This window comes from Odocoileus virginianus, chromosome 33 (genome assembly GCF_023699985.2).
Source record: "Odocoileus virginianus isolate 20LAN1187 ecotype Illinois chromosome 33, Ovbor_1.2, whole genome shotgun sequence".
Lineage (NCBI taxonomy): Eukaryota > Metazoa > Chordata > Mammalia > Artiodactyla > Cervidae > Odocoileus > Odocoileus virginianus.
Genome location: NC_069706.1, coordinates 31,874,768 through 32,013,862, shown reverse-complemented (window position 1 = coordinate 32,013,862; position 139,095 = coordinate 31,874,768). Strand labels below are relative to the sequence as shown.

General features: G+C 52.8%; 3 protein-coding genes, 1 non-coding gene and 1 pseudogene across 14 annotated transcripts; all 5 read left to right on the top strand.

Moving 5' to 3' along the window:
* The first annotated feature begins 27,319 nt into the window (after nucleotides 1–27,319).
* Nucleotides 27,320–59,468, top strand: ELN (elastin). 7 transcript variants are annotated; one of them, XM_070460219.1, is made up of 36 exons: nucleotides 27,320–27,696; nucleotides 33,931–33,981; nucleotides 35,044–35,073; nucleotides 35,550–35,582; nucleotides 38,944–38,979; nucleotides 39,659–39,754; nucleotides 39,998–40,060; nucleotides 40,143–40,205; nucleotides 40,926–40,973; nucleotides 41,921–41,992; nucleotides 42,225–42,254; nucleotides 42,794–42,865; nucleotides 43,688–43,729; nucleotides 44,118–44,177; nucleotides 44,448–44,498; nucleotides 45,923–46,018; nucleotides 46,116–46,172; nucleotides 46,706–46,894; nucleotides 47,926–47,979; nucleotides 48,553–48,633; nucleotides 48,908–48,946; nucleotides 49,345–49,431; nucleotides 50,149–50,205; nucleotides 51,802–51,972; nucleotides 52,060–52,119; nucleotides 52,660–52,764; nucleotides 53,346–53,384; nucleotides 54,831–54,902; nucleotides 55,081–55,134; nucleotides 55,407–55,490; nucleotides 56,361–56,399; nucleotides 56,614–56,667; nucleotides 57,007–57,051; nucleotides 57,408–57,434; nucleotides 58,092–58,142; nucleotides 59,221–59,468. In XM_070460219.1, exons 1-36 carry the CDS (start codon nucleotides 27,615–27,617, stop codon nucleotides 59,262–59,264), a joined length of 2,334 nt encoding a protein of 777 aa, XP_070316320.1. In that variant the 5' UTR covers nucleotides 27,320–27,614; the 3' UTR covers nucleotides 59,265–59,468. The 7 variants fall into 7 exon arrangements, with proteins under 7 accessions (XP_070316320.1, XP_070316321.1, XP_070316322.1 ...); XM_020896824.2 differs by having other exon boundaries at nucleotides 27,321–27,696; nucleotides 39,680–39,754; nucleotides 48,905–48,946; XM_070460217.1 differs by having other exon boundaries at nucleotides 27,321–27,696; nucleotides 48,905–48,946.
* LOC139032766 (uncharacterized) lies at nucleotides 59,375–60,242 on the top strand (annotated as a pseudogene).
* A 12,247-nt stretch (nucleotides 60,243–72,489) lies between these two features.
* On the top strand, nucleotides 72,490–97,840 carry LIMK1 (LIM domain kinase 1). Of its 3 annotated transcripts, XM_070460214.1 has the most exons (16): nucleotides 72,490–72,776; nucleotides 74,483–74,579; nucleotides 81,584–81,722; nucleotides 82,044–82,153; nucleotides 83,734–83,940; nucleotides 89,527–89,632; nucleotides 89,732–89,898; nucleotides 90,939–91,122; nucleotides 91,631–91,717; nucleotides 92,027–92,158; nucleotides 92,506–92,565; nucleotides 92,899–92,964; nucleotides 93,328–93,484; nucleotides 96,009–96,064; nucleotides 96,302–96,459; nucleotides 96,556–97,840. In XM_070460214.1, exons 1-16 carry the CDS (start codon nucleotides 72,722–72,724, stop codon nucleotides 96,716–96,718), a joined length of 1,944 nt encoding a protein of 647 aa, XP_070316315.1. In that variant the 5' UTR covers nucleotides 72,490–72,721; the 3' UTR covers nucleotides 96,719–97,840. The 3 variants fall into 3 exon arrangements, with proteins under 3 accessions (XP_070316315.1, XP_070316316.1, XP_070316317.1); XM_070460215.1 differs by lacking the exons at nucleotides 72,490–72,776; nucleotides 74,483–74,579 and adding an exon at nucleotides 74,844–74,940; XM_070460216.1 differs by lacking the exons at nucleotides 72,490–72,776; nucleotides 74,483–74,579 and adding an exon at nucleotides 77,980–78,130.
* An 18,868-nt stretch (nucleotides 97,841–116,708) lies between these two features.
* EIF4H (eukaryotic translation initiation factor 4H) lies at nucleotides 116,709–138,265 on the top strand. 3 transcript variants are annotated; one of them, XM_020896852.2, is made up of 6 exons: nucleotides 116,903–117,036; nucleotides 129,528–129,715; nucleotides 131,839–131,903; nucleotides 131,985–132,081; nucleotides 136,124–136,261; nucleotides 136,345–138,265. In XM_020896852.2, exons 1-6 carry the CDS (start codon nucleotides 116,978–116,980, stop codon nucleotides 136,482–136,484), a joined length of 687 nt encoding a protein of 228 aa, XP_020752511.1. In that variant the 5' UTR covers nucleotides 116,903–116,977; the 3' UTR covers nucleotides 136,485–138,265. The 3 variants fall into 3 exon arrangements, with proteins under 3 accessions (XP_070316313.1, XP_070316314.1, XP_020752511.1); XM_070460212.1 differs by lacking the exon at nucleotides 129,528–129,715 and having other exon boundaries at nucleotides 116,709–117,036; XM_070460213.1 differs by lacking the exons at nucleotides 129,528–129,715; nucleotides 131,839–131,903; nucleotides 131,985–132,081 and having other exon boundaries at nucleotides 116,709–117,036.
* On the top strand, nucleotides 130,578–130,699 carry LOC139032891 (small nucleolar RNA SNORA32). The gene has a single exon (XR_011485533.1). It is a non-coding gene; the product is annotated as a small nucleolar RNA SNORA32 (small nucleolar RNA).
* Nucleotides 138,266–139,095: the final 830 nt, after the last annotated feature.

Sequence of the window (139,095 nt, the reverse complement as noted above, 5' to 3'; positions counted from 1 at the left end):
TCCTCCGTCCACAGGATTTTCCAGGCAAGAATACTGGAGTGGGTCACCATTTCCTTCTCCAGGGGATCTTTCCAACCCAGGGATTGAGCCTGGGTCTCCCGCATTGCGGGCAGACTCTTTACCATCTGAGCCACCAGGGAAGCCCTACTTTGCGTGGCAACGTAACTGTACTATCACCACGTAGAGTGGGGAGCAGATGGTTAAAACATGGCCAGAGCCCCACACTCCCGGGGTCCACCCCAAGCTCAGGGTGCAGCCCAGGAGCCACTGAGGACAAAGGTGAGCTCTCCCAGATGCTCTAAACTCCAGCTGTCTGACCTGGCCCAGCTCCTATCCAAGAACCCTCCACCCCGAGAGGCGATGCTAGCCCAGACCCCACTCCAGCCCTCTCTCCAGGGCCCCCTGGCTCAGCTCACCCTCCCTGCAGCTGGGCACGAGCCGAGTCCCACCCTGCCCAGTCCAGGGTGAGAATTCCGGCCACACGTCTCTGTGATGTGGTCACATTGGAAAAATGTTAATCAAGTATTCTCCTCGGTGTTTCCTTTCTTTCCCAGGCTGGATTCCTAGAAGACAGGAATTTATGGTGTGAGAGCTCCAGCCCCCGCAAACCCACAGCCAAGGTCAACAGCACGAGGCGGGCAGCACTGCCAAGCAAGCCGGGGGGGGAGCCCAGAAAACCAAAGTACATGCATTTAAAAAATTCCCTTCTCTCTCTCACGTTCCCCAAGGGGAGGGGGGGCTCAAACAAGGTTCTCCAGACAGGCCCAGATGAGCCCCACTCAGAGGCAAAGCCTGCAGAGCTGCAGGGGAGGGGGTCTCGGGCCCCCAGAGGGTCTGGAAGTGACCCCACTGATGAGCCCCAAGCACAGCAGCCCCCGTCAGTCCTTGGGGATGCTGGGCTGGCTACCCCTGGCGCCCCTCCTTCTGGTCAACCAGGGGCAGCTGAGATGGACAGAGGTGCCCTGAGCCAGAGCCCCCTGAGGTGGGCGCCTGATTCACCCAGTCTCCCCCTGCCTCCTGGGGCCTGGGGGTCTCGATCACCTACCCACAGGGAAGGCCCCCTGCCCAGGGGCCAGATTTCCCCATCACGGGTCCTGGCCCTGGACTCTGTGGCAGAGAACAGGCTCATCCTGGAGTACCCATCTATCCTGGGGTAGCCGAGGAGAGGTGAGGCAAGGCCTGCAGACCCCCATGGTTCAAACCCCAAAGACTCGGTGCTGACAAGGCAGCCCCCACTCCGCTGTGAGCCTCTGAGAGTGTAACTAAACATCCTTGCTTCACCCACACGCTTGCCTCCAAGTGAGGATGGGATGAGGGCTGAGGATGGGATGAAGGCTGATGTGGAAACAGCAGGTGACCGGCCTGTGAGGGCTGTGAGTCTCCCAAGAGAGAGTGGCCTCCCAGCGTGTGTGTGTGTGTGTGTGTGTGTGTGTGTGTGTGTGTGTGTGTGCAGCAGGGGGTCGGACCTCAGTCAGAGAAAGCCTCCTCCAGGAGATGGCTGGAGTTCCAGGCAGACACAGAGCAGGAGGGGGCCTGCAGGGTGCATTCCAGCTGAGCTTGCCGCATGTGCAAAGGCCCAGAATGTTTATACCTTGGTGAGACTTTTCATATAAATACAGTCTCAAATCCAAGAAAGCCCAGACCTCTGGCAAACCACACGTCTGGGTTTCTTGCTCTGCCCTGGAGCCCAGGGCTCGGCAGGGCGTGTGGCCCGACACAGCCTGCTCTTCCCGCCAGCTTCCACCCCAACAGCGCCACACCGTGCACCCCAAAAGGGGTCCCCCTCTTCTACCGTCCGGTTCCTCAGCTCCAGCCTTACTCTGCCTGCTTCCTCCTCCCCACTGTCTCCCTCCCAAGCCCAAGAACCGCCTTCAGCCTGTTCTCAACACGTGCCAGGAGTCGGGAAGCGATGGGGGACCCTCCCCTGGGACCCCCGAGTCTCTCTCTTCCACGGTCTTTGCTCCCTGAGTCCCTAAAGTAGAGGGAACATGAACTTCCAGCTATATATATATATTTTATAATGTTTTAGTTTACTTAATTTTGGCTGTGCCGGGTCTTTGTTGCTGGGTGGGCTTTTCCCTAGCGACAGTGAGCAGGGGCTACTCTCTAATAGTCAGACTTCTCATTGCGGTGGCTTCTCCTGTTGCAGAGCTCGGATTCTCGGGCGTGCGGCTCCTGGGCTCTAGAGCACAGACTCAGTAGTCGTGGTGCCCAGGCTTAGTTGCTTCATGGCTTATGGGATCTTCCCGGACACAGGGGTCAACTCTGTGCCTCCTGATTGGCAGGCGGATTCTTTAGCAACTGAACCACCAGGGATGCCTTACATTTTAATTTTTCAATCTCTTTTTGGCCCTCAAGCACAGAGGGTTCATTTCCGTTGTTTTCAGCCCCATGGCCCTGCCCTCCCCGGTCATCTTTCTAACGCGGGTCCTTTTTTTCACATATGTTCTGACAAATGTGCAGTAGTGACTGCCTAGTAGGTGGGGGGCTTCCTTTCAGGGGGATGACGTGTCCCAGAACTATAAAGAGGGAGTGACTGCACAACATCATGCACCTGGACTGCACACTTTAAAATGGTAAATGGAAAAAATAAAAATAAAAATAAAATGGTAAATGGAGGGGGGCACTTTCCCAGTGGTCCAGTGGTTAAGATTCCTGGTTTCCAATGCAGGAAGCACCAGTTCAATCCCTGGTCTGGGAACCAAAATCCCACATGCATGGCCAAAAAATAACATTAAATTAAATTTAATAAAATGGGTAATGTTATGTGAATTTTAGCTCAATTTTTTAAAATGTACATCACTATTTGGGGGGATTTTTAAAAATTTATTTGAGTGGAATTGGGCTACGGGCTATATTTCTTTTTTACTTTTTCCATGTAGGACTGTTTTTAAGATCTAACAGCATGGTCTTGTCTCCATCGGGCTGGTCACTTTGCACAGTGACCTACATTTTACACCCAGATCCCAGCGTGGTCACCAAGGGTACCCCTCTCCCTGCCACTGAGAGCAGTGTGGCTGTGGATGCCCCCTTGTGGGCCTGGGTGGCAGTGTTTTGATGATACTGCCGGGTCTGAAGGTACCTGTGCACTTAATGAAGCCCTGCTAGATGGCCCTCCATCAGGGCTGATCACTCCTGCCCACATCCATGCCAGTATTTAGCATTACCTGGCTCTCTAATGGCCGTCCCTGGTGGCTCAGATGGTGAACAATCCACCTGCAATGAGGGAGACCTGGGTTCGATCCCTGGGTTGGGAAGATGCCCTGGAGGAGGTCTTGGCAACCCACTCCAGTATTCTTGTCTGGAGAATCCCCACGGACAGAGGAGCCTGGTGGGCTACAGTCCATGGGGTGGCAAAGAGTCGGACACGACCGAGCGACCAAGCACACACTATTACCCAGCAGTCTGATGAGTGTTAAGAAATATATCATTATTGGTCTTCCTTGGTGGCTCAGCGGTGAAGAGTGCATCTGCCACTGCAGGAGACACAGGTTCGATCCCTGGTGCAGGAAGATCCCACATGCCGCAGAGGAACTAAGCCCGTGTGGCCCAACTATTGAGCGTGTGCTCTAGAGCCTGGGAGCTGCAGCTACTGAACCCATATGCTCCAACTGCTGAAGCCTGCACGCCCTAGAGTCCATGCTCCTCAATAAGAAGCCACCACAATGAGAAGCCCATGCACCACAACTAGAGACAGCCCATGCAGCAAAGATGACCCAGGGCAGCCATAAATAAATAAAATTTGAAAAAAATATATTTCATTATTGTTTTAATTCCCTGGGCTTAAAGGTTTCCCTGGTAAAGAATCTGCCTGCAGTGTGGGAGACCTGGGTTCAATCTCTGGGTTGGGAAGATCCCCTGGAGAAAGCTACTCACTCCAGTATTCTGGCCTGGAGAATTCTATGGACTATATAGTCCATGGGGTCATAAAAGTTGGACACGGCTGAGCAACTTTCACTGTCATTGTTTTAATTAGCATTTCTCTGATTATAAATGAGTTTGAGTCTCTTTTCCTATGTTCTCTAGTTGGGTGTGTCTTCTCTGCTAATTGTCCGCTCATAGCCTTTAGCCTATTTTTCTACTGGGGCTGCTGTCTTTTTCTCCTTGTTCTGCAGGCATTCCATGTCTATTTCAGGTCACAGTTCCTTTTGCTTAAAAACCACGATATGTCATCATCCTCCCGTCTGTCACTTCCGGAACCCTTAGTTCCATATGGATATTTTTGAGGAGCTCGATAAACTTACTCTAAAATTGACACAGAAGACAGATCCGTGAATGGCCAGGTGACTTGGAAGTACTGAGGGCACGGGGTTCACTTGCCCTGCCCAACATGAGCCCACAGAACAGAGCTGCTGGGAGAAAACCGTTTGGTGTGGGTGCGGGAATGGAGAAGCGGGTGACAGCAGACACGCAAGTTCGGGGCAGTTTAACACACTCCAGGTCCACGGGGAAAGGGTGGAGGGCTTAATAGGGTTGAGGAGATGCGCTCACTTGACCGAGACACATTACAACCTCATCCCTGTCTAATATCTCATAAACAGGTAACTGCAGATGGACTAAAGACAGAAATGTAAAAAGCAAGGTTCTGAATTTGCAAGAATCAACTGTTGGAGAATAGCTTTGTAACACAGGAGCGGGGAAGGGCTTCTTCAAACAAAACCCCCGAAGCACAGATCTGAAGGCAGAAACGGCGGGCCCCGTAGCCTTATCCAGGGGAAGTGGCATTTCCTCCCGGATGCCAGCCTGGACCCTGCCCACCTGGTGAGTCATGGGCGCTCTCGAGGCTGGCGGCCTGGCCCGCCCTTCCTGTCGGTCCCTAGGCGGGAGCAGCGTGCAATACCCGGCTTATCTCACCCTTGCCCAGGCCCTGCAGACATGAGGTCAGGGCTGGGGATGTGCTTGTGGGGGGTGGGGGGGGCAGGGGTCAGGGAGAGGTCAGCGGTCGCTGGCAAAGATGTCACTGCCCTTTCAAAGTGAGAGTGGAAGACAAAGCAGGCCTTGAGCGACCCCGCCAGCCCCTGGGATGGGGGCACAAGTGCAAGGCTCCTGTCTTCGGGGATGGCAAGGGTGAGGGGAACAGGGACGTGTGTGTGGCAGCCTAGCCCTGGATCAGGATCCCCAGTCTGGGACTCTCTCTGCACCCACTCCTACCTCCCAGCATCCTCTCCAGTTTCTCCATCGGTTCTTTGTTACCGGCTCTTCCAGCCAGAGAACAAGCCAAGAGTGTGTGTCCCTCCGTCTGGGCGCCTCCCTGGGGCCTATCCCGTATCTGTGTGTCACCCTTCGGGTCTCCCTGCACCAGCCCCATCCCCAGAGCACTCCGAGTCCAGGGTGGGCTGAGTCCCTCTCAGAAGCAGGGTACACGGACACCTGGGTGCCCGGGTCCAAGCCCGGCGTGTCTGTGACCCTGCGTGTGCAGTTCTGTCCCGCCGTCTGCCCCCTTGTCTTGTCCCTGAGTCTGAGCCGCCTATGTCGACCGCTCTTCCCAGAAGGTCCCTGATGAGTGGCACAAGATGGTGTGCCTGCTTCTGGGCATTCTGGCCAGTGCTGGGCAGCAGTCTGCAAGCTGGGCAGTCAGTGAACCAGCAAATACTCATTCAGGGGTGTATAGGTCAGCCTCGAGGGGCTTACAGCCTGGTCTGCCAGCCTGCCGGGACCAGGAGGAGGATCTAGATGTAGTTGTCTGCTCTGGCCAGCACTGTTATTTGTCTCTGCAGCTCAAAGACCAGCCCCCAACCCCAAGGCCTTCCCCTTCCGGGGGAGGGGTGTCAGATCTGAGGGTGAGTGGGGGGGGGGGACCTGGTCCTTACCTCCCTTCACCCACCTCCCTGCAGGGAACCCAACATGCAAGTGTTATTGAGGTTTTCTCGATACACATAGCTAAATGATAAGAGATAGATGTGTGTGCGTGCTCCGTCTCTTCAGCCATGTCCAACTCTTTGTGACCCCATGAACAGTAGCCGACCAGGCTCCTCTGTCCATGGGATTCTCCAGGCAAGAATACTAGAGTGGGTTGCCATGCCATCTTCCAGGGCATCTTCCTGACCCAGGGATCAAACCTGTTTTTCCTACATCACAGGCCAATTCTTTACCCCCTGAGCCACTTAGGAAGCCCAGACAGGCAGGTAGATAAATAAACAAACATTTGATTTGTTTGTTCTTGCTTGGTTACTAAGTTGTATCCAACTTTTTTGCGACCCCATGGACTGTAGCCCACCAGGCTCTTCTGTCTATGGAATTCTCCAGGCAAGAATACTGGAGTGGGTAGCCATCTCCTTCTCCAGGGGGTCTTCCTGACCCAGAGGTGGAACCCACATCTCCTGCATTGCAAGTGGACTCTACCGCTGAGCCAGCAGGAAAGCCCAGATTTGTATGTACACACACACATATGTACATACATATATATTCAAATACTGTGACTAAGTTTTGAACTCTTTAATCACAGTATTACATTATTGGGTTGCCCAGAAAGTTCATTCGGGTTTTTCATACCATCTTATGGAAAAATCTGAACGAACTTTCTGGCCTACCCATTGTTCCTCTAGAAAAGCACAAAAATCATACGTGAACTCTCAACAAATCCAATGTGAATTTTCACAAACTGAGCACATTTGTATTGACAGCACCCAAATCAATATAGAGACCTTTGCCAGGTCCCCCAAAAGCTGCCTTACACCCCCTTTCTGTCTTGATGACACTCTGCCGGCCTCTCTCACCATAGACAAATTTTGGCTGTTTCTGAACTGGATGTAACTGGAATCCTAGACTATGTCCTCTTTTACATCTGAGGTTCATCAAAGTTATCGTGTGTAGCTGCCAGTGTCATGTTTACATGTTTATTTGATGCGGCCAATGGCCTGTGCCTGCCCTTCACCACCTGACCTCTCAGGAGTCCACCCCTCGGATCTCTGAAGGTACCCCAAAACACTCTTGGGGCCCCTCCTGGGCCCTGCAGCCCCTTCCTGGGTACCAGTGGGTGGTGTTCTGCACATAGGACGTGATGCCCTGAAGGCCGTCCAAAGATGCAAGTCTGGTCGTGTGGCCCCTCTGCTTTGAAACTCCCGTGGCTCCCACTCACCTCTATAAAAGCCACGCCTGGAGGGATCCGGCCCCGCTGGCCTCCCCACCTTTTTCTTTCCACTCGCCACTCTCAGGTACCCTACTCAAAGCCCAGCCTTCGATTTCTGGCTCGTGTGGTTTCTGAATTGCGGTTACCCTAATTGCAATGTCCCTGTCTCCCTTTAAACTAGCAAACATCTTCTTGTCTTTGAAGACTTGGCTGAAATGTGCCCTCCTCCAGGAAGCCTTCCTCTGACTGCTAAGGCAGGGTCAGTGCCTCTTCTGGGCCCCCACAGCCTCCTGCTCCCCTCAAAGTACCCCCATTCCTCCATTTCAGTAGCATCAGTTCACGTGACCTGGGTGCATCTGGCTTGGGAAAGATGTCAAGGGGTCCTGGCCAGGGACCCCAAAGGAGAACCATCTCCACAGGGGTGAGCCAGTTTCTCCTCCAAGCTGGCTAGGCAGCAGAGAAGGCAGTGTGACCCTTTGGGTCAGAAGCTGGTCTTGGATAGCACCTCTGATCTGGGTCTCCTGTGACTCCTCCAGTTTCCCCGACCAGGACCCCACAGCCCTCTAACAGGGCCCTCCATCTGCCCTGTTGCGGCCCAAAGGTAGCTGCTCATCCCCAGATCTGATCACGATGCTCCCTGTCTCAAACCCTCCATGGCTCCCCAGTGCCTTGGGCCCACATCTTGGTGTGATTCCTGTGGTCTGCTGACCTCCCCAGCCTCACATCTCAACACCCACAGCTCATCCCCAGCATTTTACTCCATCAGATAGACCATGGACTGTTCCCCAAACTCTGCCCCCCGAGCCTTCGCCCACCACACTACTCTGTCCAGAGCTCTCTCTCCATCCCCCAGCCTGGCCCCAGGTACTTTAGAAATGGGTCCTGTTCTTTCCAGAGAGGACTGACTGCTCCGCCTTGTCCCCCGGCACCCCCTGTATCATCTGTCCTAGACCTTGAGATGTTGGGGGAGCTCCTCTGTGTTTGTCTGTCGTCCCCTCTAGACTGTAGACACTGCATGGTGCTGCACCGTGCCTGGGGCATGGCACGCAGTGAATGTTTGTCCGATGAAGGAGTGAATGCACCCATTTCACAGACAAGACGTGAGGCCCAGAAGAGCAGTGACAGGGCCTCTGATCCTCTGTGAAGTGCAGACACAGGCCCTGGACTTTCTCAGAGGGTGTGGGCCAGTTTCTAGCCTCTAGGGTCTGCCCTCTCTCCACCCGATCCCGGATCATCCCCTGCAGGGAAGAGTAGGTTTGATCACCCCTCCAGGAGCCTGGAAAAGCAGGGTCCCCTGGAGCAGTCTTTGGAGAACTTCGGGGTTGCTTCCTGAGAACCAGGTCACCAGGACGTCTGTCCTGCAGAGCTGGGAGCTCCGGATAGGCCCTAGGCTCACCTCTGGGCCCCCCTCTGCCTCCCCAGCTGGGTGGGACTCAGGGTGGGGCGAGCAGCAAGGGGAGGACGTGGCCGGAGATGGGAGGTGTTGGGGAGAGGCAGGCCTGATTTATGAGGCAAGCAGTGATGGGACCACTTGGCAAGGTGGGCACGCACGACAGACCCTTGGAGATAAGAGGCCAGAAGTATGTGAGCAATGTAAACAGCAGGGGGCAGACACCCCAGCTGCACCCCCGCCCTGTACCAGCCGGAGACACCGGGACTGGGGCAGGCCAAGGACAGAAGGTGTCAGGACCTTCCAGGACCAGGCCCACCTTTCCGCACAAGCTGCCCTGAGCCTCTCCTTCTTCTTGGGGAATGGCCACTTCCACACATCGCTTCATCCTCTCAAAGCAAACCTACTCCTTTCTCTCACCCCTGCCTTTGCTCAAGTCCGTCTCTCCTCTTTCTGGCTCATCATAGCCCTTCTCAGCCTCAGCCCTGAGGCTTCCCTGGGGTCCAGTGGTTAAGAATCTGCCTGCCAATGCAGGGGGCATGGGTTCAATCTGTGATCTAGGAAGATCCTACATGCTTTGGCGCAACCAAGCCCTTGCACTACAGCTATGGAACTTGTACGCCTAGAGCCCGTGCTCTGTAACAAGAGAAGCCACCGCCGGGAGAAGCCTGCACCCCACGATGGGGAAGTGGTCCCCTCTCACTGCGACTACAGAAAGCCCATGCAGCAACGAAAATCCAGCACAGCCAAGAATAAATAAGTAAATACAAACCTTTAAAAAAAAAAAAGCACAACGTTCCTAAGTGTGCCTCACACTTCATACCACCTCGGGGGCCTTTGCACACATCATGCTTGATGCCTTGTCTCTAACCTTCTCTGCACTGATCTGCTGGCAAACTCCTACTCAGCCATCAAAACCCATCCCATACGTCCCCTTCTTGAGAGTCATTCCTGCCTCCCTAAGGTAGGAGAGGGGTTGCCTTCAGCTCCTGCAACATCCAACCCCATCGCGGTCCTCTTGGTCACAGTACTCAGCACTCTTGCCCACCACCTCTTTGTTGATGGGCTCTCTAAGGCAGAGGCCTCATACACGCCCTCTCTGGGTCCGTGACCTCCATCTTAGGCTAACAAGAACTCAGAATCTCCAAGTTCAAGACTAGAGGCTCCCTCCTTTTATAAAGAGGCCAGAAGGATCAGACCTCCAGCATAATCCACCTCCTATACATACCCACACTCTCTCTATCATTCCATGTAACCCAGTCCTGGGCCAGAGACCAAGAGTGTCCTGGCCATCACACTTTATCCCGATCACAGCGGTCATGGGAATGACAAGAACCCCTTAAAGAGGAGGAAACTGAGGCTAGGGGTTGGGGGGCACATACTTATCCAAACCATACTGCAGCCAGCCCAGGCCGGTTGACTGAAATGGCCCTATATCCAGAGAACCCACTGCAAGTACCGGATAGAGGACAACCGGCTGGTACCCGGGCAGGCACGCAGATGGGGAAAGTTCAGTGAGTGCAAGGGCAGAGGCTGTACCGGCTGCCTGCTCAGGACGGAGGACACTCGTGGGCAGGGTCATACCAGTTGTCCCCATGGGGGCAGGGAGATGACCAGCTGAGTGCCGGGGGCAGGACCCAGAACCGGGGCGTCAGCTCCGTGACAAGGCTGCTGTCCACTGGCTGCCTGCACGGACAGGATGGCAGCTGCCTGCCCATGGCGCCGCCACCTGGCACAGACTGTCCTTGGCTGTGGACACGGCCCAGGGACCCACGTCTGCAGACAGGACTGGGTGTCTCAGCAGAGCCCCGCTTCTGCAGACAGCCGAGACCCCCTCCTCACAGCCCTCCCGCAGGAATGCGTGACTTGGGATGGAGACTGTGTCATCCAAGAAACATTCCGTGTTTTCCTTGGTGCGTGCTCTGGGAACGTGGCAAGAACGGCTATCCACACGGCCGTACACATACTTGGGTGGCTGCCGGAAAGCTGGGCTGCCCCGGGCCAGCCGTGGCCTCTGTCCCAAGAGGACTGGCCCCCAGGAGGCCAACCCCCCGCCTCTCTGGAGAACAGGTGGGAATACCCCGGGGCTGGCATCTGGATCGGGAGGAGGAAGGGGCGTGCACTGGGGACAGAGGTCTCCCACCCAGGCCCAGGGCCCTGCCGGCCAAACAGTCTTTGAGTCTGGGAGACAGACATGGAGGACAGTTCCCTTTCTGGCCACAACCACGTGACTTTCGGCAAGCCACACCCTTCTCTGAGCCTCAGTCTTACCCTCCAGATAGTGGGCTCCCCTCAAGGTCCTCTCAGCTCTGAGGGGTCTGAAGATAGAACCTGGGTCTTGGAATCTGAGCATCTCATGCCCAAAGGGCTCACTAGAACCACCCCGCCACAGCCCGAGACATCAGGGACATGCCAGCCTTTGTGCCTGTGGACATCCTACCTGAAGAACAGCCCCTCTTCCTGTTTTGAGCCAGCGGCAAGCCTGCCACGGTGTCCTGTGGTTTCACACTGGCCCTGCCCCTGGGCCACGAGTGGAAAAGTGAAGTGGGAGCGGTGGGGTGTGCTGTCTGCCTTACTCCTCTCTCAAATGGGGAGCCCAGGCCTCAGGTGGCTCTGAAACATCTCTCAGCCTTTCCCTCCTTCGCCCCCTCCCTTCCCCCAGAAAGGCCTCCCACCGAGGCAGCGAGTCTGGGTATCCCTAGGCCCAGAGTCTGAGGTTGGCTGGCACGGAGCAGCCCCCTGCCAGCCGGTCCTGAACCTGCCTGCGATGGAGTCTGGGGCGGAGGGGTGCACCTGGGCGCCAGCCCCCAGCCGCGGGCCCGTCACTGACTTTTCCCGGAGTTAACAGCAGTGCTGCAGCCCCTTCTGTTTTCAATTGGATGTGGTGGACAGAGCTTAAGGATTTCCATGTTGTTGTTGTTGTTGTTGTTGTTGTTTTTCATTTATTTTTATTAGTTGGAGGCTAATTACTTTACAGTATTGTAGTGGGTTTTGTCATACATTGACATGAATCAGCCATGGATTTACATGTATTCCCCATCCCGATCCCCCCTCCCACCTCCCTCTCTACCCAATCCCTCTGATTTCCATGTTTCCTTAAACATTTCTGGGCTGGGGCCCGGGGCAGGGGGCCGAAGACAAGAGACTTCAGGGAGGAGGGGTCGTCACCCCCTGCCCCCTCCTGGAAGGCCAGGTCTGCACAGAGACACGGGGTCTGTCGCCCTGGGCATGGGCACAGAGCCCAGATGGGAGCCCAGGGCATCCAGCCCTCAACCTTCAGCTGAGCAGCTTCTAGCCTGTGGCAGCGCTCAAGAGGAGTGTCTTCTGGGACCCAAAGAGGTTGCGATGGGCTTCTCTATCTGAACTGGGCCTGTCCCTCCATCTCTGGGCCTCAGGCTCTTGCGTGGGGTTTATGTATATGTCCATATGAGAGGTGTCAAGGCTATGCCCTGGGAAGCCCAACCCTCTCTGGTTGGCGTTTCAGTTTGGGGGATTTACCAATGACATTTCGGGGCCTAATGCACCAGCTTCACAGTTCAGGGCCTCCTTTGGGACCCCCTGGAACTGAGACCCAGGCCTGGGTCAGCCTTTGGATCCCTTGACCAGCCAGGCCTGGCTTCCCTGCCCGCCCCCTGCCCAGCTGGCGTTTGCCTTGGCCTGCCTCTCACCAGCCTTGGGGAGGCCCAAGTGCCTGGACGTGGTCATATCCGGCCCAGCCGTCTAAACAGGCCTGAGGCCCCAGGGCCCGCCGGGCCCAAGGGGAGCCCAAAATAACATCTGAGTCAGCGTCCCTGCAGACACCCCCACCCGTCCGGGCCCACAAGGAGGGGCCTAGAGGCGGCCCAGACCGGGGACTGGGCCGGGGCAAGCAGCCACCTGCTCCAGTGGGGACCCAGCCAGTGACAGCCCAGAGGACGGCAGGACCGTTAGGGTCACGAGAGGGAGGCTGAGGAGGGGCAGGAGCGGGCGCCCGGCCCTGCGACTCCGTCTGAGAAGAGTCTGCAGGTGCGGGCAGCCCAGGGTGGTCAAGGTCCCAGGAGGAGGAGAAGTACGGGGCTGGGGAAACAGAAGGGAGCCCTCAACCCCGCCTAGGGTCAGAGAAGACACCCAGAGGCCAGGAAGTCCTGAAGGACGGGTTGGGTCCGGACAGGACAGGAAGAAGGGACACACAGTAGTCAGGGCTGCAAGATGAGCAGAAGCTCCAGGCACCTGGGAGCCCACCCAAGAGCAAGCGGGGTACCCCCAACCCTCGGGGGGCACATATGGGCAACCCAGGACAGTTCCTGCCCCGGGTCTGTAGCCTGAATCTGCCCCCCACCATGACCCAGCAGCCATAGCTGGGATCTCCATCGCATGCTGTCTCCCACCCGAGCACAGCAGTGGTCCCAGCAGAAGGGACCGTCTGCCCTGAGGCCCCCACCTCCTCTGACCCCTTCCTCCAGGCAGACCCCAACCCCAGGAGACTCAGAGGAGGGGAGATCCCAAGTCTGGGGCAGGGTCCAGCCTGGGGTCAGGGCTCAGCCGGGGCTGGAGGAGAGGGGCTCCAGGCTGTGAAGCCAGGTTGATAAAGGGGGCAAGAGGGGCCGGAGTTAGGTGGTCCTGGCTCCTCTTCGAAGGTGGTTCCCGGGTGCGCCGGCTCGGGGGGTGTTGTGTCCCCAAGAGGGTGGCAGCTCTGAGGTCGTCCTGCCCCTCCTCTCCAGGCCAGGGACAAGAGGCGGATACCTGAGTCCCCGCTGGCCCGCGGCTTAATCCCCCAGCTTTCCTGAGAACGGCTCTGCTGTTCTTGGCCAAGGGCCTCCACTGAGCCTGGCACGGCCCCGGCTTGGCCCTCACCCGCGAGTGAGGGCTTGGCGGGGGCCCAGCCAGGGCGGTGGACATGATGAAAGTGGAGAACATGGGGCCCAGGAGGGAGGCAGGGGCCCAGCTGGGCTCCGATCGGCGGCTCTGCAGCGGACTTGGGGCTCACCTCCCAAGGCCCCTCTCGTCCAGCCGAGGCGGCAGTGGCCTTTTTCCCAGCTTACCTGGGACAGAAAACAGACAGACCCTGTTCCTTCAGGCCTCTGAAACCAATTAGGGCTTCCCCAGAGAGAAGGAACCAGAAGATTGAGAGCAAAACCCTGATCTTTCCTCCCTCCATCCCTCCCTCCTGTAACAGGCCTTGATTGCATGTCTACCACATTCCCAGCTCAGTGCCAAAGTCTGCTTAGGGGGCACAGTGATGAATGTTCTACAGAGCCCCGAGCGCCGGGCCACACCCTCCGCCCTGCTCCAGTTTCTCGGAACAGCTCTGAGCCAGGGATATGAGCGGGGCTTTGGGGGGGGGGGTGCTCCAGTAACGGTTGCTGAACCCCACGCCCAATGTGTGTGCCATGTACTAATTGATGTCTCACCCACCACCCTCTCTAAGAGACGGGGATGCTGAGGCTTGGGGAGGCTGACTCACCCAAGGTTGAGTCCCAAGTGGAACAGTGGGAGCTTGAACTTGAGATCTGTGAGCACAGACCCTTGTGGGGCAGAGAAGGTGTGTGTAAGCATGCATCTGTCTATGGTCCCGTGTGTGCCCCTCTGAGTGTGCATGTGTGTGTGTGCGTACCTGTCTACGTGTGTGTTCATCTGGGGAAGAGTGGAGAGCCCTGAGGCTGGCTCAGAGCGAGAAGGGTGTCCAGACCAGGCGGGTTGTCGTCGGATGGTGCCCAAACAGTCCCCGAGAGTCATTCCAGAACCCCCGGGGTCCCCCTAGGGCATTTCGTTAGCGGTTTTCACATCCTTTTGTTACAGCTCTTGTTTATGGATGGGTTTCATGGAACTTATCTGGGGAGAAGCACTTCAATCATGGAACTTCAGGTACATGCCAAGTTCCATTTTTAAAAAATTGTACTATAATTTCACCCGGGGGACTAGGACTGGAGGATGAAGGAGTGAGTGACAGCAGGCTGGCAGGATGGCAGATGAACGTCTTGTGAGACCCCCTGATTCATTGATTCTGTATGTTGAATATTGGCATCAAGGAAATCATGCCAGCCTAGGGCTTATTTGTCATTGTATCCTCAATGCCCGGTTGTTATCATTCAGTTGTTAAATCATATCCAGCTCTTTGTGACCCAATGGACTGCAGCACACCAGGCTTCCCTGTCCTTCACTATCTTCCAGAGTTTGCTCAAACTCATGTCCATTAAATCAGTGATGCCAATGCCCAGTGCAGGGCCTGAAATATTATATTTGTACTTGATTTAAATCGATATTTGGTGAGTGAATGAATGAGCCCCTTTTTGGCTGAGTGGGTAACACCTGAGCTTCCAAGCTATCTCTCTTTTAATTAAGAGCTGAGTGCCCTTGAATGAGTCATTGAAACTCTACTTTTGACTAATCCTAGTGAGAGTCTTAGACTGGATCAGAGGCATTAAAGACACAGCGTGCAGGGCACAGCGCCCATCTCTTGTTTCCAGACAGACGTTACCAAGCAACCGTGCAATTCTCACCTGCTGAAACTGGATATATCAGAATCCTCTTTAACACCATTTCAGGCATCTGGTACCAGTCAAATGCAGTTGGTGATGGAGCCTATTTGTCATCCTGGTCAGGACAAGCTTCTCTGGTCCATAAATCTATGAACAAATGGAGAGAAGCTACGGGGAATGTCCAGGCTGTGGGGTGGGTTTAGGGAAGAGTAAAGAAGGATCAGTAAGGAGGCTCCACTCCTGCAGATTCCTTATCCCAGTCTGGGGACCCTCAGAGTTGTAGAAACTGATGAGCTTGTCCCACCCCAGGTAATAATAGACACGCATATGGATAGAGGATGGGGGACCCCACCTGCTGCCTGAATCCTGACAGAGGTTGGAGCCAAGATTCAGTCTGAAAACCACAGGCAGCTCAGAGCTTTTATTAAATCCAGGGCCTGAGGGAAGGGCAGGGGCTAGTGAAAGAGGCGATACAGCTGGCAACACAGGAGGGAAGGACTTCTCCCAAAGGCTGGAGCCACCAAACTTGGAGAGGGGTTGGGTGGGCAGACTGAGGCCTGGCTCTGCTGAGATTTAAAATACTCTTGTATTGGGACTTCCCTGTGTGGCCCAATAGTTAGCATGCTCTGCTCCCAACACAGGGGGCCCAGTTCAATTCCTGGTCGAGGAACTAGATCCCACATGCCACAACTAAAAGTTCACATGCCACAGCTATAGATCCCATGTGCCACAACTAAGATCCGATGCAACCAAATAAATATTTTTTTTACTTCTGTGTCAAAGTAGATCTGAGACCTAAAAGTGAGAAGCAAAACTATAAAGCTTCTAAAAGAAAATGGGAGAATATCTTTAAGACTTTTGAGTAGGCAAAAATTTCTTAAATGGAACAGAAAAAGCACTGACCACTAAAGAAATACTGATAACTGTGCCTTCATTAAAATCAATGATTTCTGTTCATCAGAAGACAGAAAGGCAAGACAGGCAGGCTACAGAGTAGATCTTTACAATACATACAACTAACCACAGAATTGTATCCGCATCTATAAAGGACTGTGACAAATCAATAGAAAAATACCAAACAACTCAATTTTCAAAAGTGAATAGAAGTCTTAAATAGGCACGTCACAGACACAGATATTTAAAGGCCCAGAGATCATATGATAAAGAGCTCACTATCATTACTCATCAGAGAGATGAAAGTTATAACCATAATGAGATACCCCTGTATACACACAGAATGGCTAAAATTTAAACACTGACAATTCTAAATGTTGACAGGACGAGGAAAAACTGGAATTCTCCTAGACTGCTGATAAAAATGTAAAATGGTACTTCTTTAAAAAAAACTGTCCAAGAAAAGAAAAGAAAAAAAAAACTGTCTAGAAATTCTTCAAATAATTAAACATATACTTACCATAGATCCCAGCAATTCCACTTCTAGCTCTATACCCATGAGAAATGAGTACATATTTCTACCAAAGACAGGGATGTTCCCAGCAGCATTATTCACAATACCAAAAAAAAAAATTGGGCCCAAAAGTACATTAAAATTACAATAGATAAACACACTGTGGTATATTTATCAGACGGAATATTACACAGCACTGAAAAAGAATGGGTTCTAGCTATATACAAAAGTATGGGTAAATCTGATAGTCACAATATGAGCAAAAGAAACCAAATACAAGGAAGTACGCACTGTGGGATTTCATTCCTATGAGTTGGTATTAGCTTCCTGAGGCTGCCATAACAAATTACCACATAGCTGGTATACAAACAAGAGAAATGTATCCTGTCACAATTCTGAAGGCTGGAAGTCCAGACTCAAAGTGTTGAAAGGGCCATGCTCCTTCCAAAGGCTCTAAGGACGAACCCTCCCATGCCTCTTTCTAGTTTCTGATGGTTGACACCATCAGAACACCAAGCCATCCTTGGTGTTCCTTGGCTTGTAGGTGATTCATTCCAATCTCTACCTCCATCTTCACATGGCCATCTTCTCCCTGTGGGTCTGCACCCCCACATCTTCACACGGGCTTTTAAAATTTTATTTATTTGGCTGTTTTGTGTCTTAGCTAAGGCATCAGTTCAGTTCAGTCACTCAGTTGTGTCTGACTCTTTGAGACCCCATGAACTGCAGCATGCCAGGCTTCCCTGTCCATCACCAATTCCTGGAGCTTACTCAAACTCACATCAAGTCGGTGATGCCATCCAACCATCTCAACCCGTTCTCCTCCTGCTTTCAATCTTTCCCAGCATCAGGGTCTTTTCCAGTGAGTCAGTTCTTCATATCGGTGGCCAAAGTATTGCAGTTTCAGCTTCAGCATCAGTCCTTCCGATGAATATTCAGGACTGATTTCTTTTAGGATGAACTGGTTGGATCTCCTTGCAATCCAAGGGACTCTCAGGAGTCTTCTCCAACATCACAACTCAAAACCATCAGTTGTTCAGTGCTCAGCTTTCTTTATGGTCCAACTCTCACATCCATACATGACTACTGGAAAAACCATAGCTTTGACTAGAAGCACCTTTGTCAGCAAAGTAATATCTCTGCTTTTCAACATGCTGTGTAGGTTGGTCATAGCTTTTCTGTCAAGGAGAAAGCGTCTTTTAATTTCATGGCTGCATTCACCATCTGCAGTGATTTTGGAGCCCAAGAAAATAAAGTCTCTCACTATTTCTATTGTTTCCCCATCTATTTGCCATGAAGTGATGGGACCAGATGCCATGATCTTCATTTTTTGAATGTTGAATTTTTAGTCAGCTTTGTCACTCTCCTCTTTCACTTTCATTAAGAGGCTCATCTTTACTTTCTGCCGTAAGAGCGGTGTCATCTGCATAGCTGAGGTTATTAATATTTTTCCTGGCAATCTTCATTCCAGCTTTTGCTTTATCCAGCCCAGCATTTCACCTGATGTACTCTACATTTAAGTTAAATAAGCAGGGTGACAATATACAGCCTTGATGTACTCCTTTCCCAAAACGGGATCTTTAATTGGGGCATACAAACTCTTAGTTGTGGCATGTAGGATCCAGTTCCCTGATCAAGGATTGAACCCAGGCTCCTTGCATTGGGAGTCCTAGCCACTGGACGACCAGTGAAGTCCCCACAGGGCCTTCTTGTGAAGACACCAGTCATTGGAGGTAGGACTCACCCTAATCCAATAGAACCTCATCTGAATTAGATTGCATCTGCAAAGACTCTAGTATCAAATAAGGTCACAGATGCCAGCCATTAGGGCTTGGCCATATCCTTGGGGGACACAGTTAGGCCCACTGCGAAGTTCAAGAACAGGCAGGACCACTCTGTGGTGAGAGACATCAGCCGAGTGGTTGTCTCCAGTGGGGACTGCCCCGGAAGTGCTCTGTGTGTTGATGTGAAGGGCATGTAAGCATTTAAAAACCCTCAAGCAAAAAAATAACATAAGCCAAAACCCTTCAAGCTACTCACCTATTCTCTGTGCATTTGACTCTGTCTGTGTTGTCTGAAAGTCACTCAGTCGTGTCGGACTCTTTGCGACCCCATGGAATGTATAGTCCATGGAATTCTCCAGGCCAGAATACTGGAACGGATAGCCTTTCGCTTCTCCAGGAGATCTTCCCAACCCAGGGATCGAACCCAGGTCTCCCGCACTGCAGGCGGATTCTTTACCAGCTCTCACTATTAAATGTCCTTAAGGAGGTGAATTAACTGATCCCTGGTCTGGAGTTGATTCGGGCAGGTGAATGGTGGCCCCGAGGATAAGAGCTCCATAGAGGGGGTGGTTGAGGTGTGAACTCTGGATTGGCTGGTTTATATGTGAAAGTCCCTCTCCCAGGCAAGTTGTTTACTATCTATAGGAATTAGCTTGCCTGGGAAGGATGGCCCCTCCAGAGTCAGCAAGCTCCAAAGATGGCAAAGCATCAAAAATACTAGACAAAGAGATGTGATTGAGTCAGGAAAATAACACCAGCTCCTGACTCATTTGGAGATGAAATGGGTTACTGTCGTTGAAGCTCCCAGCATGGGGCCTGACAGATGAGGGGAGCACAGTACCAGTTAGATCCAAAGCCACATCCCTCCTCTGAGAAGCCTTCCTCGGTTGACCCCACCTGACACTTCTTTGCTTGACAGGCCCCTGGTCCCCTTTAGCAGCATCAGATTTCTTTTTCCTAACCAGCAAACTCTACATGCACATGGTTCTGGAGAGACCAGGGCACTCACCAATCGGGGTTGATGGAGGAAGAGTGGGCAGCTTAGTTGAACACTGCCAGGCAGGGAGCTCTCCTAGATTCTGCCAGTCTCCAGCCCTGCAAGACCTCAAAGCGCGTTCTGAAAAGAGTGAACGAGATCAGTCCTACACCCGTCTGGATAGTCGGCCCATCTGGTAACACCACGCCACCAGGAAAGACCCCTTGGAGAGGCCAGTGCAGGGGAGGGACCTTCTGTCCTCTAGGGGACGTTTTGAAATGTCATGTCAGGAGATCCATACACCTCCTGAAACCCACCCCTCAAACCCAAGCAAGAATCAGAGCCAGAGGGACTGCTCTCAGGAAAGGGAGCAGGGAGCATGTTGAGGGTCAGGAAAGGGATCAAAGCATCAGGAAAGCCCTTGGGGGAGTCTTGGGGGCTTTGGGGCCAGACGGCAGTCATAGCGGCCCTGAGAACAATGGTGACCCAAGCTTGGGGGCCAAGACCTCAGTTCTTAGAAGCTTGGTGGGAGCCCAACCTGTGGCCAGGCGAGGGGTATCAGGAAGGTGTGTAGGACTGGGGGGGTCTCCCTCCCCCCATTCAGCTGTCCACCTGGACGTCACTCAATCACATCACAGGTGCCTCTTCCCGTCAGCACCCCCCACGACCCCGTGCAGAGTGTGATATTCATTTGTAAACGCTCATGGTTATGGTGTCTCTCGGACTTTCTGACTGTGAAACATGCAGGAAAAAAATTCATCTAGGCCTCCCAGGCAAACACATGAAAACCAGACAAAAGATTTAAGATACAAGGCTGGTTTGGTCACATGTATCTTGCATCCCTTCTCCTCTCCTTCTAAAATGCTGTTCCTGACCCACTAAATCAATTTTATACCCCATCAATGGGTCACAGCCTGCAATGTGAAAAGTGCTGGTAGAGCGTGAAAGGCTGAGCAGGAAGGGCCAGCATCCTCCCAGGGTCAGTTACTGGTGGCCCAAAGCAGGGTGGGGACAGCTGGGATCTATGCTTTCGGAAGCTACCCCGCCCCCACAGGCAGGCAGGCAGGCAGCCCGTGGGTGGGCTGAAGGGGACAGGTCTCGGTCAGGGCTTTCAGCCTTCCTGCTTCTGCAGATGCCACCCAGAGCACATCTCCCTTTGAGAGAAGGGACCAGGATGCAGCTCTGGCGTCATCTCCTCCAGGAAGTCTTCCTGATTGCGCCTCATTCCAGGATTGCTGCTGCTAGTGTTCTGTGAGTCCCCCACTCCCAAGGCTCCATGCTCAGCCAAAGCAGGCAGCTCAGGAATGTGAAGGACAGAAAGAACTGACAGAGTAGATAACCCCGGCCCAGCAGGACCCCTGGCCCGAACTCGCCTGCCTCCCACCCTTCATCCTGGCAGCTGCCCTGCCCACCCCGTGGGACCCGCCTGGCGCCACAGGGATCAGACCAGCTAAGGGTTCCAGGCATGGGTGGAGGGGTCTGCTCAGGGCAGGGAGTGGCCCCAAACGTGGTGTAGAGATGGAGACTGGCAGGATCCAGGCGAAGAGAGCTCCCTGCCTGGCCGTGTTCGCGGGTCAGGCTCTTGGAAGGGCTCCTGGGCACCGCGGGCTGGTGGAGGCGAGGTGATAAGGGTGTGCAGGAGAGAGTACTGCTGAGAGCCGGGCAGAGGGCGCCCCGAGGAGGGCGGGGTGCACAGACTGCTCTGCCCACCTGAGCCCTGGGAACCCCTGAGGGCAGACAGCTCAGCCCCAGACCCTACTATGTGCCCCACCCAGGGAAGAGGAGGCCCTGCTCTCCAACTGCTGAGCGTCAGCATCACTTGATCAGAGGACAGGGTGCCTGAGGGGGTGAAATACCGCAGAGGACTCAACTCCAGGCCACAATGCCTTGGGTTGACCTTGAGTTGACCTTGGGTCAGGTGTGTGCTTTCTCAAGACTCAGTTTCCTCATCTGGGAAGCGGAAGAGTTTATTCGGTCGTGAATACCTGTGTCAGTCCTGAATCCCTCCCCTCCAACAGCTTAGCAGGCTGCTGGCCAACGTGGACTGAAGTCATCCTCACTTTGAGTCAGAATCCCAGATGGACAAGAGCCCCAGAGGGAAGAGGTCCTTCTCGGGGACCAGGAGAGTCCCCTGTGACTCCCAGGAGGGGATTGCCCCATGAAGGCCTCCCCAGGCCCCAGCTCCCCAGCCTCAGCACAATGCAGGGTCCACAAAGGCACAGAGGCTCCCCCAAGGCGATCATTGAGCCAGAGCTGATTCTAGTCTCCAGGGCTTAGCGGAGATGCCTGGATTTTGGTTGGGGGTGGAGGGAGGAGGCAGAGAGGCCCAGTAACTGGGATGGAATTCGCTGCCCCCGCCCATGTGACAGAGGCTCAGAGTTAAAATTAAATAGATCTGCAGGAGATAGCAGCTTTCTGGCGGCCCAAGTTTGTAGACAGGGCTCCTAACCCCTGTGTTTATAAACTTGGTTAATAATATCTCCGATCGAAAACGGAGATGTGCTTTTGTAAACTGTCAAGTGTGAAAGCCGTGAGAGGCGTGTTCTGGACTCCTCTGTCCCAGGCCCCTGGGGAGGGGTGCTCAGAGCACCCAGCTCATGATGTTCCCCCCAGACGGCAGCAGACAGCCCGCGAGGCAAAGTGGGAACAGCACGGGGCAGAACGGCCCGTCCAGGACACCCACCCCCCGGCTCGCACGGGCCAAGGACCCAGACTGACAGATGACTCAGACACACAAACACCCGGGCCTGGGCAGAGGTTGCTGGATCGGAGACATGGGCCTCGGGAGCCGGGACACCCTGGGGCGGCATGTGGCGCTGGGGCCTGGGGCGGGGGGCGGTCCTCCTGGGCCTTCTCCTCCCCCAGCCCCAAACGTCTGCTTCAGTGGACCCTGTCCCGCTCTTGAGTAGTTGCTGTGTGTGTGTGTCTGTGTGTTAGTCAGTCAGTTGTGTCTGACTCTTTGTGACCCATGGACTGTAGCCCGTCAGGCTCCTCTGTCCATGGAATTCTCCAGGCAAGAATATTGGAGTGGGTTGCCATTCCCTTCTGCAGAGGATGTTCCCAACCCAGGGATTGAACCGGGGTCTCCTGCATTGCAGGCAAAATCTTGAACATTTGAGCCACCAAGGACTAGACTCTTAAAGTCACAAGTTTTCCCTCTTAAGGGCTTGTGGAGACCCTGTCCCGTCTCCATAAAAGGAAACAAGTGCGTCTGAGGGTTAATTACTCTTGATGTCACCTTCGTCAGGTATTACAAGGTGAGCTGCCACAGCTCACACACTGATCAGCATTAATCGCTGTCACAGGGACGACCGCTGGCCCCTCTGCACTCCCAGGCTGCTCCCAGCACTCCAGCCTGACGGGTTGTAGAAATGCTAGCCGCCTCCCCAACTCCCAAACCCCACTCTGAGCACGGGCTCTACTTCCCTTAGGGTCACCCAGGTTTGAGCTGATCCCATGTGATGAAGTGAGATTCCACGAGTGGCCCAGATCTACAGCATTCAATCTTTTTTCAGCTGCAGATGCTTTACCCCCAGTGAAGTGAGCTGCAGAAGGCCGCTCTCCTCTCCCAGCTGAAATGCTGCCTGGTACCCCTCAGTAGGAGGCCGCCCTCTCTGGCTCGGTCACCAACGCGATGGCCTCCTCCCTGTGCTGTGTGCGCCTCGGGCCTCCCACTGCGGGCCCCCAAGGACTTCCCTCTTCCCTCTGTCCCTCCTCTTCGTGCCCTGTCCCACCGGTAACCTTTCAGTAGCAGGAACCACCCTCAGTGTTCCCTCCTTGCGGGTCCCAAGTCAGGCTCATCCTCACCAGACCCAGACCCCTCGTGGTCTCGCCCTGGACCATATACCCTGCAGCCACTGGCCACAGGAGGCTGCTGAGCACTTGAAATGTGTGTGACTGACCCAAATCAAGGTGATATTCAAAGTGTATCCTATACTCCGGCTTGAAGACTTAATACAAAAAAGAGTGCAAAATATCTCATGAATAATTTTTGTAGCCATTACTTGCTCCAAATACAATCTTTTAGGTATATTGGGTTTAAGTATAGCTTATGATGCAAATTAATTTTACTTGTGTTTTCCTTCATTTCATGTGGCTACTTGTTATTGTTCAGTTGCTAAGTCATGCCCAACTCTTTGCAACCCCATGGACTGCAGCACACCAGGCCTCCCTGTTCTTTGCCATCTTCCAGAGCTTGCTCAAACTCATGTCCATTGAGTCAGTGATGCCATCCGACCATCTCGTCCTCTATCGCTCCCTGCTCCTCCTGCCCTCATTATTTCCCAGCACCAGAATCTTTTTCAATGAGTTGGCTCATCGCATCAGGTGGCCAAAATATTGGAACTTCAGCTTCAGCATCAGTCCCTCCAATGAATATTCAGGGTTGATTTCCTTTAGGATGGACTGGTTTGATCTCCTTGCTTCCCAAGAGACTCTCAAAAGTCTGGTCCAGCACCACAGTTCAAAAGCATCAATTCCTCGATGCTCAACCTTCTTTATGGTCCAACTGTCACATTCATACATGACTACTGGAAAAACCATAGCTTTGACTACAAGGATCTTTGTCGGCAAAGTGATCTCTCTGCTTTTTAATATGCTGTCTAGGTTTGTCATAGCTTTCTTTCCAAGGCTACTAGAAAATTTAAAATCAGAAGAGGGGAAAGCTCAGATCTTAATGTCATTGGCATCTGGGTCTCACTGGTGAGAAGGGATGGGCCAGGACCACGTGTGTACGCCAGTCCTTCACTCTGTCTTCCTGCTGATTCTCTTTTAGAAGGTCTGCCCTGGAATCCACACTACAACCAGCATGCAAGTCCTTCCCAAACCTCACTTAGGTTGAGAAATTCTTGTTCCCACTATTAGTGTAACCTGGACCTTATTTCCCATGGGACCACCTAGGGGGGACGCTCATTCACACGGAGGTGTAAATGACTGACAACTGAGGCCCCTTCATTGGGAGGGAACCCCAGTAGGGGGTCCCAGGTCTGGGATGACACCAAGCTCTTCCCAGGCTAGCTGGCAGCCCATGCTTACTCTCTCTGGTCCAAGGTCCCGTGCAGATAGATAGCGCATCCTGCACTCAACCGGACAAAAGGACCACATGTAGATAAGGAAGAAAACGGAAACCACACCTCCCGGGTTTCTGGAGGTCTGTCCCTATCACCAGAACTCTGCCCCCATCTCCTGGAGCGCATATCTGCATTTGTCATCTCATACTCTTCAACCATGAAGGAAGCAGAAATGAGTCCATCCTCACACTGCCTTCAGTGATGGCCAGGCCAGTGGAGGATAAGAATGAAGTACCAAGTTCAAGTCAAGAACCCTCAGAGAGCTTCTGGGGGCAGGGATGTCGAGACCAGCACACTCTGGCAGCAAAGGTCCAGCACCCAGCCCTCCAGTACCAGTCCAGGTGACGAGGAGCTGCTCCATCAGCCAGAAGGGAGGAGAGAGGCTGAGCAGTGCAGCCGTGACTGAGAGCCAGACGGAGGCTGGGGCTCTGTCCTTCCTAAAGGTCAGGAGAGGCTGGTGGCCCATCAGTGACTCACCTGGATGCTCTGGACCAAGTGGGTGGGTAACACTTGTCAGTGGTAACAGTAAAGCCAAGCCCCTGCAACATTTGGTGCCCCAGGCAGTTTGACATTTTCTTTCTTGTTTTTTTAACATTGCTTAATCTCTACAGCTATGCAGGCAGGTGGGCGGAGAGCAATTCAGGACTGTTGTGTTTCTTAAATGAATGAATGTTGGTCTATCACTGTAACCCCCAGTTCTTACATTATGCCTTGAATGCACTGGACTAAGTGGCACTGGATAATCAGTCTACCGGGTTTGATTCCTTGGAGGTGTACAGAAACTTCGTGGGATATGAATTCATGGAGCTGCTGTGATGTAGGATGCTAAGGAGAAGGGGGGGACTCAGGGATGCAGGTGGGGGACAGGACACAGGGGAGAGGCTGGGCCCGGCAGCCTCAAGTCATACCCTGCAGGCGCCCCCACACCTCTCCTGGACCCCACCACCACCACCCCCGCAGCAAGCCCTCTCCCGCTGGCTCCAGCCTCCCTCCCAGTCCTGGAATTAATAAAGACTCTGAGCAGACTGCGGTTTGCGAGTCTGAAAGCCGGTTCCTGCCCACGTCACTGCCCTGAGAGGAGTGGGGCCCAGTTTCTCCCCAGCACCCTCATCCTTCCCCCTCCCCAGGAGGGGGCAGGCACTCAGATCCACTCTACCCCCTGGCCTCCCCTCCCTTCCTCCAGCAGGCACATCTCAGGCCCTGAGCCTCAGCCCCTAACCCTGAGCATCCCCTACCCGCAGGCACTCAGATCCACTCTACCCCCTGGCCTCCCCTCCCTTCCTCCAGCAGGCACATCTCAGGCCCTGAGCCTCAGCCCCTAACCCTGAGCATCCCCTACCCTCAACAACAAGGGCTGGCTTGGGCTCATCATCTCATCAGCACCCCCGCCAAAGGACCCCCAAAGAACATGCACAGGAAGTAAGAGCTGGACACTTGCTGTGCACGCACAGCTTCTAGACAATTCTGCTAGCGTGCACGCCCACCGCCTTCCACACTCCTGGAGCAGCCACTGCCTGAGACCAGGGAGAGGACGGGGATAGCCCAGGGTCCCAGGGTGACCCAGCAGAGAGCCAAGTCTAATGGTTACAAGGAGTGGGGCTTGCAGAACTAATGTTAACAACAGCAGCACTGGAACTAAGAGTAGGGGACAGAGCATTGCGGAACTGCAGACACGGTACAGAAACATATGAGCTCATCTCACTCATCTTTGCAATAACCTCCCAGGCAGGAATATTTATCACCATAAGACAGATGAGGAACCCGAAGTCCTTTGAAGAGGTTACCCTGACAGAAAGTGCTCGAGCCAGAATTTTAGTCCTAGGTCCCACGAAGCCCAATGCCTGGCCTCTGGCCCCTGCAGTTACGGTCTCCCCTGCTGGCCTTGCTGACTGCCTCGGTGCTCCTGGCTGGAGAAGGGGTCCTTTAACTCCTGTCCTCAGGCTTGTGGCTGAGTTCTCCTCTTAGCCTCCATCTGGGTGCAGGGAAAAGCTCTGAGAACTCACGGCCTTGACTTTTCCCTGTCATAAGCTGTGATGAAATCAGGTCCAGTTTCCCTCTCCTATCCCCTGGCCCCCAAATTTCTTCCCCACTTAGGTGGGGAGGTGTGACCCCCTCGTTTCCCATCCCATCTCACCCCCTCAATCCACAGAGTCCCCATCCCACAGTCAGGCGAGGACAACCCAAGTCCTTCTGGAAATGCTGGTCCCAGTTGTTTTAGCACAGGGCCTCCCCCTCCTGGCCACCAGAGGAACATCAGTCCCAGGCATTCTCCTGGGGCCAGGAGAGACCTGGAAGTCTGAGGGCTACCAGGCCTGGTGTGGGTTCTAGGGATGCTCAGCGTTGGGACAGGTGGGGGCCAAGTGATAAAGGTGGGGGATGTTGGGCCACTTATCAGTCTGAGTGGGCTCCCCCACCTCCCTGGTTCTCTGCAGGGCACCTGGGGGTCCAGCCTAACCTTGACCAGGCATCGTGGCCTGCATAAACCGCAAGGGGCTATACCTTCATCCATGACAGACGGAGCCCCTGAGATATATCAGAGTCTCCAATGTGACCCCCTGATGCCCCAGGGTCTCAACCCCCAAGCCATTCTGCCCGCAGCCACCTGGCCTCTGCAGACCTGGATCCTAGACCGACCCATCACCCCCTCCCCAGCCTCAGGCAGGAGGCTGGGACCTTAACCCACAGAGAATGGAGCCCTGCGGGGCATCAGGGTCCGCTTCCCTGCCCCCAGATGCCCCACGGGGGCAGCAGCAACTCGACCTCACCTTCCCAGCCATTCTGCCCACAGCCTCTTGACCGCTCCAGGCCCGGGCCTGGATGGACCCGGGACCCCAGGTCTGACCAACAGCCCCCTCCCCAGCTTTGGCCTGTCTCTGGCCAGGTCTGGGGGTGCTGAGGGAGTCTGGAGGGCCGGGGTGGGGGCGCAGAGGCGCAGGACAGCTGGCCTCTGTCCCCACACTGGGCCTGGGGCCCAGCCGGAGGGGCGGGGGCCTGGCCACTCAGGCCTTGGCTGGGGCCGGATTTTTGGCCGGGCTGCAGGGCCCTCCCTCCTGCTTCCTCTCCCGAGGGCTGTCCTGGCAGAGGCCCCCCTCGCACTTTCTGGCGGGAACAGGGCCAGCAGCGAAAGAACAGCCGCAGAGGGAAAGCGGGAGAGAGATGGGGGGAAACTGTGTGTGTGTGTGTGTGTGTGTGTGCGCGTGTGTATGTGCGCGCGTGTGTTTTAAGGGAAAAAAAAAAAAGAGCCCACAGTCCAGTCCAGTCAGACCCAGCCTGGGAGGCTTGCGAGCCGGCCTTTCGTAATTGCCCCCTCCCCGTGGCCCCCTCCCCGAGGCCTCCCCCTTCTCCCGCCCTCCCGCCCGCCCTCTCTCCCTCCCTCCTTCCCTCGCAGCCGACGAGGCAGCAATTACGCTTTGGGGATAAAACGAGGCGCAGAGAGCGGGCTGGGGCATTTCTCCCCGAGATGGCGGGTCTGACAGCTGCGGCTCGGCGGCCCGGAGTCCTCCTGCTCCTGCTGTGCATCCTCCACCCCTCGCAGCCTGGAGGTAGGCCTCACCCTGTTCCCCCGAAGGGCCCGCAGCCCTCGGGCCACCCGCTCAGGTGGCTGGACCGACCGACGAGAGGGCGCCCTGCACTCCCAGCACCCTCCAGGGGGGGTCCCAGGCAGGAGCCCCTCGGCCACTGGAACCTCAGAACCGCCCCTCCTGGGAGCCAGCCGTGCGGAGCAGAAACCTGTCGTATGCTCGCCCCGAGACTCAGAATGGTCCCAGACCAGTGCCGGCTTCTGCTGCCCCGACAGGGCGGATGAACCTTGCCCTGTCCTGGGGGGCTCTCCCAAGGTGGGGGTCCCGAGCACGCTGGGGAAGGGCCGGCAAGGTCCCGTCGGGTCTGTGAGCACCGGCGGTTTGCACACCTGTGGACCCGGTGGCTGTGCACACGTGCCCCGGGGACAGGGGACCTGGGCTGGAGGCCAGCTCTGCGGCAGCTAGCTCTCTGACCTCGGCAGGTTCCTCGTCCCCGGGGAAGTAGGGACCCGCTCCGGGTGATGTCAGGGTTAAGTTGATTACAGGGCTGCGGGTTGGAAAGCTGCCACTGTGGTCTGTCCCTGGTGAGAAAGGCTGGGACTTCTGAGCGTGTGTGTGAGTGTGTGAATGTGCGTGTGTGCATGAGTGTGTTACATGCTCTTGCCCAGGCGTGCATGGTCTGTAGGTGTCCAATCGTGTCATCAGATAGGGGAGGAGGTCATCAGATAGAGGACGAGGGGATGAATGTTCACAGGTTTATCCCTGGACAGGTGTGTGTGTGTGTGTGTGTGTGTGTGTGTGTGTGTGTTGGAAGGAGGGGTGTTATAGGATATATGAAAGTACCCATTAACATGTGCAAAAGTCTGAACACAGAGGCGATCTGGTGTCCAGGTGTGTCACTGGGTGTGGTCTGTCATTGTGCATATGCATGTGTGAGTATGTGTGCGTGTGTTGGAAGGAGGCATGTTATAGGATATATTCATAAGATATGTGAAAGTGCCTGTTAGCATGTGCAAAAGTCTGCCACCCAACAGGCGTCCACACAGAGGCAATCTGGTGTCCAGGTGTGTCACCGGGTGTGGTTTGTCACTGAGTATGTGCGTGCATGTGAGTGTGTGCGTGCGAGTATGTGTGCTATGGAACACCAGCAAGGACAGTGAAGCTGGGGAAGGTATCCGTCTCCTGGCAGAGGGAGAGCCCAGCGTGCTGGGGGCTTGCACGAACCTGGGGGCACTCCCCGGCCACCTGGCATGTTCCCAGCCATGGTCCCGGAGGACACCCCCTCAGGGCTGCCACACCTTGGGGGGACTCTGGGAATGGTCCCCCAGCATCCCCGAAGGTGCTCCTGGCCATGGGGAGAGAGAGGTGCAGGCAGCTCATGAACCTTTCGTGGGGTAGCCTGGGTGGGCTCTGGTTTCCAGGAGGGTCCTCTTTGCCATGAGAACCAGTGGGGGCCAGTGTCGGGATGGGGGGGTGGGCTCCGGGTGGAGCAGGGCCAGGCCGGAGGGCAAGGGCAGCAGCTGTTTCCGTGAGATTGACCAGCGGGGCAGGACCGCTGGGAGCAGGGGCTTCCTGCGCAGAGGTCGGCTCCCGAGTCTGGACAAAGCCGAGGGATGCTGGTGCAGCATCAGGTGGGGTCCCATGGGGGGCAGAGAGACCATTCCGGGGGAGCAGCTGTCCCTGGGCCTGAGATGGCAGCTCGGGTCCCATCTGCACCTCCTCCCCGGAGTCTGGCCCCTGGACACCTTCCTTCCCAGAGACGGCTCCCCTCTAGAGCACGGCATGTAGCTCCCGCAGGAACCCTGAGATTAAAGAATTTTTATCTACGCTCGACAAACAGGGAGATTGAGGCTGAGACAGGCTAAGGCAGCACCACGGGGTGAGTACCAGCCAGTTCATCCCTGGGCTAAAGGATGAGGGCGGCAGGGGCCAGGTTCCAAGTGGCATTTGGGAAGGGGCAGGCCTGGGGCTGAGTACTCTGGGGTGGGCCTGCCCTAAGAAGAATGCACCCTCAATGACCGGGCTAAATGTTCCCTGGCCCTGTTCTTTTTTTGCAAACATAAATCTCAGCTCTGTCCCGGGTGGTAGAGTAGCCGGGTCCAAATAAGGGGTGTGTGAACTGATGAGGTCTTCTGAGGTTTGTGCCCAGAGCCTCCCAAAGGAGGCCCCCCTCCCACACGCACATGCTCACACAAGCACGCACGCACTCACACCTGCCCGGCCACCCTGAGGGATGTCACCCTCATGGGTCCCCCAGTCCCAAAGAACCATGTTGCCAATGGAGACAAAAAAGGGACAACCCAGGAAGGCTCTGCGATGGAAGGGTTGTCTGGACCCATTTAAGATGGGTCAAAAGTAGCTTTGAAGATCATTTGCCCCAGACTCCCTTGCCATTTAAAGAGAGAGAGAAATTAAATCAGTTATAATTGGGACCAGCTGTCCCAAATCCCCAGAAATTTTATCATTTTAGCTTTGGGTGGTTTTTCGGTTTTGTTTTTCTGATTTCGGAACTGAAGATGGTTTTGAAACAGGGATTTTTTTCAGTCCTGACTGCCTATTGGAATTACACAGGGAACTTGAAACCATTCTGACATGGGGTCTCACCCCAAAATTCTGGCTTTACTCGGTCTGAGGAGGGACCCAGATGTGTAGGCCTTGTTAAAGCCGCCGCCCAGGTGATTCTGAGGGGCCTCCAGGGCCTCGGACCCCCAGTTTAGGGGTTGATGCTGCTCTCTGAGTCTGCTGGGGCTGAGGCAGGAAGGCAGGCGTGCCCGAGGGGAGGGAGGGGACAGACTCAGTCACTGGAGGGCGGATTGTTTTTGAAAAGCCCTTGGCAGCCTTTCTCCATGCAAACAACAAACAGCTTCGTGTGGTCTTATCTGCTCCCCAGGCCGGCCCCCATGGACTTGAAATTGGCAAAGTCCCCGGCCAAGGCCCGCTGGCCCTCTGCTTGCTCCCAAACAGCCGTGTCCCAGCTCTTTGAACCTGGAGCCCAGGGCCCAGGCAGAAGGCCCTGCGTGTAACTGGGGTCAGTTGTGGGTACCGGGCCAGGCACTTCATCTCTCTGGCTCATGGATGGTTTCCCTGGCTGTAAAATGGGGAGCATTTTGCCCAGCATACCTCCTAGGGCCAGTGGGTGGCTCCAGCAATGTCACATTGCAAATAATGCATCAAGTAAGGGGACTATGGGAATGTGAATTTTAAAAACCATATATTCTTTTATTGGGACTTTGCTAGTGTGAGCTAATATCAACCCTTATAATTCATACACATTTATAAGGTTTAATTTTTTCTCTTGCTACTCATGCCATGCTTTGTCTAATGGGGAGGCAGCCCATGTGTAAATAGAGATGCAGTAATGGAGAAAGCTGACAAGACTGGGAGATGGGGTGGTATAGAGGAAATCCAGGAAGGCTTCATGGCAGAGGTGACATTTGAGTTAAAACTTGAAGAAAATTAAATGTTTGAGGGACTTCTGTGGGTGGGAGGTGAGACTCAGTCTTTGGTGCTCTGCAGGGCAGAACCCGAGAGACAGAGGAACGGATTCTGTCTCAATAGGAGGGAGATCTCTCTGTCGGTAGAGCTGATAGCATCAGGAGGTGGTGATTTGCCTGTCACTGGAGGCGTGCAAGCAGAAACACAAGATGTTCGCAGAGAAATTTCAACCCAGGCCAAAAGACTGTTATGATCCCTGAGAGTCTAGGACCATGATTCTAAGATGCAAGAGACAAGTTCCACCCTGGGCTAGCCGGTGAAACAAGCCAAACCCACATAAAACAAGACAAGTACGCTCCAGGCCAACTGCTTTGGGCCAGCTGAGCAGTGGGAACCACAGGCTCAGAGACGGCAGGGGGGAGACGCTGAGCCCAGTCTTGGTGGAAGGGTAGGACTTGGAGAGAGGAAAGGGCATTCCTGGCAACAGGAACAGCTCAGGCCAAGGAGGGGAGGTGGGAAGCAGAATGACCCTTTGCATGAGGGGCAGGAGAGGAGACCACCGCCTTTTCAAAGGCCTTTGATCACCACCGGTCTTACTCTGTTTCACGTCTCCTGCACTCAAAGAGGGGCCCGGCGGGGAGCCTTTACGCCCACTAAGCCTTCTCCTTTCCTCAGTGCAAAACGGGGATCAAAACCTTTGGCTCCGCGGGCCGTCATGGTTCAGGCATGGAGTTTGGCAGACACTGCTGGGCTCTGAATCATGGAGGTGGAGAGTGGGGAGAAGAGAGAGCTGGGGAGAGGATGGGTAGGCCCTGGGCAGAGTGAACGCAGAGGAGCTGCCCGATCCCGGTTCGAGCCTGGCCCGTGTGCTGGGGGGAGAACAGAACTCCAGGAGAGGAACTGGGGGTTCAGCCAGACCAGCTTGAGGTGGGGAGACCTGTAAGCAGGTTGGGGATGGAAGAGGTCAGACCAGACCTCCAGGCTACCGTCTTGCCTCCCCTCCACCTAATTCATCCATCCTTTATTGAGCACCTACTGTCTACCTGGCCCCAGGCCATGTACTGTGAAGTAGAAACAAAGTGTCAGTCATTAATTAATTTATTTTGGAGCAATTACCGAGCACAGGCCCAGGGCAGGTCTCTGGAACTCTGACAACTCCGCAGCAACCTGGCAAGGCCAGAAGTTATTAGCCCCACATTGTAACAAAGGAAACTGAAGTTCAGAGAGGTTAAGTGACTTGCCAGAGGTCACACAGATGGTAAGAAGTTGGCACTGCCGGGATTAGACACCAGATGGGTCTGTCCGGAGCCCTTTGCTCCCTCCGCCCACCTCATTGTTCTTGCAGCACCCCACCACCACTCTGGAGCCAGAGAGCGGAGGGGAGAGGAGAGAGGAGGGGGAGGGGAAGGGAGGGGAGGAGGGAGAGAGGCTGAGGCAGAGAAAGGCCTGGAGCTACGACAGGGAAAGGCACACGCGAGACTGCTCAGAGCTGGAAGCCCGAGCCAGAGAAGGCATCAAAGGACCATGTGTGCACTTGGCAGTCGATGACAGGGCCCGAGCGCCCATGCCCAGCAGGCCCAGCCTCCTGGGCCACCGCTCTGAGCCCCTCGAGGCTCTGAGCAGATTACTTAGACACTCCAGGCCTGGATTGCGGTGCTTGGGGTGGGTCGTGGGGGAGTGTGAGGGGGGCGGGCAGGGGGGCGGCTCAGGCCCGGGGTGGAGGGGCAGGCGGCGCCGGAGCTTTGGCACAGGGGGACCATGACAGCTTGGCATCCTCCACCCTGCTGGGCCATGGCTGAGGCTGCCCGGGCCCTGGGGCCAGCAGGCCCAGCTGTGCAGCCTGGCCACAGAGGCCAGATGTCTGCTGGGCACCTGGGGAGCTGCCCGACACGCTCCCCCAACCCGGGCCGTTCAGCCCTGTTCAGCTGGGCAGTGCTGGGGCTCAGGCTGGGGCACCGGCAAGGCGGCTTGTCAAGGGGCCATTCAGTGGTGGTGGAGTCAGGGCCTGGTCTGCACCAGGATTGTCTGTTGCCATGACTACACACAGGCTGGGTCTGGGGCCCGGCCTCCCAGTGTTCCCCTGTGAGAGCTTCATGGGTCCGTGGGGACTGAACTCGTGATCTGGGCTGGGCAGACGGCGGCTTTGGCCGAGGCAGTGAATTAGCTTTTCCTTAGGAAACTATTCACTTTGCTCATTCATGGTGTCCCCCTCTGGGCCCCGGCGCCTCCTTAGACAGCTCTGTGTCAGACAGCCAGAGCCCCACCCAAGCTCTGCTGCCCAGCGGCTGAGGACGCTGACCTCACGCTTTCCTATCAGTGTGGGAATGGCTGGGCCTTGGCTGGCAGCAGCGCGTTTCCTTACCGCTTGCTGTCACAGCCCAGGCCTGCTCTCCCACGACGCTGGACCCTGCCCACACCGCTCAGGGCTGGAGGGACGTGGCTGCCCAGCCAAAGGTGCTCAGACCCAGTCCCCGGCCAGGCCCTCCCCAGGTAACACAGCGCGAGCCATTATGCTCAGAGAAGTGGCCTGGCTTTGAATCCAGGCTCCATCTATTTGCAGCTGTGTGACCCCTAGCCTGTGTCTTAATGTCTCTGAGCCTGAATTCACATCTGTTAAACTGAAGTTAATAATCCCTGCCCTTCCACCCTCACTGGGCCATTTTGAGGAGCAGGAAAGAGAAAATGCTTTGGAAATATAATGTGCTTGGGCAACACTGATTACTTTGTAGACACGGTATTATTGCCATCATCCCTATCTTTTATCATTAGCATGCTTTTATTCATTCTGGTTCATGGGGGACTCTGCCTCCTTCCTTCCAGGGGTCCCGGGAGCTGTTCCTGGTGCAGTTCCTGGAGGCGTCTTCTTCCCAGGTAATGTACATGAAATTTGCACGTGCCCAGGTAAGACAGATGATGATTAAATTTGCAAGAGACACACATTTGGACACTGCAGAAGGAAAAAATATTGGTACGCCAGCCGCAGAGGACTCATCAGTCACTCCTGTATTAAAAAGCAGTTTACATGATGCTGTTCTACAACTACTGAGCATAACTTTTCTAAAAGAGGAAACTCAGTGCTTGCAATCCGTAGGAAAGTGGCCGCCTCACCAATCCTCTGCTGTTTACAGTCTTCGAACCATTAACCCCACTCTTGGAGATCCATTCAAAGGAAATCATTGACAAGAAGAGAAAAAAAAAAGCCATCTGCCCCAAGTTTCATAGGAATGTTACTAGCAAAAATGCAAAACAAGAAACCCGCTTGACAGGAGGGTGTGATTAAGTAAACTAAGGTTATGCAACTACTAAAAAGTATGAATATGCTCTCTGACGGTCAAGTGATTTTCAAGTAAAAACAATATAAAAGCAAGAACTAGGTGCGGATGAAAATGAGCCCCGCCTCAAGAAAAAAAAAAAAAAGGACAGAATGTTAGCTCATTGGCATGGCAGGGGGGTGGGGTGGTAGTGGGGAGGCAATCTCTTCCTTTAATTTTGAAAAATAGCATGATGTTTTAACGTAGATTGAAAAATCACAAGTAATATTTTCAATACTTAAAAAGTGTTTAAGGGACTTCCCTGGTGGTCCAGTGGTTAAGAAACCATGCTTTCACTACAGGGGGCATGGGTTCTAGGTCCAGGGGACTGAGACCCCTCACACCACACAGTATGGCCAAAAAAAAAACAAAGAATAAAAGGGTTTGAGCATTCAGAATTGATGTGGAAGTGAGAGAAACCACCAGCACGTTCCAAGGCACCCACAGAGGCAGGAGACTTTTGCCAGAAGAGACAGATGAGGAGACAGAGGCTCACAGAGCCCAAGGCTTGCCCAAGATCATGTGGCTAGGCAGTGATGGATTTGACCGTGGGTCAGAGGATGGCTTCTTGGCAGGGACCTTGATGGTTTTCCCTCTCTCTCCCTCTATCCTGTCAACACAGGGGCTGGTCTCGGAGGCCTGGGAGGAGGAGGTGAGTTCAAACACCAAACTTGGCTCCTCGCTAATGGGGTCTGAGTCTAATCCACACACATCCTTAGACCTCAGACCTCAGAAAACCCAGGCATTAAGGAGTCCCTCATTTCCCAGACTGAGCGTCTAGTGGGGAGGGGCTTTTCTAAAACCTAGATCCCATGGGCCCCCTAAGCCTTTGCCCCCAGCCTCTTTTCCCTGGGGGCCGCCGCCTTCTTTCATATTTCTTTTGATCCATGCAAATCCAGCTGAGTGGGAAACATCACCCCCTTCAGAGGCCTGATAAACAGTGCAAGAGAGGGAAATCCCAGGTCAGGACGGGAGCTGGGGCCCCCACCCAGGCAGCTGGGCGCTGGGCTCCCAGCAGCTCCTTGTATGCAGGGGAGGACCATTGCTGACCTCACAGTGCCCTGTGGGGATTGTGGTGAGACAGGTGGGCTGGGACTCCCCATTAACGACCATCTCTTCCCTTCGTAGCACTGGGCCCTGCCGGCAAACCAGCCAAGCCAGGTAAGCCCTGCAGCCTCTGAGCGCTGAGCCAGGGCCGGGGGCAGGGGAGGGAAGGGGCCACAGAGCCGTGAACCGGGTCTGTGGATGGGAGGAGGGAGTGAGGTGGTGGACGGACCCTCCCCTCTAGTCAGCGCCTCCCAGGACCAGGCTAGGACTGACCTCCAGGGCTTCCAGGGTCAGGAGGCTAGAGGCAGCTTACAGTCCTCCCTGAAGATGGGGTGTCCCGCACCAACTCTGCCCAGGCCTCTGTACCCTCCAAGAGTCCCCTCTGCACCAGATCCCAGAAAACAGCCCTGTTGCTGGGGTCAAAGGTCAGAATTGAAGTTCCAGTGGCCACCAAGCCTGTCATGTCACTCTGGGCTCAGACATAGATAATTGGACCCTGGCCTCTGCCTGAATGATCCCTGACTCCCAGATGAAGCCCTCTCTTACTCCAGGCCAAGATCTCGGCTATCTTTGACTCTGATGACCCATTCTGAGCCCTTATCCTGACCCCAGATCAAAGCCCTGCACCTAAACCTAGGCTGTACCCTGACCCTAACCCCAGATGAGCTTCCTTCCCAGGCCCCTTTCAACTGTGCTTCGACCATGGAGTTTTCCAGTAAGATGTGGTTGGCTCTGTCTTGGCCCACAGGGCTCCAATCTACTGCTAGGTCCACTAAGCTCCAGAGAATACACCCCCCAGGCAAGAGGGAGGGCGGGTTCCTCCGGGAAGTCCTGGTGGATAAGGATCAGGTGGAGGAAGGGGTGTCTCCCTGTGGATTTATGATCTGATCCACATGAGATGTAGCCCCCCCCCCAACCCGCCCCCCACCGCTCTGTGTCTCCCTGGCTTTGAAGCCCGAGACTCCAGGACAGTTTGCTTGTCCAACAGCTCTTACGAAATCCACCCCCCCAACAATGTTCGATGATTCAAGTGCAAATGAATCTATGAGACCCAGATTCCCCTTCCCTGCAAGCCCATCTGGGTTGTGAAACTCTAGGGCTGGGGCCAGGCAAGAGAGAGAGACACAGGAGGGCAGGAGGCCTGGGCAAGGGGTTTACTGGGGTCTGTAGGAGTCTGCAGGGCTGGGAGCCCTTTGGGGTTCATTGCTCATCCCACCAGAACCGTTTTCCTATCTTCTCAGAGGACTGAGTGATCTTAAAAGGGTCTTTGATGGTGGAGAGAGAACAGAGGAAAGGCTAGATAAGCAAGGGTGTGGAATTAGGATCGCACTTATCTGGGAAGACCCAGATGGAGGCAGTCGTGACTGCGGAGCTAGAGGAGGGACTGGTTGATCCCATTGGCAGCTGGGGACACACGGTAGGTTGTGATGAAACACCAGAGAGAAGGCTGAGAAAACCGCACACAGTTGCAGTTGGTAAAGTGAAGCTTTGAGTAATGAAAGGTTTAGCTTGACTTCCAAAAGGACTTCCAGCCTGGGGTAAAGATGTAGACCGAGAGGAAAGTCAGGACCTCGGCTGATGAAATGGGCCTGGACTCCATGACCTCCCAGAGCTTATCTTTCAGCCTGAGGACTCTGGGCTCCAAAGGCCTGGACAGGGCCACAGTGCCCCCCACACAGGGCAGCTCCCCACATCCGGGCATGCCCAGGCAAGTGTCATGCCTGGGAACAACTAATCCCTTGGCGAATAGAGGGTGGGTGGCCTGGCAGCTGCTCCTCATGGGCCTCGGTGGGCTGGCCCCTCCTGGGCTCTCAGTGGGGGACCAGGCAGCTGGAAGCCAGCACCACCCACACCCTCAGCACCAGCTGAAGGCCAGTCACCCACCCGAGAGCCCAGGAAGGAGCGGGGGGGACATCCAGCGGTCACCCCAACAGGCTGCAGACCCGACATGCTCTCTGCTCACGGGCCCTGTGGTCCCAGGAAGGTTGGGGACACGCGGGCCCTTTTGTATCTGGGGAAACTGAGTCTTGGAAAAGGGAAGTGACCTGCTATTTCATGCAAGGAGTAGCATGGGGCAGCAAGATGTAAATCCAGAGCTCAGTGACTCTAAATAGAGATGGCTGGATAAGCCAGGCCTCTCCGGGCTCCCAACCGTGGGCATTCTCACCCCTCTCTCCTCCTCACCCCCTCTCCTGCTTTCCAGGGGCTGGACTCCTGGGGGCATTTGGGCCAGAGGAGTCCACGGGAAGAAGGGCAGCAGGGTGGGACGCTGCTCAGGCTGCAGGGTGACCCTGGGGGGAGCACGGGAAGAGGGCAGATGGCTGCAGATGGCCCCCTGCCCCCACCCCACCCACCCGGCCTCTTCTCGCTTCCTGTCCGGTCCCCATCCTCTCCTCCCGGCCCCTCTGCGGTCGGGAAAGGCCAGAGGGTGTCTGCTGCCCTGCTGGACCTCAGGAAACAGGCCAGGCTGGAGAGAAACACCCCCGACAGAGCTGGGGCGAGGCAGGGCCGGCAGCGCTGGGAAGTGAACCCAGGCACACCCCGGGCCCAGCCAGACCACACCACACCTGCCCGGAAGGGAGACGGGCCCATCTCTCAGAGGGCCTGGCTGGCTTTCAGACGGGCCAGCTCACATAAGTAGGAAGTGAGGCCAGGGGACCACACCCAAAGAAAGGCAGGTGGGCTCTCCGGGGCTCAGCTGTCCTGCTTGTTTGGGGTCAGTCCCTAGAGAGGCTGCCTCTGAGCTTGGGACCCTGGTGGCCAGGACGGGCGCTTGTGGGAGAGATTCTCACATAATTGGAAACAAAGCCGGCACGGTTGTGAACTCCAACCTGATTGCCCATCGGTCCTGGCCAAAGCCATGGAATGTCTCCTGGAGGGAGAAAAGCAGAGATCGAGCCCAGATGTGGGAAAGAGAGCCAGAGGGACCCATTTGGCTTTTTATAAACATTTTAGCATCTGTCTGCAGGCAAGGAGGCTCCCAGACTGCAGGGCAGGCTAGATGGATGACAAAAAAGGGCTCCAGATACAAAGGAGAGGGCGTGGGCTGAGCCAGGGGACTCCTGCAAGGAAGCCGAAGCAAGGCCTGGGGTGGGGCTAACGTGGGAGCAGGGCAGGGCCTGGCCTGGCCTTGCTGGCAACTTCTGCTCAGCTCCAGCCCTGAGAGAAAGCCCTCCTGGGTCCCCCGTTAGCTGGCGGGACTTCCAAGGAAACTGAGGTTCTGGTTGGGAAGTTGGGATCAACACAGTGGCATCCACATGACACAAAGCAGTTGGTTATTAAACAGTGGTGACTATCTTACCAGGATTGGCCGCCAAGTACCGAAAACTTGAGTCCAGCTTAGAGACCTGAGTGGCCACACACAGATCCCAGCATTGCTGGGTTCCACGAGACCCAGGATGGGAACATCCTGGGCCCAGGAACGATGACCCACACCAGCCTCCCCTCACCTGGCTCTGTCTTCTTCTCCCTACAGGTGTTGGAGGGCTCGCCGGCGCTGGCCTTGGGGCAGGTTAGTGTCAACATTCAGGCAAGATGCCCCTCTGGGGGCCAGAGCCAAGGGTACAGGTGCAGACCAGGCCTGTCCTGGGCACTGGTGTAGGGGGTCATGCTAAGACCACCTGCCCGGGGCCCAGGGAGTGACAGCTGGGTCTTGGCACTATTATAATATAGTGATGAGGTGACGCTGGTGGTAAAGAACCCGCCTGCCAATGCAGGAGACATAATGAGAGGCAGGTTCGATTCCTGGGTCGGGAAGATTCCCTTGGAGAAGGGCATGGCAACCCACTCCAGGATTCTTGCCTGGAGAACCCCGTGGACAGAAGAGCTACGGCGGGCTACAGTCCATGGGTCCCAAAGAGTCGGACACGACTTCAGCAATTTAGCAGGCAGCACGCAAAAAGAGCTAGAAGGAAGCAGCCCCAGGAGCCCAAAGGAGTCACCCGACTCAGCGGGGCTTCAGGAAGGCTTCCTGGAGGAGGGAGGTATGGAAGTCTGACCCCAAAGGATCTCCGTAGCTTGTCAGGCTGAGAGGAGCAGCCTGGGCCTTACTGCATCTCTGACATTGAACCCGGTCCTGGGAGCAGCAGTCATGTCTTTGCACGAAGCAGGAGAGCCTCAGATGTACCTCCTGGACTGGGCGGGCCGGGGCTGGGCTGGGGGCAGGACATCACCCATCTTCCTCTCTGCAGGGCTTGGGGCTTTTCCCGCAGGTGCCTTCCCAGGGGCACTGGTGCCCGGTGGCCCGGCTGGCGCTGCTGCCGCCTATAAAGCTGCTGCCAAGGCCGGTGAGTATTACCCTTTAGAATGTGCCATAAGCCCTCTGGCCTTCGTGGGCTCTCCACCTTGCAAAGAACCTTTCCTGGGTTGGGGGGCAGGTGAATGGGATCCTCAGCTCCAGTCTACTGGGGGTGATGGGAGGCAACCAGCTACGTCCTAGTCTCAAAGTGAGGCAGAGGCAGGCCAGACCTCAGTCCAGGGTCCTCCTGCCTTTCGCGGTTCCTGGTGTGATCCCCCCTCCACCTCCGCAGGTGCTGCTGGTCTCGGCGGGGTCGGCGGCATCGGTGGTGTTGGCGGCTTAGGAGTGTCTACAGGTATGGAGGCGAGACCTGGGTGGCCCGGGGGGAAGTCGTGGGAGCAGGGGAGCCCCGTCTGATGTGGCCCCTTCCCCTCCAGGTGCGGTGGTGCCTCCGCTCGGAGCCGGAGTCGGGGCTGGAGCGAAGCCTGGGAAAGTGCCAGGTCAGTGTGGACAGAGTCCCTGCGGCTGGAGGGCAGAGGTCAGGGAGGGGCAAGAGCCCCCAAGGCCCCCCCGGGACAGGAAGGGCAGGGCCTGGCTGCAGCGGTGCAGGCGTCAAGGGGCAGAGACAGGCCCAGGGCATGATGCCAGGTCCCAAACAGGGGCGAGGGACTCCAGCCGTCCTTCCAGGCCCTTCCTCCAGGACCTTGGAGCAGACCTGAGAGACAGGCTCTGTGGCAGGCATTCGGGTGACCGATGGGGACACTGAGGCGCAAAGCAGGGAGTCAGCATCAGGGCCCGCCCGGTCCTGGCAGGGCTGGGGTGAAGCCCCATCCGGTGCCCATCCCTCCGCACCGAGCCCTCAAGGAAGTGACTTCAGGTTCAACCAAAGGCGGCCTGAGTCCACACAGCAGGGAGGGAACATCTGGAAGCTGTTAGCCCCGAGGTGGGCTGGGCCGGCCGTGTAAACAGGCTCCAGGAGACGGGACAAATCCACGCACAGAGGGATTTGCAGATGACTTCCGGAACTCGTATGGGGGGGCCTGCAGCCACCACACACATGTCCCCGGCTCTTCCCCGGGGCGGGGGGTGAACCTGGGGGGCTAGCTCGGGAGCCCTGGGGCTGCCACAGAGGGAAGGGCCAGGAGAGACTCCTGGAGGCAAGGCTGCTGCTCACACGTTTGGAGGCCAGGCTGCTGCTCACGTGTTTTTTTCGGCCATAGGTGTGGGGCTCCCAGGTGCATACCCAGGCGGAGTGCTCCCAGGCGCAGGTGAGGGCAAACAGGAAAAGAGGGACCCTAGAGCGAGGAGAGCAGCCCCTGGCAGCCTCCCGGGGGGCCCCCCAGCTCCCCCAAACTGTGGCCACTGGAGTCCCGACGGGCACTGTCTCCCTAAGCATCAAAGCTCGGGCCACAGACCTAAGATAGCTCTGGTTGTCTTTCCCCTACGAAGATCAGCAAGCTCCCCCCAGTCCCCCCCAGAACCCCAAGCTGAGGCCCTGACCCAGACCATCGTCACAGCCTGCAGTAGGTCTTCGGGGACAAACCAAGTCCCCAGGGTGGCCAGCTGTTTCCCAAACGCCATGAGTCACCAGGGGGGCCCGCCCAGCACATCCGCCCTGCAGGAGACCCTCAGAGTTGCCCTCTCAACCTCCTTTCCCCGCCAGGGCCTGGCCACCCCACCCAACATGTGACCTCCTGAATTCCCCCAAAACCCCAGGCTCGGGCTGGCTCGGAGGGATTAACTGGCAGAGGGTCCCCCCCCCCACACCCCCCCAGCCCCTCCCTGCCCTGTGGCCCAGCCCCCTGGGGGTTGGGGGGAGAAAGGGGAGGTGGCAGCACTGAACGCTGGAGACCTCCCGGCCAGAGCAGATGACAGCTCTGTGTTTGGTAGTGAATCGCATCCGGCGAGAGCCCCCCACCGAGGGCACAGGCCTCCCCGACCTACGGGCCTGTCTTCTCTGATGAGGCTGGGCAGGGCGACGGGAAATTAACTCAGGTTTCAGAGACAGGACGACAGAAGCGCGGGGCTAGGAAATAGGATTAAAACTTCTGACCTGGGGGCAGATGGGGCAGAGAAGTGACCACCAGAGGGCCCCCCCCAACCCCATGAGCCACGCCAGCAGCTGACATCGAAGAAGGAGGCCAGCTGTGTCCCTGAGGGTGGGTGCGGTGCCAGGTTCCTGCCCTCACTGCTAGCCCCCTCTTTGCCCGCTCAGGAGCTCGGTTCCCGGGCATAGGGGTCCTCCCCGGGGTTCCCACTGGAGCAGGAGTCAAGCCCAAGGCCCCAGGTATGTGGGAGTGTCAGATCACCCTCAGTCCCCTCTGTCCTGGGTTGAGGGGGGTGGGGAACCTGGGCTCAGCTGGCCCAGATGGGCGGTGAGAAATGCCCGATGTGTTTGTGATGAGCTGGGAGGTCTGGGCAGAACTGGCCACGGCTTGGGCCAACACGCCCTTCACTGGTGCTGGGGTGCCCTGGGTCCGCGGTGGCCAAGCCACAGTGATGGTTCCTTGTCATTGCAGCTGGGGGCGGAGCTTTTGCTGGAATCCCAGGTAAGGCAAGGCTGGGTCCCTCCACGCCAGGGAGGGTGGACAGGCCCATGGGGTGTCCAGCCAGGCAGGGACTCCTGCCCTGGGAGGAGCTGAGCACTCCCATTGCAACAGGCCTTGGACTGGCTTTGGCACAAAGTGGCGTCCGTCACAGGCCTGCTTCTCCTGCCCCAACCCCCTGTCTGGCAGCCCAGAGGAGCCCAGAAAACTAGAACCTGCTAGAACTAGAGCTAGAGCCTTCACGCTGCAACTAAAAAGCCCCCAAATGGCGAGAGGGCTGCGGTCTCTGAGTGTAGCCCGAGCCCCAGCAAAGAGAGCATCCTACAGCTTCCTGGAGGAAGCAGCCCATCGCTGGGGATTGTTCAGCTGACCGACGACATAAGGAGGCAGGAAGGCCCTCTAGGCAGGATGCTTTCCGGATTCTGATGCCATGGGAGCTCACTCTAGTCTGAGCAGAAAGTGGAAGGGGAGGCTGGAGGCTTCGCAGGGCTGCTGGCCCACGTGACTGGGGCCTGATTGTTTTGCCCTCCTTGCTCCCACAGGAGTTGGACCCTTCGGAGGGCAGCAGCCTGGAGTCCCGCTGGGATACCCCATCAAGGCACCCAAGCTGCCAGGTGAGGCAGGCAGAGGATTCGAGAGACACCACTCACACGGGGCCTCCCTGCTGGGAGGTCAGCTCGAGAGGGGACTTGTTTGCCCACCTGTATCTTGGGGTGGCTGGAGAGGGTAGTCAGGAGACCTGGGTAATTTTGCCCACTTCTGGTCACCGGCAAAAGAAAGCCGGGAGGAACTTCCCTGGTGATCCAGTGGCTGAGACTCCACACTCCCAAACCAGGGTTCGAGCCCTGGCCAGGGAATTAGAGCCTGAACGCTGCAACTAAAAATCCCCCATGCCTCAACTGAGATGCTGCACAGCCAAATAAATAAAGAAATATTTTTTAAAAAAGAAAGAGGGGAGAAACCAACATCTTGTAGGTCCTGGCCTCCCATACACACACACGCACCCATGTGCACACACATACACACACACAGAGACCCGTAGCCCCAATGGGAAACCATGTGTGTTGATGGTAAGAAACACCATTCACTGGAAAGAAACGTCTGATGTCAACCCACCCGAGCTGTCAAGTTCACACGATGAGAAGCTATTTCCTGATGGGGAAGTGAGTAAGGAAGACCCTCAGACTTGGGGGCCATGGCAGGTAGAAGAATGGCCATCCCTTTGTGCCCTGGAGCGGGGCATCCTCTCCCCCGCCTCCTCCAAGGCCTTGGCTCTCCTGAGAGCCTCTGGAAGAAGCTCAGGACCTTGATGGATGGAAGGAGGCCTCAGGCCTCAGTACCTGCAGGGACTAGGTCTGTCTGCCCAGGTAGTGGGGGCCCAGTGAGGCGTGGGGCTGCCCTGGGGCAGCCACTGAACCCACGCTCCATCTCCTCAGGTGGCTATGGACTGCCCTACAGCACTGGGAAACTGCCCTATGGTAAGGCCCTCTTAGACTGGCGGGCTTCTGGCTCCTTCCAGCCACAGGGTTCTGGCAAGGGAGCTATGGCCCCAGTCCAGGGCTAGGAGAACACCAGCTGGGGGGTAGGGTGGGTGTGGAGTCTCAGAATGGGAGCCCCCTAAGGAGGGGGACATGGAACTGGGACTCAAGACCTCACACTTATCCCCAGGCCTTGAGAAAACAGGTTTTCTTCTTGGAACCTCAGTCTTTTCATCTGTAAAATGGGAATAACCATTCCACACATGTTTGCATTTAACTCTGGCTGGGGGTGACAGGTGGAGGCTCTGGGTGGCCTTGTCCTTGAAGGCAGGGGAGGGGCAGCCACCGTGAGATCGCACGGATGCCCACTGAGCCTCTCCTCTCGCAGGCTATGGGCCTGGAGGAGTGGCTGGTGCTGCGGGCAAGGCTGGGTATCCAACAGGGACAGGTAAGGAGAGCCTCACCCCTCCGCCAGCCAAATAACTCAGGCTCCAGAATGCCAGCCAGCCCATCCTATATCCAGACCCTGGTCTGAGTTTAAAGAAGGACCCTGGTGGGGCAAGGCAGGAAGCTGGGGGCAGCTCTCCCAGCCTCTGCTTGCTCTATGCCCCACATCCACACTCAGATATGAACCAGTTGGTTTTCTTGGGCCTGGAAGAGATGGACTCCGGAGATGCCGGGGCACACTTTCCAGTCTCTCCCCTTCCTCTTCCCCCAGGGGTTGGCACACAGGCTGCAGCAGCAGCAGCTAAAGCAGCAGCGAAGCTTGGTAAGTACCCCTGGAGCCCCTGCCTGCTAGCTGCCAGCCCTCCAGCCTCACCATGCCTATTACCACTGAGAGCCTGCCTCACAAATAACTAGCCAAGGTGGCCCCTCCTTGCCACACCCCCATTTATCCGACTGTTTCAACACTACCCGTTCTTCCCTCCCTCCGTCCATTCATTCTTCCTTCCACCTGTGCATCTGCTCCACCCTCCAATTCTCCATCCCTCGGTCCATCCATCCACCCCTTCACCCATCCATTCACCCATCCCTCCCTCCTTCTGTCCCTTCCTCCCCTCTCCATCCATTCATCCACCCCTCCCTCTGCCCATCTATCCGCCCATTCATCTCTCCATCCATCTATCTACCCATCCCTCCATTCATCCATCCCTCCATCCCTCCCTCCTCTGTCCCTCCCTCCCTCCTTTTCAGAAACCAGGGACAGATAAGGGCTCTGCTGAAGAATGTCAGCACTGTCGCGGGACTCAGGAAGAGGGAGACATTGCTTCTACCTGGGGATAATCAGGAAGGGTTCTCAGAGAAAATAATATTTGATTCATAGCCTTAAAATTTAGGTAGAGAGTTTGCCAGGTGGTTAAAATAGGAAGGAGTGGGTAGAGCAGAGGTTAGAATGATCATTATAGGTAGAACATGTATGAGCATTTAAACAGTTTAATAGTTGAGTATCAATTTAATATGTACTATAAAACTTTTAACTAGCTCCTCAAGCCCACGATCCCTTGGCTAGTCGATGTGGCATGGCCTTCTCTCTGCCTATGCATGGGCCGAGTGGGCCCCTGGCGACTCCCCAGTTCAGAGTTAGATCATGGGGGTGAAGTCTTCACCTTCAGCCCCAGTCCCAAGGGAGCTCCTTCTTGCAGCCATGATGGGATGGAAGAATCCTGCCCACTAGCCTAAGGGGGTGAGGATGTGGAGGGAAGTACTGAGTTGGAGGCTTGCCCCACAGAGGTCCTCTCTCCAGGCCCCCAAGGCTGGAGGGGATGGCTGGAATGTGGGAGCAAGAGAGAGGGACAGCGAGGGGTTGGGAGAGCCAGGCGGCCCGGCGCTTGGATTACAAACTTGGCCGCGTGTTCGGAACACAGAGAGAGGAAGTCTTGAACATTCTTTCAGGGGCCCCTCTGGCCTGGGGAGCGGCCGCTTGTGGTTTCTCAGTATGTGGCAGTGATTAGAATGGGATTTGTCTGAAAACATACGAGTCCCTTAATGAGAGTGTTGAAATGGACACTTTAGGGGTGAGTCAAGGAACAGTGGGGTGGGGGCCTCTTCCCAAGCAGGCCCGGCCGGAGATGCCTGGGCCTCATTCCCAGAGGAGATTGCAGCGGTGAAAACACCAGCATCCAAGCGGCCTTCCTGCCTGGCTCCAGGAGGGGCCCCTGGAAGCCACATCCTCACTGTCCCCACTCCAAACAGGTGCTGCAGGAGCCGGAGTTCTTCCTGGTGTTGGTGTTGGTGGTGCTGGCATTCCTGGTGTGCCTGGCGCAATTCCTGGCATCGGAGGCATCGCAGGTAAGGTCCATCCCAGCAGGCGGCGGGGGGGGGGGGGGGGGGTGTCCTTGAGAAGGTCACAGGAAAAGGGCCTCACCTTCTGCGGCTTTCTCTCCAGGGGTCGGGGCTCCAGATGCTGCTGCTGCTGCCGCCGCTGCTAAGGCAGCCAAATTCGGTGAGTGTCCCCGAAATGGGCAGTGCCAGGACTCCAGCCAGCCCCAGCCTCAGCATGCACCTTGGAAGGCTCCAGGCCTATAAGGCTGGATGGTCTGTTCCCCGCCAATCCCCCCAAGCATCATGGTCATGCCTCCTTGCCTCTGTCCGGCAGGCTGTGTCCACTGCTCTCCACTGATTGGCCCAGAGGTGTGGGCAGGGACCCTGCGAAGTATCTGGCTCCTCCCACTTTACCCCCTGGGCCACTCACAGCTGCTGTGCCATCTGCCTGGGCCCAGTGGAGCATTCTGACTCTGCTTTAGACATAGAGCTCCTTCCAGCCACAGATCCAAACCCCTAGAGCTCTGTCGGGGTTCCCTCAGTTCCCTCCCCTTCTCTCAGGAGACGTGGATCCACGCAGAGGCAATGCCCCCCCAAGCTAGCATCCTGCACACAGGATCCGCAGCTCCTGAAGCTCCCCAGAGTCATGCCCCCAAAGGCCCCCCTGAGGTTCCCACAGGGTTCAGGCCAGAACAGCAATCCTTTCATCCACAGGTGCTGCTGGAGGCCTTGGCCCAGGAGTAATCGGTGTCCCAGGAGTTGGAGTACCTGGTGTTGGGGTCCCTGGTGTTGGGGTTCCAGGTGTTGGGGTCCCTGGTGTTGGGGTTCCAGGTGTGGTTCCAGGTGTTGGAGTCCCAGGTGTTGGAGTCCCTGGTGTTGGAGTCCCGGGTGTCGGAGTTCCAGGTATTGGGTGCTCAGGCATCATAGGTGGACCAGCTGAGCTTGGCAATGTGTGCGCATGTGTGTTTGTGTGTGCAAGAGAGAGAGGTTAGAAATTATTGCCAAGACTTTCTGATTCTCCTTAACACATCACCCTTCTATCCTCTTCTCTCCATACCCTTGGTCATCTTCTCTTTCTTGGGCTATAATTAACTACTGCCAGCCTCTTATCTTCTTCAATTTACCTTCTGGTTGTCAATATGCTCCTGGGGGCAGGAACTGTGTCTTTTTCATCTCTGTGTTCCCAGCCCTTCACAGAATATGTGTTCAGTAAATGGTGGATAGATGGCTGGGTAGGTAGATGAATGGATGGATGTCTAGAGAGATGGATGGATGGATCGATGGATGGATGGATGGGCAGATGGGCAGCTGGGGAGGTAGGTGAACAGCCAGGTGGATGAGTAGGCAAGTTGATGGATGAGAGAGTGGGTGATGGGTGGATTAGTGGACAGATACAAAGATGGGTGGTTACATGGATGGATAAATAAGATGGGTAAAATGGTGGATGGCAAGATAAATGGGTAGATGAAAAGAGAGATGAATAGGCAGGTGGGGACAAAGTAAGTGGTTAGAATGATGGATGGATGGATAAGCACATGTGTGGATGAGCAGATGAATGGGTGGGTAGAAGGCAAATACAAAATGGATAGTTGGTTAGACATTTAGATGAAAGGACAGATAGGCAGGCGGGTGGATAAATGGATGGATAAATGCATGTGTGCGTGGCTGGAGAGATGAATGGTTGGGTAGATTGAGATCAAAGATAGACAAATGGACAGATATTTGGGAAGGTCAGCAGATGGATGAATGGGTGGCTGGGTAGACAGATGGATAGATGGGTAAGTGGAGATATGAGTGGGTGAATGGATGGACAACCCTGTGTTGGCTCAATAGATAGAAAGAAGACGGACTGAAAGACAGTGGGATATATATACACATCCTGAGAGTCCACTCCATCCTCCCCTGAGCGTTTGTGTTTCTCTTGGTCTCTCCAGGGGCTGTGTCACCAGCCGCAGCTGCTAAAGCAGCGGCCAAAGCAGCCAAATTCGGTGAGTGCTGAGCGGATAGCTCCACCCTGCCCCGTTCTGGCCTTTATTAGGACTCCAGGACCCTCATCTTCTACTCCCCATTGTACAGCCCAGAGAAGGAGAGTGATTTGCCCAGGGCCACACAGCAAGTCACTGGCAGAGCTGGGACTTGGGCCTGTTGGGCCCCAGGACGATGTGTCCCCCAGGTGTCTCCCACCGTGAGGCCAAGGGACTCAGTAATAGTAGAGTCCCAGTATGTCACTCCCAGTGGAGACAGTGTCCCTGACCTCCCTGCCCTGGCCAGGACCCTCTCAGAGGACAGCCCAGCCTGGCAGAGGCTAAGACTGTGCGCAGTCTGCCCATCACCAACAAAGAGCCCTTTCCCCAACTGCTCAGAGAAGAGAGGGGCTGGGCACACACTACGGGTGTCAGTAGGGAGGAGGCTGGTGGGGCTCAGGCATCTCATGGTTTCCTGCCCTTCAGGGACCAGACCTGGGGAGAGGTTTGCATCCTTTCCCCCATCCAGCATCCCCCAGAGCCCGCCCCAGCCTCTCCCACTAGATCCTTTACCCCTTGATTCTCTTCCCTCCGCAGGGGCCAGAGGCGGAGTGGGAGTTGGAGGCATTCCCACATTCGGGGCTGGCCCTGGGGGCTTTCCTGGCTACGGAGATGCAGGTAGTATTCCGGGAGCTGGCCTTTCCCGTGAGCCTTAGCTCCATGAAGGCGGGTGGTGGGGGGTGGGGGGACACAGGGAAAAGTTTGGAGGCTCGTCTTCTGTGGGTCATGGGAGGCTGGGGAGGGTAGAATGAGCTCTGGGAACTCCGGGAGGACCTGGGGGAGAGCGCAGGACGGGCCTCCCGTGCCCTTGGGGCAGGTGCACTGTTAGCACAGCCCAGCTGAGATCCAGCAAGGTTTCTGAATCTCTTTCTTTCTCGATTCCTCGTAGCAGCAGCTCAGGCAGCTGCAGCCGCCAAGGCAGCCAAGATCGGTAAGTGCCCCAGCCCCGCGTCCCCTACCCCCTCCTCCTCCCCTCCTCCCCCTCCCTCCCAGGGCCAAGCCCTCCCCTCCTCCCCTCCACAGCCAGGCTCTCCTGTCAGGCTCAAAAATCAGAGCAACCTCACACTCTTGGCCTCTGGGGCTGCAAAGTCCTGGCATTAAGGTCAGAAGCCCCTGGCTCCATTTTCCAAAGCCACAGTGAACATTTCTGCCCTTTTCAATTGCCCACTATTGGGGTCATTGGTATCTGGCTCATTATCCCCCATCACACAACAGTGAGTTAAAGATGCCCAGCCGATACCCAGCCATGATGTAACCCCCACCTCCACCCTTGGCTCCCCCAAGAAGGCGGTGCTTCAAGGCAAAGCTGGATGCTCTTCATCCCTCCAGGTGCTGGGGCAGCAGGAGCCCTGGGAGGGCTGGTGCCAGGTGCCCCCGGAGCAATACCAGGCGTGCCAGGTGTTGGAGGGGTGCCAGGTGAGCTGTGTCCCCGCCCAGACATGGGTTTGGTTTATCTCATGGAAGGGGCCCTGGAGTTGATGTAGATCAAGGGTCCCATTTTACAGATGGCAAGACTGAACCCAGAGAAAGGGATTTCCCGTAGTTTGGAGGGAAGCATCCCCACAGGATTCCAGATTGCTGGGTGAACCCAGAAGTCCCCTCCCTGCCCTCAGGGATGCTCAGGATGTCAGCCTGGGAGGCAGCAGAACTCTGCTTGGCTGGGGTTTGGGGAAACCTCATTCATCCCCCATCCCACGGGGACCTTTCTGCTTTCTGATTGGGTGGGAGGGCCCGTGTCAGTCTTTGTTTACCCAGCACTCTTTCTCCAAAGGGAGGAAATGAGATTAACTTACAATCCTCTTTGTTGGTTTGTGTTTTCGTTTTCCCACCAGAAGATTTCTCTTCTGCATTTCTTCTTTCTGGGCGGGGGCGGGGCGGGGGGGGGGGGGGAATTCCCCTTTTGCGTTTCTCCCCGCAAGAAATGAGCCGTTCCCTCCAATAGCCGCAGAATCAGAGCTGCTGCTCGGGGAGACGACATGTCCAGAGCGGCTGGCAGGCCATCACAGTGCGGGCCTGGGAGAGGGGCCAGTTCCCCAGACGCGGACTCTGCGAAGTCTTTCTACCATGGGGGATGGAAGAGAGAGGGGAGGGGTGCTGGGGACCGCTGCCGATCCTTAATCTTCGCCTTCCCAGGGGTCGGGACTCCAGCAGCTGCAGCCGCCAAAGCCGCCGCCAAAGCCGCCCAGTTTGGTAAGAGTTGTTGTTTTGTCCTTCAGTCGTGTCCAGCTCCTTGCGGACCCACGCCTGTGGCCCGCCAGGCTCCTCTGTCATGGGATTTTCCCAGGCAAGAATACTGGAGTGGGTTGCCATTTCCTTCTCCAGGGGACCTTCCCGACTCAGGGATGGAACCCGCATCTCCTGCTTTGGCAGATGGATTCTTTACCACTGAGCCACCTGGGAAGCGCCCTGCCTGTTCTGCCTCCGAGCCTGATCCCAGAGCACTGCTCTCTCATATCTCTGCTCTGGAGTCTGACAGCACCCCCACTCCAAGTCGTCACATTCTGGGCCTGGGCCTTCCTCGCAGGTCTTGGCCCATCCGAGCACTTTGAGGGATGGGGGTGAAGTTTCTGAGCAGGAAGGCAAAGAGAGAAGAGATGCCAGAGAGCCCTCCAGCACCCACCCCCACCCTTCCCAAAGCCCTTGCTGCCTTCCGAACTGTTTCTGGAACAAACGCTGGGCTCCTCTGAGCTCCCACCCACCCCGAGCGAGACCAGGTTCTCCATCTCCTGCTTCATCCGAAGGCCACCCTGGCAGCCCCAGGCTCCCACACCTTTCTGAATATAGCACAGCGAAAGAGTTCACTTTAGAGCCCAGCTGCTTACCAGCCCCGGCACTGGGGCAGGGGCAGGGTTTTTTTTTCTTCCTGCCAGAGAAATCTTAACTTCAGGTCTGTTTAATCGCTGAGTTGTGCCTGACTCTTTGTGACCCCATGGACTGTTAGCCCACCAGGCTCCTCTGGCCATGGGATTTCCCAGGCAAGAATACTGGAGTGGATTGCCATTTCCTTCTCCAGGGCATCATCCTGACCCAGGGATCGAACCTACGTCTCCTACCTTGACAGGCAGCTTCTTTACCACTGAGCCACCAGTGATTCCTAAATTCAGACATGGCAACTCGTTTCTGTAAAACTACCGTATGCTGAGGGCTTCCGCGGTGGCTCAGATAGTAAAGAATCTCACTGCAGTGTGAGTTTCATCTCTGGATCGGGAATCTCCCTCCTGTTTTCTTGCCTGGGAAATTCCACGGACAGAGAAGTCTGGTGGGCTATACAGTCCATGGGGTCACAAGGAATCAGGCATGACTGAGCTACCAATACTTTCACTTTCACCATATGCTGAGATAATCCTTACATCAGCCTTATGAGATTGGTTCTGTTGCACCCATTTTGCAGATGTGGAAACTGAGTCTCCAGGAGCTTAAGTAACTTGCCCACACTCACATAGCTAAATGGTGGCCGAGCTGAGCTTTGAAGCCAGGCCCGCCTGTCTTGCCTTTACTACATGTTGTTAGTTGCTACATGAGTCTGCCTGTATCACCCTCAGAGTCTCAAAGGGGTCCCTGAAACTCCAAAAGTTGAGCTCCTGATCTTGCACAGACCTCTTATTAGGGATGAAGAAGCTGAGGCCCATCAAGAGAAAGTAACTTGCCCAAGGTCACACAGCAAGTCTGTGCCCAGCTGGAACAAGGATCCAGGGTTCCTGACACCCCAGCCAGCTGCTCTTTCCATCAGCTTATGTCCTCCTCAGTCAGGACTCCGTTAAGGATTGGCTCTGCTCTCTTTCGCAGGTTTAGCCCCTGGAGTCGGTGTGGCTCCCGGCGTTGTGGCTCCCGGCGTCGCTCCCGGCGTCGTGGCTCCCGGCATTGGCGTGGCTCCCGGCGTCGTGGCTCCCGGCATCGGCGTGGCTCCCGGCATCGGCGTGGCTCCCGGCATTGGCCTTGGCCCCGGCGGTGTCATAGGTAAGCCGTGTGAATAAGTGGGCCTGAGTGAGGGTCCTCTGAATCCTCCGTGGGTGCCATCCTTAAACCTCATCCTCTCCCCCGCAGGAGCAGGGGTCCCAGCTGCTGCCAAGTCCGCTGCTAAGGCCGCCGCCAAAGCCCAGTTGCGTGAGTGTCCTGCCTGCCTTCTCGGTCTAGTGTGACCCCAGTCTGAGCCAGGTCCCTGGACACGCAACCTCTCAGACCCGCCCTACAGCCTCATGAGACCCCCCAGGCGGCAGACATGGGCATCAGAAACAGATTTAGCATAAGGGAGACCCGCGTTCGAGTCCTGGGCCCCATACTAGCCGAGTGATCTCTGAGTTTCCTGTCCTCTTGTGTGGGGCTGAGGGCGCCTGCCAGGGAGGCTTGTTAGGAGAATCAAATTAAGTTCATCCAAGAGGGAGGGACAGGAGGTGAGGCTGAAAGGGGCAGCGATGTCCGGCGCGTGCGGCCCCGGATGCCGGTCTGGGGAGGGGCTGGACTTGGTGGTCAGTGTGAGTTTTAGGAAAACCTGGCAGCAGCGTAGAGGGCAGATGAAGGGGACAGAGGCCCCGCATGAGACTGGGCCCCTTCTCTTGGGGCCTGACTCAGCTTCCTGGGCAGGACACCCCCAAAAGGGCCTGTCTTCTGCCTGCCACCATCACCCCACTCCCCCATCTCCCACAGGGGCTGCCGCCGGGCTTCCTGCTGGCGTTCCTGGCCTTGGAGTGGGTGTTGGCGTTCCTGGCCTTGGAGTTGGGGTCGGAGTTCCTGGACTTGGGGCAGCGGCAGGTAAGGGACCTTCTGGGGGATGAAGAGCAATGCCCCCCGAGCCCAAGGAGGCAGGGCTCTCTCCCCAGCCCGTCCTCCAGCACCCTTGCACCTAGGCGCACGATAAATGCTCTGTTAGGTCCTCCTGAGCATTCTGAGACAACTGGGATAAGAGAAGGGGGGCAGGCCAGCTGAAGGGCTCCAAGCTGAAAAGAAGCCCACTGCCCAAGGACGGAGGCTGGGGGTCCCTGGGGTCCGTGGGAGTGCTTGGGCCCCCCAGCTCCTCTTCAGCAGTGTGCAGGGGCAGGGGGGTCTCTGAGAGCGCTAGTTCTTCATCTCCTAGTTATGCCAGCCTCAGGCAGACCGTGCTGGGCACAGTTCAGCCCTCAAGCACCCCCAGACCAGACTGGTGGGGACACAGTTAGGTCCCGGAGCTCTGTCCCTGGCCTGTGAGCGCCTAGTGCAGAGCCACGGCTTCAGGGCTTTGAGAGAAGCAAAGAAAGCTGAGGAAGTCAAGGAGGGCTCCCTGGAGGAAGCTGAACTCCCAAGCAGAGAGCTCAGCTACTGACCTCCCCCACTCTTCCTTTTGCCGTTTTCCCCAGTACCTGGAACCCTGGCCGCAGCTAAGGCAGCCAAGTTCGGTAAGACCCCTCAACACACCACCCCCGGTGGGTGATCCCCTAGTTACCCCTGATAGCCCCACCATCCCTGATAGCACCCGGTCCCCTGACTCCTCTTCCCCTGGGCCAGGCCCCAGTGCCTGGAGCCTACAGCAAAGGGCTGGGATGGTCAGCATGGAAAAAGGCAGTTTCTAGGACACATTAACGACAGCTCCGCAGACTCCGGCTCCCGCCCACTAAATGCCTAGCGTGCCTACAGCCCCAGGACAACTCCAACCGCCCTTCCCATTTCCAGCCCGCCCCCCGGGGGTGGGGCAGTTCCACCTTGGTGAGGACCATGGTCCCTAAGGCCCTGAAGGCCCCGAAGGCCCTGACAGTTTCACGGGGCCCAAGGCCATCGAGGGGCCAGGGCTGATGTCCCAGCAAAGCCAGGACTCCTCATCTGGGCCCCCGCCTTGTGGTCAGCAGGACTGTGCCCGCCACGAGGACGTGGCAGACCTGCCTGCCCCCATCCCCCGACACTTGGCACCTAGGCAGCCCCAGCCTGGCCAGACCATGCTGTCTGTGTCCCCCCGCATTCTGGCCTCCTAGGATCTGGGCCGGGGCCTCCGCCAGGGAACTGCCAACCAGGTCTGGCCGGTCCTCTTGGGACCAGTTTCCACCTTGGAAAGTGTTCCACCCGCAGCGGGCCTGGTAACCCACAGGCCTCTCTCCTGTTCCTTGCTGGCGGCCCTGCTGGTCTGAGCTCGACAGCCATTGCCAGGGAAACAGAGCCGCTAAGGGCTCTGGCTCCAAAGTCATTTCCTGCCCTTGAAGCCTTGAGCACATTGCTTAGCCTCTGCTGTGCCTCAGTTTTCTCATCTGTGAAATGGGGCTAATGATACCTACCTTTCTTGCTGCCTGGAACAATAAGCCGGCTAACAAGCATGAACCACTGACCATGAGTGTCCCCCTAAAGCGCTAGCTGTGATTCCTGGCAGCTCTGTACTGAACAGTGGTTCACACTCAGAGGACCTGCACACAGAGTGTCCTCTCAGGCTTCAAACACCTGTAGGTGAACAGGGAAAGGATCGTCGCCCCCTTTAGGGTCAGAGAGGTGACAGCTATGATGAGCAGAGAAACCAGAATTCAAACCCAGGGCTGTCGGGGTCTGAGACTTGTCCTCCACCCTTGGCAGCTCATGGCCACAACCACCACTGGGACCACCTACAGCTCCCAGTGCCAGCCTGGGAGGAAGGGGAGGAGGTGGGCAGGTCGAGGATCGGGGGCGGGGGTCTTTCCTTGTCCAGAGGGTCAGGGCAGAACCGGGACTCAGACCCGTGTGTCTGGGAATGGACCTTTGTCCTCTGCTCCTTCCACTGGGTCACGTGGCCTTCGCCACCTGTCTACTTGCCTAGTGACCTTGGGGCGGGGAGGCCTCGTCCTTCAGAAAGGGGGAAGGACTGACTTTCCACCCTCTCTCCACAGCACCAGGAGGGGTCGGGGCCCTTGGAGGGATTGGAGATCTTGGCGGAGCTGGCATTCCAGGTGGTGTGGCAGGTGAGTTGAAACCACATGAAGCCTTGAGCACATTGCTTAACCTCTGCTGTGCCTCAGTTTTCTCATCTGTGAAATGGGGCTAATGGTACCTACCTTAGTTGAAACCCCAGGATGGGCTGGGCATTGAGGGAGACTGACCCATGGAGACTCCCTCCCTGAGCTCCCTCTGTGTCCCCAGGACCTGCTGCTGCAGCTGCTGCCGCCAAAGCTGCCGCCAAAGCCGCCCAATTTGGTGAGCATGGGTGTGAGGTGGGGGCTGCCCCGGGACTTGGGGGTGTGTGTCTGACTACATGCCATGGAGCATATATTCCCTGGCCTGCTCCCCAAGGCCTTTAGGGGCATTGTCTCCCGCGGGTCTAGCCCACCTCCCGGCCCCTGGCTGCCAGCCCTCCAAGGCCCTGGCAGCCCAGGCTCCACGTGGGGCCTCGGACGATAGCCCCACCCCTCCACAGACAGAGCCAGCTGCTCTCACTTGCAGGGTCTAATACACAGCTCTCTCCACAGGCCTGGGGGGAGTCGGTGGGCTCGGAGTCGGAGGACTGGGAGTTGGTGGGCTTGGAGCTGTCCCAGGGGCTGTGGGCCTTGGAGGTAAGTGTGTTCTAGAATCAGTGAATGAATGGCGTGTGATGTGTGTGTGTGTGTGTGTTTGCACACACATGCACATATGAATGAGAGAGAGACTGACTTTCTTTTCCATCTGGCCACACCTTGTTCAAGCGTCCCTGCCCACACTTCATCAGCAACTCAAGATTATACTGAGCCCTGCCCCCCTCTCTGGACTCCTGCAGCATTTGGAGGGGCCCCAATGGCTCAGCGGGTAAAGAGTCTGCCTGCCGTGCAGAAGACATGGGTTCGATCCCTGGGTTGAGAAGACCCCCTGGAGGAGGAAATGGCAACCCACTCCAGTATCCTTGCCCGGGAAATCCCATGGACAGAGGAGCCTGACGGGCTACAGCCCACGGGCTCGCAAAGAGTCAGACACGAGACTGAGCGAGTAAGCACAGAGCAAGCTTAGTGAGGGCTGCTCCTTGCGGCTGGGTGTCCCAATCTCTCCCTCTCCTCTCTCTCTCAACTCGCCCAACCACCTCCAGTGGAGGTTCATTAGGATAGTGATGGTTATGCCCATTTTCCAGAGAAGGAAAACAAAGCCTGCAGGGAAATTCCTTTCCCAAAGTCTCTGCCATCATGGTGGACCTTGTGTTAACATCCCTCTCTCGGGCCATCTTTGTGTCTCTGACCCAGCCTGAAGTTTCTTACCCCATGTGCTCCACAAGTCTGGCTACACTGTAGGAGCTTAATAAAGATTTCTGGAAAGACGGATGAATAGAGGAGGGGTGGAGGGATGGTGGAAGGATGAGACAGTGGGCAGGTTGCAGATTGATGGCAGTGGTCAGGAGGAGGACACGACTCTGGGAGAGAGGAGATATTCCTAAGCCCTTTTGCTCCCCATCTTTCCAGGTGTGTCTCCAGCTGCAGCTGCTAAAGCAGCCAAATTTGGTGAGTTGCTCCCACTGCCCCACAGCGAGGCCAGGCCTGCAAGCTGCTTATACCCCACCCCCACTGCCTTGTCCATGAACCAGCTCAGGCCTCAGTCCTGCTCACAATACCCATGAAGGATCCTTCCTGGAAATCCCATCCCCAGACCCCGGAGAGGATGCTCAGGGCCCCTTACATTTTGCCTCGTCCTGACCCCTACCTGCCCTCGTCTCAGGTGCCGCTGGCCTTGGAGGTGTCCTAGGAGCCGGCCGGCCATTCCCACTCGGAGGTAGGGGCCGCCTCTGCTGTGAGATCTGCAGCTGAGCCTGGCTGGCTAGCAGTGGGGACGCCAGGCCTGCATCAGCACAGGGACCCGAGACAGAGGGTGGAGGGGACAGTCAGGGGAAGGCCTCAGGGCTGGGGGGACGCGTGGGCCTCCGACACCAGGCTGATGAGGCTTTGTTAACAAAGCTGCTTTGCCAGTGGGGAAGGGGCAGTGGGAGGAGGTGATCTTAGGTGGAGAGGAGTAGGTGGCCAGGCAGAGGTGGGTTCCAGGGTCCCATCCCATCCCACCCCACCCCACCCCACGCCCCCATACCCCCACGCCAACCCCAAACCCCTCCTGCAGGAGTTGCAGCAAGGCCTGGCTTCGGACTGTCTCCTATTTTCCCAGGTACGGCCAGGCGCCCCAGCCCTGGGCCCCACCCAGCCCTCCTCTTCCCCTGCCCAGAAGGGCTGAGCCAGGCTACAGAGTAGGGGGGGGACCCACATCCTTAGATTGCACAGAGCTGGGCCTTCTCTTCTCTTCCTCCCGTGCCATATCTGGGAGCATCGGATTTTATAAAACATCACGTTCAGATGAGACAAGCTGAGGTTCAGAGAGCACCCAGGGTCACACAGTCACTGGCAGGGCCCCCAACGCCCCAGCCCAGACCTGGGCCCCTCTCAGACGAGGCCCATGCTGCCGGGGAGGGCTTGGTGGGCTCCCTAGAGGCACACACCCTCACCACCCCTCTGCTTGCCTTGCAGGTGGAGCCGGGGGCCTGGGAGTTGGTGGTGAGTCTACCAGTCTCACAAGTCGGGGCCCCATTTCAAGCAGGGGCCTGAGCTCCTTCACAGTGTGTGTGTGTGGGCGGGGGGGGAGCAGGTCCATCCTGTTGAGGGACCAGCCAGTGCAGCTACAGCCCTGGGCTGGCCTTCTGGTAGGGGGGCTTGATAGAGCCCGCAGGAGAATCGCCGAAGCTGAAAAAGTCAGCCTTGGGGTGTGGGGACCCCAATTCCTAGAGCTCCCAGCCTGGCACTTGACTGGGCATCAGGAGTGAGACGGGGACCTGGGTCACCCCAGGTCTTGGGGTCTAACCAGAGAGGTTGACAAGGTCCCATAGAAGAGGAAAGATACTGTTGGGTAAGAACAGGGCCTATTCAAGCAGGTGGTCAAGGAGGCTGAGCCTGGAGTCCCTCAAAGGTGGGGGGTGAGGCTGTCCCTGGGAAATGTGGCCTGGGGTCTGACTGTGGTGGGGGGGGCTGCCACAGAGCTGCTCAGACCTCCACATGCTGCAAGGAACAAGGCTGGGCGGGAGGGTCAGGCTGGGGGCAGAGAGGCCTTCGGAACCTGCTGCTGCAGGGTTGGAGGCGCACGGGTGGGGCAGGGGGTGGTCTGGTCGAGGTGGGGAAGCCTGGCCACCTCCCCAACCCCCTACATTCCCTCCACAGGCAAACCTCCCAAGGCCTTCGGAGGGGCCCTGGGAGCCCTGGGATTCCAAGGTGAGTAGACTCTGCCCCTGGAAGAGGGCGGTGGTGGGGGGGACAGCCTGGAGGAGGGGGCGGCATGTCAGACGAAGCCCGGCAGGGAGGCCAGGGGTGGGGGAGCTGGACCCCTTACCCACTGCTTCTGCTGTCTCCGAAACAGATCCTCAGAGCTGAGAGCGGGCCAGGGACCTCCTGGCTCTCCCAGGCCAGGCCTGGCAAGCCCTCCCTGCCTGGTACCCACACCCGCACTCCTGCCAGGAGAAGCCGAGAGAAAGAAAAGGGAGGGGGAGGAGGAGGGGCTGGGAGGGACAGAGGAGGAGAGAGAGGACGGAGGTGACACAGGAGCCCTGGTGTTGGGGAACTGGAGGGGTAGACCCCGCAGGGGTCCTGGAGCCACGCCCTTGCTCCAAGGGCAGACGTGTGTCTGGCAGTGTCTGATCACCACCCTCAAGGCCTCTCCCAACCATGCCCGAAAGGGACTCAGAGAAGCCCCAGCTAGCTCCACCCTGGCAGTCGCTCAGGCTGTGGATTCCCTTCCACCCGCACCTGCTTCCCAACCGCCCAGACGAGGCAGCCCAGGGAGAGGCAGAGGCCAGAGCAGCCTGACCTCATTCAAGGCGCCCAGCTCTCAGTCGGGCACCGGCTGGTGCTCGTGGCCCGTGACCCTGCTTGCTTTCCCGAAAAACACCCTGGATGAGCTCGGCAGAGATGGCGTCTCTACCACTAGGCAGCTCGCTGCCACCAGGTGGCGGTAACGAGCCACACCGCGCTCCTGCAGCGGTAGGCGCTGGTCCAGGCCCCACTCACCCGACCCCGGGAGCTTGATGGTTTGAAATGAGGTTAACCAGTCAGATCCTCCCCAGGAGAGGGCAGGAGCCCTGCCACCGTCCACTTGCCCAGTGGGAGTTTGCCCAATGAAAGGGCTCGGAGTTTGGCCTGGGGTGGTGGCCAGGCTTCCCCCTGGCTTCCTGGAGCCTCTGTTTCCCATGCTGATGATGTGGATGTGAGAAGAGCTCGGGGCTGGGCAGAGTGGGCAAGGGCTTGAGCCCAAGCGGCCAGGACTGACTGTGGGGTGTGCCTCCCCTGCACCCAGGTGGGGCCTGCCTGGGGAAATCCTGCGGCCGGAAGAGAAAGTGAGCCCCCCGGGACCCCTGACTCACGACCTCATCAACGTTGGTGCTACTGCTTCGTGGAGAATGTAAACCCTCTGTGACCCCACCCCCCTTCCCCATGCCCCCTCCTAAGCTCCCACCCCGGGTGGGAACGGGGCAGGACGGGCGGCCTTGGAAATCCACAGGGCAAGGAGGCAAGAGAGTGGTGGCCAAGCGGGCCCCGGGAGGCCCCCCTCCTTCAGAGGCACGGGCTGGGTGGGCTTGGCCCCCTGCCCCCACGCCCTTCCCACCCAGGAACTCCCCCTTCATACGCTCTCCATCTCTAGGGGGACTTGGTGCTACACGCTGGTGCTTTCACTCTTCCTGCGGGGAGGGAGGAGGGAAGGGCAGCCCGTTAGGGAACCCCCTCCCTGGGGCTCCTCTGAAGATGGTGCAGACACTTCCTGGGCAGTCTCGCCTCCCCCTGCCCACCAGGACCCACTTCTGGCTGTGGTCCAGTTGGTACCCAAGCATCGAAACCCTCACGCTGGATTGGGTCATGCCATCTCTTGGCCTCCTTGGCCCCCCTTTCCCCAACCCATCGCTGTTCCCCATGTCCGGACTCCCCCCAACCCTGTATTGGGAACAGCCCTCTTGCTCTTGTGGAATTCATCCGCCCGTCTGTCCATCCGTCCGTCCATCTTTGTCCCGGTTTGGCCGCCCGGCACCCCTAGCTGGCTGGGCGCTCCCACCATCGACTCGGTTAACCTGTCATGGCAGCCTGGGCCCAGCCTCCACCCCATCGCACACACCCCTACGAAGGGGCCCCGAGCCTCTGGGTGTGAGGAGCTGTACCAGCCGGGGCCACAGGAATCTCCCCCCCAACCTGGGTCTCCCCCCACGCAGTACTGTATCCCCGACCCCTCCTCGAGCCACTGTACTTCAGAGCATTTCTCCCCTGCCCCGCCCATCTCTATGTGTCTCGCTGTGATAGATCAATAAATATTTTATTTTTTGTCCTGGACATTTGGGGATTATTTTTGATTGTTGATGTTCTCCTTTCCTTTTACTTGTGTGGTTTATGGAAAAAACAAACAAACAAAAAAAAAAACCTTTTTTTTTTTTTTTTCTGATATGGGGACCTATATCCCCGTTAGAAAATTCACTTTAATCACTTTGGTATAACTTTGGATGAAACACACATTTAAAAAAAAAAAAGAAGAGAATTAACTGCTTCAGAAAAGACTAATAAATGAAAACCTTTTAAAGGAAACTGTGTCTTGGCCTCCTTTGTAAGCTCTCTGCCTTCAGTTCCGGGTCCAGGTAGGGAACAGGGCTCGGCCTTGGGGAACCTTAGGTCTTCCCAGGCGGCGCTTAGTGGTAAAGAATCTACCTGCCAGTGCAGGAGATGCCAGAGACACAATTTCGATCCCTGGGTCGGGAAGATCCCCTGGAGAAGGGAATGGCAACCCACTCCAGTATTCTTGCCTGGAGCATCCCAGGGACAGGGAAGCTGGGCGGGCTACAGACCATGGGGTCGCAAAGAGTCAGACACGACTGAGCGACTAACACTTTCATTTTCACACTTTTACCAAAATCATCTGCCATTGACTTCTGGTGAAAGGCTCCTTCTTCAAGTTCAGCCTGTCCTTTAAAAACGATAATCCCTTTCAGGGGAAGCAGGGCAGCCAGTCCGACACACTCATCCCTCCGAGGAGATGGGCTCACCCAGACACACATTCCCCAGCCCTCACCCCTCAGGCCCAGGTCCTTGGCCTCTGGATGCTGCAGCTGCGGCTGCAGCTGGATGACCGGAGGAAACAAAAATGACCCTTCTGTCCAGACCAAACCTCGACCTCGGTGAACAGCCAAGAGAGAAGAAATGCTCCAACCGAAGAAAAACAGAAGCCTGTTTCCCTCTCCACATCCCCTCACTGTCACACCTGGCATAAGGCACCACTTTGCTTCTTGACAAAACATAACAGATGGCACCCTGCTGGCTCAACAGGAGACTGAGTACCACCCTTGACTGCACCCGCTCCCCAGGGCCGTCCCCCTCCCCTCGTGGACACTCATCCATCTAGTATGAGGATGCCCCCCGTCCCGGAGCCCACCCCTCCCTTCTAGACTCTGGGTACCAGATTCCAAACTTCCCTCCCCAAACCACCAAGTCCACTTCCAGGGCCCATATAGCCTCGCATCCATCCTCCCGAGAGAACCCCAGGGGCAGTGGGCACCCGGGGAAGCCACAAGGGTGGCAGGGAGGAGCTGTGTTGGGAGTACAGGTGGGGTCTGCCCGTGTAGACGCTAGTATCTGAGCACAAGGGCCCTCCCGCTGCCAGGAGTCTGGCTGGAAAGACAGGGGCGGGGCGATGCTCGGGGACCCAGGCCCGGAGGGCAGCAGGGCACCGGAAGCAGTTTAGCAGGCCCAGAATCGCGCGGAGAGGAGGGAGGGCAGGCCGTCCGGGGAGGAGGAGCAGCCCCCTGAAGGCCCGCAGCGCCTGGCTGGAGCGGGCAGAGCCCCGGAAAAGTGGAGGAGGGGTCAGAGGGGGTAGGGGGTACGTTCGCAGAGACAAGGAGCCGCAGTGACCGGCAGTGAGGAGGGACAGCCTGCCCAAGAGCGGTGGCAAACGAGATCCATCCATCACTTATTTGTTCATTGAAAAGATCCCTTGCTCATTCTTCCACAAGCTCTCCAGGCTCTGAGATTTGGCCAGCTCCAGCATTCAGCCCTGGGGCCCCCCTGTTTTGGTTTCTCATAATTTATGGCTTTAAATACCATGTGTGCATTAGCAGTTCCCAAACTGATTCCTCCAGCACAGACCTCTCCCCTGAACTCTGGACTGGCACGTTCACAGCCAGTTCCTAACATCCCCACCTGAAAGTCTCATAACCTGAGTAGCATGGATTCCCCCCTCCCACCCCCCACCATAACCTGCTCTCCCCTGCCCCTCCCCACCTTCCCCATCTCAGTTCCAGGGGTTCAGGCAGCAGCTTAGGAATCCTCCTCTCCTCCCATTTCACACACCAGATTCACCAGCAAACCCCGGGGCACCACCTTCAGAGGGTGACCCAACCACCCCTCCCAACCTCTAGGGTCCAGGTCCTCGTCCACAGTAACTCTTGCCTAGACGACTGACAAGGCTTCCAAACTGGGCTTCCCCATCCTGACCTGGCTCCTTTTCAGCCTTCTCTTCACACAGCAGCCAAAACAATCCCTTTAAAACAGAAAGTCAGCTCAGGTCATGCATCTGCTCAAAATCCTGCAGTGGCTGCCGTCTGCCCAAGCCAGAGGCCCTTCCATGGCCGAGGAGCCCCTTACCTGAATTGGACCAGCTGTTCTGATCTCGTGTCCTGCCACCTGGCCCCCTGCCGGCCACCCAATTACCCTGCCCTGTCCCCACTCCTCGCGGGCAGTGGCCACCCCCTCTCCGGCCACCAGCTCTGCTGTCTCCCCTGCCCAGGACGTCCTTCCCTCCGCTATCAACATGCCTGGCCCCCTCACCTCCTTCAGGTCTTGACTCAAAATGCCACCTTCTCAGAAGGTGCTTCCCTGACCCTGTTTCTGAAATTGCAAACTCTAGGGAATTGCCTGGTGGTCCAGGGGCTGCCCTGGTAACTCAGCTGGTAAAGAATCTGCCTGCAGTGCGGGAGACCCCAGTTCAATTCCTGGGTCAGGAAGATCTACTGGAAAAGGGATAGTATTCTTGTACTTCCCTGGTGATCCAGCTGGTAAAGAATCCGCCTGCAATGTGGGAGACCTAGGTTTGATCCCTGGGTTGGGAAGATCCCCTGGAGAAGGCAGTGGCTACCCACTCCAATATTCTGGCCTGGAGAATCCTATGGACTATACAGGCCATAGGGTTGCAAAGAGTCAGACACGACTGAGCGACTTTCACTTTCTTTTCCAGTGGTTAGGGCTTCCCAGGTGGCGCTAGTGGTAAAGAACCCACCTGCCAAAGCAGGAGGCAGGAGCCCGCATGACTGAAGCTACCGAAGTGGTTAGGACTCCTGACTTTCACTGCTGAGGGCAAAAGTTCAGTCCCTGATTGGGGAACTGAGATTCCACAAACTGCACAAAATACATTTATTAATTAATTAAATAAAATTGCAAACTATACCTTCCTCCAGCACTAGCCCTGCCTTCTCTTTCTCCAGGCACCCGTGACCAACGCCCACTGCCATGCCACGGTATAACAGTACACTTCGCTGTTGTCGTTTAGTCATTAGGTCGCGTCCGACTCTTTGCAACCCCATGGACTGTAGCCCGCCAGGCTGCTCTGTCCATGGGATTTCTCAGGCAAGAATCCTGGAGTGGGTTGCCATTTCCTTCTGCAGGGCATCTTCCTGATCCAGGGATGGAATCCACGTCTCCTGTGTTGGCAGACCGATTCTTTACCACGGAGTCATCAGGGAAGCCCAGAGTACACTTTGCTTCTTCGTTGATTGTCTGACTATCCACACCAGAATGCAACTCCCTGAGGATAAACCTTGTTGTAAGAACAAAAGAGATTAAACTCCCTGCTTTCACTAGTTATACACGCTGGGAGAGAGATGGTGATTTAGTCGCTAAGTCAGAGCCGACTCTTGAGACCCCCATGGACTGTAGCCTGCCAGGCTCCTCTGTTCATGGGACTCTCCAGGCAAGAATATTGTGCCAGGCTGATAATAGTCTCAAAGAGACCTGTGTCCTAATCCCTGAAACCTTGTAAATATCACTGTTAGTAGTGTATTCAGGCTGCCATAGCAAAGTGCCACAGGCTGCAAAAATTTATTTTCTCACAGTTCTGGAGGCTGGAAGTCCAAGATCAAGGTGTCCGCAGGGCCAGTTTCTCCTACTCTTTCCTCAGTGTGCAGGTGGCCACCTTCTACCTGGGTCCTTGCATGATCTTCCCTTTGTGCATATATGTCTCCTAACCTCCTCTTCTTATAAGGACATCAGTCACAGTGGATTTGAGCCCATTCTGACGAACTATGTTTATTTTAATTCTTGTATTCTTTTCATTTTTTGTGTCTTTTTTTCAGTATTGATTTATTTGGCTGCACCGGGTCTTAGTTGCTGTGTGAGGGCTCTTAGTTGTGGCATGGGGGAATCTCAGTTCCCTGACCAGGAATCGAACCTGGGCCCCCTGCATTGGAAGCGTGGAGTCTTAGCCACTGGGCCACCAGGGAAGTCCCTGATGACCTCATTTTAAGCTAATTGCCTCTTTAAAGATTCTATCTTCAGACACAGTGACATTCTGAGAAGCTGGGGGTTGGGACTTCGACATATGAATTTTAAGGGACATGGATTTTAAGCCCATGGCAGCTACCTTATAAGAAAAAAGAGCTTCTGTAGATGTAATTAAGAATCTTGAGATGAGGATATTATCTTGATGGGCCCTAAATGCCATCACAAGTATCCTTAAAAGAAGTTGGGAGACTTGTATGCCAACAAATTTAATAACCTCCAAGAAATGAATAAATCCCTAAAAACACACAATCTGCCAAGACTGAATGGTGAAAAAAATAGAAAATCTGAACAGACTAATGGCAAGAAAGAATGAATCAGTAATCAATCCTCCCAACAAAGAAAAGCCAGGACCAGATGGTTTCACTGGTGAATTCTACCAAATATTTAAAGAAGAATTTATACCAATTCTCCTGAAACTCTTCCAAAAGACTGAAGAGGAGAAACAGATCCAAGTTCATTCTAAGAGGCCAGCATTACCCTGATACTGATACCATTTTGTTACTCTGAAAGCCAGACAAAGATACCACAAGAAGAGAAAACTACAGAGAAATGACATGAGCAAGGTGGCAGAATAGGAGGTCTTCAGCCCACACACCCTCACAGAAACAAGCCTAAAATTCATCCAGAACCTCAAAAGACCCCAAACAGTCAAAACAGTCTTGAACAGGAAGAATAAAGCTGGAAGCATCACTCTTCCTGACTTCAAAATATTACAAAGCTACACTAATAGAGAGAAAGAGAGAGTCCAGTGGAACAGAATAGAGTCCAGAAATAAACCCATGCATTTATGATCGACTAATCAACAAGGGTACCAAAAACACACAATGGGGTAAGGATAGTCTCTTCAATAAATGGTGCTGGAAAAAACTGAATATCCAGATGAAGAAGAGGGAGGGTGAACCCCCATCTCACACCATACACAAAAATCGACTCCAAATGGATTAAAGATAACTGTAAGGCCTGAAACTATAAAACATTAGAAGAAAATAAACATATAGAAGAAAAACATATTAGAAGAAAACATAGAGGAAAAGCTTCCTGACACTGGTCTGGGCAACAATTTTTTTTGGATAAGACCCCAGGAGCACAGATGACAAAAGCAAACATGAACAAGTGGGATGGTATTAAACTAAAAAGCTTTCTCACAGAAGAAGAATCCATCAACAAAGTGAAGAGACCACCTATGAAATGGGAGAAAATATTTGTGGATCATACCTTTGATATAGGTGAGTATCCAAAAAGTATTTGAAACTTAAGCAACTCAAAAATCTTTTTTTAAAAACCCAATTTTTTAAAATAGGCAAAAAATCTGAGCATTCTCAGGAGAATGGATCTACGTGACCATTCGGTAAATGAAAAGGTGCTCAGGATCACTAATCATCAGGTGATGCAAATACAAATCAAAACCACAATGAGATATCACCCCTTTCCTGTTAGAATGGTTTATTATCAAAAAACAAAAGATAAAAAGTGTGGGAGAGGATGTGGAGAAAAGGGAACCCTTGTATACTGCTAGTGGGAATGTAAGTTGGGACAGGCATAATGGAGAAAAGTATGGAGGTTCCTCGAAAAAATTAAAAATAAGGACTTCACTGGTGGCGCAATGGATAAGAATCCACTAGTGGATCGAACCCTAGTCTGGGAAGATCCCACATGCCTTGGAGCCTGTGCTCCCCAGCAAGAAAAGTCACTGCTAAGAGAAGCCTGTGCACCGCAACGAAGAGTAGCCCCTCTTGGCCTCAACTAGAGAAAGCCCTGGCACAGCAACGAAGACTCATCGCAACCCAAAATAAATAAATAAATAAAAATACAACTATCATAGGACTCAGCAATTTCACTTATGTGTATATAAACGAAGAAAATGAAATCACTGTCTTGAAGAGATATTTGCACTCCCATATTTATAGCAGCACTATCCACATTAGCCAAGCTATGGAAACAACATATGTTTCCAACAACAGATGAATAAAGAAAGAAAACGTGTTGTATATCTACTGTGGAGTATTATTCAGCCTTAAAAAGGAAGGAAACCCTAAAAATAAATAAAGGAAGGAAATCCTGTCATGTGCCACCACATGGAGGAACCTAGATGACACCTTGCCGCATGAAAAGCCCGTCACAAGGGAAATTCTGTACCATCTCACTTGGATGAAGCCTCTAAAGTAGTCAGATTCATGGGAAAAGAGTGTAGAATGGTGGGCACCAGGGGCTGGGGGAGAGGGGGAAATAAGATGGACTGTTTAATGGGTTCAGTGCTTCAGATTTGCAAGATGGGAAAGTTTTGCACTCTGTGATGATCTATATGGGAAAATAGTCTTTAAAAATTTTTGGCTATATGTGCATATATCACTGATTCACTTTACCATACACCTGAAACCAACACAGTATTGTAAATCAACTATATTCCAAATAAATAAAGAAATAAAGGCATTTTTTTTTTCAAGTTTTGGGGAATTCCCTGGTGGTCTGGTGGTTAGAACTCTATGCTTCCACTGCAGGAGGCACAGGTTCGAGCCCTGGTCAGGGATCTATATCTGGCAAAAGGCATAGCCCCCAAAAAAATGAAAATTAAAGTTTTGGAGATCTGTTTCACAACAGTGTGAATGTACGGAGTTTACCCTGGAACAACATCCATTTCAGCTGGGAGTGTCCATTTATATGCAGATTTTTTTCAATAAATATAGTACCTGTATTTTCATTTTACAGGTCTTTAATGAAGTGTAGGGGAAAGTTTGTGTTCGAGTAGAGATCGCAATTTGCAGAATCAAAAGAACAGGGAGTTGAGTCCTGATTCTTTTCAGTTTCGGCTTCCTAGCCTGGGTGAGTCATCTTCTATCAACTCTTTTGGTTTTAAGACAGAGATAGCAGCATGCAGATTTTACGACTGTGAGTGTGTGTGTCCCTGAGGGCAGCAGGAGTGGGCGAGAGGGGGTGTTGGTGGGCCTAACTCCCTGAATTGTTCAAGCATCAACTGTACTTAAACCACTGAAATGTACACTTAAAAATGGTCAAGATGATTAATTTATACTATGTGTGTTTTTTTAAAACACAATTTTAAAAGGAAAAGAAGCCGGAAAGGGAAAGGAACAGATCCTCCTCTAGAGACTCCGGAAGGAATGCAGACCTTGATATTGGCCAGTGCAATTGAGTTGGGACTTCTGGCCTCTGGCACTGTGAGCACAGTAATTTGTGATAGCAGCCACAGGAAACGAACACAGGGAACAAACGATTAATTCTAACATCAGGCGAATCAGTGCTATGGGGATCAAAAGCCAGGGAAGGAGATGGAGAGTGAGGAAGAATGTTAAGTCAGTTGGGATGGTTGGGGACACCTGATTTCAGGTGAGAAGCCCTGTGATGACCCCTTGCTTGGGAAGTTACAAGAGCAGAGAGGTGCACTGTGGTTATTGGAAAAAGAGCAAAAGAGAGAAGAAACAGGAGCAAAGAAGTAACCAGGGACTAGGTCCCCTAATGGCTGCAGTAAGAGTTTTGGATTTGAAAGTAAGGAAATGTCACACTTTGACCCACATGTGCAGAGGCTCTGGAGCATCATGGGGGAATAACTCGGGGGCAGTTGTACTGTACACCCAGCTAGACCAGGGAGGAGCGGGGTTGGAGGGAGAAGCGGTAGAAGTTTGGATCTACAGGGAACCAGTAAAATCTGCCAATAAGATTTGCTGATGGATCAGGCGCAGGTAAGCATTAGTGGTAAAGAACCCACCTGCCAATGCAGGAGATGTAAGAGATGCAGGTTTCAATCCCTGGGTCGGGAAGATCCCCTGGAGGAGGAAGTGGCAACCCGTTCCAGTATTCTTGCCTGGAAAATCCCATGGACAGAGAAGCCTGGTGGGCTACAGTCCATGGGGTTGCAAAGATCTGGACATGACTGACTATACACACATGGGAGCAAGAAGAGGAATAAGGAGAGAGAAGTTGGGGATGACTTCGAATTTTGGCTGAGCCACTAAAGGACAGGGGTGTCATTTACTGAGATGAGAAACACTGAGGGAGGAACAGATCCGGGCACCAATTAAGAGCTCTAATCTGAATGCATGAGGTTTGAGATGCCCATTCGTCATCCAAGAGATGCCACAAAGATATTTGGGTCTTTTTGTCCACAGTTCAAGGAGAGGGCAGGGGAGTCACTGAACCATATGTCTGGGTGATGTCACACAGAGTAGGCAAGGAGGGGGCAGGCTGCATCTGACAGCAGGGATCACATGATGCCAGCTCTCTGTTCCTCTCTAGGCTAGGACAGCTCGGGCTCTGGCCCCTGGCCTGGGTCACAGTCTTGGGCTCATCCTGTCGGAGTTCCTATGGAGCCTTTTGGCACCAGCTTGTGTTCAGCCAGGTCACAATTTGGCAATTTGGACAAATCCTAATCATTGACCTGGAGTAAAAGTGAAAATGTTACTTGTTCAGTTCAGTTCAGTCGCTCAGTCGTGTCAGACTCTTTGCGACATCCCATGGACTGAAGCACACCAGGCCTCCCTGTACATCACCAACTCCCAGAGCTTGCTCAAACTCATGTCTATTGAGTCCGTGATGCCATCCAACTATCTCATCTTCTGTCATCCCCTCTCCTTCAATCTTTCCCAGGATCAGGGTTTTTCCTATGAGTCAGTTCTTTGCATCAGGTGGCCAAAGTATTGGAGCTTCAGCTTCACCATCAGTCCTTCCAATGAATATTCAGGGTTAGTCGCTCAGTTGTGTCCAACTGTTTGCAACCCCATGGACTGTAGCCCACCAGGCTCCTCTGTCCATGGGATCCCCCAGGCAAGAATACTGGAGTGGGTTGCCATTCCCTTCTCCAGGGGATCGTCCCCACTCAGAGACTGAACCCAGGTCTCCTGAATTGCAGGCAAATTCTTTACCATCTGAGCCACCAGACCTGGAGTAAGTCTTTCCCAAAGGGCTCTGGACCCCTAATCCCAAAACTTGTATCACAAACACGATCAGTAAAATATTTTTGAGCAAACACTGCATATATATTTGCCACTTGGATGGCAAATGGGTACCTAAAACTTAACACCTCCAAGCCAGAGATCTTAATTTGCACCCAAATTAATATTTGGGGAATTCTGTGGCAGTCCAGGGAATTTAGGACTCGGCACTTTTGCTGCTGGGGGCCCAGGTTCAATCCTTGGTAGGGAAACTAAAAGCCCATAATCTGTGTGGTGCAGCAAAAAAAAAAAAAAAAAAAAAAAATTTAATATTTGTTCCCCAACACACACATAGACATATTCACTTACAAATTACATAACTTCTTGATTGTATAAATTATTTTTAAAATGTTCATCACATAACAATGCAAAAACAGAATTTAAGAAGAATATTCTAGAGATAAAAGTGAAAAGTGGAAGTGTTAGTTGCTTAGTCATGTCCAACTCTTTGTGACTCCATGGACTAGAGAAGCCAGCCAGGCTCCTCTAGTCCATGGAATTCTCCAAGCAAGAATACTGGAGTGAGTAGCCATCCCCTTCTCCAGGGGAATCTTCCTGACCCGGGATTAATCTGGGTCTCCTGCATTGCAAGCAGATTCTTTACCACTTGAGTCAGCAGGGAAACCCCAGGTTCTAAAGATGAAGTGAACAATATGTGAATGCTTGTATTTATTAAAAGTAAAAAATTGCTTTGTTGCTTTCCGTTAAAAAAAGACTTAACTTGGATGAGCAATGTGACTGAATATGTCAGATCTGATGAGCTGGTCCTTGGTTTCACAGAAAAACGTGGCTGCCAAGGAACTCCAACAAGAGAGGGAAGTGTCAGCTCTGTCTTCTCGTTCATCTTACAGCATCAGCATCATCTTCAATCTCTGCTTTCTTTTCCAGAATCTTACAGAGCCACAAGTCTATTCTGTAAGGGTTAGTTGTCTTAAAAATGAGTGACTGTCTTCCAGCTAACTGGACACAGGCCCACGGCCCTTCTACCTCTCCCGTGGTAGCCCCCTGCACGGGGGGCCTCTCCCAAGCCCCTTCACCCAGGAGTACTAACTGCTGTCACATTGAGGCTGTGCCTGTCTTCATGGATTTCCCGTAACTCTGCCCAGTCCACTGTCAAATCTCCTTTATTAAACTCCACAGTAATCCCCGCTGACTGCTCCTGTTTCCTGTATCAGCCTGGACCCTGCCTGAATCATACCCTGAAGGAAACCAACAAACAAGCAAAGACATTGCTGTCCAGCCTCTGAGGACCTACACACCTCCTTAAGACACTTGACTATAAGTACTTTAGGGCCATCTGGCCAGCATAGAGTGAGGACTAGCATCAACCTTGCATGTTAAGAAAGGAGAGAGGAGGAAGACAGGAGGAAGGAAGGGAGGCAGGGAAGGAACAAGGAAGGAAGGGAGAAAAAGAAAGAAAAAGGGAGGGAGGGAAGAAAGAAGGAAGAAAAATTATGTTTTCTTTCCTCCCCCAGGTAGTTGTTTTACACCCAGAGGTGACTGCCCCTCACATAGGCCACTGGACAAAGCCCTGGCCAGAGAAAATCTATACATGCTTAATGGCTGGAGTTGGAGCGTGAACAGCTCTGCCCCTTGTTCACTTGATGGACTTGGGTATGTGGGTCAACCTCTCCCCATATAGGCTCCCAGGCAGTGGGATAAAGTGGGAGGGTGGGCCTGGGAGAGACAGTTGTAGGCAGGGTGCTCCACACTTCCAGGGCTAGAAGGAGCACCTGTGCTGTGAAAGTGAAAGTGAAAATGTTAGTCTCTCTCAGTCCTGTCTGACTCCTGGCAACCCCATGAACTGAACTGTAGTCCTCTGTCTGTGGAATTCTCCAGGCAAGAATACTGGAGTGGGGAGACAGTGCCTTCTCTAGGGGATCTTCCTGACTCAGGGATCAAACCTGGATCTCCCACAATGCAGGCAGATTCTCTACATCTGAGCCACCAGGGAAGCCTGTGCTTTGGGGACCACCCAATTCCTCCGGCCACTTGTCTCAAAACCCTCCGTTTAGCAGTACCTCCTCCTGAACCCTGGGCAGGGTGGCGCCAGCTCCAGGGCTCTAGCACTGGGAGGAGCAAATCCCTGGGCTCAGTTGTCACCGTCTCCCCCGGGGCCTGAAACTTTAGCAGCCTGCCTAGCTGGTGAGGGCCTCACCTCTCCTCCCCACCTAGCACCCCACCTGTCCCTGGTGGGGCCAGCCCTCACTGCAGGTCTCAGAGAGGGAAAGGACCTGGCCGAGGCCACTCCCCCAGGCAACTACTATGGACCTCAGGGTCAATGAGACGTCTCTTTCCTGTTGGGTCCGGTTCTCAGCCTCCAATGAGCAGGCCTGGATCAGACGGGCTCTGTGCAAGGAAACCAAGGCTCCTAACTGCGGGCTTCTGGTTTTTCCAGTAGTCATGTATGGATGTGAGAGTTGAACCATAAAGAAGGCTGAGCGCCGAAAAATTGATCCTTTTGAACTGTGGTGTTGGGGAAGACTCTTGAGAGTCCCTTGGACTGCAAGGAGATCAAACCAGTCAACCCTAAAGGAAATCAGTCCTGAATATTCATTGGAAGGACTGATGCTGAAGCTGAGACTCCAATACTTGGCTACCTGATGCGAGGAGCCGACTCATTAGAAAAGACCCGGATGCTGGGAAAGACTGAAGACAGGAGGAGAAGGGGACGACAGAGGACGAAATGGTTGGATGGCATCACCGACTCAACGGACAGGAGTTCGAGCAAGCTCCGGGAGATGGTGAAGGACAAGGCAAGTCTGACTGTGCTGCAGTCATGGGGTCGCAAAGAGTCGGACACGACTGAGCATCTGCGGCTTCTACACCCTCTAGGTTGCCGCATCAGAGCACACATCCCACCTAAGCCGCAGTTTTCGGATTCCCTGTCTTTGCTTAGGGACGCGGAAGAGTGTTGTCGCTCTGGGAAAGATGAATGAAAGGAGGAGCGGGACGGGGCGGGGGCCGGGCGGGGGGGCGTGGCTGCGGGCGTGGCGTGGCCGCGGGCGGGGGCGTGGCCGCGCAGGGCCGTTCCGCCGCTCGCCTGCGCCCCGCCCCGCCCCCGTGCCGCAGCTCGCAGGCCCCGCCCCGGTCCGCCCCTCCGCTCGCTCTCCAGGCCGCCGCGGCACTGAGCGGTTGCCGGAGCCGGTATCCGAGACGCGGCGGCGGCAGCGGCGGCGGCAGTGCCGCGAGCCCCGAGCCCACCCCGGCCCGGCCCGCGCTCTCCGCCCCCGCCTCCCTGGCCGGCGGCGGCGGCTGCGGGCGAGCGCGCGGGGCCCGGGCCGCCCCCAGCCCCAGCCCCGCCGGGCCCCGCCCCCCGCCGAGTGCATGAGGTTGACGCTACTTTGTTGTACCTGGAGGGAAGAACGTATGGGAGAGGAAGGTGCGCGGGATGCGGGCCGCGGGGGCGCCGACCTGGGGGCCGAGCGGGCGGGGAAGCTGCGCTGGGCGGGGGGGGATACGGAGAGGCAGGGGGGCCGGGCGCGGGGAGGGGCCGGGCCTGCCCGCCGCGGAGGCCGGGTCTGCCGCGAGGCCGCGCCCCTGTGTCCGGGATGAGCTCGTCCTTCAGAAGCCCGCAGGCCCCTCCCTGAAAAGCTCCCATCCCGTTTCCCCGTCTTCGGCCCCGGTGGGATGCTCCCCTCCAGCCCCGCTGGCGGAGGGCCCCCTCCTCCCTTTCATCCCCGCCTTCTCCCATCCTCCGACCGCCGACCACCCCGGAGGAAGCCCGGGCACAGCCCACCCAGCCCTGGCCGCCATCCGCGCGTGCTGTGTCCATCCCGGGCTCGCCCTGGGCCGCCCCTTATCGCGTCTCTAACCGGCCCTCGGAAGAAAGAGTCACTGAGAAAGCCTCATCCCTGGGTCCGAGTCGCAGCCCCATGTCTGGGCCGGCTCTCTGACCTTGAGCCAGGCGCTACCTTCTGGGCCTCAGTTTCCCTGTTTGTTCAGTTGGCCCCCGCATAGTTGGCATGCCTGGCTGTGGTGGTTGGGAGTCTAGGGGCAGGATGGGCAGAGCAGAGATATGAGTCTGCCGAAGCTTGTTTTGGGCAGCGGCCCCCACCCCCCTCCCTGCACCAAACCCAGCGCCTGCTGTCCGTCTTGGCTGGGAGGATGATCAGTCTTTCTTCTGCCCCTTTCACCTACTGCGGCCCAAGGCTTGGGTTTGCAGGACAGTTATGGTATGAAGATCCCCACGATTCCCTTCCTAGCGTCTCCTTTCCTGGGTTTCCTCCTCTGAACCATCTCATAGGCCCACCTGGTCCAACAAAGCTTCTACTCTGCCGGCTCCTCCAGCCCTGCCCTCCCCCCAGGTCCGTGAAGGCCCATTTGGAGCCACCTTACGGTAGCTCCTAGGTCCCTGAGTCCTCTTGAAGGGGCAGGCTGTGGCCTTGGAGCCTGGTTGGTGACCTTGCAAGCCTTATCTTCTCCAGGGCTCAGTCTCCCCATCTGTGCAATGGGAAGGGGCAAGCTTGGAAATCTTGCAGGGCCCACCCTGTTCCGAGGGTGCCAGGCCCCAAGGATGACTAAGCATGCCTAGTGGCCCAGCTTGAAGAGGTGCCAGGCCTCCCTGGGAGCAGGCATCTGGGAGCCCAGCCCTGAGGCCCTGGCCCCTTGTGAGGCCAGGTCATAGCCAAGCCTTCCAGGGGTCTTTAATACAGGATGCACCAACTTAGCGCTGTCCAGTCCCTGCCCTTTGAAAGAGCTCCTCTTCCTGGGCAGGCGGGAGAGGAGAAGGGGCTGTGATGCGAGTGTCACCCACTGCCTTCCTTCTAAATCATGCTGCTTTCTTCCCATTTACACTGCCAGACCCTGAACTGAAGAATGCTCTTGCTGGGGGTGGACCTCTGCTAGTCCCTCCTCAGTTTACAGAGAGAGAAATTGAGGCCCAGGGGGGCTTGGAGACTGAGCCATGGTCTCAGCAAGGCTCTCATTCTGCCTCCTTCTGCTCTGCATGGACACTGCTCAGCTTGGGCGCTGCGTGTGTTTGGGGGGACTTGTGGAGGTGTACGTGGGGGTCCAGCAGGGCAGGCTAGGCCTACAGCAAACCGCCCCTCCTGAGTATGGTTCCTAACGCCCTTTCCACCCCCGCAGGAAGCGAGTTGCCCGTGTGTGCGAGCTGTGGCCAGAGGATCTACGATGGCCAGTACCTCCAGGCCCTGAATGCTGACTGGCACGCAGACTGCTTCAGGTAGGGCCGGCTGGTGGGGCTGGGGTGCCCGAAAGAAGGCCTGCCAGAGGCAGGGGGATGGATCTCTCTCTGGTCCTGGGCCTCAGTTTTCCCATCTGTAAAATGAGGCATCTGGCTTAGAAGCTCCCTGGAGGCCTCTCTTTTTTGTCATTCTAGACCTCTGAAGAGAGAAAAGCAGAGACCTGCATTTATGCTGATAATCCCAAGGCCTGATGGCACCTTGGCAGGCGGGGGAGTGGAGGGTAGTCCACCTTTACCTTCTGGACGCTGGTGCTCCAGGGAGAAGAGGGAGACCGAGCAGGCCTTGGGAGGAGATGAGCCCGCTTCGTGGCCCCAGGCTGGTTGCAAAGATGCGTAACCAGTAAGACCCATCCCTTCCCTCCAGGACACCAACTCCCAAGTATAGCAGAGTAGGATCAGGGTTGTGGCCATGCACATGGGAACTCAGAGGTGGCCCAGCAGCCTAGTAGCACCATCCTGAGAAGCAAGGCCAGGCGAGAGCCTTAGGGAGCTCTGTGGGGCCAGAGCTGAGGTCCAAAGGATAGATTTCCCAGGTGGAGAAGTGTGGTAGGAAGCAATTCCAGACAGCCCAGCAGGTGCAGAGGGTAGAATGAATGGTGACAGGGCCTGGCCCAGTCAGTGGCCAGCAGAGTTCAGGAAAAAAGCTCCAAAAAGGAGGGGAGATAAAGTTGAGGAGGTCCAGCTGGGGTCAGGGCAACTACCACCAGCTGAAAGAAGGAGTTAAATTTGGGCACTGGGAGCCTCCAACAAGGATTTTTTTTTTCTGTTTTAAAAATAATTTCTCATATTTTCTACAATTTAGCAAGGGCCAGACACTTGTTTAAGGACTCTGTATAGTTGGATATTTGTGGTCTCCATTAACTGGGACACAGAGTGGTTAATTCTCTTGACCAAAGACACACAGCCGCAGGAGTGAAGTGAACATTGGCTGGGGAGCCCAGAGGAGAGATGGGTTCCTTGTCCTGGGGTTCCCAATCAGGTGTTCAGAAGGAGGCCTTCGAGGAGGAAGGGAGCTCTGAACAGGCAGAGAAAGCCACATGCACGGAGACAGGGAGAGGGGACAGCGCCAGCAATTGAAGGACTGGGAACAGCTCATCTGGTTGGACAGAGTGAGTCGAGGGATGTGATGAGGAGGCAAAGTTAGGACTGATTTGTGAAGGGCCCTGAATGCCAAGATAAGGAGCTTCTGAAGGCAGTAGGGAGCCAGCAGAGAGTGTCAGGAAGCAGAGGAGGGTTGTGGGCGGAAGTGCTACTGAAAAGTGCCATTGCCTTCCAGTGGGCAGATGGTGGTCACGTGACAGGGAAGGGACTGTCACAATGGTTCGGGGATCTGTGCTCATAAGACCCGACCTGGGACAGTGACTCAGAGCAGAGGGAGTTTCAGATCTGGAAGGGACAATATTTGGATTAGTCATATTAGCCACTATTCATCAGTGACTCCTGTGATGTCATCCTCAAGCCTTCACCATAACTGTAGGCGGTACCATCATTTGCCCAATTTCCATGTTAGAAACAGAGGCTCGGAGAAGTCAAGTAACTTGCTGAAAGTTGCAACAGCCGGAGCAGGGACTCGAACCTATATCTGTCTCACTCCAAGTCTCTGCAGAGTTGAAGAAGTCAGGGACCATGGGGGAGGAGCTGGGGGCTGGTGAGTGTCCGGGGCACAATCTAAGCCATTTGGTTTTGTACCCTGGGTGCAGAGACAGTAGTCCATTGGGTCTGGTGGAGCTGGGGGCCAAGTTGGTCGTAAGTCATGCCCTGTCCTCGTTGAGTTGGAGATGCAGTAGGCTAACCAGGGTGGCCCTGCCCTGCCCAGAGCTGGCCGAGGTGATCTGAGACCAGTCCCAGGTGGAAAGATCAGAGAACTCAGCCCACTGAGGGCCGGCAGAGGGGATTGAGATGAGACTGCGAGAAATCAAGGGAAGAACTTTGGGGGTCCCTGTGTGTGGAGTGGGGAGGGAGTTAGAGTCTTGGGAGACATGGGGGAGGGGCAAGAGTGCGCCTGCAGAAGCCGTAGAAGGGCAGAGTGGGGCCGGACGCATGGAACCCAACTTGGCAGGGGGGTCCCTGCCCTGTTCACCAGCAGAGGTGGGGGGCCCCAGGTGGGGACAGTAGGGAGGGGGCACATTGGGTTTGTCCCTGGTGCGGTGGGGCCACAGGGAAGGCTCCTGTGGGGAGGGGCCCACAGGCAGTTAGAATCGTGGCTTCCCCCGGTTCCATGACTTCCACTGCATTTTGGGCCCCAGGCTGTGTGGTTCTCCCAACAGCCCCCAAATCTGGTTAAGGCCACCAGTCCTCACGCCCATGACAGGAAAGCAGCTCATAAAGGAAGGACTGCTTGCTGGGCGTCCTGGAAGCGCCAGCCCCTGGGCTTCAAGGCCTCTCAGTGGGAGAGTTGCTGTGGGCCCACTGAATGCCTCTGGTGTTAGCACTGGGCGTCAGTGTCACCGCAGGGCCCGCCCCTTTCTCTGTCCCAGCCTCCCTGAAGGTTGGGGCCAGGCCCGGGGTGGTCCAGGCTTCCTTTGGCCCAGCTGCTACCTCCGGGAGGTCCCCTCTCAGAATATCGTGGCGTAGGAGCCCCGGGGCTGCTGTAACTCTGGTGACATCTCTCTGGAGGCTGGTGGGGCCCGGAGGGCGAGAGCTGAGTGCGCAGCTGGCACTGGGGGCTGGAGCCTGAGCTGGGATGCCCCCCTCTTCAAGGGACTTTCAGGGAAGGAGGATGGACTGTGCGTGGAAGTCAGTCTCTCTTCCCTTGGGACCAGCACCAGAAGCAGCAGCTGCTCCCTGTCCCCAGAGCCTTTGTCAAAGCAGAGGCCGAGGGGGACTTCCCTGGCAGTCCAGTGGTTCAGATGCCATACTCCCAATGAGGGATTCTCAGGTGGAGCTAGTGGTAAAGAATCTGCTTGCCAAGGCAGGAGATGCAAGAGACAGGGGTTCGATCCCTGATTTGGGAAGATCCCCCTGGAGGAGGAAATGGCAACCCACTCCAGTATTCTTGCCTGAAAATTCCGTGGACAGAGGAACTGGCAGGCAACAGTCCATGGGATCACAAAAAGTCAGACATGACTCAACACACACACACATTCCCAATGCAGAGGGTGAAGGTTCGATCCCTGGCCAGGGAACTAAGATTCCATATGCTGTGCAGCGAGGCCAAAAAAAAAAAAAAGAGGCTGAGGGGCGTGGAGGGTGCCTTTCTCAGATGTGTACGGCTGAGGGCAGAGTGGCGGCCAGGCCTCCCCGTCTGCACCAGACCCCAAGCAGTAGGGCCTTCAGCTGCTTCCTGTTCTGAGCTAAGACCAGGTTCGCTAGCACCCACACCGCGCATCCTCCTCCCCTGCCTCGTGGCCACGCTCGCCCCTCCCTCGGCAGCCTCCAATCCTGAGTGCCTGGAGTGGGACAGGGAAGCAACTCTGTCGGCCCACCCCTGCGCTCCCCGCAGCCTCCAGGGGCCCCCGAGATAGGCAGCAGCGGCGAAGGATGCTGGCGTCCCCCCTGAGAAGACGGCGCTTCTTCCTCAGAGGGGCCAAGTAAGTGGAAAGCCCCTCTCCCGCCCAACCTGTCCCAGGCCTCAGGCAGCGCCTGCGGTGTGAGGGCTGGGGCTGGAGGCCGCGGTGGGACAGGCCCACCTGAGGCTGGGTTCTGGGGCAGGAGAAGTGAAACTCCTTGGTCACTGTTAGCTGCCTGTCTGGGGGGAAGCAGGCCAGGCTGCGGCCCCTGGCCTTTCTGGTACAGGCTGCCGTCAGGCTGGTCCCCCAGCTGCTCTTGTGCACCCTTGGTATCCAGGAATATGATTCTGGGTAGAGGGCACCCCTAGGAGGGATTGCCCTTTCCTTGAGGGGGTCACCCCTGTTTCCCAGCCTGGCCTGTTCAGCGCCCCCCCCACCCCACCCGATCCCTTCTCTCCTACCCAGGGTCGGCTCTGCCCTCACCTGCTCTCGGGGGGGGTACAGTATCCTGGGTATTCCTCTCTGGACACCCTTTGTAGGGACATGACCTGCCCCACCTGCCTCTGGCTCCTGCCCAGGTGGGGGTCTGAGGGATGAGGGGATGCCCAGGGTCAGGGGCTCCTATGTGCCTGCCATCAGCAGAGGTCCACCGAGGCCCCAGGGAGCCGGCTACCAAGCTGCTGTGTGACCCTGGGCTGGGTCGGCTCTCTGAGGTGGAGGTCCCCAGGCCGAGGTGGAGGCTCCCGGGAGCACTCCCGAGGATACTGGGGGATGAGAACTGTTCCAGGCTGAGGGCGTCAGACAGGAAACCCTTGTGTTCTCTGGGAGCAGCGTTTGTAGGTGCCTGGCCTGGGACCTCAGGGAGCCGGCAGGTTATGACGGCAGAGGCTGGGGGGATGCAGGCAGTGTGGCGGGGGTGGGCATCGGAGCAGGCTGCGAGGAAGTGATTACTGGGGAGCTCACTGCACTCTCAGCGCTTGAGTGAATCAACAGCCGCATCTTCCAGGGCTGCTGCAGCGTTGAGTGTGTGTGTGCGTGAGCGAAGGAGTTCACTGGCCGGCAGAAGAGCCGTCTCTGCTTTGGAGGAAGGCGGCCGCCGCCGCCCCGCCCACTGGGGCAGGGGAGGGGGGCTCCCTGCCGCCCGGGAGTCCGGGGAGACTCCCACGGGGACACTCCTGTGACGCGGTGGAAGGGCGCAGTGACTCCCGGATCGGGGTGCGCGGCGGGCGCGCCCCGCCTCCGTGCGGAGCCCGCTCTCCGGCCCCGCGCCTTCCCTTCCCGCGGGGTTAGAGCCCCCTGGGGGTTGCGCTAGGGACCTGCCCCCTCCCCGGGCGTCTTCCCGCCCCCCTGGCTCGGTGCCTTCCTTGCCCGTTGCCCACCCTGCGGTAAGACGTCCACCCACCACAGGGGCCGCGAGTGTCGGGGCAGGAAGGGCCGCGGGGGCGCCCGATGACGTCATGGCTCTGGTCCAGCCGCTTCCGCTGCCGCCGCCTCCTCCCACATCCCAGCGCTGCCTCAGGGGCTCTCCCTGCCCGCCCCCCACCAACGAGGTTTCAAAAGCTGGGCGTTTTGTGCTCCTCTGCCACCCGCCCGCACCCAAAGCCCTGAGTTGTGGTCCCCAGTGCCTCCCCTCAGGCTCCCAGACAACAGGGCACCCGCTGGATCCTCTTAAAGGGACAGCGTCCCATCAGCACTCTGGTTGCTGTCCCCTCCCTCCCTCCTCCTCCCCCCCTCCCCCACTTTTCGCCAGTTGCCTAGTTCAGGAGCAGTCAGGGAGCTCAGTCCATGAGCGCTGCCAGCCTGCAGGCTACGGTAGAGTGGAGGCCTCCCCGGCTGCCTGGGGCACGGGTCTCTCTGACCCAGCCCCAGTCTCTCCTGCCCTCCTCTCCCCTAGATTGATCCCCCACTGAGCCACGAGCTCTGAGCCTGGTCCTTCTATCCCTGTGTGACTTTGGCACATCATGCAGAGCACCCAGACAGCACAGCTGGACAGATTCCCTAGCTGTTCTCTGCAGGGCATGTCCTCAGGCTCAGACATACCTGTGCACGTCAGGACCCCGGGTCAGGCTCGTGCTCGGGATGGAAGGGCTGTTGTCACTCAGAGTCCATTCTTACATTTGCTCACCCTGGCTTAGCTGGGTTGCTGGCCCCCACCCCACCAGGACCCTTGAGCATAAAGAAGCCAAGTGAGTAGGTCTAGCTCCTTCCTGGCCTGTGGAGTTGTGCCTAGGAGGAAACCTGTACATCATTTCTCCCCATCTGCCCTTCAGGGGTCCACCAGCCAGGCCTCCCTGCTTCCCGTGCCAAACCCTGCTCCTGTGCCCGGCAGCACCCATGGGGCTGGCTGGAGTCTAGGAAGCCAGGAGACTTCCCTGTCTTAGCTGACTGACTGGTCTACACTGAGCTCAACTCCTGCCTTGTATCTGTATGACCTTGTGTGGAATATACCCTCTCAAGTTCATCTGCCTCGACTTTAGAAATGGGGATAGCTACGCCTGCCTCGTGGTGGCCTGTGAGGACCAAGTAAATGTAAGCAAGAAAATGGGAACGTGAGCCTGTCATACAGGGTGAAGTAAGTCAGAAAAAGAAAAAAACTATCATCTGCCAACACATATCTATGGAATCTAGAAAAATGGTACTGATGAACCTATTTGCAGGGCAGGAATAGAGACACAGATGTGGAGAACAGACTTGTGGACACAGCCAGGGAAGGAGGGGGGGGATGAAACAAAAGAATAGCTTTGACACGGATACACTAGGATGTGTAAAACAGATAGCTAGCGGGAAGCTGCTGCATAACACAGGGAGCTCAGCTGGATGCTCTGTGATGGGTACGGAGTGGGATGGGGGTAGGAGGGAGGCTCAAGAAGGAGGGGATGTATGTATACTTATAGCTGATTCACGTTGTACAGCAGAAACTAACAGAACATTGCACAACAACTATACTCCAATTAATTTTTTTTAAAATGGGAAGACACGAACACTTAATAGGTCTTCGCAGTTCTAAAAAGTCACCTCCGTTTACATCAGCAGCCTCCCCATTGCTGGGAATGGGAGGAGGGGGAGGGAGAAGAAGGCTGGACTAGGTGAGTGGGGCTCACAGTCTGTCCCAGTGCCCCCCGCAACCTGAGTCCTGGGCTCCCAGGTTCTTCCCTGGGCCTGAGAGTAAGTCTTCTGCCCACACTTGGCCCTCTTCCGTGCACAAGGGGTGGGGGCCTCAGATGAGGAGCACTTCTTACCCCCGGGCTCGAAGGTGGACCAGACACTCTGGGTGCAGAACTGCCATGGTGGGGACGCAGGGGTTGTGATTTGAGGTTGCGCGCAGGACCAAGGCTTCTGGCCGAGGGACCATGATGGAGGGAGTGGGGTGGTCACCAAATCCATGCCTGAGTCCACTCGCCAAGCCCTGTGCCCCAGCGTAGGCTGCCTGCATCCAGAGGGCACAACTTTCTCTAACGCTGCCTGTGGATTGGCAGGGCCAAGATGTGGGGGAAAGGGTGGGCCCCTCTGAGTCCCAGCTCCCCTTCCACCCAGGTGTTGCGAATGCAGTGCCTCCCTTTCGCACCAGTACTACGAGAAGGATGGGCAGCTCTTCTGCAAGAAGGACTATTGGGCCCGCTATGGCGAGTCTTGCCACGGATGCTCAGAGCACATCACCAAGGGGCTGGTCATGGTAAGTGCCCCCCAACCTCACCTGGTGGGTGTGTGTGTGTGTTCACAGGTTACTCCCTGCCCCAGATCTCTCTCCCATCATCTCTCTTGTCCTTCTTTTCACTGCTTCTCTGATTCCCCAGTGCCTCCTGAGTCTGTCTGTCCGTCTGTATCCCTCAGTCCCCATCTGTGGAGCCAGCTCTGCCCCCACATTGGTTTGGGGCTGCCCTTCTGAGAGGAGGCAAAGGGGAGAAGCTACAGGGGCTGAAGGAGCCGCTGAGCTGGGTAGTGGTCCCCCTCCCTGCACCACCACACACACACAGACACACACACTTCCTTCCAGGTGGCCGGGGAGCTGAAATACCACCCCGAATGCTTCATCTGCCTCACATGCGGAACCTTCATCGGTGACGGGGACACCTACACTCTGGTGGAGCACTCCAAGCTGTACTGGTGAGTGCCAGCCCCTCCCTGCTTGTGGCGTGCCCCCAGGTCTCCCACGCCAGGGCCCTTCCCCTTTCTGTGTGGGGGCAGTCACAGTGACAATGCAGAAACCACCAGGAAGTAAGACAGCAGTCAGACGGAGGAGGCCTGAGACATCAGCTCTCTTCCCGACATCACTGCTGCGTAACTCTGGCACCAGCGTGAGCACTCACCCTGTAAGCTCAGGACTCATCCCCAGCAAAACTGCCTAGACCCCAGACCCATGTGCAGGGGTCCCCAGGCCACTCGCACTGCTAACCAGCCGATTGCAGACTCAGGGATCCCCGCAGCCCCCTCAGATCTGATTCTTCACTCAGCGACTCACAGAGCTCAGAGAGCACCATAAGCACAGTTTTTACTAAAAGCTATACTACAAAGCTACAGTCATCAAAACAGCATGGTACTGGCACAAAAGTAGAAATATGGATCAATGGAACAGGATAAAAACCCAGAAATAAGCCTGTGCACCTGTGGTCAGTTAATCTGTGACAAAGGAGGCAAGACTGGAAAGCTGTGAATCAGGACCAGCCAGGTGGAGACACACAAAGGGTGAGGTCCGGGAGGTCTGGCATGCAGAGCTTCCGTGCATTCCACTCATAGAGTCAGGACGTGTGATCCGTCCTCCCCAGCATCACCAGAGTTTTTATTGGGGTTTCATTATGCAGTGTAATTGACTGAATCACTGGGCATGGGGTTGAACTTGGGCTCCTTGAGGCCAGACTGGACCAGAGCAGCATCCTCTCATCACATGGTCAGTCTTTCTGGTGCCCAGCCTGCCCCCACGCCCCCCCACCCCTGCCTGAGTTGGCTCATTAACTCTCAAAAAAAGACAAAAAATAAAAAAAAATTTTGGTTCAGTGCATGAGACAGGGTGCTCAGGGCTGGCGCACTGGGATGACCCTGAGGGACGGGATGGGGAGGGTCAGGATGGGGAACACATGTACCATGGCTGATTCATGTGAATGTATGGCAAAAACCACCACAATATTGTAAAGTAATTAGCCTCCAATTAAAATAAATGAAAAAAATAAATAAAAATTTTGAAAAAGAAAGAAAAACAAACAGACAAAAGCAAACACAAAAGCATTAGCTTGAGTGTGGGTTGAGGGGCTCATGAAAAATGAAGACACACTCCTGTTGCAAGGATTTCGAACCTCTTTCCCAGGAACCAGGGACAAAGATCAGAGAAATCCTTTAGTGTGGCAGCAACTGATAAAGCTGGATTTGGGGGCAGCATGGCTTTTGAAGCTCCCAAATGGACTTTTAATGACTTCCTCCTGAATGGGATTTATCCCCAGGCCTCGTCCTGGCCAGCTGACAGTGTAGACAACCCAGAATGACTGAGCCCCGAAGAGGGGCAGGGCCTGCCCACTTCCTGCTCCCAGCCCACCAAGCAGCCAAGACCCTCCTCCTCCCATGAGGAGTGGGAAGGGGAGGGTGGAAGGAGAAACGAGCCCTGGACTGAGGGATCATGGGGGGTGATGCTGGTGACTGCCCTGATGCACTTCTCTTCCCGCTCTTTGGGTCCCCACCGCCGGCGGCTCGTGCAGCGGACACTGCTACTACCAGACCGTGGTGACCCCCGTCATCGAGCAGATCCTGCCCGACTCCCCTGGCTCCCACCTGCCCCACACGGTCACCCTGGTCTCCATCCCAGCCTCAGCTCACGGCAAACGCGGCCTCTCGGTCTCCATCGACCCCCCTCACAGCCTGCCGGGCTGCAGCACGGAGCACCCCCACACCGTCCGCGTCCAGGGGTGAGTGGCCGGCCTGCCAAGGCTGCAGCTGGTTGGCGGTGGGCACGGATGCCTTAGGTGGGCAGGCCGACTCAGGGGCGGGGGCTGAAGATGGGTAAGCGTGTGAGCGCAGATGGAGCCCAGCTCCAACAACCTGGTATACCAGATGTCTGATCCACTCATTCCTCCAAGAGAAGAAATCTGTAACAATTGCCAGATGAAATATTTAAAATGTTCTCTTGACTTACTGCATGACCAAACAAAAAAGAGAAGTAACCAGGTCAGGAACAGGTGAAGGAGGGAGCCCGAGGGTGTCAGCAGAGTGCAGAAGGCAGCCATACCTTGAGGGCAAATGTAAATCGGGGGAATTAAGTTTTAGTTTTGCAGTCTTCTCCTGGCTGAGCCTCTCTCAAAGCCCAAGTGACTAGCTCTAGGAAAGTGAGTCTAATAGGAGAACACTTCTCCCTTCTCCATAAAGTTGGGACACACACCCCCCCCCCCTGCCAAAATGCCCTCAAGGTGAGGAAGAGCAAGAAATCATGCCTTCCACCAGCGATTTCCAGCCTCTCTTCCCCAGAACTGGAAAATAAACAGATTTGAACCTGAACAGAAGGGGAGAGGGAATCTCCCCTGAGAATTCAAACACTTTGGTTTGCCAACCAAGTTGACAAGCCTGGGTGGTTCAGAAAGCCTCCAGGAGAAATTGTAAAAGCTTAAAGTACTTCTCCACTGGGAATGTCCCTAGGCCCTGACAGAAGCAAATGCGGTGGAGCCCACCTCCAGGCTTCAGAGAATTTCCCGAAACGAGTGTCCCAAGGAATAGGAGCCATTCAGTCAAAAACCACAGAGCCAACAGCAGCAACAGGTGGCTGAAGCAGACCTACAGAAACTGCAGATAGCAAGAAAAGAACCAAAATTCCAAAGAACCATATTTCTAGAAGTGAAATACGGGTTTAGCAGCAGAGTTGGGTTTTAAACAGCTGAAGTGAGAAGCAGGAATACAAGATGAAAGTAGAGAAAGAGAGGCTAAGATGTACTAAGAAAGTAGTGAGGCAAAGAAAGCAGAGAAAGAGAGGACAAAGTGAGCCGATCTAATTAGCCGTCTAGAATCCCAGAAGAAGAGAGAATGGGAGAGAGGCAGTATTTAACAGCTGAGAACTTCCCAGAGGGGATAAAAGGTGTCAATCCACAAACTCAAACCCAGTAAATCCCAAACAGAAAAATAAGAAATCTACCCATGGACCACCCCACCTAGGGAAACTACTACACAAAGGCAAAAAAAAAAAAAAAAGAAGATCTTAAAAGTAGCCATAGGGAAGAAACAAATTTCCTCCAAAAAAAGACCAGACTGTGGTTTGGTGGCAGAGACTCCAAGCTTCCATTGCAGGGGGCTTGGGTTTCATCCCTGGTCAGGTAACTAGAAATCCTGCATGCCGCAACTAAGACCTGGTGCAGCCAAATAATTTTAAAAAGACAAAACAGAATTCTATACTTGATGAAAATGTCCTTCAAGAATGAAGGTAAGGGGCTTGCCTGGTGGCTGAGTGGTAAAGAATCTGCCTGCCAATGGAGGAGACATGGGTTCAATCCCTGATCTGGGAAGATCCCACATGCTGCGGAGCAGCTAAGTCTGTGCACCTTAACTATTGAGACTGTGCTCTGGAGCCTGGGAGCCACAACTGCTGAGCCCAGGCGGCTGAAACCCGGGCTCCACGATGAGAAACCCACGCACTGCAACATGTAGCCCCCACGTGCTGTAACTGCAGAAAAGCCAGCATGGCAACGAAGACCTAGCATAGCTCCAAAAAAATAACAAACAGATAAGTCAATTAAAAATTAAAACAAGGAATGAAGGTGAAATAAATACATGTTAAAGCAGACAAAACAGCATTTGATGCCAGCAGATCATCCCTAAAGAAAATTCCAAAGGATGTGGAAAAGGTCTGAGATGCAAGAAGAAATGAAGGTTAAGGGTCCAAGCCAGTGACTCATAGGCTGTGTGACACTGAGCCGCTCCCTTGCCCTCTCTGACCTTCGAAGTCTTTGTCTAAACCATGAGGGAGTCGGATACCTTGGAGCCTTCTAAAATTTCTCCTGGGCCTTCATGCACCCTTGAGAAATAGTTGTCTAAGTGTAGAACAACTACCCCCTTGGAGTCAGTGAACCGTTCCTTCCTTGGGAGTCAGTGAACAGTTCTTACACACCTGCTGGGCCAGTGCCTGGTGAAAAGTGAAGATGGTTGGGCTGGGAGGGGGGAGGGCAGCAGGGGAGAGGAGGAGGCTAGACTTGATGCTGTGTTTCCAGCCCCATCTGGAGCATCAGCCAAGCCAGCAGCTGCCTTCCTCACACAAGTGAGCAGACAGACTGGTGAGAGAGACAGGGAAACTCCCAGACCAGCTGGACCCTGACAGCCAGGCAGAATTTTAGGAACAGAGAGTCAATGACACCTCCTCCCTGCCTCCCTCCCTGGGCGAGCATTCTTTCCAGCCAACGTCTGCCTTCCCAGCAGTCTGCGAGGGGCCACACCCTTCTCAAAAGCAGCCCAGCTTGCCCAAAGGCTGCTGGCCAGATTGAACTGTTTGTTTGAAGAGTCTTAGCTGACCACTTTTTATTTTGTTTATGTGTATTTTGTTTATAGTAGCATTGAAAGGGAAGTTAAATTTATCTTTGCCCCAGCCTTCCCGCTACTTGAGCAAGAGACTGAGGCAAGGGAGACAGAGAGTCAAAGGAATATATATACGCTTTCCTATTGGTTTTTTGGCCATGCCATGTGGCTTGCGCGTTCTGAGTTCCCCTATCAGGGACTGAACCCAGCCTCCCCGCAGTGGAAGCGCAGTCCTAACCACTGGACCATCAGGGCAGTCCAGGAAATATATTTTTAAGGCCATGTCCTTGGAAGAAAAGTTATGACCAACCTAGACAGCGTATTAAAAAACAGAGACATTACTTTGCCAACAAAGGTCCGTCTAGTCAAAGCTATGGTTTTTCCAGTAGTCATGTATGGATGTGAGAGTTGGACTATAAAGAAAGCTGAGCGCTGAAGAATTATTGCTTTTGAACTGTGATGTTGGAGAAGACTCTTGAGAGTCCCTTGGACTGCAAGGAGATCCAACCAGTTCATCTTAAAGGAAATCAGTCCTGAATATTCATTGGAAGGACTGATGCTAAAGCTGAAACTGCAATACTTTGGCCACCTGATGCAAAGAAACACTCATTTGAAAAGACCCTGATGCTGGGAAAGATTGAAGGCGGGAGGAAAAGGGGCCAGCAGAGGGTGAGATGGTTGGATGGCATCACCGACTCAGTGGACGTAAGTTTGAGTAAATTCCGGGAGTTGGTGATGGACAGGGGGGCCTAGCGTGCTGCAGTCCATGGGGTCGCAAAGACTCAGGCACAACTGAGCAACTGAACTGAACGGAACTGCTCCACAAGAAGTCTCTGTGAAAATATAGTCACTGTTTTTAAATTTTTTATCCTGAAAAACACCAAATTTACAGAAAAACTGCTGAAATAATAAGTGTATTGAATACCTGTACACCCTTTCAGGCTTCCCAGGTGGTGCTAGTGGTAAAGAACCCACCTGCCAACGGAGGAGACATAAGGAATATGGGTTCGATCACAGGGTCAGGAAGATCCCTGGGAGGAGAGCATGGCAACCCACTCCAGGATTCTTGCCTGGAGACAGAGAGGAGCCTGGGGGTCCAGAGTCCGCAGGATCGCGAAGAGTCAGACACAACTAAAGTGACTTAGCGCATGTACATCCTTTACCTAGGTTCTTAATTTTTAACTTTTGTCACGTTTGAGATATGTGTGTCTCTTCGTCCATGTATATCTAGGTGTGGGTGTATGAACATATATATATTTATTTGTATATGTTTATACACACATGTACACATATTGCTATTATTTACTGAATCATTTGAGAGTAAGCTGTAGGCACCATTGACTCATCTTTCCCCAAATACTTCAGACATTCTCCTAAAAATAAAAGCATTCTCTTTATGTAATTACCCACTGTATCCTATAGTGCAGCTATGACAGTTAGGAAATTGAACATTAATGTAATACTTTCATCCAGTATACAACCCCAAACTTGGGTTTTGCCAGTTGTCGCAATGCTGTCCTCAAGTCTCTTCAGTCTCTTTTAACCTGCGCCAGTTCCTCAGCTTTCCATTGTCCTTTATGCCCTTGACATCTGTGAAGAGTACAGGTCAGTCGTTTAGGAGGATGTCCCCCTCCCCCCAACTTGGGTTCCTCTTTCCTAGATTTAGGTCATGCGTTTTGACCATGTAACTGATGCGCTCTCTTTCTCTGTGCATCTTAGTGGTCAAACAGGAGGTCAATAAAGTGCACCCTTTACTGGGGATGTCAACTTCGATTATTGGGTTAAAGTGCAGTCTACTGTCTCTGCTGTCAAGGATTTTTCCCCCTTTGCAGTGTAGCCAGTGAGTCTTCTGTGAGATTTGAGTCTGTAAATATCCTGTCCCCAAGAACCTTTCGCTAAATGGTTCTCGCCTTCACGATAAGTCTTCCCTGCAGCTGTTACTACTGTGATGGCTACAAGATGATGACTTTTCTAGCTCTGTTCTTCCTGCTTCATTTGCTACCCAACTTCCCTATATAAGGAGGCGCTTCTCCCCCATGTGAGAATATACTCTCAATAATTGAAAAATTGCTAGGGCTCTGTTTTTCTTAAAGCTCTGTCTGCTTTCTCTCCTGCCCACCACCACAACCGTATCCCCCTGCCCCAGCCCTTCCCCATCTCAAGGCAGAGACAGACATTCCTTGGAAAGCTTTAATGAGGGCAAAGTGAAATCCGATCATTAACACTGAGGAGGAGTTAAAAGAAGCAAAGGAGTGTGGCAAGTTGGCCATTCTGTGACTTAGCTCATGGCCAACTAATGCAGGCCACCAGCCCCACCTCCCCTGCAGCTGTGGCTCAGGGAAGGCTGCTCACCCTTTCCTGCCCATCTCGGAGGAGTGGGAGCCTTAGTCCCATCTTGCAGGGCATGTTTGGGGGTCAGGCAGGAAGCCAGTGGGTCCAGACCCTCTTAGGCCTCTTGGCATTCCTCTGCCCCAAGCTTACCAGGCAGCTGGAAGGAGAGGCAGGGACAATGCTCTGTTGAACAGGAGCCCCCGAGCATCTCGTTGTTGCCGCTGTTGTTCAGTCGCTAAGTGTCCAACTTTTTTGCGACCCCAAGAACTGTAGCCCACCAGGCTCCTCTGTCCCTGGGACTTTCCAGGCAGGAATACTGGAGTGGGTTGCCATTTCCTTCTCTAGAGGGTCTTCCTGACCCAGGGATCAAACCTGCATCTCCTGCATTGGCAGGAGGGTTCTTTACCATCTGAGACACCAGGGAAGCCCGAGCATCTCGTATAGCGGGGCAGATACCTCGGGGCATGGCACTTTCCTCCGGTTTCACACCCATGGCAGGTGTTGTAATTAACATAGAACTCTTCCCACCAAGCCAGACTTCCGTGTTCTGGACAACTGCCATCCACCAGTCACGCAAGACAGCATGCTCTGCCCCCATACTCCTGACCTGATCCCCTTGGCCTTGGCTTCCTGGGGCAGGCAGGGGTCTGACCACCGCTCTGTGCCCACAGAGTGGACCCGGGCTGCATGAGCCCGGATGTGAAGAATTCCATCCATGTCGGGGACCGGATCCTGGAAATCAATGGCACGCCCATCCGGAACGTGCCTCTGGACGAGGTACGGGTCCCAGGTCTGGCAAGTGGGGTTGGAGGTGGTGCCTTCATGCCTGCTCCCCACCACCTGAGACTCACCTGTCCACACGCCTGCTCTCCCCAGATTGATCTGCTGATCCAGGAGACCAGCCGCCTGCTCCAGCTGACTCTGGAGCATGACCCCCATGACACCCTGGGCCATGGGCTGGGGTCTGAGCCCAGCCCCCTGGGCTCCCCAGCTCACACGCCCAGCGGGGAGGCGGGCAGCCCCGGCCGGCAGAAGCCTGTGCTGTAAGTCAGCCCTGCCCCGTGACGCTCTGTATCTTGTTACTTTCACTGATGCTGGGCCTCAGTGGGCGCGGGGGCAGGGGGGGTGGCAGTCCCTGCCCTCCAGTTGCTCACAGTCAGCCCTCCAAAAAAAACAAGAGCACGCCAGCGAGGGGTGCAGGGAGCTGGGAAGAAAAAGAATGAATGAGAAGGAGGAATGAATGAGAAGGAAGAAATGGGGAAGCAGCGCCCCAAGCTGGGGATGACAGGGCTCCCACGGTGGACCAGAGCCCTGGCTTCAAGGAGCCGGTGGCCTGGCACTCAGACTGCTGTGGCATCCAGTGTGTGTTGAGAGGTGGGCTCCGAGGTGGCAGCTGGTGGCCAGGGTCTCACAGCATAGTGATGTGTCCCACAGAGACCACTCTGGTCCCTTTTGCAAGAAGGTGCCCAGGACCAGAGACAGCCGGAGGGCTGTGATGTGGGCCAGGCTGGAAGGGCCGGGGCACCTCTTAAAAGGAGTAAGTGGTGCAAGGAAGAAGCCCGGAGACAGCCTGGTCCTCATGCCACTCATTCTGTGGCCTGCTGAGGACTCCTGGTCAGGGGGACACCTGGGGTGACAGCCTTTACACTAAGAAAGAGTGACCTTGAAGGCCTGTTTCCTCCTCCCCCGCATCTGCCTGGAGCTCAGGTCACCCTGCAGGCCCACCTAGGGGCATCCTGCGCAGGTGGTCTGCCTCTGCACCTCGGGGCCCAGGACTCAAATGCTGAGAGATGAAGCATCTGATCCAGGGTCATCAGGCAGAGAAAGCCAAGGGCAGACATTCCTTCCTGAACAGGAAGTCCAAGCCAGACAGGGCACTGGGTGCTGGCATCAGGGTAGGGCAGGGGTCTCATGGTGGCCCCAGGAGAGCTGCCCAGTGCCAGCCTTCCTGACTGTATGGGTGATTTACATGGACTGGCATCAGTGGGGCGTGGCAGGCTGGGGGAAGGGGCAGGGCTGAGGCCTGGCCTCCCCCGAGGGGCCCTCGGCCAGGGGCCCACCTGCCACCGGTGTGTCCCCCCAGGAGGAGCTGCAGTATCGACAGGTCCCCGGGCGCCGGCTCGCTGGGCTCCCCGGCCTCCCAGCGCAAGGACCTGGGTCGCTCCGAGTCCCTCCGTGTGGTCTGCCGGCCGCACCGCATCTTCCGGCCTTCGGATCTCATCCACGGGGAGGTGTTGGGCAAAGGCTGCTTTGGCCAGGCCATCAAGGTGTGGGGCACACCAGGGAGGGAGGGGACCGTCTAGGGTGACCTGCTGGCCCTCCACCCTCTTCCCACCAGTGTCCCCAGGAAGCCACACTGGAAGGGTGTCTGGCTTCCAGACTCCCTGGCCAGGGCTCGCCTCCCCGCTGGGCCTTGTCGAGCTAGCTGGTGGAGGGGCCCTTCTGTATATAGGTAGCCTGCGTGAAGGAGGTCGTGGGACAGTGGCTTCTCAGAGTCGGGATGGGAGGGCAGCCCAGACTGACCCTGAAGGCTTCCTCCCCCAGGGCCCCCTTACTCAGCCTAATGTGGGCCACTCACCCCCTTCACACCCTGGTGACCAGCCCTCTCCTGCTTCTGATGTCATCTGCCTGTGACCAGCCTAGAAGGTTCAGGTTTATATAAAAGGCACCAGCCAGGCCTCAGCCCCAGCCCCATGCGTCCATCTGCCTGGGGACGGGTGGGCCTCCTGCGGGGCAGCCTGGAGCAGAGCCTGTGCCTCGCGTGTCCTCACGCAGGTGACGCACCGAGAGACGGGCGAGGTGATGGTGATGAAGGAGCTGATCCGCTTCGACGAGGAGACCCAGCGGACGTTCCTCAAGGAGGTGGGTGAGGCGCCTGCCCCACCCTCGCCTATTGAGAGGGGGTCGGTGGCAAAGGGCTCCGGGAGGAAGTGACACTCAAGCCCTCATCAGAAGATGACAGACTGCCAGGAGGGCGAGAGGGGCAGGGACATCCCTGGGGGTGGAGGTAGCCGGAGCAAAGGGCAGGGCGGCAGCAGGTGTGGCAGGAACCCCGGGGCAGGGGGAAGACTCGCCCACCTTCGGAACTGTCCATGGCGGCTTCTGGTGGGATAGCGGCGGGAGAAGATGGGGCCGCAGCCTGTTTGCACCCCCCCCCCCCCCCCCCGCCAGGTGAAGGTCATGCGATGCCTGGAGCACCCGAATGTGCTCAAGTTCATCGGGGTGCTCTACAAGGACAAGAGGCTCAACTTCATCACCGAGTACATCAAGGGCGGCACGCTCCGGGGCATCATCAAGAGCATGGTGAGTGCCAGGCAGAACCACACCCTCCCCCCTCAACCCCGCCACCTGCATCCCATCCCAGCCGCTCCCGCCGAGGGACCCGGACGGAGCGGCTCCTCCCTGGGCCCCAGTCTCCTAGGCTCTTCACTGGGGACCAGCCTCTGATCTCAAAGCCGCTTTGTCAGGAAATTGTTTGGAATTGTTCACGCACACCCCTTAGAGGGGACAGTTGTGGGTGTCATAGATGGGGGGGGTGGTCCTCAACCCCTGCAGGACACTCGCCCCCTCCTGTCTCTCCCGCCCAGTGTCCCGTCCCTGTGGCCCTGTTGGCTCATCCTGGACATTCTCCCCCCTCACCCCCTCCCCAGGACAGCCAGTACCCCTGGAGTCAGAGGGTGAGCTTTGCCAAGGACATCGCTTCTGGGATGGTGAGTAGGCTCTGATTTTTGGGGTGGTATGGGGTGGGGGACGTCCCTGATGGTCCTGTAGTTAAGAATCCATGCTTCCACTGCAGGGGACATGGGTTTGATTCCTGGTCAGGGAACCAAGATCCCACCTGCCTTGCTGTGCAGTTCCCCCCAACCCCGACCCTTGCCAAAAAAATTCTCTACCGTTCTCCTAAGTTCCACAGGAAGCTTCAAGAGAGGACAGAGGGAATCCAGTGGCAGGGGGAAGATGGGAGCCTTGCGGGGGACAGTAAGGGCAGGGCTGGGGTCCCTCAGGGAGGCTGCCCCCTGATACGCATGCCCCTCCACCCGCAGGCCTACCTCCACTCGATGAACATCATCCACCGGGACCTCAACTCCCACAACTGCCTGGTTCGCGAGGTGAGCAGCCAGGGCTGCAGGAGGGGCCAGCGGGACCCCCGCCCACCACACTCCTAGTGGGTGGGAGGGGGGTCTGCTGGGACGGTGACCATCGCAGACAACGGGCCACACCAGGCTGCACCAGTGGCTGTGGGCCCGGAGGAGGGCCTGGATGTGGGGGCTGGGGCGATCAAGGGAGCTTTGCTGCTGTTTAATGAAAGAGATTTGGGGATATACTTCAGTGGGAGGCAATGGGAGCTGGCAGCCCGGGGCCTAAGGGGCATTGATGGAAAGATCACAGGCTGCCCCCAGAAGGCAGAGGAGGGAGTGGGCAGGTGGTGGCAGGAGCATGTCTCAGCACGGCCCTGCTTCCCCTCACCCCAGAACAAGAATGTGGTGGTGGCTGACTTCGGGCTGGCGCGGCTCATGGTGGATGAGAAGACGCAGCCCGAGGACCTGCGGAGCCTCAAGAAGCCAGACCGGAAAAAGCGGTACACGGTGGTGGGCAATCCCTACTGGATGGCGCCCGAGATGATCAACGGTGAGTCGGGGGCCCTGCCGGGCACATCCCCGGGGCCCCGCGGTCCCAGGTGGGGCTGCAGGAGGCAGAGGTCCCGGCCTCCTCCTCCTCCTGGAGTCCTGTCATTAGTTGCCTTTTGCTGCTGCAACAGGTTATCACAACTTGGCGTAAAAAACAGAAATCATTCTAGGGACTTCCCGGGCGGTCCAGTGGTTAGGACTCCATGCTTCCAGTGCAGGGGGCACAGGTTTGATCCCTGGTCAGGGAAGTGTGACCCCACTGAAAGTGAAAAGTGAAAATGTTAGTCATTCAGTCATGTCTGACTCTTTGCCCAAGGACTGACCATAGCCCACTGTCGTGAAATTCTCCTCTGTCCGTGGAATTCTCCAGGCAAGAATACTGGAGTGGGTAGCCATTTCCTCCTCCAGGGATCTTCCCGACCCAGGGAGCGAACCCACGTCTCCCACATCGTAGGCAGATTCTTTACCATCTGAACCACTGGGGAAGCCCTACATGCCCTGAGGTGCACCCAAAAAATTTAAAACTGCACGGGCAAATTATCTATAGTTCTGGAGGTCAGGAGTCCAGTATCAGGCTTGGTGAGCTAAAGTCCTGTGTCAGCAGGACTGCGTTTCTTCTCAAGGCTCGAGTGGGAAGGATCTGTTTCCTTCCCTTTTCCAGTTTCCAGCGGCGGCCTCGCTCCTTGGCTCCTGGCCCCTCCTCCAGCAAGACCAGCAGTGCAGTCTCTTCTTTCTGACACCCGTGTCTGCTGTCACCTCTCCTACCCTGACCCCCCGCCCTCCCTTGTGAGGACCTTTGTGATCAGAGGGCTCAGCCAGCTAACCTGAGATCATCTCCCCATCGCGAGATCCTTAACTGAGTGACACCTGCGAAGTCCCGTAAAAGGCAGCACATTTGGGTCCGAGGGGCAGGCGGTCCCTGGACAGGGACTAGGGCCTCTCCAGGACCATTATTAGGCCTCCCACAGAGCCCACTTCTCCCACTCCATTTCTTTCTTCAGGCCTGTCACACAGTGATCCCATGTGTGCCTGGACTGGGGGTGATAAAGTCCATCCACAGGCAAGGGACATGCAGACACACGGGGTCAGGACAGGCAGATTCGGGGTCATCTTAACACCAACCCTGATCAAAGTTAACATAACCCACCCCCTAATAACGTAAGTGGTGAAGTGAAAGAAAGTGAAAGTGTTAGCATTAGTTGCTCTGCCGTGTCCGAATCTTTGCGACCCCATGGACTGTAGCCCACCAGGCTCCTCTGTCTATGGGATTTCCCAGGAATACTGGAGTGGGTAGCCATTTCTTTCTCCAGGTTATCTTCCTGACCCAGGAATCGAACCCAGGTCTCCTGCACTGTGGGCGGATTCTTTACCGTCTGAGCCACCAGGAAAGCCCTTATAAAGTGAGGTTAATAGTCCCTATCTTGAAGAAAAGGAAAAGAATAAAATAAAGAAACAAAGAGTCCCCATCTCCAAGGAGTAGTATGAACATTGGGTGAGATTTGTAAACTAGTCAGGAGCCACTGAGAGTGGTTGTCCTGATTATCTTTAACATCATCAGGTAGACGGTATTGTTCCCATTTACAGCTAAGGCAGGCTGAGGCTCGGAGTCTGTATCAGTCCCTGAGGCTGCTGTAACAGGTGAGCACAAACTGAGTGCTTACACCAGAAGTCTAAGATCCAGTAGAGCCTTGCTGCCTCCAGGGATTTCAAGGGAGAGTCCATTCCTTGTTCTGTTTAGGCTCTGACCCTGGCATTCCGGGCTTGTGGCCACATCGGCCCAATCTCTGCCTCTGTTTCCACGTGGCTGCCACCTCCTATGTATCTTCTTCTTTTTGGTCTCTCTTATAAGGACAGTTAGGGTGGCATTTTGGGGCTTCCAAGATGGCTCAGTGGTAAAGAGATGCAAGAGATGCAGAAGACTTGGGTTCAGTCCCTGGGTCGGGCAGATCCCCTGGAGGAGGAAATGGCAACCCACTCCAGTATTGTTGCCTGGAGAATCCCATGGACAGAGGACCCCCAAGGGCTACCATCCACAGGGTCACAAAAGCTGGACACCACTGAGTGAGTACACGTGCAGGATGGCACTTAGAACCTGCCCAGATAATCTAGGGTGGTCTCATCTCAGGATCTTGAATCGTATCTTCAAATCAATTCTTTATCTTTCCAAAAACAGTAGTACGCACAGGCTCTGAAGGTCTGACACAGTTATCTCTCGGGGTTACCACAGGGTCCATGACATGCCCGGAGTCAGAGAGTTGGTTAGTGACCGAGCTGGGCCTAGAACCCCTTGCCCAGGGCTTTCACCCTGACTCCCCCACTACCAGCCACAGCCCCCCCCCCTCTCAGCAGGCTGGCTCAGCTTGAGTGGGCCCAGGTAGGGTCAGAGCCCAGGGCCTGATCCCGCAGAGGTTGCTCGCATCTGCCTCCTGGTTAGCACATCCCCCGGCGGGCGGTCCCCGGCCTGTCCCCCTCACCGGCTGGCACCCCCGGCCTGGGCACCCGCTGACCGTGATCTCTCCATCCAGGCCGCAGCTATGACGAGAAGGTGGATGTGTTCTCGTTCGGGATCGTCCTGTGCGAGGTAGGCCCAGGGGCGGGTGGCAGCCGGCTCCAGCCCTGTCCCCACGCACTCCGGAGCTGCAGGCTGGAAGCCTGCCGGGGCCCCAGGCCAGAGAGGCTGTGGAGACCGGCTGCCCACTGCTGCCTGCATCCCCGTGGTCACACGGGTGCCAGGCCTGGTGTGACCCACCCTCAAACCCGCCCGGGTGGCACCCAGCCCCAGGGCCCTGCGGGTAACTGCCGGGCCTTGTCTGGACAGATCATCGGGCGAGTGAACGCTGACCCGGACTACCTGCCGCGTACCATGGATTTTGGCCTCAACGTGCGAGGCTTCCTGGACCGCTACTGCCCCCCAAACTGCCCCCCGAGCTTCTTCCCCATTACTGTGCGCTGCTGTGACCTGGACCCTGAGAAGAGGTGAGCGGGATGAGGGGCTTAGGGCAGGGTGGGGGGTGGGGGTTCCCCAGCAGAGCCAGAGCCCACCATGCCCCCACCTCCTGTCTCCCACCCCAGGCCCTCCTTCGTGAAGCTGGAGCAGTGGCTGGAGACCCTCCGCATGCACTTGGCCGGCCACTTGCCGCTGGGCCCACAGCTGGAACAGCTGGACAGGGGCTTCTGGGAGACCTACCGGCGTGGCGAGAGCGGGCTGCCCGCCCACCCTGAGGTCCCTGACTGAGCCCAGCAGCCCCCGGCCGCCCCATCCGCCTCCGGAGAATCTGCCCAGCTCCGATTCCTCTGCAGGAGGCGGCCCGGGTGTGGCGCCCTCACTGGGGCGGCGGGTACCCAGACCCTCCCCCACACCAGGCCCTGCCTTGCCCCGTCTCTGCCCCCGGCCCCAGAGCTGGTCTGGCCGCACACACACCATCACCTCACCCTGCCTTACCTCTGTCCTGGTGGGGCCGCCCCCTCCCGCCTCTGCTTGCATGAGCTGGAGGGCCCGTGTGAGCTGCACCCCATCCCGCACCTACCCCCCCACCCACCCCCGTGCACACTCTGCTGTCTGCAGCTCCTCCGAGGCTGGGCTGGAGGACAGGCCGCCCCCCGACTGTGACCATCACATTTGTTCCCAGGGGCAGACAGGGAGTCTGGGGCCTATCAACCCCCCAGGGGGTGCCTCAGTAGCAGCAGGTATAGATAATTATCCAAACCCCCAAAGGGAGAGAGGTCTGCTCCCATGGGGCGGAAGTCCTGGGGGCTAGACAGCAGCCCTGACTCGCTTTGGGTCTTTTCCTTTCTTTATTGAAGCCACTTTAGTGGGAAGCAGGTACCAGGCCTCAGGGTGAAGGGAGGGTCCCTGGAGGGGGAGGGGAGCCGTGGTCTGGGGGCCAGAGCTGCTGGGGGGCGCCGCAGAGAGGGGTTGGGCGGAGTCCCCCAGCCTCCCAGCCCCCTGAAGTTCATCTCAGCACCCCCTCCGGGCCTCTCCCCAGGCTCCTTGCCAGTGGCTGAAGCAGCCCCTGCCCCTCCCCACGCCCCTCTGTCCTCTGGGTTCTTTCTGTGTAATCTATTTTTTAAGAAGAGTTTGTATTATTTTTTCCTAACGGCTGCAGCAGCAGCTGCCGGGGGCTTGGGGTTTTATTTTTTTTCGGCGGGTGGGGGTGGGGGGCCATTTTATCACTCTGCCTCAGTTGAGCATCTAGGAAGTATTAAAACTGTGAAGCCTTCTCAGTGCACTTTGAACCTGGAAAACAATCGAAAGCAGGCCCGTGGGACTAGGACTCACCTCCATCCGGGAGTGGGGACATCTAAGGAACAAAACCCAGACTCAGAAAAATAAAATAAACTCCGTACTCCCCCCCCAGATCCCGCATTGTGACGTGTGTCTGGGGGCCCCAGAGAAACAGGAGGGGAGAGGGACCTTTTGATTTAGAAGCCTGGCCTAAGGAAGCCTGGTCTGGGAAGACAGGAATGGAGGTGTGGGTGGGGACAGATAAGAGGGCAGGGACGGAAGTGTTGGCCCAGCTTTTCCAAAGTTGAGTTTGAGGGTGGGGGGAGGACTAGGGGAAGGGCCAGTAGGGAATGGATTGCTCTTATATCATGCTTGCTATTTGTTTTTTTTCTAAAATGTAAAGGGCCCATCAGGAAACCGGAAACCACCCTACTTATTTCAAATGTGGGTCATTTAATCCAGTGGAAGGACAAAAAGTGGATGCTGAGATAACCATTTGTGTTGACCTGTGGGAACTAGCAGCCACCCCTTGGCTGGGGCACTTAAGGAAAGAAGTTAATTTAGTTTCTGGTGTCAAGGTTAACAATTCACCCCTTAAATTTGGTGGCTTGAAATAACAGCGGTCACTCGTGGCTCAGAACTTCTCTGTTAAGAATTGGGACCAGCTTGGTGAGTGGTTTTGGCCTGGGGTCTCTCCTGTCTGTGGTCAGATACTGCCCTGGGACTGCAGTGCTTTGAGGGCTTCACTGGGGCCAGAGGGTCCATTTCCAAGGACCTCCTGTACATGGCTCAGGCTCATGGCTGCAAACTGAGCTGACTAGAGGCCTCAGTCCCTCTCAGAGGCCTCTCCACAGGGCCCCTCACAGCATCCTCAAGGGCGTGAGCATCCCAAGAGAGCAAAGCAGAGGCTCCACCGCCTTTTAGGACCTAATCTCAGAAGTCACACAGGCTCGCTTCCACCATATTCCACTGGTCACAGCCAACCCCAATCCAGCGTGTGAGCTGTCTACACAAGGCCACAAATATAGCCCAGGAGAAATCACTGGAGTCATCTTGGAAGCTGGCTAGAGACGTGGAGGATGGAGCCCCAGAACAGTGCTTAGATTTTTGATGTGTGTTAGGGGGAAGCTTTGGCTTCCAGTTGGTGCTGGAACTTCTTACTAAGAAGATAGATGCGGGATTTCCCCAGTGGTTAAGAACCCACCTTCCAATGCAGGGGACACAGGTCCAATCCCTGATGAGTGTACTAAGGTTCTGCATGCTCTGGGGCAACTAAACTGTTGCCCACACGCTCTGGAGCCCACATGCCACAACTAAGACCGGATGCAGCCAAAAATAATTTTTTTTAAAAAAAGATATGCAAAAATAGTGCTAGAGCTAAACATTGGCTCCTGCTGGACAAGGGCAGAAGAAAGCCTGTTCACCTGCTCCAAGTTCCAGTCTCCCTCAGCTGGCCCCTGTGAGCAGGCCCACCTCAACAGGAAGCCAGTTGCAAGGAAATCTGGGAAATGTAGTTTTCAGCAGTCCAGCAAGGGTATCCCAGAACAGGCTGTGGACAGGGCTTGGGGCTGAGGTGCCATAAGCAATCAGCACAACCCATTCTTTTGGCTCCTCATCACTCACACACACCTTTCTACCACATTTGATTTCCATACAACTGGTAACAACTTAATGCCTCCACATAACAAGACGCAAATATCTTTTGTACACAGATGGGTCATTCTCTTTCTAATGCCAGAAATCAGAAACAGAAGAGGAAAATTATGCATGATTGTCATTCTAGAAATAGCTAAAAAGAATAATATTCTATGACCAAGGAGGATTTACCCCAGGAATGTAATAGTGGTTCAGTATTTCAAATGTAAATCCGTGGAAAACCACAGCAAGATACCACTTTGCACCCACAGGATGGCCATAATTTTTAAAAAGAAAGGAGAAATATGTTGCTAAGGACATGGATAAATTAGAAACTTCATTCTCTGCTAATGGGAACATAAAATGGTGCCGCTGCTCTGCAGAACAGTTTGGCAGTTCCTCAAAATATCAAAACCGTGTGATGGGGCTTCCCTGGGGTCCCATGGTTAGAAATTGCCTGCTAATTCAGGGGACGTGGATTCAACCCCTGGTCCAGGAAGATCCCACATGCCAGAAGGCAACTAAGCCTGTGTGCCACAACTACTGAGCTGACACTCTAGAGCCCACGAGTCACAACTATTGAGTCCGAGGGCTGCAGCTACTGAAGCTGGCGGGCCCTAGAGCCTGTGCTCAGCAACAAGACACGCCACCACAATGAGAAGCCCCCTCACTGTAATGAAAAGCAGCCCCTCCTCACCGCAACTAGAGAAAGCCCTGTGCGCAAAGACCGAGGACAGCCAAAAATAAATATTTAAAAAAAAAATTTTTTTTAAACAGAGTTATGACCCAGCAATTCCACTCTCAGGTTTACAAACGGAAGAAGTGGAAATGTACACATAAAAACTTGTACATGAAGGTGCATAGCAACATTATTTGTAATAGTCAAAAAGTGGGAACAACCAAATGTCCGTTGCCTGCTAATGGACAAACAAAAAGTAGTATATCCATACAATGGAATATTATTCAGCCATGAAAAGGAATGAAATAGTGATACATGCTATAACGAGAATGAACCCAGAAAACATTATGCTGAGAGAAAGAAGCCAAACATACAAGGTCACATGTTGATTCTGTGTACATGAAATGTCCAGAATAGGCAAATTCATATAGACAGAAAGTAGATTAGCTGCGGGGAGGGTGGACGGGATGTGTGTGTGTGTGTGTGTGTGTGTGTGCGCTCAGTCATATCTGACTCTTTGCACCCCATGGACTGTAGCCCACCAGGCTCCTCTGTCCATGGAATTTTCCAGGCAAAAATACTGGAGCGGGTTGCTGTGCCTTCCTCCAGGGGATCTTCCCAACCCAGGGATGGAACCTGCATCCCTTACGTCTCCTGCATTGGCCAGCGGGTTCTTTGTTACTAGCACCTCCTGGGAAGCCACTCCTACTGTATTCCACATGCTGTTAAATCCACCCCTTGAGGGCTTGACAGTGCTTTTTCAGTGATTGCATTTTCAGTTTTTTAGAAACTTTATTTGGTTCTTTGTTAGATGGAGTGTTTGTTGTCTTAAAGTTTGGATTTATTATTTTGTCTTTAAGAGTCTTCAGCATACTGAATTTTATGTTCTCTTTCATGCATTGTATATTCTCAGGACCTAGGGGCTATAATTGTGGTAATTGTAACTTCGATTCTCACATGTAAAAATTTAAGGGCTTTGATATTTCTTTAAAAAAATTTTTTTTTGGCTCTGGTGGGTTTTCATCGCTGCACACAGGCTTTCTGTGGTGGGTGAGGGCTACCCTTGGTCATGATGCTCTGCTTCTCTTTGTGGCGGCTGCTCTTGCTGCGAAGCACGGGCTCTTGGTGCGTGGGCCGCGGTAGTTGCGGCTCATGGGCTCAGTAGTTGCAGCTCACAGGCTCCAGAGTTCTGGGTCAGTAGTTGTGGTGCATGGACTTAGTTGCTCTGCAGTATCTGGGGTCTTCCCAGACTGGGGGTCACACCAATGTCCCTTGCATTGCAAGGGAGATTCTTAACCACTGCACCAGGAGAGAAGCCCTCAACACTTCTTTTTTTATTTATTTATTTTTTAATTGCAGGATAATTGCTTTACAGAATTTCGTTGTTTTCTGTCAAACCTCAACATGAATCAGCCATAGTATATATATATTTCTTATATGTATACGACATTTCTTAGTAATAGGTACAATGGGTACAATAATGGGTACAATTTTCATTGTAGGTGAGTCCAACTGCCATGCTTAGCCCAAAACTATGTATACATAATGCATCCTAAATTAGTCTGCATTTTTTTTCTTGTAAATCTCATCTCCCGTCACCGCTAGTTACAGACCCTCACTAACATCTAAGGGAAGACACATTATCGACTCATTGTCGGTCATGTGTGGTGTTTAGTCCCCTGTTTCCAGACTCCTGGGTTTCTCTTTCTTCCCTGGGAGCTCAGCTGTGCATCTAAAATAACTTTAATTTGATCAAGCATTTCAAAGAGTTTTACTTGTTGAGTTTTCTGGTTATCCTAGCTGCCAAATCAGAAGCACATGGGAAGGTTTCTCAGAACATGTTTCCTAGTCTTTCTTCCCCTGCCAAAATTCTGACATTGCCTCCTAGAGAGTCTGCCAAAATCTGGGTGCATCTGGAGCCAGAAATGGGGTGACAGTGGGGGTTCTTCCTCTGTAACTTGAGAAGTGGCGCTAGTGGTAAAGAACCTGCCTGCCAGTGCAGGAGACATAAGAGATGTGGGTTCAATCCCTGGGTCGAGAAGATCTCCTGGAGGAGGGCATGGCAACCCACTCCAGGATTCTTGCCTGGAGAATCTCATGGACAGAGGAGCCTGGTGGGCTACCGTCCTTAGAGTCACAAAGAGTCGGACACGATTGAAGCGACTGAGCATCCACACACAATTTGGGAAACAACACAACTCACTTCCCCAGTATTCTGATTCAGTTCCTGGTGTCTTAGACTCCTGTTCCTAATGCACCCACAGAAGATGCTGAGTAAATGTACAATGAATACATGAATGCATGAAAGATGACTGGCTGACGCCTGTAGTCAGCGTAATACCCACTGTGCAGGTCTGATATGTGATTAAACCAGAGAGTAACTGCTCAATAAAGATCATTTTCCCTTCCCCTAAAACAGGAAGGAGGAGCTTACCACCACCCCCACGGGCTTGGCAGGCCCAGGTCAGACTACCCTCGGGGTGGACAACCTGCATTCCAGCCTCTGTCCTGATCTCTGAGGACCTCCATTCGATGGAGGTCAGGAGGGAAGTATGCAGGTTGGCCTGGATTCCATTCTGTGGATTTACGCCCACGTGTGCTTGATGAGTGGGCCAGTCAGCCTGGAGGACAGGCCCTAGGGGTGTCTCAGAGGTCCGCATTAGGCCCCACCTATTTGTCCGTCTGGCTGTGACAGAGAGTGGAGAAGGATTGGCAGGAGAAGAAGGGGGGCGACAGAGGATGAGACAGTCGGACGGCATCACTGATTCAATGGACACGAGTTTGAACAAGCTCCGGGAGATGGTGAAGGACCAGGAAGCCTGGCGTGCTGCACTCCATGGGGTTGCCAAGGGTCGGATACGACTTAGCGACTGAACAACAACAACAAAGGACACCTTAGGTGACCCTCAGGACCCTGCAGGGCCCCCTTTTGCCCCTTAAAGCCTCAGCTTTCATTCTCCATCCCTCCCCCACTCATTCTGTCCTCAACCTTTTCCTGACTCTCCGCAGAGAACTCCACCTGCACCAGGGCTGCCCACCCTAGGGCCTCCAACTCCTCTCTCCAGGTCTCCAGCTGATTGCAGGAAGACCCAAAGACTCCTCAAAGCCCAGACACAGACGTCCATTTCCCCCAAGCATCCTGCCCTCCTTCTGGGATGCCCAACTCCAAAGTATCATCCTAACCCATCCAACCCACGCAGACACCTGGGAGTCACCCTGGACTCCACCCTCCTCTTTCTGAAAGTCTCCAGGACGGAATCTATTTCTGGGCATCTCTGCAGTCAGATCTCTGCCTCCCACCTTCCCTCTGCACCATCATCTGAGGTCAGCCACCAGCATGGCCCTCTGGGTCATCATACCTCCTAACTCACCTGCAACCTATAGTCTGTGGTGGGCCCCTGCTCAGGGCCTCAGACTCGCTTTGTCTGCCTCCAATGGTGGTTTGCTTTTTATTTTTTCGTAATTTTAAAAATATTTATCTGGCTGTGCCATGTCTTAGTTGTGGCATGTGAGCTCTTTAGTCACAGCACGTGGGATCTAGTTCCCTGACCAGGCATAGGATCCGGAACCCCTGCTTTGGGAGCTCGGAGTCCTAGCCACGGGACCATCAGGGAAGTCCCTGCTTTTGCTTTTAAATGAGCTAACACCATACACTAGATTTCACATACAAGGAAAGAACTCTGGCTGCTCTTGAGTAATTTATTGGGCCCACATGCATGTTCTTCCCTTGGAAGAACTATCAGGTGTCCCCAAGTGGCAGCCATATCCTGATGTTCACAGACCCCCAAAGACCAGCCTTGTCCTTCAGGGCGCTCGAGGTTAAAGCTCTTCCCCTGTCCATCACCACCCTCTCTGCTCCCAATTACAGCCCAGAGTTGACCCGTTCAGCAGTTGGTTCAAGACCCTGCAGAGGAAACCAGCCTCTTTAACCTGACATTTGAGGCCCTTCTCCACCCAGGCCACCCTCCAGCCTCACCTTCTTCCGTGGAGAAACACAGCTTGCTGGCCTCACAATTCCCAGACAGGAACCTGTCTCCATAGAGTTGAGCTTTTTGTCTGCTTAGTTTACATAAGCTGACTGTACGGAACCACATAGACAAAAATGGGCACACGGAATATAAAACATAATTTAAACTGCCTTTTTTTTTTTTGAGACATCATTATAGAGTTCTGCTTAAAATATTTTATCAGTTTGGCTGCACTGGGTCTTAGTGGCAGCATGGGAACTCATAATTTCCCATGTGGGATCTAGTTTTCTGACCAGGGATCGAACCTGGGCCCCCTGCATTGGGAGCGTTGGAGTCTTAGCCACTGGACCACGATGGAAGTCCCCATGATGGGCTGTCTTTAAGGAAAGGTGTTTCCGCAAACTTTTCATTATGAGGAATTTCAAACATTAAGAAAACTTGAAATAATAAGTTAATGAGTCCCTCACACCCACCACCTACATCCAGCAATTGTTAACATCTGCCAGTGTGTGTACAAGATTAGTTGTTTGGTTGGTTTTGCTGAACTATTTGAAATTACTTTGCAAACATCATGACATTTCACTTCCTGAACATAGCGAATACTTCGGCAGGCAGACGCCTCCTAAAAATACATTGTCTTCAAAACCACAAAACCATGATCAGACTCAAGAAAATTAGCAATAGGGACTTCTCTGGTGGTCCAGTGGCTAAGACTCTGCACTCCCAAACGCAGGGGCCCAGGTTCAATCCCTGGTCAGGGAACTAGATCCCTCATGCGGCAACTAAGGCCCAGAACAGCCAAATAAATATTTTTAAAAAGGAAAGAAAATGAACAATAATTTCCAGTATGACTACTATCTAGTCCAAAGCCAGTTTCCCCAGTTTTCTCAGCTAAGCATTTTATAGCTGAGTTGTTATTCTTTTGCTGGTCACATCAGGACCCAGTCAAGGCTCAGGGCACCTTTGTCTGTCGTTCGTTCTCTTTCTTCCTCTGCCCCACCAATCTTTTCATCCCTGGTGTTTTTTTTTTTTTTTTTTTTTTGTCCCAGGCCAATCGTCTTGTACAAAGTTCCATCTTCTGGATCTGTCATTTTCCTTGAGGTGGCACTTACCTCATTCCTCCATCCCCTTAATTCTCTGTAAATGGGAAGACAAGTTAAATATAGAGACTTGACAGGGCTCAGGTGGTCGTTTTGACAGAAACATCTCATGGCTGGAGTTCCCTAGTGGTCCAGTGGTTAAGACTGCGCTTCCAATGCAAGGGGGCCTGGGTTCAATCCCTGGTCAGGGAACTAGATCCCACATGCTGCATCTAAGAGTTTACATTCTGCAACTAGAGATCCTTCATGATGCTGGGAAAGACTGAGGGCAGGAGGAGAAGGGGAGGACAGAGGATGCGATGGTTAGATGGCATCACCAACACAACGGACATGAGTCTGAGCAAACGCCGGGAGATTGTGAAGGACGGGAAGCCTGGCATGCTGCAGTCCATGGGATTGCAAAGAGTCAGTTATGACTTAATGACTAAAAAACAACAACTAGAAGTCCTGCATGCCACAAGAAGACCCAGTACAGTCAAGTAAATAAACAAATAAACTGAAAAAGAAAAGAAAAAACCATCTCACGGGTGCTGTACTGTGCTCAGTCGCTTCAGTTGTGTCTGACTCTTTGCGACCCCATGGAGGGTAGCCCACCAGGCTCCTCTGTCCATGGGATTCTCCAGGCAAGAATCCTGGAGTGGGTTGCCATGCCCTGCTCCAGGGGATCTTACCGACTCAGGGATCGAATCCAGATCTCTTAAGGCTCTTGCATCGCAGGCAGATTCTTTACCACTGAGCCACCAGGGAAGCCCCGTCTCATGGGTGGTGTGATATAAATAGGGGAAAGGAGTTTGATTTACCCTCCATGTTTTGACTGATACCTGGAACTAACTGGTGGACATTACTGGGGGAAAGGAAGCGCTATGTGGAGACAGAGTTGCTGAATGTGGCGCGGGCTGCCTGGGGAGGTGGTGAGCTCATCGTCACTGGGCGGGTATCCCAGAAAGTTTGTGGACCATCAAGTACACTGGTGAAGAGTCTCTTGCTTTGGTTAGAGCACCACAGCCCCCTCTCACCCACTGGATAATTTAAGGGGTGTTTTTGGTCATCATGGTGATAGAAAATATTGTTGATGCACGGTGGACGCTGAGATCCTTGCAACTTGGAAGACAGTCCCATAAAAAGAGGCACGTAGCCAACAGGCTACTGAGAACTTCTGGGCAAGCTTTTCATTAGAAAAGGGGCTTTTGGACTCTTTTTAGCAACGAAGTTATTTTTCAAACAATAGCTTCTTAGAACCAAGTACACAGAATAGATTCACAGTGCTTACAGCTGGGGTCACGGCCGCAGGGGCCCTTCTCCAGGCTCCTAAGGCACCAAAGCACAGCTGTGAAAGCCACAGAGCTGGGGAACCTGAGATCCAGAAGCTTCTGAAATTCTCCCTCACAGGAGTGGGGGGAGGGGTTCATGCCAGGCCTCACTGACACCATCGCTCACGCTGTGGGTACCTGCAGGCAGGTGCTGGTCCTCTCAGGCTCAGGTGAGGAGCAGAAGCATGGTCCAGCCAGTGCCTGGCAGGGGCCCCGTAATATTTCAGAAATATATTCACGTGGCAGAAGTTCAGGAGGCACACGCAATTATACTATGGCTTTCCAGCAGATAAGAGTTCCATGCTCTTTCCAGAAAACAAACAGCCTTAGAGATCCCTGATTGCAGTAAATGGAAAGGTTTCTCATTTCTTTTTTGTAACTTCTTTTTTTTAAGTGTAATGTAATATACATATATAAAAGTGTATGTGTGTGTATATATATATATGAAAAGCTCAATGAATTTTCACACACCCAATTGACCAGCATCCAAATGAAGTGGTGGGTTCTAGCCTCCTAATACCAGCGTGTGCTACCCCAAAAGTAACTGCTGTCCTGACTTCTAACACTGGAGTTGAGTTTTGCCTATTTTTGGATGTTTATTATATAAATAGATCCAGTATGTTCTTTTTTATGTCTGGTTTTTTTTTTTTTTTTCTTGGCTGCACCATGAGACATGTGGGATCTTAGTTCCCCCACCAGGGATGGAACCCGCGCCCCCTGCAGCGGACATGCAGAGTCTTAACCACTGGACCGCCAGAGGAGTCCCTGTGTCTGGCTTCTTTCACTCGTCCACACTGTGTGTAGTTGGAGCTGATCCATTCTCACTTTGGTGAGCTACTCCGCTGAATGACATGACTACTTATTCATCTATTCTACCACTGATGGGCTTCCAGGTGTCTTCCAAGGTTTTGTTACACCCATGTGTGGGTGTGCTCACAGTCCTGTCTGCTTCTTTGCAACCCCTTGTACTGTAGCCCATCAGGCTCCTCTGTCCATGGAATTCTCCAGATAAGAGTACTGGAGTGCCTGGAGAAGGAAATGGCAACCCACTCCAGCATTCTTGCCTGGAAAATCCCATTGACTGAGGATCCTGGTAGGCTACAGTCCATGGGGTCGCAAAGAGTCGGACATGACTGAGCGACTTCACTTTTTTTTTTTTTTATCTTAAAAAAAAGAGTACTGGAGTGGATTGTCATTACCTCCTCCAAGGTTCTTCCTGACCCAGGGATCGAACCTGCGTCTCTTCCATCTCCTGCATTGCAGGCGGATTCTTTACCACTAGCACCACCTGGGAAGCTCCTTGTTCTGCCTAATAGAGCTGTTTACGGGTCAGTAACAAGTCCCGCTCCCATGCTGGGGCCCTGGGGAAGCCGGTGGGTGCATTCCCCAGTTGCACTATCTTTCATTCTTGTGGCAGGGGTCCATGAGTTTGAGCTTCGGTCCAGACCCCTCATTACAGCTGTATATTCCCTCTTACTAGCCCTGTCCTCAGGTAGTGGTGGCTTGTCCAAGCATCAAGCCCTTCCTTAGTTCTCAGACAGCCCTACAGAGAATAAGATTATCCTGCTGTTTTCCAGGCAGCTGCTGTGAATTCCACATGGCCCTTGAAGAAGGGTGTTCACAGCCTTGAGGCACAGCAGTTGTCTCTGAGCTGTGCAACTAAGCAGAGTGCAAACCCTCAACAGGACTCTTTGCGGCCCCACGGACTGTAGCCCGCCAGGCTCCTCTGTCAACGGGGATTCTCTGAGCACGAATACTGGAGTGCGTAGCCATGCCCTCCTCCGGGGGATCTTCCCAACGCAGGGACGAACCCAGGTCTCCCACATTGCAGGTGAATTCTTTACAGTTTGACCCACCAAGGAAGCAGTTGTCTTTGGGAAGAGGAATTGGGTGGCCTGGAGCCCAGGGCGTGGGGGAAACAAACTTTTTACCTTACGCCCCCTGGGTGGATTCTCAATCTTATGCTATAAAGCTTACTCTTAAAAACAAATGTTATCCATGTGTATATGTACACACACCTGTGTATATACGTATTAGAATACGGATGTGTATTAGAATATTTGGGAAGTAGAGAAGTTTGGCTTTCTGGGGAGGTGATATTTGAGACTGGCTTTTTAAAAAAAAAACAAACTTTTTATTTTGTATTGGGGTATAACCGATTAACGATGTTGTAATAGCTTCAGGTGAATAGTGAAGGGGCTCAGCTATACATATACATGTATCTGTTCTCTCCCAAACTCCCCTCCCATCCAGGCTGCCACACAACATTGAATAGACTTCCCTGGACTGTACAGTAGGTTCTTGTTGGTTTCATGCTAAGTGCGTGCTAAGTCGCTTCAGTCCTGTTCGACTCTTTGCAACCCCATGGACTGTAGCCCACCAGGCTCCTCTGTCCATGGGATCTCCAGGCAAGAATACTGGAGTGGGTTGCTATGCCCTCCTCCAGGGGATTTCCTGACCCAGGGATCAAACCCATGCTTCTTATGTCTCCTGCACCGGCAGGTGGGTTCTTTACCACTAGCGCCACTTTAAATACAACAGCGTGTACATGTTCATCCCACACTCCCTAACTGTCCCTTCCCCCATCCATTCCTCCCCCCGCCCACCCCTGCTGGCAACCATAAGTTCGTCATTATGGGCAAAGGCCTGCAGGCTTTGGAAAGTGGGACGAGTTTGGGGAGCCCTGAGATATATGAGGCTGTTACCGAAGCATCCAGGGGAGCTGGAGCCCCTGGAGGAAGAACTTTCCAGGGAGAGTCGGGTCAGGAAAGGGATGAAGACAGAATAGAGGGTGGGGAGGGGAGAGAGAAGGAACGCTGAGGCTTTAAAGGACAAAAGAGGTCACCCAGGCTCTTGACTATCACCTAAGTTGCCATGAAAGTGAAAGTCACTCAGTCATGTCCAACTCTTTGCAACCCTATGGACTATACAGTCCATGGAATTCTCCAGGCCAGAATACTGGAGTGGGTAGCCTTTCTCTTTGTTAGGTAGTTAGAATAGGGAAAAGGAGTCCAAAATGGCAGTGGCTAAAAGACAAGGAAGGGAAAAGCCCGCGAAAATAGAACATAGAAATAGATCAGAGGAAGGTCAAAGGAAGGTCTCTCTCTCTCTCTCTCTCTCCACCCCCCTGCAAGATGGGGTGTTCTCTTTTCATCTTTGGATTGACGTGCCCTCACATCTCGAAGATGGATTTTCCTGCTATCTTCTAAATAAAATAGAGCTGTAACACTGATTTCTCTAAGAGCTATAACATGGTCTGTCCAAGACCTGAGAGCTGTGACCCGCAGAGGGGGCTTTAATGTCCGTCACTCCAAATCTTTGTTGTGACGAGACAAAGAACCAAGGAGCATACACTCTGCCTGACACCTTCTCCAGGGGATCTTCCAACCCAGGGATTGAACCCAGGTCTCCCACATTGCAGGTGGATTCTTTACCACCTTGAGAAGGTGTCCTGATCCTTCTAAACACTCCAAATAGACATAAATAGGTGGGGCCTAATACAGATAATACAGACCCCTGAGGCAGCACCCAGGGCCTGTCCTCCAGGCGGACTGGCCCATTTCATCAAGCACACAGGGGTCCAAATCCACAGGATGGAATCCAGGCCAGTCCAGGCCTGGTGCTTCCCAAACGACCTTTATCAAGGTCCTCAGAGACCAGCAGGGAGGCTGGAATGCGGGTTATCCATGCCCTGGGGCTAGTCTGACTTAAGATCCTCCTTCCTTTCAAAGGCTGCACTGTCCAGTATGGGAGCCACCAGGCTCATGTGCTATTTAAACTTCAGTGTTGTTTGGTTAAAATTAAACAGAATTTCAAAATGAGTTCCACAGTCGCATTAACTACCTTTCAAACGCTCAGTACCTCCTCAAGGTGGACAGAACAGAAATTATTTGAAATGCTCAGCTGAGGTCCCAGGAAAGAGAAATCCCAGATGCCAGAAACAAGAGGGGGCTGCCCTGCCCAACAAACAAGAGGACAGCTTGCCCTGCTTCTGGGGTGAGAATGGGGGGAACAGCAGGGGCTTGTGCTCAAGTGCATGTGGGGATAGGAGACAGCCTTGGGAGCATGCTTAAGCTCAGGGCAGGTCCTGAGAGCTCTGTCTAAAGCTGGACCTTTAAAAAAGGGTGAACTTGTTTAAAAGGGTGCCCATCTAGGGGGCTTCCCCGGTGGCTCAGTGGTAAAGAAATCTGCCTGCCAATGCAGGAGACATGGGTTCGATCCCTGGTCTGGGAAGATCCCACATGCCATGCAACAGCTAAGCTCATGCACCACAACTGCTAAACCTGTGCTTCAGAGCCCATGCTCAGCAACAGAGAGAAGCCACCACAGTAAGAAGCCCACACACCACAACTAGTAGCCTTCTGCTCGCCAAAAATCTGAGAAAAAGCCCATGCAGCCACGAAGACCCAGCACACCCCCAAAATAAATAAATGAATAAAATTATTTTAACAAATGCTCACCTACAAGGAGGTGACAAGCAAGCTTGTCTGTTGCAGCCTGAGAATCAGAACTCCTCCAAACCTAGCACTGCACTAACCGGACAGGAATGGTTCAGAAAACTCCCAATTCGAAACAAAGACGTAAGTACTGAACAAAGCCTGAGGATACTTCTGGGGGAAAAACGAAAAGGTGGGGAAAAAAGCTTGGAAGTTGTGTTCCCCAGATCCAGGCTGCAACAGATTCTATTGCAGGGAAAAAACAAGAAGCAGCCACCCTAAGGATGAGCTCACAGTGAGAAATGTTAAAACCCCTGGGGGGCACGATTCACTGGGGTGGAAACTCAGAAGACACAACAAACAGAAGACCAGAGGCCCCAGGTCTCCAGAATACAGGACAACAATCTGAAAGAGAAGACAAAATAAGTCTGTTAAAGGTGATCACAGAGCGGCTGCCGAACTTCCCTGGAGGTCCAGTGGTTAAGACACTGCACTGCTACTGCCCGGGAGGCGTGGGTTTGATCCCAGGTCAGAGAACTAAGATCCTGAGTGCCAAAAAAGGGGGTAAAAAAAAGAGTGGTTGCCTTTAGGGGTAAGGAGTGGACATGAGGGAGGCTTCTAGGGGTACTGGAATGTTCTGTGTCTCCTGATCCAAGTGCCGGTTACCTGTTATTTGTTCAGTTTTTGAGTATTTAGTGACATGCATACGTAGTATTTCTGTACTTTTTCAGATGTATAATTCAGTGGCACCACTGACTCAATGGACATGAGTTTGAGCAAGCTAGGGGAGTTGGTGACGGACAGCGAAACCTGGCGTGCTGCAGTCCATGGGGTCAGAAAGAGTCGGACACGACTGAGTGACTGAACTGTACTGATGTTATAATTCAATACAATAATTTAACAAATGATTAAAGGAAAAATATTAGGAATTAGAAAGCTAAAGAATAAGACATTATCGGGGTGGAAACAGAGGCGGGTGGTTTTGTTTTGTTTTGTTTGGCTGCACCTTGCGGCTTATGGGACCTTAGCTTCTCAACAAGGGATTGAACCCATGTCCTCAGCAGTGAAAGCGTGGAGTCCTAACCACTGGGCCAAGGAGACAGGTTTTAAGAAGAATCAAAAGATAAAAATGCACTCAACGAAACAAAATTTTAAAAGGGAAATCAGTAACGTAACAAGTTAAACGAATCCGAAATGAAGATGACTGACCTGGGAGACATATCTGACGAATAGATTGTGCTCAGCACACACAGGAAGGTAAAACGGTGGAAAACATGCAACAGACATTAGGAGACAGAGAAGAAAGAATAACAAATTTGCACAAGTCTAAGAAGTTCTATAAGGAGAAACAAAACAGGGGGGAAAGACAATATTTAAAGAGAGAATGATCACTAATTTTCCAATTAGTGACTCAATTGGCAAAAGAGTCGATGTTAAAGATTCAAGAAGCAGAAACCCTACTCCTGCTCAAAAGACTAAGTCCACATTTATTTACTTCTTAGCCGCCTGTCCAGCATGTGGGTCTTAGTTCCCCAACCAGGATCCATCCTAGGCCCTAGCAGTGAAAGCGCCGAGTCTTAATCACTGGACCGGCAGCGAATTTCCAAAATTAAAAATTTTTTGTGCTTCAAACAGCACCATAAAGAAAGTGAAAAAAAGACCCATAAAACTATGAGATGGCTATAATAAAAAAGACAGAGTTAAAAAAAAAAAAGACAGATAACAAGTTCTAAGGAGGATGGGGAGATACTGGAACCCTAAAGTACTGCTGGTGGGAATGTGAAATGGTGCAGTCACTTTGGAAAACAGTCCAAAGAAAGCTCCTCAAATCGTGAAACAGAGTTAACCACATCCAAGAGAAGGGAAAACATGTTTCTACACAAAAACTTGTACACAAATGTTCATGCAATCTTATTCATAATGGCCCCAGATGGAAAGAACCCAAATGTCCACCGACTGATGAATGGATAAATAACACACAGCATGCCCACACGATGGAATTTTATTTCACGATAAAAAGGAATGAAGTAGTGCGCGTGGACGTACGACATGGTACAGCATGGATGAAGCTCGAAAGTACTATGCTGAATGAAAGAAGCCAGTCACAAAGGACCACATTTGATTCCATTTAAACAGAACATCCAGGGGAGGGAGGCTCAAGAGGGAGGTGATACATGGATAATTACGGCTGACTTGCCTTGTTGTATGGCAGAAACCAAGACAACTCTGTAAAGCAATTCTCCTCCAATTAAAAGACAAATTAAAAAAAAAACAGTAATAATAAGTGGAACATCCAGAATGGACAAATACATAGGCAGCAGACTAGCTGGTCTCTGACTGTTGTTAAGATATGGGGAGTTAAGGCTAAGGAGAGCAGTGTTTCTTCTGGGGGTTGCAAATGTTCTGAAATTGATTGTGCTGATGGTTGCACAATTCTGTGATTGTACTACAAATCACCAAATCACACAGTTTAAGTGCGTGAACGGCAAGGTATATAAATGATATTTCAATAAAATTATTAAAAATAATACTAATAAAGCACATGAATGGTGCCATTATTGAATTATAGGGTCTTTTTGTCTACAGAGCACCAGCAGTGGCTGTGGAAGCTCTCTACAAGGCTACCCCAGTGGAGGGATGGGAGGAAATGGGAGGATGAAGGGTCTTAGTCAAACTCCAAATATTTTCATCTGATACTCAGTTTTCATGGAAGCAGCCAGTATTTATTGAACTTCCTCTGTGAGTCAGGCCCCGCTTTCAGGTGTTTTGCCAGCAAAACAAACTCCCCACCCTCAGGGAAGATGGACTTTAGATAAGAAAATGATAAACAGGTTAGAAGTCAGGTTTATAGACAAGCTGGGAAAAAGAACTAGCAGGGCAGTAAAGAGATAACTGGTATTGGGTTGGCCAGAAAGTTGGTTCAAGCTTTTCTGTACCATCTTATGGGAAAACCCAAATGAATAAAACATTCATTGGCCAAGCCAATATCTTGCATACAACAAGTTAGGAAGCATCCTTTGAGCAGAGGCCTGAAGGAAGCAGTGGTGGGTGCTGTGTAAGTATCAGGGGGCAGGAAAAGCAAAGTCTTGAAGTGGGAAGGTGATCAGGGTGTTAGAGGAACAAGAGAGAAAACAGGGTGGTTGGGTGGATGAGGGATGGGAGAGACAGGGAGGAGGGGTTGTGAGGGTGAGAAGACAGAAAGGCCTCTGGCTCCTTCCCAGGAAGATGGAAGGGTCCAGAGTACCCTGACTTAGGTTTTAGAAGAAACACTATGACTGCTTTGTGGAAAATGGACCAAAGGGCCAGAGTTGAAGCATCCTTCTTCTCTAAATAGTTCCACCTCTTATTCAACAGATTTGAGATCTTTCTGAACAGTTTTTTTGTTTCTTTGCAAAGTCCACACATTTTTAGTGCCACTAAGCTATGGATTTGGTTAAAAAGAAAACATTCAGTATTTTTTATTTTCGTCATGTATAGATGGTGGCATCATTTTTTCTCATATTCAGATTCACTTGTTTGGAAAATCTTTGACCTAAGAGTAACACTCAGGCTTGTAACAGAAGCTTGACAGTAGCATCATGTATAGATGGTGGCATCATTTTTTCTTATATTCAGATTCACTTGTTTGGAAAGTCTTTGACCTAAGAGTAACACTCAGGCTTGTAACAGAAGCTTGTAGCAGTAGCTCAATCCAGCTGCTTATTTAGATTCACATGGGAGGATCTGCATAGATTTATACAGTATCAATATGTCTTTTCACATCAATTGGCTAAGTCATTGATCTTAGTCTTAACATAAAAATTATTCACATTTGAGATTATTTTAGATACGTTAACAGCATTTCACCAAGAAAACACCAAGGTTTCAGAACTTAAAAATAGCTGAATATTAAGACTATTGTTCTTTTACAGGCAAAGAATTGACAGATTAAAACCACTTCTGGAGATCACATAGCTAGTAGTTTAAATGGTGTGGCCAGGATTTAAACACAGGCAGTTTAAAATGCAACCCACAAGGGACTTCCCTGGTGGTCCAGGGGTTAAGACTGGAGCTTCCAGTGCAGGGAGCACGGTTCAATCCCTGGTCGGGAAACTACGATCCTACACACGCTGTGCGGCCAAAAAATAAATAAGAGGCAACCCATAAACTTCACCGCTACACTACAGGCACCTCCCAGAAAGAGGCATCTGAGTTGGGCCTGCTAGCAGGTTGCACCTCCCCACTCCCAGGATTGAAGGCAACTGGCAAAAGCTGCGATATCCATTCTGGGGAAGAAGTTAGGGAACAAATGAGGATCCCAGCTCATGAGGACAACCTCAGGAGAGGCTCGGCATCTTGTTTTAGCATGGAGGCAGTCAGTGCATTTACGGAAATTCCTGGGGTTGGCCTCAATCCTCTGGATCCTGTGTGGGGTGGAAGCTGTGTGGCTGGAGATCAAGGGAGGGGAAATGGCTTAGAGACAGTAAGGGCTTGGAAGATAGTGAGGATCAGGAGTGTGGCCCGAGATTAGCAGTGGGTGTTGGCTAAGAAGAGAAAGGGCGATTAAGCCTGGGGGGAGTGGGTGGCCCATGGATGGTCCTGGTGGTGGGAAAGCCCCAGCCATAGGCCTTCCTAGAAGTCCTCCCTCCTTTTACTTCATTCATGATGAATCACACTCTTCTCCCTCACACAGGGCCCTGTGGGAGATGACAACTCTTTCAACAAAGGCTCCTGGCCTTTGGAATCTCACCTTGAGGTGGTTGTGGGTATAAAAAATTTTCACTTAATCTTTCCAATCTGAGGAGGTGGCTGGTAAGATACCACCTTAGAATAAAATGATGATAAAACTGAGACCTTAAAGAAGCTAAGTGACTTGCTTGAGATCACACAGCTAGTAAGAGGCAGAGCCCGGGTTACTTGAGTTAAAAGCTGCTCTGTCAATGCTAGCACTGGGGAAAAGTAGCAGAAAATGCTTAAATATATCAATAATGGACATGAAAGTGTTAATTGCTCAGTCTTGTCCCCATTCTTTGGGATCCCTGGAGACTGTAGTCCGCCAGGCTCCTCTGTGCACGGAATTCTCCAGGCAAAAATACTGGCGTGGGTAGCCATTCCCTTCTCCAGGGGATCGTCCCAGTCAAGGGATCCAACCCGGGTCTCCTGCATCGCAGGCAAATTCTTTACCATCAGGGCCATCACTGAAAAAACTCTATGAGGTTTTCAACTTTTCCTAGACACGGAAGGGTTTAAGAGCATCCGCTATTACCACAATCTCAATCACAAACCTGAGAAATTACCAGCATAGTGAATTTCCATTGCCTCTCCATTCTGTGCTATTGCTAGAGGGAATTCACTCAGGATAGAATTCTTTTCCAAAAGCAAGATGCAACAACTCTCTGGTCCAAGGACAAGTTACACTTCAACCACAACCTTCCCCAAGACCGATACCGAGGTGGCAACTAGAGCCTCGGCGGCAGGACTCAAAAGGTCATCCCCATTGCCTCGCACGCTCAGATTCTGACCCCAATTTCCACCTTCCAGGCCTTTTGCCCCAGAGCGTTCTCAACGGAATGCTCAGTTCGGGGGCGGGGGAGGGCGGTCCATCCTGGGGGAGGCAGCCCTTTGGTGTTAGCGAGCGACACCCTGGCTGGGTAGATGTCGGAGTGGGGCCAAGAGGAGGAGAGCTCTGGGGTCCCTGCCAGGTCTGGAGTTCGGAAAGCTTAGGCCACAGAGAGCACCGCCGGCCCGGTGCAGATTCCAAGGACAGCCCGGAGAGGCGTCCTCGCTGCGCGCCGCAGCAGCCACCGGAGAGGTTCGGGAGCTCAGGGCAGGCTCACGTCCACTGGCGGGGCGGGGCGGGGTAGGAGGCGGCCGCAGGTGAAGCCCCTGTGCTGGGGGCTAGCACACAATGGGCCGGAGCTCACTGCCGGGCGCGCAGCCAATGCGCCGCCGCACCACGTGGGCCGCAAAGCGCGCCGGGGCCACCAGAGGCCCGTCGGCCCAGGCCGGGCGCGGCGCGGCGTACGTGCGCGCACGCGCGCGTGCGTGCGTACGATTTGCGATCAGGCGGCGCGGCGGACAGCCCAAGCAGCGGGGCGGGGGGAGTTATATTGCGGGGTCCTTCCTCGCTCACCCTGGTTCCTCTCGGAGCGGAGACGGCAAATGGCGGACTTCGATACCTACGACGATCGGGCCTACAGCAGCTTCGGCGGCGGCAGGGGGTAAGGCGGGCGTGCGCGGGCCCCGGCCGGGTGCGGGAGGCGGGCGGGAGTCGGAGGTGGCGGGGTGGGGGGGGTGGGGGTGGCCCCTGGGCGGCGGCCTTCCCGCGCTCACACCAGGGGCGGCGAGCCGTAGGGGCCCGGCTGGGCCGGCGGAGGCCTCGTAGAGGCGCCTAGAGGACCGGGGCCTGGAAATGGCGCGCTCGGGGAGGGTGCGGCGGCGGTTAGGCTCCCAGGGGCTTGCTCGCGGGACAGACTCCTCCTTGTGTCTCCGCCGCCGCCCGCGACGTGTCTTTCCTCTTACTCGGCCGCGGGGCAGGGCTGCCGCGGCGCTGAGGGCCCGGGACGACGGGCTCCCGCTTCCAGCCCCATCCCCCAGGACGGCAGGACCAGCGCGGGGCTCTGCTGCAGAGCGGGGGTGGGGGCCCCCTGCCTGCCCGGCTCCAGCCCCGGTCCCGGCCGCGGCTTCCTGTTGTCAGCCCGCGCTGCAAGTGTGCTGGGCCCATTTGGCCATGAGACCAGCGGGTTGGGTCGGGTCGGAAGGCCGAGAGAGAGGTGATTCCCTTCCGTTTTCGGGTGAGGCTGGGATTTGGCAGCTGGAGCCTAAGAAGACCAACCAAAACAAACACACACCGTAGCGTTTTCCTTTTATCCTTCCTTAGATCAGAGTGACTTACTGACAAGTGCTACGTGCTTACTGGCAGATAAATGCTATGACCTGGAGAAGGAATCGCATTTAGCTTCGTTCTGATTATGGCCATACACAGACTCTATGTGCATCTTGTTTAAAAGAAAAATCCTTGTCTAGTGAATTAAAAGCTTCTGGTGTTCAATTCCACGGACCCGCTCTGCATTTTTTTATTTTTTTTTACACGAGTAACCTCATACAGAATTTAGAAGATAGGCTATGAACATCTTGCTATTTGTCAAGGGCACACTTTGCCTTTGTGTGATTTGCAGAAAGGATTACTTTCCCAGGAAAACACCACAATAGTACCTAACTGAGGTGTCCAGTCTCCTGAGCTTCAATCCCAAAAGTATCTTTGTTTGGTGAAGAATGACCTTTTAATACCTCGGTTTGGGAATGGCTCAAATAAAAGCTTGTTTGGTTGCGTGATTGCACCAAGTATCATTCGTGACTGTAGAACATGGAAGTTGGGGGAGGTGGAGCCACCTGTTATTTCAAAGGATACTTTATTTGCTAATAAAAAAGAAATAGATGTTGGATTACATGTACAATTACTGCCTTTGGGGTAGGTTTCTAGACATCAAATTTTGTAGTTAAGTCATCTTGAAATTTTAATAACCAGTTTTTTTTTTTCCTCCTAGTTTCAAAAAACATTTGGAAGTACCCAGGAAAACACTTAAACGGTAGTTCAGATTAAGACAGATCCAAGGAATTTTAGTTGGTTTGGGACTACAATGTTAGTCGCATTATAGAAGACCTGGGTTTTTTTTTTTTTTTTAATTCTCGATTTTTACAAATTTACCAGATGTTCTGGTGACTTGAGGTGTTTGAGTTAGTCTTCCTGTGTGTATCAAGTTTTGATATTTGGACTGCCTTGAATAACAAGTTGATCAAAAGTAAAATTCTCATTTAAGATGCTGTTTATCAGAATATCAGAAAAGACAAAAGACAGTGTTAACCATTTGCCCAGATGCACTCCAAAAACTGATATGAGAGAGTTGTAGTTGGCACAATACATTTCTTAAGCTTTTTAACAAAAAGTCCTTTTGCTATTAAGCACCTTCTACAAATGACCTTGGAATTTTCCACTTGACTTCATCTAAATATAAAAGACATAGGAGATACTGCTCAGGTAGCTAAGAAGTAGTTTTAAAAAACCTGTTGGTGAATTTGTGTGTTCTAGGCCGTGTCTGGAGTGGGTCCAGAAACTTCACAGAGGACCAGACATGTAGTGGTGTGATCTGTGCCAAAACTTTGTTGTTCCAAATGGTTAATGTTAATTTCATCAGGTCAGAAGTTGTCAGTTATTGGGATCTTTGAAATTTAACAAAATGACAGGATCAGATGATCTTCAGTGATCGAGTTATGTTCACATCAGTAGTTGTCTCAGGGCTTCCCAAGTGGCTCAGCGGTGAAGAATCTGCCTGCCAATGCAGGAGCCACAGGTTCCATCCCTAGGTTCAGAAGATCCCCAGGTGAAGAAAACGGCAACCCACTCCGATACTCTTGCCTGGAAAATTCCATGGACAGAGGAGCCTGACGGGCTACAGTCCTTGGGGTCGCAAAGAGTCAGACACGACTGAGCATGCATGCACAGTACACATCTCGGTGCTGTTTCTGTTGGGATACAGTGCTTAACCATTATAGATGATCTCCCCTATGGAATGGTCCTGTGTTGTTTCATGCTTCTTTCTTTCTTTTTTTTTAATGCTCCACCTTTTTTTTTTTTTTTTTTTTTTGGCTTCACCCTGTGTCATGTGGATCTTTGTAGTTCTTCTACCAGGTATCAAACTCATGCTTCCTGCAGTGGGAGCACAGTCTTAACCACTGGACTGCCTGGGAAGTCTGTGTTTGGCACTTTTGTAAAGCACCTTGTCTCTAGTCTGGGCTTCCCTGATAGCTCAGTTGGTAAAGAATTCGCTTGCAATGCAGGAGACCCTGGTTCTATTCCTTGGTTGGAAAGATCCGCTGGAGAAGAGATAGGCTCCCCACTCCAGGATTTTTGGGCTTCCTTTAATGGCTCAGCTGGTAAAGAATCTGCCTGCAGTGTGGGAGACCTGGGTTTGATCCCTGGGTTGGGAAGATCCCCTGGAAAAGGAAAATGCTACCCACTCCAGTATTCTGGCCTAGAGAATTCCATGGACTGTATAGTCTGTGGAGTCACAAAGAGTTGGACACAACTGAGCGACTTTCACTCACTCACTTCTCTCTCATAAAACACCTTAGATAGGATGTCTTAACTCTATAATCAACTTGGGTCACAGGTGGAAGGGGTGGCAGGTTTGTCAAAATCTAAAAACTTGGGTTTTAATAATTATTATACATTCCCTGTAAGTTTATTTTGTAGTTGTATGTAATAACCAGTACAGTTGTCAGGAAGCAATGTTGAACAACTATTTTATTTCCCCAGCCTCTAAAGGCATGTTCCCAGCAGCAGAGGGGAGAACCAGAGACTGCATTGTTGCTCAGAAATCGAGTCAAAACAAAATTCCAAATTATCAGTTGATTGTACCAGATCTTGAGTGTATTTTTGTTTTGCACTTTGCTAACTTATCTTTCTGAGATTCTGATTTTTCATTTGCCTTTGGCAATAAAGTGCCATTGACACTGATTTTACATTTCTAACTACAAAAGGTGTTTTGAGTGCTGAACCAAAAAAGAGCATCAATCCTGAGAATTAGATTAGAACTTAGAATTAGCAAGAATTAATATTGCTGGAATGGTACCTGCTGAAAATGAATTAGACTACAAAGCTAAATATTCTTTATTAAGTTCCAGTGGGGAGAGGTTAGAATTCTGATCTTTGAGTCTTATAGGACTTAAGCTTGGCGTCTGTGTCTAAATGTCTAAGTTTATTTTAAGTCTTATAATGCAGAAGAAAGTGTATGAAAGCTAACCAGTTTCACTGACAACAGGATCTGTAAAGGTGTTGAAAGGCATATTGTAAAAACGTATCAAATGGCAAATTGTTTAGGTTTATTGTCATCCTTCTGTCCCCTCCTTAGTCTCCCAGTGCTTGATTCCAAATCATTGTTCTCTTCAAATACTTGATTTTACCAAGAGGTCTTTGAGATGTCAGAGATGTTCAGGCAGAAGCCATGGCACTAGAATGAGTCAGACAAGAGCTTAAGTGTTCTCTCAGCTATGTATTTAGCTGTGTGATCTAGACAAATTCCTTAACCTCTCTAAGCCTCATTTTCCCCACATATAAGATAGAAACTCCTCTGTAGGGCTGTTGGAATATTGAGATGTTAAACTGCAGCACAATATCTGGAACATAAGTGCTTGATAATTGGTAGCTGTTGATTTATAATTTTTTAATTCTTAAAATATTTCCTTTGGAGTTAGTAAGAATGGGGAAATTCCTATTGAGAGTTAGCTGGAGTGAGTTATTGTTTTCCTGGGTATATTTCTAAAGCCAATTAAGGGAATGCTGTTCATTTTATAGGCATAAAACATAATAAGCATATATAATAAGTATCATAAATTAGTATCAAGTAATTCGTTCTCATACATTATTGGTTTGTAACAGTTCATGCTTGGACTATTAAAATGCTTCTGAGATTTCTTTAAAAAAAAAAAATTCTTATGTACTTTTAAAATTTATATTTCTATCTGAAATTACCCTTAGTGTTCTAGGAAGACTTCACACAGAATCAAGAGATCTTCCCAGAAACTTGGAACATACAAAGCAGAATGTTTGGCTGAGGGAGGCGGGGCATGGGGGAGTCAGCCCTGAATCAGATCCAGCTTCCCCTAGTAACAGAAGAGTGTTGGGCAGGAGACCATGCCTGCCTCTTTGCCTTTCCATCATTTGTACAGGTGGTTAGATTTGCACACTCAGGGCACAAGTGACCAGCTGATTTTGATTGCACTTAATAGCTGTAATGTCTAAGTTGTGTTTGTGAATCATTGAGCATCCTTGGATTTTTTAAGTTTGCCAACCATATCATAGTTTTTTTTTAATGTTTTTAAAAGGACCCTCTGGATGTGTTCAAGTATACTGATACTCTGTTGAAAACATGGCACCTCCATAGGGTAGATGGAGCTGGTGATCCCCTTTGCTCCACACACTATTCTTATATAATTGAAATAATCAGTTGCATTTTTGGAGGGAGCCCCATAATTTTTTTTGGCCAAGCCCCAGAGCCTGTGGGATTGTAGTTCTCTGACCAGTAGTTGACCCTGGGCCCTCGGAAGTGAAGGCACAGAGTCATAATCAATGGACCACCAGGGAATTCCCTGGAACCTTTTTAATATCTAGCTTAGTAGAAGACAGCTGGTTTCTCATAGCTGTTTCTGTATTCACTCTTAAGGTAGGTTGCTTGACATTCATGAAGAAACTCCAGCCTTAAACAGATAAACAGTTGGAAGTGGGAGGATTGTTTTAATGGCCTTTTTGGATAGTTGTAGGTACTCTTAATTTTTAACTACCAAAAGTTGCCAGGTGGTAATTTCCTTAAAGGTTAATTGTAACAATAAACATCTCTTACGTCAAAATCCATATAGATTTGTCTTATATTTTGAGTGTATCTTTTACCTGTGCATTTTTTTGGTAACGTGATATATTGGTCCTTTGGAAAATACCAGTTCACTGAGTTATGCAGAGCTTCCGAAAGTTGACATATTTCACTATACAGTAACAAAAATCATGTTCATTAATGTCACCATCAGTTTCATCAGAGAAATTTCAGGAATTGGGAGACTGTCAAGTGTATATTGATAGATACAGGTTTTCTAAAATTCTGGGTTTTGCTTGGAAGCCTGCATTTTGTCATTGGCAGCAAATCCTGAAAGGGACAAGACTCGCTTCATTTACATGAAAGTGTCTGCCTGACACCCAAGTCTGGACCACAGTTGGTTAGTTCTTTCAGGTTAAAGTGTTGTTCCATGAAATGAATAGCTGGTTCAGCTTGTAACTCACTCCCAGGAGTGCTTTTCCTCAAGCTAACCACATACTTCTCTAAGCAGCAGTGCCTCATTGCCATTTGGTAACAGGATATTTTAAAAGTGGGTCAGTATTTAATAAAGTTAATCATTTTGACCACTTCATCAAAAAACATTCTTTGCTAAAGATGGCTTTTTATTTTTTGTCTGCACCACTCCCTTGTGGGATCTTAACTTAGTTCTCCGACCAGGGTTTGAACCCAGGCCCTTGGAAGTGAAAGCATGGAGTCCTAACCAACCACTGGACTGCCAGGGAATTCCTCCCTCCCTTTTTCCCCCACTATTTTTTAATTTAAATATTAAAAAAAAATTTTTACAATACTGTGTTGGTTTCCGCCATACAACAGTGCAAATCAGCACATTTACACATACCCCTCCTCCCTCTCCCCTCCCCCATCCCCTTCCCCCACCGTCACAGAGCGCTGGACAGGGCTCCCTGGCTACACGGCGACCTCTGACCAGCTCTGTCCTATGCCTGACAGTGTGCGTATGTTGATGCTTCTCCATTCGTCCCACACCCTCCCTTCCCTGTGTCTGTGTCCACAAGTTCCATTCTCTACATCCGAGTCTATTACTTCCTGCAGATAGGTTGTGGTACACACATACGGTGGAATAGTGTTCACTGGTTAAAAGAGAACATGTTTGAGTCAATTCTAGTGAAGTGGATGAACCTAGAGCCTGTTACACACAGTGAAGTCAGAAAGAGGAAAACAAATATAGTATATTAATGCATATATATGGACTCTAGACAAATGGTATTTAATGAACTGATTTCTTTTTTTAAATACTGCAAGTGCATGAGTAATGATGCAGTTTGGTGCCCCTGTCTGGATTTACGTGATGGCCAGTGGCAAGATCAGTGGAGGTCTCTGCACTCTGACTTAACAGGACTACTGCAGCTGGTTAGCCCACAGAACTAAATGGAAGAAAGGTTAAATGGAAGAAAGGTTTGCCTCTGGGGAGACAGAGCCAGAACCAAATAAAGGATGCTTTAATGTTCTTTTAGAGGCCATCTGAAAATCTAAATGAGTACCCATCTTGGTGAAAGAGGTTACTTGCAATCCTAAAGTAGTTGGCAGGCTTGTGGCTTCATTCCTTCTACCCTGATAAGTAGTAGATACTGTTGCAGTTTTGGAGATCAAGCAGTGAACAAGAGTTCCTGCCTCAGAAGGTTGCATTGCTTTTTGTTATCTTCCAGATGTGACTGAATTAGGAAGCTCCCATTCACAGCTGAGAGAGCTCCTTGAAATAGGACTCCTTGAAGAACTCACCCCAGACCCCCACTGCCCCCCACACCCCCCCCAGTGTTCATCAGAAACTTGGAGAGGCTTTCTTGCACATCCTGTAGTAATGACAGTTGTCAGGCTAAACGGATTTAATTTTGAGTGCTAACCGAAGGCCTTGGGAAATCCATACACTTAGAGGATGATCTACTTGGGAGTGCAGTGTCTTCAATCGGTCCATGGGCTTGTTTTTTAAAACCTAAGCTAAAACTGAAATGTAATATGACATCTTGGATGGGATCCTGGGATGTGAAAATGACAGACAGTAGGTGAAAGCTAAGAAAACCTGAAGAAACTGAACTTCAGTTAGTAATGTATTGATGTTGGTTCAGTGATTATAACCAGTGTGTCTTACTAATGTAAGACGTTAATAGGTAAGGGGGCTGGCAAGAAGTTAATGAAATAAGGGTCTGACTTTTGACAGCCCTACCTTTTTTGCTTATTTTCTCAAAAAGAAGTAAATTACACATTTTGACCTTTCTTTGAATGCTCAGAGGATTTTGTCTGTGTTGCTTCCTTGCATTTTATTCTCAGAAAGGCAGTCTTACTGGGATTTTATATAGGATTGAGGAAGAGTGCCTCATGCCACATGATATATGCTACTAAGTGTTTGTGGGTGGCACATGAAAGACCAAAGCTATTGCTCAGCCCTCCTGGGGCTAACTCAGTTATCACCTAGAAGTGCTAGAGGCAGAGAGCGCTGGATGTTCCAGTTACCCAAGAGGTTAGTACACCAGGCCATGGCACCTTGTTACTGGTCTTTAAAAAAATGACAGCAACAATACCTAAATTCTGTGTAGTTGCTTTTTGTTTGTTTTTGGCTGTGCTGCGTCGTCACTGCTGCTCCTAGACTTTCTCTCATTGTGGCGAGTGGGGGCTACTCTCCAGTTGCAGTCGGTGAGCTTCTCGTCGCAGTGGCTTCTCTGGTTGTGGAGCGCAGGCTCTGGGACATGTGGACTCGGGAGTTGTGGCTCGTCTTAGTTGCTCCACCGCATATGGAATCTTCTCGGACCAGGGATCGGACCCGTGTCCCCTGTGTTGATTGACACGCAGATTCCTGTCCATGCCCTACCAGGGAAGTCCTGTATAGTTTCTGATTGACTTAGAAGTCTTTGTAAAATTCTTCCCCACAAATAACAGCATGTGTCCTTCGTTATTTATTATCTTACATACTTTGGGAGCAAATCTTGAGTGCTTAGTTTTATTTCATCCACTTACTGATTTGTAATCCCTGTCCTAATACTCTCTTCTCTTCTTTTTTCTTACAGTCACCTTTCCTCCAGTCTCCTCTCACTCCTGTTTATCTTCGCTTACTCACATTATCATGTTGAGTTCAGTGTTTTGTCTGCTGTCTGGAAAACAGAGTTCAAGTGCCTTTTGCTCCACCCTGCAGAGATGGTGCTCATTACTGTCTCCTGAATTTTCTGTCATCTTTTACTTGGGATGTGATTTCTTCTTTGTAGATACCTGGACCCCCTTAGCTGAATTATCAGCTCCTTGCGAGTAGGAACTGAGTCTTAGGTTTGTGCCCTTAATATGGTGCTCTGTATTAAATAGACATTCAGATGCTTTGTTGACTTGACTTGAGTAAAGAAATGTGATCTGTCTGTAGGATTTTGGTCACACCTTGAGTTGAAAGTTGGCTTTCTGAAATGACTGAGGATGTACTTATTACTTTAAAACCTACACACACACACACACACACACACTTTTATCAATAGGCTGTCACACACACACACACACACTCTCTCTCTTTCTCTCTCTCTCTCTCTCTCTCTCTCTCTCTCTCTCTCTCTCTCTCTCTCTCTCTCCAATAGGCTGTCCCTGCTGACAGCAGGCGTGAGTGGGCAGGACCCTTGCTCCAGGTGACGGGCCTGGGAGCGCGGCACAGACCCTCAGCTCTGTCTGGCTCCGAGTCCCCGCTCCGCCTGTCTGTTGCCTGTTTACAGCCACAGCTGCTGGTCAGCCTGCTTCTGCACGAGCAGCGTATCCTGCAGGGTGTTTAGTCTACCCATAACACTTTAGAATTGTTATTCAACTTTTATAAAGCAGTCAGTCTTGTGAAGTATTTTTATGGTCAGTCTCAAGCTCCTCTATAACATAGAAATTGGAATATTTATAAAATAACAGATGCAAAAACCGAGGTACAGAGGTGATTTGGAAGAGGTCCTTCACCACACTAAGGTGCCAGATGAGTCTTCTGTGTTTTAACCTAAAGTGTCTCGTAAGAATTTTAGCTCAAAGACTTTCTGACATTTGACTTTTTATTTGGTTGGTTGATGACAGTGTGTATCATTTTATTACTTGCCTGCGTTTGCTCTGGGCTTTGTCTCAAGTTGCTGGCACGCTGTAGGCTGGTGGAGTGAGTACACTGACTTCTGCCTGTGCGGCTCCAGCCCCAGTGCGCCGGAGTGTCTTCACTGAACTAGTCAGTGAGAAGCTGAGAACCACTCAAGGCCTACAGAGCTGATGGCATCAGGTAGGGCAGTATTTAGGACTGCCTCTGTGATTTCTTGAGAAAATCTAGTGTTGAACCACTGGCAGTTGTGTGAGGCTAGGGTGAAACGAGAGAATTCCTGGGTCTGGGTTAGCTCTTTGCACAGCTCCTGCTTTTAAAGTCCTGCTTGCCTGAAGTGGGGCTCTGCAGTCTTGATCTTCCCATAGCCAGAACTGGCTTCTGATCATCCTGCATTCTTGCTAGCGCCCCCCAACTTCTCAGCACTCGCCTGGACCCCGATCCTTATCCAGCTCAGGTGGCTTTCTGCACTCGGTCAGAGGTCGGTTCAGTCTGTCTTTCCAGTCCTCTGTCCTGCACCCCACAGGAGTTCTCATGTGCCCTTTAAGCGAGCCTTTCTCCCTCCTGTTTTCTTGGTTCATTAAGTGTGCCCCTGCCAAATTCACCATTCCTTCATCCTCACCTTCTCGTTGGTTTTTTTTAAAAAGGTCATTTTAGCCCTTTGCCTTTTTTATGTACTTATCTACATATATACACAAGCATGTGTGTATGCACTTACAGTTATTTTTGTTTTATTTGTGCTACTCAGACATAAGCTACTTGAGGGCAAGGGGCTGTTTTCCACCAGGTATTATTTTAAGTGTTTTAAATTATAGTTGGTTCTCTGTTTTGACAGCTTTCCAAGTGTTTGTACCGTTTTTATACATTCAGTATCCAGTCCCAAGGAGTATCTTCCTGAAAATATTTTAGGTTTTATGGTTATTTAAATGCAAAATAAGCAACATTCACTTGTAAGTCTATTTTTCTCTTATCCTTAGGACAGAATGCAGGGTTTTCTATTAGGAGGTAGCAGTTCTGAGTTAATTAAACTTAAAAATACAGCCATCTAAGAATTATAGCCTGGTTCTTCTGCTTTAAAAAAAAAGTGTTGTCTTAAAGATATTATCAAACATTTGAGGTATCTGGAATTCATGTCAGGCAAGTTGAGGAATTTCTTTCATGATATTTCTAGCACTGTGTGAATTTTAAGAGTCAAGTTACTTTCCAAGACCTGGTATTAACAATATACCCTGCAGAAAGAAGGGAAGGTTGACTTTGGGCAGACCTTTGACTCATGTGAGGAGACTCATGTAAGTGTCTCTTAAAAGGAACACCTCCCTCTTTTAAATTTTTTTCCTCTAAACATTTTATTTTGAAATCTTTCAGGTCTCCAATAAAGTTGAAAGAACATGATACAATGGACAGCAGTAGATTCACAAGTTTCACAATTGTTTTGTCTTTATATACTCATGCATACACACATGACATTTGTGCCAAACCCTTTGAAAATAAATGGCTGTCCTGACACTTCATTCTTAAGTAATTTGTCTTCCTGAGAACAGAGGCATCCTGCTAACTGTAGTACCAATTATCACTCCTAAGAGATTTAATGCTGACAATATTTATACACACCAGTTTCAAATTTCTCCATATGCTTTTTCTTTTATGGCTGTTTGTTCTAGGATCCAAAGATCACACGTAGCACTGGTTGTCATTTCATTAGTCTCCCTGCCTTAAAAAAGTCTTCATAACTTTTATGCATTTGAAGAGTCTGTGCTCAAATAGAGGGCATGTCATTTGAATTTGTCCCATTACTGGAGATACTAAGTTCAGTTGCCTGTTCACGATGGTAACTGAGCCTTGCCTGAATCAGTCACTGCTGTGTTGGTGTGGTTTTCTAATTACATGATTCTTCCTGCATTTTTTAGCTGACATCATTATTAATGTAAAGAAGAGCTCCCCACCCTTTCATTAATTTTAGTAGACTAGTGTAGGTTCAGAGCAAAATTGAGCATATCCCCCCTGCCCTCACAGGGGCACAGCGTCCCCCACTGTTAACATCTGCATCACAGTAGTACATTTGTTCTAGTCAGTGAGCCTGCAGGGACAATGTCATCACCTGGTGTCCACAGTTTACATAGGGTTCACTCCTGACATCGTGCATGCCGCTCTGTGGGTTTTGGCAAATGTATAATGGCCCCATTTATTTTTAAGTTACCTGTAAAACATTGTAAATCTCAGGTTGTAGATGGCCGTGATGGTGGTCATTGTTACTCTACACATGTACACTGTGTCAAGCAGTGTATGCAGCACCATATGTATTTCTCAGTAACTCAGTGTCTATTTTAGTATTAATACAGTTTTCCAAATAAAGCCTAGAGAAACTGAGTAACTCCTCCAGGTTCTGTGGTGGGGTAAATATTGGTAGAGCTGGGACTTAAACCACTACCTCTGCACATTAGCAATGATGTGATGGAGTCAGGGTCCTGCCACTTGTAAGCTCTGTGAAAGGGAAAGTCACTCAGTCGTGTCCAACTCTTTGCGACCCCATAGACTGTAGCCTTCCAGGCTCATCTGTCCATGAGATTTTGCAGGCCAGAATACTAGAGTGAGTAGCGGTTCCCTTCTCCAGGGGATCTTCCCAACCCAGGGATCAAACCCAGGTCTCCCGCATTGCAGGCGGATTCTTTACTGACTGAGCCACCGTGGACAAGTAAACATCTCTTGTTTCAGCTGAGGACATGGCATTGAGGCTTAATTGCATTAGTCATATGCACATACATTTGAGGGCCCAGTGAGGTAGTGCATGGTGGAGTGGAGAGCATGTACGTACCTAGTACTTGTGCACAAAAATCTGTATGCGGGCATGTTGTCCATCATCAGACAATAGCAGGAGACGGCTTTTTTGTGAATGAGTTAAACTTCAGCTTCAGGACAGTAAGTTGGACAGTTCATTTCTGTACGTGTAGTAGTATTGGGCGTGAGGGAGGGCCTTAGCTTAGGTTCTGTTCTCCTATACTTTCTTAGGGAATAGGAGAACCCCTTTCTGTAGGAGGATGTTCTGTTTGGATTTGATTCTCTAGGGATATCTATGTTTACACATTCTGTATTTCTGGACATTTTTGTCATCCAAAAATAGGCATTTTTCCATAATGAATTTTGGAATACTCTGTCATTTCAGGATGATGTAGATGGGTTTATTTCACCAAGTTGGTGTGGCTGAGTGGGAGACATTGTCCTTGGCCCTCTGGGGCAAGAACGCACGGGCAGACTTGAATCCTGTCTGTTTTCCCCCTCCCAGGTCCCGTGGCAGTGCTGGAGGCCATGGTTCCCGCAGCCAGAAGGAGCTGCCCACAGAGCCCCCCTACACAGCATATGTAGGTAATCTACCTTTTAATACAGTTCAGGGCGACATAGACGCTATCTTTAAGGATCTCAGCATAAGGAGTGTACGGCTAGTCAGAGACAAAGACACAGACAAATTTAAAGGTGAGTTAAGGGGATTTTTACTACTATTGTAAGGGGGAGAGGGTCTAACGCAGAGGGCTCTAGTTATGAAAGTGTTTGGAACGTTTGCCTAGTCCAGGTAGTTGAAATAAACAGCCCTTTAACTCAGAGGCCTTCAGTTCTACGTGGCAGGGAGGGGAGGTATATATAACCTAGTTTGTAGAAAATGTGGCATATGCCGAAGTAAATCTGGAGTGTGCCTAGCCTGTGTAGCAATTGTGTCTCTGCCAGAGGAGGAGTTCCCAGGAATGAAATGAACAAATAGAACTCAGGACTTTTCAGGTGTACATCACCTTGGCTGACTCATGCATTTGGGGAGTAGTTTTCCTGTGATCTAGTTTATTATGAAGTCCAAAAAGTAACCTAGTACTTGTCACTGTACATCTGTGACTTCAGCGCATGTGTTTGGGGAAATGGTGGGGTCAAATTTCAGATAAAGTTAGTGTCTTTGGATCAGTCTCTTTAGGGCTCTTGAGCAGAGGAGGACTAAGAATGGGGAATCAAATGGTATTGGCGTCTAGCTGAGTGAAGGGAGGTGTGCCTGTATTGAAGCATATGATGCAGGGTACAAGGGCATGTGGTTTGCTTTATGGACCCAGAAGTGCATCCATGAGAAGCGCAGAGAGGCTGTGGGGGTTGGGGGCTGTGCAAGGAGCAGCAGTGCTGCTCGGCAGGGCGCTTCTGTATTTCTGTCGTTTTGAAAGCTCTCACCTAAGAGCCTGGACCCTTTTTATCGTAAGTGATCAAATAATGCAAAACAGTGTGTCCGTTAAGCTTGTAGAAGTAAGTCACACTGCGAGGAAGCGTTAAGAATTCAAATTTAAGGTACAAATATGTGGGTAAGTGGTCATTACCAAGGCATTTAGAATGCAGCTTCTCATTTGCTGTGGACATGACCATAAACATGATTCCCACTGGGTTTTCTTTCTGCGACTTTGTTAGCATTCAGCCTATTTGGGAACATTTTATCTGAGGGGAATGCAAATGTGGGGGTGAAGCCAGCCTCAGGGCCGAGCCAGTGGCAGCGAGTTTTAAGAGTTCGTCTCATGCAAGGGCATCTTCGGCAGCTCTAGTGTAGGCAAGTGTGAGCTCTAGAGTGACCAGGTGGCTGTTGCCTGTTTGAGTTTGGAAGTGGTTTTCTCAGTTCCTCTAAACATTGAATCCACTTGGGAAAGGCATGGATACAGAGGTGCGGTCCAAGTTGGGGACGGGGGACTCTCCAGCCATTCTTTGTGTAAGCAGATGGTGAACAGAAGTTAGGACCCAGGCTTTAGAAACGCTTGCCATCCTAGTGGGGTTTGAGGGTGAATTGTAATCATGTGGGAGCGGGAGGGGAGGCGGGTACTGCAGGTGCAGTGTGAGCGTAGGGGGCAGTCAGGAGGGGTGGGTCTTAACCCAGATTTCACCTGGGGGCAAGGAAGGGGCATGGGCCAGGCTGGGGCAAGTAGAAGGAAAGGCTGGTGCAGGGGTTTAAGTGGGGGGAGAGGGCGTGTGGTTTCCTCTGCCAGGAGTGTCCCGTTTACAGGCCTGTGTCAGAATCTAGCATCAAGGACTCGGATTGTCAGTAAAGCACCTAGACTAGCTGTCTTTAATTAATTAGCCTCCTGAAGAGGATACGCTTGTTGCTGAGGGTGTGTTTTTTAGCTTTGTAAAACAGATTTTAAACCAACTACCTGAGCAGTAAGTAAGAGGCACCTTCAGTGTAATATTATTCCTCCAAAGTATGTTTAGTATCCAGTTTGAAATCTGTGTCTTAAAGCTCCCGTTAGATGTATTCAAGTCATTCAGAAGTCAGAACTAACAGCTCTTCAATGATCCAAGCAAGGTTTTAATATTATGGTTAAAAGGTAAAGCTTTATAAAAGTAGCTACTATTTCAATACCTATTTGGTTAGGACTTTCTGATAGAATATAATTAAGAAGAAGGACTTCCAGGCAAATTCTGTTTATTAGAAAGTAAAATACGCGCTTTCAGGTTCTGCACGTCTGTGTCCATCTAGGCAACAAAAGCGGTCGTTGTGATGTAGGGAAGTGGTACAGACAGGATCCCGCTGCATCTCTAACCTAGAATTCCTGGAGGAAGTCAGGGTTTGTTTTCTCTTCCAGGATTCTGCTATGTAGAATTTGATGAAGTGGATTCCCTTAAGGAAGCCTTGACATATGATGGTGCAGTAAGTATATTCCGGTTTTCTTTGTGGTGTTAGTCGCTGGATTTTTTTCTTGCCAGTACTTACCATATTTTCCCTTGTTAGCTCTTGGGTGACCGGTCACTCCGTGTGGACATTGCAGAAGGCAGAAAACAAGACAAAGGCGGCTTCGGATTCAGGAAAGGTGGACCAGACGACAGAGGTGATTGGCTCTTCTCCAGCCGAACGTAAAAGTCGCTCTGTGCCCCTGGTTGCAAGTCTCTCAGGTCATAGCAGACCGCTTACCTCGTGGGTCTGACTCGGTGTTTGTGAGCTTCTGAAAACGTGTCAAACCTTAGAAAGAGTGAATGATGCTTCTGCAAGCCTGGGTTTTTTTGCTTCTTCCTTTTGGCAGCAAAAACTGTTTTAAAATTTCATTGAGCTTCCCATCACATGAGTTGTATTGAATGATCAACTTTAACTTTTTTGTGTATTCTCAGGAATGAGTGGCTCTTAAGAATCTCGTGGTGGATGGGATTCCTGGTCAATTCCAGTATCAGTATTTAGAGTGTCACCACTTACTCTTCTTGGTGACCTTGCTGCTGTTGTATGGTTCTTGTGAGGGGCTATTGCTTTAGATCCTCTCACAAAAGAAACTCCTGAAAAGCACCCAGGCACGCATTAAACCTCTGTTAGAGCTTCAGTGTTTTGGAGTAGGACTTGAAAGCTTCTACGTCGAGGCCAGGTTGAACTGATCCACCTTGTTTTGTTACCAGCATTTGTTACCTGCTGCTCTTACACATGCCTGTATCTCACGCTGAGTCTTTCTGCTTGGTGGGGTCTAGTGTGTACGGCACGGAAGAGTAGTGTTATTTCTAGAAGTAGTGTGGAGGTTCTAGAAGCTTACAGAAAGCCTCATACTGATGGTTCCTGGTGGCTCCCTCCTAGATAGTAAGAAGTAGTCCTACTGACCTCTTTGTTTCTTAAAGGTGGACCTAGTCCACTTGATAATTGCTTTTCTTAACTCACCGAAGCAGACCTATGGATACCTCCTTGTGTCGATTCAAGAGATCAGTTTGCATGCCAGGCTTTGAAGAGTTGCTGTCCTAAGTATTTCTCATCTCTCTCTCTCTCTTTTTTTTTTTTAATGATGAAAATAGTTGATATGTGGTCAAAATGTCCATTGTCACCATAAGGTAGAAAATGAAGAACAGGTCTGTTTTCTTTCCTATAAACTGGAGATTATCTCTGCACTGGCCACCTTGTAAGAGGAGAGCATTAGTGCCTCCCCCCAACCCTATCATCCCCCCCAGAACAGAACTCAGTAGAAGGTGACTGGTAAGTGTGGGAAGAATTGGTCTTGGGAGTCAATTTTCTTAAAGAATTTATTTCCAGTACTGCTTTAGTTAAACAGATGGCTACTTATCTCTCTTAGAAATAATAATTTAATTACCCCCAAGTCCTATAGCCAATCAGAAATGAGCTTATTCATAAAAGTACAGTATAATCCAGTAAACCTGTAATTTTATGTATAAGCTAGTCTCTGATTGAAAAATGCAGCAAACGTCATCTCAGAGCCACCTCACATGTAGTTAGTGGCTCGATGAGTGGTGGCCTCCCATCTGCCAGTTTTGCATTCCCTGGTACTGAGGAAATGCACAGTGAGCTCCCAGCTCTGGAGGTTACCAGAGGAACTAATGCCTTTCTACTGCTCGCTGAGCTTGGGGTTTTGTAACTGAAGCAAGACGTATAGTGAATGTAGCCAGAGACAGTACCTTACCAAACAGTGTAGACTATACTGTATTTTGGTGACAGTCTAAACCCAGCAGTGCCCGTGTGGTGAAGTATGTCCTGCGTAGGTTATTTGTATAGGTAGACCTCTTTTACTCTTTAATGATGTCTGTTTTTGACACATGCTCCTTGTTAAAAACAAGAAAAAAATTCAAGCAATACAAAAAATACGAAGAAGAAAGCAAATAAGGTCCTTGTCAACCAGAAATAGGCAGTATGTTAAACTAAACTTTGTAAAGAAAACTCAGAAGTTTCTCATGGATAGTGTGCCTCCTAGAAATCTGTCCTCAGACTTGATGAAAAGATGGTTGTTAATGTCAGACCATGCTTTTTCTCTCCCATTGCTCTTATCAGAAGAGGTTTTGAAATGAGGTGGTCACTTAATGTGAATGTTCGCTGGGTTGTTTTCTTCCCCCTGCTGTACTTTTTCTCGTGATCCTGGACGAAGTATTGATAGCAGTTGTGGTTATGTGCCTCGTCAGTGTGGATGTGAGCTGATTTATTTTATGCTAAACCCTGAAGTAAAAATTAATCTCATTAAAGGGGAATTTACTTTCATACTTAGTGAGGAAAGGTACACTTCACAGTTTAGTTTGGGGAAAATCTCAATTGTTTGAGTATTGACTAAGCTTGTTTAATGAATGGTGAATGCTCTGGTTGTCAAAAAAGATTTCATAAAAGAACTTTATACTTGATTATATGCGCTCAAATAGGTTTTCCCGCAGATCAGTGCTCCTGCTGGTCTAAGTCTTTTTACAGTTGTTTTCATTACTTGTATTGTTAAAAAGAAAAAAAATGGAATTGTTCAAACAAGTAGTCTCTGAACTGAGTTTCAGGTAGCTTGGTCAACTTACAGATTCCTTGCTATCTTTAAAGACCAAAAAAATAAAAACCTTACCTACTATTCAAGGTAGTTGATTCTCTATCTTCGCAATGTTGGGTTCTTGCAAACACCAAATTAGCAGATCCTGAGCCACTGTTCCTAGGGGAAATACTCGCCATAGTGAGGCCCAGTCTTGTGAGCCTTTGGTCATGTTTTTGTCAATCAGTCGATATATCGCCTTATTTAATACAGATGTAGTTGGTTGGTTAACGGTGAGATCACAGGCGCCAGCACTGTAACTCCTGCCTGAGAAAGGTTTCTCTAACAATGCATACCCAACTGTCTTGGTCTTCGGAGCACTAGGTGAAGAGCACAGAAGAGCAGAAAGGCCAGCGTTAAATAGGTTGTGAAGAGGGCGCTCGTTTGAGCAGAGTCAAGGCAGAGTGGGGTTGGCTTGTTGGTGATTCGATGGGGAATATGTGTGTCAGTGACAAGTCTTTCCCTGCTCTGTGCATGTCAGAAAGACAGCAGAAGGCCCCAAGTACTGATTTCAGGATTACAAATCCGTTTTAGTGAGTAGACAGATTTGCAAACATGAAATCTGTGAATAAGGGGGACTGACTAATGTATCAGAAGACTTGTTTCTCAAGTTCAGGATCCTTCTTCACGGATAAGTTCCTACAAAGCTTTGAGCAGTGACACCATCCTTGGAGTGAATAAAAGTAGTCACCTTCAGGAGCTTAAACAGAGGGGGCAAGCGCATTTGTTTAATCACCATCTTAAATTTCATTGAAAGCTAAAGATTGTACTGTTAAAAAAAGTTATCTTAAAACAATTTGCCCCCCCCCATGACTTTACTACAAAACAAATAAGGCTTAACGTTCTTAAAAGTCCATTGAGAAAATGCTTCTCACGCTGATGACAGTTGCAGCTTACGCTAATTTTACTTGTGTTGGTAATTATTTTAGTGGATGCACAAAGGATTGGGGGGAAAGCCCTTTGCAGCTGGAAGAGGTGTGAGTTGGATGTGTGTGTTTCCTGCTCTCTGACTCCCTCTTTGGGAAGGGAGTGGGCCTGATGACAGCTTTGTTTACACACGGGGGCTTTACTTTTAGAATGATCCACACCTGAATGGCAGCAGAAACTGGAAAAGGGGGAGTGGTCACCCAGAAGTGACTTCGTGTATTTATTTTGTCTTCACATCTAGCTTTGTGTGTGTGTGTGTGTGTGTGTGTGTGTGTGTGTGTGTGATTTTGCATTCTAAATTGTAACTTCTAAATTTCAGGTTTATCCTTTTTTTTTTTTTAGCTATAGATTATAATCAAAAACAATAAAAAGTGCTTTGAGGAGTTTTGTTTTAAGCCTTTTTAGGATATAGTCTTACTGGCTTTTCCTGCAAACTTATACAGCGTGTTTCATTTTTCTCTCCTAAGATTCTTTTTTTTAATCTTCTAAGATTCAAAAAGTCTGTTAGTGTTGAAATTGCCCAGCACTTCACATTTGAATCTGTTTTGAGTGCACTTGATTTCGGAAGAATTTCTGATGCTGGACAAACTAAATTTAAAATGGAGCGCAAACAGTTCACACAGCTGTATAACCAGCTTTGAGGTGGGAGTATAAAAAAGCCTTTGTGGTTCTCTTCCTTCCACAGGTTTCAGGGATGACTTCTTAGGAGGCCGGGGAGGGAGTCGCCCAGGTGACCGGCGAACAGGCCCCCCAATGGGAAGTCGTTTCAGAGATGGCCCTCCCCTTCGAGGGTCCAATATGGATTTCAGAGAGCCAACAGAAGGTATGAGGGTGAGGCGTAAACGGGCGGCAGGAGGGCGCCTTCTCAGGACGCCTTTGTAAACCACGCTGCGCTTCCTTCCCCAGAGGAAAGAGCACAGAGACCACGGCTCCAGCTTAAACCTCGAACAGTCGCAACGCCCCTCAATCAAGTAGCCAACCCCAACTCTGCCATCTTCGGGGGAGCCAGGCCCAGAGAGGAAGTCGTTCACAAGGAGCAAGAATGAGCTTGCAGTGGGGAGGGAATGGGGTGTGGGGGGCGCTCGAGCGAGACCACAGCCTGGCTAGCCCCCTGGACCGGCAGTCCTGCAGTTACCATTCCTGCGCCTGACCTTTGTCCTCCTTTCTTACAACGGAAACACAGAGCTTGTGAGTGCATGTCAGCCGTTAACAAGTGGTTTTTAGTACATTCTTGGCTTCGCTGTATCTACCTGGTGCCTGTTTTGTGCTTTTTTTTCCCCTGCCTCTCCTCCCCTTTTCCTTCTGTCCCTTCCCTTCTCGCCCCTTGTCTCCTTCCGGCACACCCGTTGCTCCAGAGGGACAGAGGCGGCCGCCGTGCGGGCGTCTCTGGGCTGAAGTGCTGCCTCATTTCTCTCCATTGCTTTCTCCTTTTACTTCCGCCACATCGGCCTTTTCCTTTGCGTTTTCTCAATGCTTCTCTTCTGACCTGCATGTCGAGTTCTGTATTGCTGTGGCTTCCAAGGAAGAAAGCAAGTCCCATGTTGGATAGCCCCTTGTTTTTAGTCAGCCGTGATCAACAGACAGCGTTTGGGACACCTTGCTTTCAAAACAAGGATAAAGTATCTGTTGATCTCTGCAGATTCCTTCCTATAACTATTTATAGGTAGTCCTGACTCCACTACCCGCTTCCCAGAGGGCTGTTCACGCGGAAGAGGCTCACATTTCAAACAGCAAAACCTGAGAGAATGATGCGAACTGTCGGTGGGGAGTGCACGTAGGAGATAGGCTGAGCGCCTTGCTGCACTCACGTGTTTTTATCACTCTGCCAGCACTGTGTCCAAGCTGGTCTCCCTCGGGCACCAGCCGTGTGAGAGGCCCTCTGTGGCTGGGTGTCGTGAACTGCTGTCTGGCTGCCTCTCCGCTGGGCACAGAGGTGCTTTGGGGGACCGCAGGGGGTGGCGCTGTGCTGGGCTTGACTCTGTGGATGCGGCTTCTTCTCGGACCCCCAGTGTGTGTTTCACCCTCTGTGCTTACCTGTTCCCCAGTGTTCAGTCACAGTGGGATCCTGTGCTTCCCACCGTCCCTTAATTTTGGAATGAAAATGGGCCTAGAATCTGGCACTTTACTCTCTCGCGTGATGAGTTGAGGATTTGACTATGCAGAGCCGTCAGGTAACAGGGAGGTGGCCCAAGGCCGCCCGGCCGCAGCTTCAGGACGTTCGCTGCCACATGGAGTGTTCAGCGCTCACCCCGGGCCGGGCAGCTAGGCAGGAGCTTCTGAGCTCAGACACCTATGTGTGAACACATTTTTCAGCACCCGAGTCCCAGTTCATTCCACCAGGAGCAGTTCGGGCTTGGCTTAGAGCCCCGGAAGAGAGAGACCCTCACCAGCAAGACTGGAGGGCCGGGGCCGCCGGGCCTGGGCCGCGTGTTTAGGAAACCGCTCCTCGTTAGCTGCCACCCTCGGCTTCTCTCTATCCCCAGGTCTCAGCAATTCACAGAACTCTGCCTCCTGTCCTTCCTTCCACCTGTCATCTTTGCTTCTGAGATAAGAACCATTTGTGTAACACCAATACTTAACTAAAGAAAGACATGCATTATGTGGTTGTAATCAAACCTGATGCTTTCAGATGACCTACTTACATCTTCAATGTGGAAAAGATTAAGAACAAAAACAAATTCATCTAAACTTCTGGGCAATCTAGTTGACTTTTAAATGTAAGAATGGAATTCCAAACACTTAACACATTCAGCTATATGACAGAAAGTAAATCTATGGATATGGTATTTTGTGAATGATCTTTTAAATAAAAGAAAACCTTACGTAATATTTAATGCTTGTCTTTATTTTTTGAGTTGTGTTTTAGCTGCTTATAAAATTAACAGTTTTATATTTGGAAAGTCATGTCCAGATCTAGTAGGATGTCCTGTTCAGTGGGCAAAGCCTCTTGCTTTCAGAAGTTACAAGATTTGTGAACTTATTTAAGAAGCTTGTAATGATTAGAAATGGGATGCCAATCTTTCCCTTTTTTCCCCATAAAAATAATTTTTCTAACAAATCTCGCGTGGTATAGCCATAGGTTTTGGCTGGGTGATCCTTGGCGTGGCCCTCACGTGAGTGCTGGGTGCTGCTTACCGGCACGCAGACTGTGTGCTGAGGAGGCGCCGCTGTGTAGTCTGGTGGTTTCTGTGACCCAGTGGGCAAGGTGCAGGGCTGCGAGCTGCGTTTGGGAGAGGCCCGACTGCTGGGGAAGGTGCCGAACTGGCCTACCTTGCGGTTAGAGCCTGATTGCAACTTAAACCTGGAGAAATGAGCGGGGAGGGTGGGTGTGTTCCAGCAAGTGCCTGAGCAACTGTTGACGTCAGCTGCTCCCCGGCAAGAGGACTTGATGTCAGCTGGTGTTTTCGTTCAGAGGGAAGCAGAAGCATCCCTGGGGCTGAAAACCCTCTGCCCAGAGTTAAGCAAGTGGGACTTGGTCTCCTGGAGGGGTTTCCTGGGACTGGTGGCCAGAGGCTTGAAAACCAGCTCTCATGATGAGAAGCCTTCCCAAGGATTCTGTCTTCGCGGGCCCGTGGACCTCGGAAGGATCTTCTAGGTCTCCCAGTCGTTTACAGAGGTTTCTTGTGATTGAAATGAGCCTGCAGCTGGCTCTGCCTC

Coding starts and splice junctions, on each gene's coding strand:
- EIF4H (XM_070460212.1), top strand. CDS start 116,724: ATGGGCCGGAGCTCACTGCCGGGCGCGCAGCCAATGCGCCGCCGCACC. Junction 131,904..131,984: donor CCTTGACATATGATGGTGCA/GTAAGTATATTC, acceptor TTCCCTTGTTAG/CTCTTGGGTGACCGGTCACT. Junction 136,262..136,344: donor TTTCAGAGAGCCAACAGAAG/GTATGAGGGTGA, acceptor TTCCTTCCCCAG/AGGAAAGAGCACAGAGACCA.
- ELN (XM_070460217.1), top strand. CDS start 27,615: ATGGCGGGTCTGACAGCTGCGGCTCGGCGGCCCGGAGTCCTCCTGCTC. Junction 41,993..42,224: donor AGTCAAGCCCAAGGCCCCAG/GTATGTGGGAGT, acceptor TTGTCATTGCAG/CTGGGGGCGGAGCTTTTGCT. Junction 54,903..55,080: donor CATTCCAGGTGGTGTGGCAG/GTGAGTTGAAAC, acceptor CTGTGTCCCCAG/GACCTGCTGCTGCAGCTGCT.
- LIMK1 (XM_070460214.1), top strand. CDS start 72,722: ATGAGGTTGACGCTACTTTGTTGTACCTGGAGGGAAGAACGTATGGGA. Junction 82,154..83,733: donor GAGCACTCCAAGCTGTACTG/GTGAGTGCCAGC, acceptor CGGCTCGTGCAG/CGGACACTGCTACTACCAGA. Junction 89,899..90,938: donor GGCCGGCAGAAGCCTGTGCT/GTAAGTCAGCCC, acceptor GTGTCCCCCCAG/GAGGAGCTGCAGTATCGACA.